We start from the raw sequence: 114,927 nt of genomic DNA, 5'->3' as shown, positions 1-114,927 counted from the left end.
AAACCTCCTCTCCTTGCACCAGCATAACCTCTTACTATACACCCACCCCGCATCCTAGCTGTACACCCTCCCCCCCCCCCCGCACCACAGCCTAACTAACCCTAGCCAAACACAACCCCACTGCAGCCTAACCCTAGCCATACACCCCCTTACTGAAGCTTAACCCTAGCCATACACCCCCTTACTGCAGCTTAACCCTAGCCATACCCCCCTTACTGCAGCTTAACCCTAGCCATACACCCCCTTACTGAAGCTTAACCCAGCCATACACCCCCTTACTGCAGCTTAACCCTAGCCATACCCCCCTTACTGCAGCTTAACCCTAGCCATACACCCCCTTACTGCAGCTTAACCCTAGCCATACACCCCCTTACTGAAGCTTAACCCTAGCCATACACCCCCTTACTGCAGCTTAACCCTAGCCATACCCCCCTTACTGCAGCTTAACCCTAGCCATACACCCCCTTACTGAAGCTTAACCCAGCCATACACCCCCTTACTGCAGCTTAACCCTAGCCATACCCCCCTTACTGCAGCTTAACCCTAGCCATACACCCCCTTACTGCAGCTTAACCCTAGCCATACACCACGTTAATGCAGCTTAACCCAAGCCATACACCCCATTACTGCAGCTTAACCCTAGCCATACACCACTTAATCGCAGCCTAGACCTAGCTATACATAACCCTACCGCAGCCTAACCCTGGCCATACACACCCTGCAGTATACTGTATCTCTAACCATACAGCCCCGCGTAGTATATCTCTAACTCTACACACACTCCACCCCCGCAGGATAACACCCCCCACCCCACCACAGCCTAACCACAACCCCATTGCTGTAGATCTAAAAAAATACCTCCCTTTCTTCCCGCAGGATTACTTTAACTATACACCACCTCCCCCCCCCCCCCCCCCCCCCCATTGCCTAACCATAGCCAAACACCCCCCAATGTATATCTCTAACCATACAACCCCTCCCCACAGCATAACTCTGACTATACACCCCACTACAGCCTGGCCTCAGCCATGCCCAATCCCATTACAGCCTAACCCCAGCCGTACACAACCCTTCAGCCTAGCTATATTCATATAAATACCACACGCAAACCTCTAACCCAGAGCTGGCCCTAGGCATAGGCAAAAGCCTAGGGCATTTGCAATGTCTATGGGCAGCACACCAGTCACCAAGTCTCATTTTCACAGCAGTTAGCAAACTAGAAGCTCCTGACTATTTTTATCAGCTGTCACCTGTGCAGAATCACCTGTGCATGTCACTCCTATACTATTTTGCCCTGTTTCCCATTACTGCTCTCTCAGCCTGTCCCCCTACCCACACTACAACTACTTCAGCCTGCCCCTGCTTCCCACTACTGCTCTCAGGTGCCCCCTGCTTTCCACATTACTGCTTCCAGCCTGTCCCCTTATCCACACTACTACTACTACAAAATGTCTCTGCTTCACACTGCTGTTCCCAGCCTGTCCCCCTATAAACACTACCACTACACCAGCCTGCCCCTGCTTTCCACTACTGGTCTCAGCCTGTTCCCGTATCCACATTCCTACTACTACTAAAAAATGCCTATTCTGTCAACTACTGCTCCCAGCCAGCCCCCTTATGCACACTACCACTACCCCAGCCTAACCTTGCTTCACACTACTACTCCCAGCCTGCTCTTCTCCAGGCCTCACCATACAGTACCTGTCCTAACCATATCCCCCGCCTGCAGCACATAGCTGCAAAACGGTCTAACCCCTTACCTCCAAAATATTCCCTTCTAACTTAATAGATATACAGTATCCCTGCCCCATCCCCTGGGACTTACACTACCCAATATGCCGCCCACCCGTCCCAGCTACATACACTGCACATCCTACCCAAAGGGATCCTAGAGACAGAACCCTGGGCCAAATACTTTCCACCCCATTTTATTTTTCTCATGATGGTTCCCAATGTGCTTTCATTTTATTTCTGTGGGGGCTAATGTTTAATGTTGCTTTTTCCCTGTTGGGTCCACCAATGCATATAATTGTTTTCTGTGGTTGCCAATGTTTTTCAAGGGTCAGTGTGTTTGTGTATTTTCCTGTGGGGCCAATGCTTTTTATTGGTTTGTTTGAGGGCGAATGTGTTTTTTTTTAGCTGTTGTTAAATGTATTTAATCTGTACGTATGTCTGAGTTGCACTGCCCATGCATCCTGATGGTGTTTGTACAGAGTTGCAGAGACGCACACACTTACAAGTTTATTAGAACTGTGTTATGGTTTCCTAGGCAGCTTCAGGGAGTTGGCTATTATGTTACCTAGTATGGGTGTCTTATTGGATTTATGTGGGCAAGTTGCTGAAAGTGATGTCTTACAGAGGAGCTGAATTGCTCACATTGGGGCCATACTAAGATGGGTGATCTGCACATAGTATAGGCAGGTGAAAGTTTCAATGGTGCGTCTGATGATAGCTTCTAAAGATGCATGTAATTGTGACTGTACACACTGACAGTGGGTGTTTCAGTCCTTCCATTTTTGGACGCAAGGATATACACCAGGGAATAACACTGTAGCAGCATCACCATAAAGTTGCAGATGCAACTGCAGCAAAAGATACTAGGAAGGCTCCAACTTGTAATAAGACCATATTAGTATGGATCCCACCCCCTATAACAGACCCCGCCCCCTCAGCAGACTCCGCCTCCAACAGGGCTGCTTCCATAAATTTCCCGGGCTGGTTTTCAATCCCAATCCGCCCCTGCACACAGACATACATGCAGAGACAGACACACACACAGACTTGCAATATACACACACAAACATACATGCAGAGACAGACACACACAGACATGCAATACACACACACACACACACACAAACATACATGCAGAGACAGACACACACAGACATGCAATATACACAAACACACAAACATACATGCAGAGACAGACACACACAGACATGCAATATACACACACACACACAAACATACAGGTAGAGACAGACACACACAGACATGCAATTTACACACACACACACACACACAAACATACATGCAGAGACAGACACACACAGACATGCAATATACACACACACACAAATATACACGTAGAGACAGACACACACAGACATGCAATATACACACACAAACATACATGCAGAGACAGACACACACACAGACTTGCAATATACACACACAAACATACATGCAGAGACAGACACACACAGACATGCAATACACACACACACACAAACATACATGCAGAGACAGACACAGACATGCAATATACACAAACACACAAACATACATGCAGAGACAGACACACACAGACATGCAATATACACACACACACAAACATACAGGCAGAGACAGACACACACACAGACATGCAATATACACACACAGACATACATGCAGAGACAGACACACACACAAACATACACGTAGAGACAGACACACACAGACATGCAACATACACACACACAAACATACACGCAGAGACAGACACACACAGACTTGCAATATACACACACACACAAACATACACGTAGAGACAGACACACATAGACATGCAATATACACACACAAACATACATGCAGAGACAGACACACACAGACATGCAATACACACACACACACAAACATACATGCAGAGACAGACACACACAGACATGCAATATACACACAGATATAGCACAGCTCATAATGTCATTTTTCAAACCTATTATGTGACGTGACAGTTAGGAGCTGATTGGCTGGTACTTTATCACTCCCCATTTTGTCACTTTACAAGCTAAGTATGACTGGCTCTCTGAGAGACAGACACACATTTTCTGTCAGTAGACTTTAATAACAGAAACTGTTAATAAATAAATAAATAAAATAAATAAGTGTGGTTGTAGATTTACTAAGCTCGGTGAAGTGATACAATCGCTGGTACTTTATCAGCTCCTACCTGTCAAGTTAGTGGCTGGGTTCAGGGGCGTAACTACACTAAGGCAGCCACCGCCAATGCTTGGGGGAGCGAGTGGCAGCGCTGTCTGTGTGGGCGCCAGCATTCAGCACTTTATACTGCCGCTGCCCACCCCGCATCCCCGGCATAGATTCCGGTCCAGTCCCACCGACCGTCAACTGGTGGCTGGCTCAGCCCACCCATATCAATGCTCGTCTGGCCGGCTCACGATGTGACGTGCTGGCGTCACACCATGCTCTCCCCCGCCCTGCGCTGTACTCCTCCTGAGTCAGTACAGCGCAGGGCGGGGGAGAGCGCGGTGTGATGCCAGCACGTCACATCCCGAGCCGGCAGAGTACAGGAGGAGGCAGGAGAAGATGCAGCTGCTGGACTGGAGATACCTGCGTCCCGCTACTGTCTGCATCCCCACTTCCGCACCGACGCCCACCCCCGCACGCTAATCGGGAGCAGGAGACCTCCACATGGGAACGGACCCATCTCCTCAAGCAGCCTCTCCATTCAATACTGGCTGCTTGGGGCTCGCAACATCTGCTTCTTCTCCCCCTCGATCTGTACCACACCACCGCAGAGGGCAGGAGAGTAAGCAGTGACAGCTGACGGACAGTGCAGTCTCCAAGCAGCAGCATGTGCATGGGCCAGGTCAGTGCTGCCATCCCCCGTCACCCCAACCTCAGTGTCCCATTATCTAACTAACAATGCCCTTTATTTAGCACAGCACCCCCCCCCCCCAATCCCCCCATCCCAGTGTCTGTCACCCGGCCCCCTCCTTCTTTTCCCGGTGGGATAACTGACCCCATCCCACTGCCCTGTTCTAGCCCACAGTTACAGTGCCCCACGGACAGTGTTCCCAGACTAGTGATTGCCCCTTCCATCCCCATTTTACTGCCCCTCTTCCCATCCAGGCCAGTGCCCTGCAAATATATTACCCCCTTCCCCATCCAGTATATATATATATATATATATATATATATATATATATATATATTTTTTTTTGTGTGTGGGGGGGGGGGGGGGGGGGGCGCCACAATTTTTTTAGCAGGGGGGAGCAAAATTTATAGTTACGCCACTGGCTGGGTTTGAAAAATGACAGAGCTGATTGGCCGCTGATAAAGTACAAAACACTTTATCACTTCATAATAATCCCTGAGGGTGAGATGTACTAAGGCCAGGGGCGGGCTGGGCCGGGGGGCAGGGTGGCACATGCCCCCCCAGGCCGGTGTGACTAGGTGCAGGCTGGGCCGCTGTGTGCATCTTGCACACGCTGCCGCAACCCAGCCGTCACCTCGGCAGCCGCCCGCCACCTCCGTGTTGCACTCCAGCATCCCCGGCTTCCTCCTGGCCGCAGAAATGTAAGGCGCTACCCGCAAGTGCGGATTAGGGTAGCGCTGGCGCGCTATTTAAATAGAACCCCTTGGCGATGAGCATGTACCCTGGCCGCCCCCTGCCAAAAAATCCTCATGGAAACACCTGCCAAGAAGCATGTAACCCCTGGCAACAAGTCATATACTTCTGACAATGAACATGTAGGTAAGCAGCAGTTATATGGTATAATATGTAATTGCCATTATTATGTGTAATGGGCATTACGGTATTGGCATTATGTGTAATGGGCTTTATAGCATGTGGCATTATGTTTTATGGGCATTAGGGTGTTGGCATTATGTGTAATGGGCATTAGGGTGTTGGCATTATGTGTAATGGGCATTACGGTGTGTGGCATTATGTTTAATTAGCATTACAGTGATGGCTTTATGTGTAATGGGCATTACGGTGTGTGACATTATGTGTAATGGGCATTACGGTGTTGGCATTATGTGTAGTGGGCATTACGGTGTGTGGCATTATGTTTAATTAGCATTACAGTGATGGCTTTATAATGGGCATTATGTGTAATTGGCATTACGGTGTGTGACATTATGTGTAATGGGCATTACGGTGTTGGCATTATGTTTAATTAGCATTACAGTGATGGCTTTATGTGTAATGGGCATTATGTGTAATTGGCATTACGGTGTGTGACATTATGTGTAATGGGCATTACGGTGTTGGCATTATGTGTAGTGGGCATTACGGTGTGTGGCATTATGATTAATTAGCATTACAGTGATGGCTTTATAATGGGCATTATGTGTAATTGGCATTACGGTGTGTGACATTATGTGTAATGGGCATTACGGTGTTGGCATTATGTGTAGTGAGCATTACGGTGTGTGGCATTATGTTTAATTAGCATTACAGTGATGGCTTTATGTGTAATGGGCATTACGGTGTGTGGCATTATGTGTAGTGGGCATTACGGTGTGTGGCATTATGTTTAATTAGCATTACAACGATGGCTTTATGTGTAATGGGCATTACGGTGTGTGGCATTATGTGTAGTGGGCATTATGGTGTGTGACATTATGTTTAATTAGCATTACAACAATGGCTTTATGTGTAATGGGCATTACGGTTTGTGGCATTATGTGTAATGGGCATTAAGGTTTGTGGCATTATGTGTAGTGGGCATTACGGTGTGTGGCATTATGTTTAATTAGCATTACAGTGATGGCTTTATGTGTAATGGGCATTACAGTGTTGGCATTATGTGTAGTGGGCATTAAGGTGTGGCATTACGGTGTGTGGCATTATGTTTAATTAGAATTACAGTGATGGCTTTATGTGTAATGGGCATTACGGTGTGTGGCATTATGTGTAATGGGCATTACGGTGTGTGGCGTTATATGTAATGGGCATTACAGTGTAAATTTTTGCAACGCGTGCGTACTTTCCCCTTTTTCTGTTGTATTTGTGTGTGTGTTTGTGCGTGTATGTGTGTGTGTGTGTGGGGGGGGGAGGATTGTTTAATCCTGGCTGCATACTAGAGGGAAGAGGGTAGGGTGGTGAAATGATGGCGATGGTGATGGGCCACTTGCTTGTTTTGCCCCCCAGGCTGAAAGTTGCCAGCCAGCCCCTGACTAAGGCGAATACATACTGGCCGATTTTGAGCTGAAAGCCGCTCAAAACGCCAAGTTTGAACGGGTTTCAGCTCAAAGCCGCCCAGTGTGTATGGCCCGATGTTGGCGATGAGCGGTAATGTGCTCCCGCATCATCGGTGGGAAAGACATTCAGCTGCTGGTATAACCCCCCGCTGACGGCGACGGGCAGGGGGAAAGCCGCTCTGTGTGTATGCACCTTTAGCTTTGAAAAGTGATAAACCACCAACCAATCAGCTCCTACCTGACATTTTTCAAACACAGCCTGTAGCACAGTAGGAGCTGATTGGCTGGCTGTTTATCACTCTCCATTTTATCACTTTTTAAGCTTAGTACAGCTGGCCCTCTGAGAGAGAGAACTCACAAACTCCACTCAGATAGGGTCCTGGTTTAGAACTGAAACCATGAACCACTGATCTCCTTGAAATACACAGGATAAGACACTCACCATTGATGTCTCTAGATGTACGTCTTCTAGGCGTCACTTCCTCACAGCTACTGAGAAATGTCAGGTGTGTCCCTGTGTTCCTCTGTGTCCCTGTATTCCTCTGTGTCCCTGTGTTCCTCTGTGTCCCTGTATTCCTCTATGCTGCTGTATTATACTCGGTGTCACTGTATTCCTCTGTGTCGCTGTATTATCTCTGTATCGCTGTATTGTCGCTGTACTACCTTGTACGACAGAGAAGAATCACAGAATTACTTTCTCTTTCAGTTTGGCCAGTTTCATGTTGTCTGCTGTCTCCTGACAAAGTCCAACATATTTTATACCATACTGTGCAGATACAGCTGCTACCTGCAGGTGGCGCCAACATACAGGGGAAGCTAAATATTGGATACTAGGTGATTCATCGCGCACTACAGGCGCTCTTCACACCGTCATAAGGGGCTGCTCTCCCTTAATTTGTGAACATTTGTATATGAGAAAGATGGTTAGAATTGTATGACAGATGCCTGTATTGCAACTTGAGTTATAGGTGAAATGTGTTAAATAGATAGCATATGATGTGGAAGGGGGTGTGTATTGTTTTGTTTAATTAAAATGTGGTTACAGAGTAAGATGTACATTGATAGTGTGGAGGGTACAGTGACATTTGAGGGTGTGGGGGGTGTGCGTGTTGTTTAGGTGTGTGTGTGTGTGTGTGTGTGCAATAGTATAGTAGGGTGTTTTTGAGTCAGCGGCTCCCCACTGGCGGAGGTCACGACACAGGAAAACAGGAGGCTGGGTAGTGATAGGGGTGTGTGGGCATAAGGGGGACTAAAGAGGAGGGTGGGAGATACTGTGCAGCTTCTGCCAGTGGGTGAGGGTCCAGCGTGGCAGCACAGGAGTACAGGACGGTGGCCCTGAGTCAGTGTCTCCTCCTACTGGGTGGGAGTTAGGGTGCATGAGAGCAGGAGGTTGGGCTATGAGGCATGATAGGGGAATGTGGGCAACACAGCATCAGCGACTCCCCAGTGGTGGAAGTCACGGTTCAGGAGAGCAGGAAGCTGGGTAGTGATAGGGGTGTGTGGGCATACGGAGGACTAAAGAGGAGGGTGGGGGACACTGTGCAGCTTCTGCCAGTGGGTGAGGGTCCAGTGTGGCAGCAAAGGAGTACAGGACGGTGCCCCTGAGTCAGTGTCTCTTCCTACTGGGTGGGAGTTAGGGTGCATGAGAGCAGGAGGCTGGGCTATGAGGCATGATAGGGGTATGTGGGCAACACAGCATCAGCGACTCCCCAGTGGTGGAAGTCACGGTTCAGGAGAGCAGGAGGCTGGGTAGTGATAGGGGTGTGTGGGAATAAGGCGGAGTAAAGAGGAGGGTGGGGGACACTGTGCAGCTTCTGCCAGTGGGTGAGGGTCCAGCGTGGCAGCACAGGAGTACAGGACGGTGGCCCTGAGTCAGTGTCTCCTCCTACTGGGTGCGAGTTAGGGTGCATGAGAGCAGGGGCTGGGCTATGAGGCATGATAGGGGTATGTGGGCAACACAGCGTCAGCGACTCCCCAGTGGTGGAAGTTACGGTTCAGGAGAGCAGGAAAATGGGTAGTGATAGGGGTGTTTGCAGGGCCGGCTCTACCATTAGGCAGCTTTAGACAGCTGCCTAGGGCGCCAAGATCTGGGGGGCGCCACCAAGTCTGCCAATTAAAAAATCAAGGATGTCTCTGAAGTTCCTTGTTGTACTTAATGCAGATGGCTGCTGTGGAACCTGTAAGACTTCACCTCTATACTTTCCCTTGGGGCTTACTTCCGTACTTTGCTGCCCCCTCCTTCTTGTACTCTGTTGTGGGTGGCAAATGCAAATGGAGACTCCAGGGAAAGCAGGGGACTTTCACTCCATTCCAGGGGGCTGGGAGGACCACACATTTTTTGGTAGCCTCCCTGTCATTCTGGAATGTTAGGCAAGTATACTTTAAAGGAGTTGGAAAGTGGGTATTGGTGGCAGTAAGGGGGGGGGAATAGGCTGAAGTTTTCCCTAGGGTGCTGAGAAGCCTTACACCGGCAAGGGTAGTGTGGGCATAAGGGGGACTGAAGAGGAGGGTTGGGGACACTGTGCAGCTTCTGCCAGTGGGTGGTGGTCCAGAGTGGCAGCACAGGAGTACAGGACGGTGGCCCTGAGTCAGTGTGTCTCCTACTGGGTGGGAGTTAGGGTGCATGAGAGCAGGAGGCTGGGCTATGAGGCATGATAGGGGTATGTGGGCAACACAGCATCAGCGACTCCCCAGTGGTGGAAGTTACGGTTCAGGAAAGCAGGAAGCTGGGTAGTGATAGGGTTGTGTGGGTATAAGGGGGACTAAAGCTTTTGAGCTGGTGCAGAGGAGGGTGGGGGACACTGTGCAGCTCTAGCCAATGGGTGAGTGTCTAGCGTGCCAGCGCAGGAGTACAGGACGGTGCCCCTGAGTCAGTGTGTTCTCCCACTGGGAGGCCATAAGGGTGCATGAGAGCAGGAGGCTGGGCGGTAAAGCATGATAGTGGAATGTGGGCAACACAGGGTGAGCGGGTCCCCAATGGCGGAGGTCATGACACAGGAAAACAGGAGGCTGGGTAGTGATAGGGGTGTGTGAGCATAAGGGGCTTGATCTTGTTCAAATGGAAATCTTATTTTTTCTTTCTTTATTTTCTATTTTCTTTTTCTCCGTATGAAAAAGAAACAAAATGGAATATAGTGTAGTACGTTCTTACAGGATCATTAGTTTTTATGACCACCACCTTAAATAGAAGTGGGTTTTTACTAGTTTAGAAGGGTAGCGTACCCTACTCACACCAAAAAAAGAATGTGCTCCTCACATAAAGGTTTCTTTTATCTGTAGACAGGACCGCAATTCGCTTCAGAACGATATGTGTCCTCTCCTGCCGATGTTTCCTTCCCAGAAAATGGATATACCTTCACCCAGTGTGTCTCAAAAAGATATGGCAGGGGACGTACCCCACTTGCACAACACAGCGTAGTTCCAATCCTATCTCGGTTTCTTTAAACGTGCCTTCCGTCTGGTTCAGCTTTTCTTTGTTATATCAATGTACATTAACCAATTTTAACAATTTTAACAATTTCATTTCTTAAAAAGACAATTTAAAATATATGGCACAGTGGGCCAGAACAAACTGCACAGTAAAGATGGAAAAACGTAACTTTGTTCAGGGGATCAGGTCCGGACTGATACCTCTGAATTGGAAGTAAAGTGCATGCAGTAGTACAGGTCTCTGAATAAGCCCCAGACTCTCCACCAACGCGTTTCAACCTTGACAGCTCTTCCTCATGATGTGAGAGTCTGGGTCTGCAACATGGGTTTTTATACCCTTAATAATATTCCTCCCCTTCCTGTGGGAGGGCTTGGGACACGAAACCGGAAGTGTATAAGAAACGCTATAACAGCTTATTTGATACTAATAGCTTGCTCAATAAAAAAACACACATTGGTGTTGTACATATAATAAATAGTTTCCTTAAGCCTGGTGTTAATACTCAATCTAGCAACACTGTATTGATACGGGGTGGAACGCACGCGTCACCGGAAGTCCAGACGTGACACGCATCCGCGTCACCCTGGATGCACGATGACGTCGGCGGTCATGGACTGACATGCTCCGTTTCCTTCTGGATTAGGTGGAACGCATGTACTAATGGAGGCGGAAGTCCCCGCTCTCCTTCCTCAATTAGAACACTTAATGATAATATGAAGAAAACATGAACTTTTAAGAAGACAATATTAATCAACAAATTTAAACACACTTAATCGTCTTTGGGGAGCAGTTTAAGTGCTTCCAGAATGTGTTGAAAGGCTCCTCAGCTCCCAATGTCTTTCGCCACATAACCTCGGATAGATATGATTTCAGCTCATGTTTCGCTGTTTCTCTTTGGCGCATGTTGCGCCATTTACATTGGCCCCATGATCTCTCAATAGTTTGCATGTGCACCCGTGTTGCTGGGTCGATGAAATTGTATATGTGATTCACAGTAAAATGGTGGTATCCTGCCAGTTCTAACTGTTATGCTATATGCCCTCCAGCAGTCTGTATACACAATCGTACCCTGCTCTATATTCTGGATAATGCAGTTCATCAATGTGGTCGCATCACGGCTGGCCACCATTTCCACGAAACACTGTCTGGTTTCCCAGTATATACCACCAAAAATCCACTGTTGTGGCAAAATTCGTCCAGCATTACTTTTGCGCTAGACAAATAATGTTTCGTCACATTCAACAATCATTCCTGGTCCGCCGATGCGGCGCTGTGGCTGCGTCATTATGTCCAGGGCACACGCCCCCTGCATCCAGCGGTTGTACAGCACTGTTATTCTTAGGAGATGTGGAGCTGCTGCGCACAATACTCTATAGACGTCATCTCCTGTGCCCACGAGTACAAGAAACGCACCAACGTAACAAATGGTAAGCGGCAGCCTGGGAACCAGAGCGCTTTTCTCAGGCTCACCTTAAGTCGGCAGACCTTTACGTGGCACCGCCACATTGCCTCCTTAACTGAGAGGCGCATTATGTGCCCGTTTGTGCAATTCTGCACGACTGAAAGAAGTCCGTGGTCTTGAAAAAACCTTATGGCCTCCTCCTCGGACAGAGGCAATGTAAATATGTCCAACGATGCTGCCATATCAATAGATTTCAATATCAGATCAATAAAACAGCAGGAGCTCTGAGTGATGCTTCCACTACTCACAGAAAATCACCTCAGAGTGATTTCTGAGAGAATCAAACAGGGGGCGGGAATGACAGTGAGCGGGAACAGGATCGGTACTGAAATTACATGGCATCGCACGCATCGCATGCCACTATAACGCAGCATGCGATGCGATTTCAGTACGTTACCGTAAGTAGAAAATCTGAGCGCCGTGCTAGGAAACAAGTATCATATATTTTACAGCTATCTGCTTGGAATATATTTTATTTATTAGTGTGTTTAAGCATGTACAACATTCTTTATTACAGCCAAGGTGATCAGTTATTTACCCTGATATTGGCAATGAACCATTAGGGAAGAGTTTGCATAGTTAAAATAGGTTTGTAGCAACGATGAACTCTTTTGCAGGAATTTCAGGTGGACCAAGGACAGAGGCCCTTATTCTGATCGGTGCGGATATATCCGCGTGCGTTCGGCCCGCCGATGTTTTGTGTCTGCGCATGTGCAGAGGCGTCTCTGCGCATGTGCGAGCGGGGCGTACGGCCAAATCCCGCATGATATGTGAACACTCCGAACAGGGGGTGGAGAGGGGCGTGAAGGGCTATTTGGGCTCATTACCATATGCATACGCCCCGCGTTTCATGGGCGTTCCCATGCAAACGCTGGGCGTACGTATGGTAATGCGGCGGTGACGCACGTGTAGGGGGCGGATATATGACATCGCCGGATGTCAGCTGCCCGCCCAGATCCCTGCTTTTGCACGGAAAAATGTCCGTGTGGTCTGAGGTTGCGGGAGCTGGTGGACCACTCGGTCCTGCATTCGATGGTCTGCGACCATCGAATGATGGGGGAGGTTCCCTTAGATGGAGGAGGCGTATTCCGTGAAAAATACACGTGCGGTCCGTTCGGACAGCTTCTTACCGCATATGGACGGAGTTGGCGATCCGTATGGAAGGCGGGGTTTCGCACGCACGGTCCTGGCCGCATAATCGGCTCCGGCCGCACCGATCAGAATAAGGGCAAGAATCCGACCTTCACTCAGGTCCAGAATGATAAATAATTATCCAGCTGCAGCATGGACCTCGTTCGGTACATGCCCGATGAGGGAGGGGGACAATAATGATGATATTCAGTGTACACATTATATAGTAAAATAAATTGCTCAGAAAGCCCTTTATGAGCGATATATTTTACTATATCCTCTAGTGTGCATGGGGATTGAGATTTGAGGGGAGTTATTTTTTTCTGTGCAGGGTAAATACTGGCTGCTTTATTCTTACACTCAGAGGCGGCCCTAGCCTAAATGATGCCCTAGGCAAGATTTTGGCTGGTGCCCCCTAGCACCGCCACTAGTTCCGCCTCTGACCATGCTCCCCTTTCCCAGCACCATCCACCCTCATCATAGCAGTCATCATTTTGGTGCCCCTACCCGCAATATTTTAAATAGAAACAGCGCACACATTCGGTGTGCAGCCCAAACAGGGGTGTGTTCTTGCTGGGAAGGGGCATGGCCACCCAATAGTACCCCCAATTCAAATTATGCCACACAGTAGTGCAACTTTATTTACATTATATCATGCGATAGTGTCCCGCTACTAGCTCCGTGTCTTTATCTGATACCTCTCAGTGACAGCAGCTTCGGCATCAGCCCTTTTCAGGGCTCTGCCTGCTCTGTGAATTAACCTGGCTCTATGCCAGTAAAAACGTAGACTATTTGAATTGTTTGTATTGTACGCACCCAGTGAGAATCTCACAATGTGCACGCAGCCTGCTGCCAAGTGCTCTGCTTCATATATTTTACACAGTATCAGCCGCCCTGGCTTCGGATTATTGCAGGGCTTACATACTGCAATACCCAGTATGTGTACATTATTATATAAGCACACTGTAATTGTTTATACTAACGTGGGGACACAATAATCTAACTGGTTGTGGCAGGAGGACACCAGCAGAGAATTTATATCTGCTGCAGTAGCCTGACCATACACCGGTTCGTCGGTCTCCCGCAGGTCTGCCACACAATTTCTGCTTGAGAGCAGGAGTCATGAGAATAAGAGGGAATAAAATATAATTATAGAGCCCCAACATTTATCTTAGATTGTGTGAGGCCACAGACAAATTCTGTATAACCAATCCTCAGTCTTGAGGACATTTTCAGTGTAACAGAGCCGATTGCAGTGTAACCAATCTGGGTGATTGACACATTCAATACAATCTGTATAAATTGTTGCCAATTGTTACCTGAACAGAAGTACACAATATTATAGAGCTTGTTTAGCCAATATATTACCTAATAACTGTGTCTGTTCAAGGGAATCCCATAAATTCCCAGATTGAGTAAAAACGGAGCCTGTCCGATATTTTGATATTGCATACAAACCGTTTGAAGCACACACAACACGCCCGCACGTGTTAAGTTTTAACACACTTTATTTGTCTTTTGTCTGTCTATCTGTGTTTTTAAAAAAAATTCGCTAGCTTCTAACATAATTAAATAAAAGTTAAGTTTTATGTACAAAATTTCTTGTTGGTGCACCACACCAGGACAAATTCTTTTCTCTCCCTGTTCTTCCTGTAAGGGTACTTGCCTGGAACCCCCTCCGGTATTAGTGAATATTAATTGTTTCTTTTGTAACAATAAAAAAAAAACACGTTCAATATGCAGTGTACTAAAAATGTTCTGCTCAAGGGGGCGGGGTAGTGGGCCGCCAAGATATATCAGTGTACCGGGCCCCGAGATTTCTGTTGCCAACCCTGCTCGCCTCCCGCAGCCTAACCTTTCCTCACACAACCTAACCCTAACCTTCCCCTTTACACAGTCTGACCCTAGCCTACCCTAACACAGCATAACCCTCATCTACCCTCCCTCAGCCTAACCTCCCCTCTGCAGCCTATCCCACCCCTCCCACAGCCTAACCCCAACCCTAACCTCCCCTCACACAGCCTAACCCTAACCTTCCATCCCACAACCTTAACCTAACCTCCCCTCCTGCAGTCTAACCCACCCATCCCTCTGCCTTTAATGAAATCATGTGTGTGTGTGTGTGTGTGTGTGTGTGTGTGTGTGTGTGTGTGTGGGAAGGGGGGGGGAGGCACCAAACTGAGATTTTACCTTGAACCCCCCAGCCAAAATACATTCTGATGCCCCTGATTGCCAGCAGAGGCATCTGAACAGGAGGGGCAAGGGGGCAGCTTGTCCCCCAAACATAATAGATGTACTGCTATACAGGAGGAGTGGAGGAGCAATGTGAGGTCATGTGACAGGCCGCACGTTACATCCTCTGCTCTGCTCCATTGAGAGAATGGGACCATGCTGCAGTCTGACTTTAATTACATTAATGCCGGTGGTTCTGGCGCTGGTGGTGATGGCTGTACCGCTGCTGCAGTACTTGGCTCCCCCTTCCTCTATCTCACTGAGGCTGTCCCAGGGGCTTCCGGCCTCCTCTCCATGGTGCTTCTTCCTTGCTGTTGTGTGGCCTCCTCCCCAGTGGCTCCGCCCCCAGGACTGTTTAAGAACCCCCACAAGGCGCTGATGGCAACAAATACAGTTCTATTGTATTAATACAACAAACAAGAGAAAATAAACTTTTTGTTTTTTTTCAACAGTTCTATTGTATGTCAGGGATCCATTCATCTGACCCAGCAGGCAAGTTGGAAAGGGAGGTATTAAAGGGTTTAGCTAAGGACCATTATTAAATATACTGTAAGTGGGTAACTTATGGAGAGAGGGGGTCATTATGGGGGTGAAAAGGTTTATATAAAGGCATTATTACTTTTATAGGAATTAAAAGTTATTTTTATTACAGTGATTGAGATTAATAATATACTAAACATATTTATATGTGAGGGAAATACATATGGATGACCGGCAGTGGGGATACCGGTGGTTAGAATACAGATGCCGGTATCCTGAAGGAGGGAATCACGATGGGTCAATTAAGTAAACTTGCCCCCCCCCCCCCCCTGCCCCCTCCCATAATCCTCCCCTCCCACAGCCTAACCCTAACACCCCTTTATAAGTGCCTAACCCTCCCTCCCAGCCAGTGGCGCACGCAGGGGGTTTCTGGTTGCCAAGTTTTTTATTTTTCATCAGCTGCCGAGTGCCGACATCCTGCCACTGCTGCTTCCGGGTGCCTGCTGTGCATTGCAAAGCATAGCACACAGCAAACAGGAGCACTAAGCACTGACCAGCGGCGGACACTTAAAGGGAGCCGCGGCAAGCACTCTGCAGCTGCCAACGGTAGGGAAGTTGTCAGTCAACCGCCCTACTATGAGCAGCACTGATGGGACCACGGCACGGACCGGTGGCCAGTCACAGTGTACAGTCCATGGACAAATACACTCCCCCCGCCTAGAAAGTCTAGATCTGTCCCTAAATTCACCCGCCTGCTCCAGCCGCTCTCAGCTGTGTGGTCCCGGCCTCTCCTTCTCCCTGCTGCAGGGGGGATGGGGGGCATGCAGCACGGAAGAAGACGGGGAGAGGTGAATAACACCCTGGCCGGAGGAGAGAGCAGCGAATTACGGATAGAGATGCTCAACAAGGTGTGGGAGTGCAGGGAAGCGGGGTAATGTAACTAAAGGTCCATACACACTGGGCGGCTTTGAGCTGAAAGCCGCTCAAACCTGCTGTTTTCAGCAACGTTCAGCTCAATGTCGCCCAGTGCGTATGGGCCTTATACTGCTGTATAAGTCCAGTCCAGTGATACTGCTGTATAAGTCCAGTCCAGTGATACTGCTGTATAAGTGCAGTGCTACTGCTATATAAGTCCAGTCCAGTGATACTGCTGTATAAGTGCAGTGGTACTGCTGTATAAGCAGAGGCGTAACTACTTTTTTTTGCGCCCCCCCCCCCCTGAAATATTAACCCCGTCCCCATTGCCGCCGGCGCTTCTGCCTCTAACCAGACATACAGATCTGCGTACGGGCGGTCCCCGGCTCCGGCTGCAGTGCTAATATAATAACAGACACTCAGAAAATGGCTGCCCCCATACAGCATTATGGGGGCAGCCATTTTCCGAGTGTCTCTTATTATATTAGCACTGCAGCCGGAGCCGGGGACCGCCCGTCACCCGACACAGATCTGCGTGTCGGGTTAGAGGCAGCGGCGCCGGCGGCAATGGGGTAAGGAGGGGGAGGGCAGGAGTCGGGAGCCGGGACCAGGTGGTAACTATAGTCCCGCAGACCCTACAGGCGCCCACACCTGCCTAGCGCCTCCCCGCCACCGCGGGGGCTGCGGGACTATAGTTACGCCACTGTGTATAAGTCCAGTGATACGGCTGTATAAGTCCAGTCCAGTGATACTGCTGTATAAGTCCAGTACAGTGGTACTGTTGTATAAGTCCAGTGATCCTGCAGTATAAGTCCAGTCCAGTGATCCTGCTGTATAAGTCCAGTCCAGTGATCCTGCTGTATAAGTCCAGTCCAGTGATACAGCTGTATAAGTCCAGTCCTGTGATACTGCTGTATAAGTCCAGTCCAATGACACTGCTGTATAGGTACAGTCCAGTGACACTGCTGTATAAGTCCAGTCCAGTGACACTGCTGTATAAGTCCAGTCCAGTGATACAGCTGTATAAGTCCAGTCCAGTGATACTGCTGTATAAGTCCAGTCCAGTGAAACTGCTGTATAAGTCCAGTCCAGTGATACTGCTGTATTAGGGCGGGATGTATTAAAATACATCGCCGCCCATCGCGGCCCCCCCGCCGCGATGCCGCCGCATATGTACTAACATATGCGGCTGGCATCGCGATGCGGTGACGGAGGCCACCCGCGATACCTGGAATGTGGTGTGCGGGGGGTCTCCGTCACCTCTCTGCCCCCTTCTGCATCCCTCACGCCGGGGACAGCTATGCAAGCTGTCCCCGGCGCCTCTTCCTCCCCCCTGCAGCCGGAAGGACGTCCGGCTGCGTCACTAGGGGGAGGAAGGTGTTACCTTCCGGGTCCAGGAGGACTTGGACCAGGTAAGAGAGGGAGGGGGAGAGGGGGGTCGGCGGGTTTTTCGGCGGAGGCGTCAGGCGGCGAAAAGAAGCCCATAGGCTTCTATAGGGTATCGCCACCCAAAGGTGGCGATACCCTACACTGCGGTGACGGTGCGGTCGGGTAATAGTACATAGGAAAATGCGGTAAAACGGGGGTTTTACCGCATTTTCCCTTTAGTACATCTCGCCCTAAGTCCAGTACAGTGGTACTGTTGTATAAGTCCAGTGATACTGCTGTATAATTCCAGTCCTGTGATACTGCTGTATAAGTCCAGTCCAGTGATACTGCTGTATAAGTCCAGCCCTGTGATACTGCTGTATAATTCCAGTCCTGTGATACTGCTGTATAAGTCCAGTCCAGTAATACTGCTGTATAAGTCCAGTCCTGTGATACTGCTGTATAAGTCCAGTCCTCTGATACTGCTGTATAAGTCTAGTCCAGTGGTGCTGCCGTTTAATTCCAGTCCTGTGATACTGCTGTATAAGTCCAGTCCAGTGGTGCTGCCGTTTTATTCCAGTCCAGTGATTCTGCTGTATAAGTCCAGTCCAGTGATACTGCTGTATAAGTCCAGTCCTGTGATACTGCTGTATTAGTCCAGTCCAGTGATACTGCTGTATAAGTCCAGTCCTGTGATACTGCTGTATAAGTCCAGTCCAGTGATACTGCTGTATAAGTCCAGCCCTGTGATACTGCTGTATAATTCCAGTCTTGTGATACTGCTGTATAAATCCAGTCCAGTGATACTGCTGTATTAGTCCAGTCCAGTGATACTGCTGTATAAGTCCAGTCCTGTGATACTGCTGTATTAGTCCTGTCCAGTGATACTGCTGTATAAGTCCAGTCCTGTGATACTGCTGTATAAGTCCAGCCCTGTGATACTGCTGTATAATTCCAGTCCTGTGATACTGCTGTATAAATCCAGTCCAGTGATACTGCTGTATTAGTCCAGTCCAGTGATACTGCTGTATAACTCCAGTCCTGTGATACTGCTGTATTAGTCCAGTCCAGTGATACTGCTGTATAAGTCCAGTCCTGTGATAGTGCTGTATAAGTCCAGTCCAGTGATACTGCTGTATAAGTCCAGTCCTGTGATAGTGCTGTATAAGTCCAGTCCTGTGATACTGCTGTATAAGTCCAGTCCTGTGATACTGCTGTATAAGTCCAGTCCAGTGATACTGCTGTATAAGTCCAGTCATGTGATAGTGCTGTATAAGTCCAGTCCAGTGATACTGCTGTATAAGTCCAGTCCTGTGATACTGCTGTATAAGTCCAGTCCTGTGATACTGCTGTATAAGTCCAGTCCAGTGATACTGCTGTATAAGTCCAGTCCCGTGATACTGCTGTATAAGTCCAGTCCCGTGACACTGCTGTATAAGTCCAGTCCCGTGATACTGCTGTATAAGTCCAGTCCAGTGGTACTGCTGTATAAGTCCAGTCCAGTGGTACTGCCATATCATAGTAACATAGGGGGTTATTTTGGTTCACTCTTTCTGACAAGTTACTTCTTAGATGGACAAAACCATGTGCAATGCAGGTGGGGCAGATGTAACTTGTGCAGAGAAAGTTAGATATGGTGGGGTTTTACTTCAGTGTGAGATCTATATTGCAGTGTAAAAATAAAGCAATCTTTTGGCCTAAAAACAACATTGTGAGGTTTGAGAATAGACTGGAAATGAGTGAAAATTAATGTTATTGAGGTTAATATAGCGTAGGAGAAAAAACAAAAAACTCGGCAAAACAAATCCAGATCCAAAACACAAAACACGAAGAGTGGCGGATGTACATGTTGTGCTTTCTACTGTACAGCGGGACATAAAGGCCTGATTCAGATTGGCGATTATCAAATGGCCTCACATGCTTACGGCTGAATTATTGTCATCACAGGCTGTCCACAGGGTGATTGACACCCTGCAGCCATTTGGGGGCAGAAACACAGCATTTTCTGAGAGTGTCCCCAAAAACGCAATTTTCTGTCAATTAAGTGACTTTATTGCCGGCAACGAGAAAATTGCATTGATCGCATCCATCGCACTCCCCCCCACAGGCTGGTACTTGTAGAACTACTAGTACCAGCCTGCAGGACATTAAAGGGCCTGCTGGTAGTAGTAGTAGTAGTACGTTTATTTATAAGGCGCCACAAAGTGTCCGCAGCGCCGTATATAGCAAAAAAAAAAAAAAAAAAAATTACAAGGTAACGTACAGGGTGTGTAGAAAGATACAGTATAAATAGCGGTATAGCTGGTAGAACTAAAATCAGCATCAGTTCAGAAGTAGGTGTCAAAATAGTCAAGGAGACCGAAGATGAAGTAGAGGAAGGGAAGAACAGGACAGGAGCACAGGTGAGGTAATGAGGTAGGGTGAGTACGTGAGGAAGGAGGGCCCTGCTCATAAGAGTTAACATACTAAAAATAGGTGGGTGGACGAACGAAATACAATAGGATAAGTAGGAACGGAGGGGAACGGAGGCAGGATAGGAGGATCAAAAGAGGTTAGGAGGAGGGATAGGCTAGTCGAAAAAAGTGGTACTTGCAGTTCTACAGCCGAACCAATATACAGAAAAAAAAAAAGCACAGACACAATTAGCCTCAAGTAACTTTGCGGTCAGGCTGATTTGCTGGTTCCCATCATAGGACTCAATGTTATTTTCTATGTTCTATGGGGTATTCAACAGTTGAAAAAACATTTTTATGAAAATAACAGAGTTCTATGGGACACGGTCAGCCACTCACCAATGCTGCTCCTCTGGAGCTCATAGGTGATTGGCTGTGGGGATGACAAAAGTCAATGGAATCCCTGTCATTTACACAGAGGAGTAGCAGGTGTGACTGGTACTATGTTTTTTCCCTTAAATTCCCACATGGACCGAAGAGGAACCGATTGGATTTTTTTTTTTGTATCTTGATATTTATTTGAATTTTACATATGACATACAAATACATAAAAAAAATTACAAAATGCTGACAAACTTTACATTAAAAAGGTCTGGCTGTACCCCTGTAGCATAATTCTACCTCGTTATCTCTAGTTTAGATTACCCTCCTTATTTTCCCATCGATTGGATTTCTACTTGAACAAGAGGACAGAGCCTCTGGGTGACATTCTATGGGATGAGATAATCTGACTTTGGCGAATTTTATCGCAAAAACGACCATTTTCGCACTTTTTCCCTAATTCGCATATTTAATGAGATGCGAAAAACGGCCAAAAAATGCGATTTTAAAAAGTGCGATTTGGTGCGAATTTTAGACATGCCTAAAAATCGGAACCCATAGAATGTCACCCTTAGTGTCAACAAAGGTGAGTATGGTGCATTCTAGCGTGACTTCGCTATCATTAGAAACATGCCAGTTGGTCCCCAGTATTCATAACTCACACCTTAGTGCAATCCCCCATGGAATCTATTGATTGTATTTAAAAATAATAAAATAATAAGCAAAATAATTCTAAAATATCTATCTCTAAGCTTAACATTTAAGTCCGGATAATTCTGCAGATTTCTAGTTTTGTCTCCATGTTCAGGCAGTGAAGAGGTAGAAGCCGGTCTCAGGGGATCTTATCTCTGACCGTATAACCAGGGTGGGGCCAGGTCAGTGCCGCTGCTCCTAACAACAGACCAATAAAAGACCGACCCTTCTCCTACATGCAGCAATATCATTGTTTATATTTTATTGCATTCAGGTTAATCATTAAAGATAAATTAGCGAGTGTCTGGTAATGTGTTTTACTTTCTGTCAGGAGTTGTGATTTGTACAAATGGATATTAAACAAGAGTCCTGTACCCAGTGCCATAACTATGTGTGTGCCTTGCCCACAGTGCCACAACTATGTGTATGCCTTGCCCACAGTGCCATAACTATGTGTGTGCCTTGCCCACAGTGCCATAACTATGTGTGTGCCTTGCCCACAGTGCCATAACTATGTGTATGCCTTGCCCACAGTGCCATAACTATGTGTTTGCCTTGCCCACAGTGCCATAACTATGTGTGTGCCTTGCCCACAGTGCCATAACTATGTGTGTGCCTTGCCCACAGTGCCATAACTATGTGTGTGCCTTGCCCACAGTGCCATAACTATGTGTGTGCCTTGCCCACAGTGCATCTGCACCGCTGGCAATAATTGAGTGTGCAGAGAGTAGGGGGTTGCCGGGCAGGAGGTGCACTCTCCCCACTCTGCATCCTGTTGCTGCAGGGGAATTGACAGGGGGCGGAGCTTCAAGGGGGACTCAGAGGGGGCGGAGTTATGTGGGACTAAATGGGTGATGGAGCTACGTGGCTGCTGAAGTTCCATATCCCACCCAGCCAGTGACACTGCACTGTGCCTTTGTTTGCAAGGTAAGAGTGATGAGTACATATATATTAGTGCTGGGCAATATTGCATTAATGCGACGGCACATTAACTGCGATTAAAATGTTTAACGCAGTTAATGCGGGGGGGGGGGGGGGGCGTGGGTGCACGTTTGCTGTGGCAGCAGGGAACAGTAAAACGGGGCTGGCAGGCACGGGAAACAAAAGGGAGATGGGGCTGCGCCGCAGGGGTGCAGAGTCTCCGTCCACATGCAGGAGGACACCCTGCTCCCCTCCAAATATGGCCACCGCTGTGTAGGAGACAGATGCTAGTGGTGCTCCTTTACCCCTAGCGTCTGTCAGGGAAGTGCAGAGTGCACACACAGCGCTACGCGAAAGTGCAGATTCCGGAAGCGCTGTGGACCTGCAACCTCTGGCATGGAGCAAGTAAACTCCCCCTGGCAACGAACAAGAAAACACCCCCTGGCAACAAGCAAGAAAATCCCCCCTGGCATGGAGCAAGTAAACTCCCCCTGGCAACGAACAAGTAAGCTCCCCCTGGCAACGAACAAGAAAACACCCCCTGGCAACAAGCAAGAAAATCCCCCCTGGCATGGAGCAAGTAAACTCCCCCCTGGCAACAAGCAAGTAAACCCCCTCCGGCATGGAGCAAGTACTGTAACCCCCCCCACACACACACCTCTGGCATGGAGCACATAAGCCTCCCTAGCAATGAGTAAGTAACCCCCCCGGCAACTAGAAAGTAAACTTCCCTGGCAACAAGCAAGTAACCCTCCCCTGGCAACAGGCAGGGAACCCACTATGGCAACAAACATGCAATCCCCCTTGGCATCAAGCATGTAATCCCACCTGACAACGAGCATGGAACTCCAAGATTTTAGGTAAGCGGCGCTCAGTGCGATTAATCGCAGCTAATTGCAAAAAATTTTATGCGAATACATCCAATACGGTATAGTGTAGGTAACAGGGACCGGTTTTCTGTTTTTTGCTGATTTGCCTGGTTCAACTCGCTGGAGAACCAAAATAACATTATGATGAACCTTACGTGTTGCTTCGCTGAATCCTGGATCTCCATATATATGGACATTATCTATAATTTCTAGACGCCACACCACAATTGGGTATATATATATATATATATATATAGGTCGGGGTGATGTCCGGCAACTCCTCCGCTGGCAGGTGCAGCACTATATCTTGCCCGGGTGCCCGCGTTGAGGGTGACAAATCACCAACGCATGTAGTGGAACAAAAACACATCACTCCGGGGCTGGTGTAGAAACACAAAGTTTACTGCGTACTGTCTACGCCGTTTCGGGCTGGGCCCGTCTTCAGGACATTTGCAGTAGTACAAACAAAAGTGAAATATATACCTTACCGGCTATTCAGGTGCCTCCCCGCCGCCCGACGCTCACCGTCCGTGTCCCGCTGCTGCTTCCGGTCAGAAGGCCGGAAGTGACATGGTGCCGGCTCTGGGAGCCGTCAGGAGTAAGGGCAACACTGTGGGCATAAAAATAACAAATGAAAACGTGCAAGAATGAAGACTCGCTGTTAAGCGAGTGTAAGTGACATCAAAAAAGTGCTTGTAACAGTGATAAACAATGGCATATTTGATTAAAATACATACATAAATCAACAATCGACATCCTATGCGTCGTTACTCTAATGACTGAATAAAGTGCTGAACTGTGCAATTGATCAACCACATGGTGGCAGTATACGCCACTAATATGATATCCTTCCCTCAGTGAATGATGCGGAGGGGGGCGTATCCTTGTGTCCCTGATATCTTGATAAAGTGCTAGTGCTTGTGACTTAATATGACAGAAAATTTTTTTTTTCTGTCTAAACATATTTTTTTATTTTGAATTGAAGTGACTGTTAGTGGTACTTTATCAAGATATCAGGGACACAAGGATACGCCCCCCTCCGCATCATTCACTGAGGGAAGGATATCATATTAGTGGCGTATACTGCCACCATGTGGTTGGTCAATTGCACAGTTCAGCACTTTATTCAGTCATTAGAGTAACGACGCATAGGATGTCGATTGTTGATTTATGTATGTATTTTAATCAAATATGCCATTGTTTATCACTGTTACAAGCACTTTTTTGATGTCACTTACACTCGCTTAACAGCGAGTCTTCATTCTTGCACGTTTTCATTTGTTATTTTTATGCCCACAGTGTTGCCCTTACTCCTGACGGCTCCCAGAGCCGGCACCATGTCACTTCCGGCCTTCTGACCGGAAGCAGCAGCGGGACACGGACGGTGAGCGTCGGGCGGCGGGGAGGCACCTGAATAGCCGGTAAGGTATATATTTCACTTTTGTTTGTACTACTGCAAATGTCCTGAAGACGGGCCCAGCCCGAAACGGCGTAGACAGTACGCAGTAAACTTTGTGTTTCTACACCAGCCCCGGAGTGACGTGTTTTTGTTCCACTATATATATATATATGAATTAGATTCTGCCTCCTTATTATTTATTTTAACAATAAGTGGACTGATTAATGGTTGTCATGTGACCAATTTCCACCATACAGTATCTATCCACTTTAAAAACCCATACGGGGACAATAGACAGCTACCTTTGATAAAGCTGTTGTAACTCGATGAAACGTGTCGGGAGCTCACTGCCCTAACCCACAAGACTTTTGGACCCAGACGTCATCACCCTCAAAATGCCAAATTTGCTTGGAACGGAATACTCCGCCACACCACCCTGCTCCAGTTGCTCAAATTTCCCTTCCATGGTGGACAAGGACTCTAATAGGAGGTAGCTGGAAGCACTGTACCATACATTTAAGGTAGACAGTAATTTATTCCATTTTCACTTTGATTTGATATCCAAACCTGGGGCCTACTAGGAACGGACAGTACCATTTCATACCAGATTAATGTGTGATGCATTGTTTTTAACAGCCTGCATATGCAATATGAATTTATTTTATACTGGTCACTAAGGTTATTTTTGTTTATTCAATATATTATTACTGTAAAATCAGTCCAATTAACTTTTCAAAGAGAAAATGTTTAAGTGCTGCTACATTCTTTTTGCACCTTAGGAGGTTAGGCATGGGTTAGGCTGTATTTTTGGAACCAGGTCTGGCTCAATTTTTCCCCGTGGCTGGTTATGCTCAGGAAGGGGGACCCCACGCCATTTTTTTTTGTAATTTGAACTTTTTTTTAAAGACAGAACCATGCAAAGATCTCAATGATCTGTGCACGGTTCTATCAAATTCGCCTGTCAGAACCTAGTCTAATTTTCTGAGATTTTTGGTAACGTTTACAATACATCGCACCCTATTACATTTGCGAGTCGTATACTTTATAATGGGAAAACATCTGGATGCGAATTAAAGTGTGACCAAAAATCGGCAGGTGAAACTGCGATTTTCGTGGCACAAAGTGCGATTATTAGAGCAAATTGCACCCCATTATATGTGGGATTTTTGGAAAACGTGCGAATTCTGAAGTTTTTGACCAAAAATCACACGTCTGGAAAATCGCCACCTACAACATTTCGCCCATTATCTTGACTTGCTCATTTTTTGTGTACTTTTTTTTAGGCGCTGCAGAACCCTTGTGGCGCCATAACAATAAAATAATAATAATAATAATAAGTACTGTACTTTATACAGTATCTGCCAACATCATTACTTAAAAAGTATCATATAGAATCCAAGGCAAAGAAAGAGAAAAAATCACAAAACTGACCACAAGTTGGGATACAATATTATCATTTTTGTAAAAATCATCTCTTCTGTAAAATTATACATGCTGTATACACAACAAAGCTTATCTTTAAAATAAGATTATTTTACTGTACAGTATATGTGAAAAAATCACCTTAAATAGATAAAAGAAACTATTAAAAAAATAGATTTTGTTTAAATCTAATCGAGAATTATTTTGCATATACAGTAAGTTGTGTTTCCTGGAAACTCGGATCTTTCTGTGTGTGGCCAAGATCAGGGTTGTTCTGGGTTTCAATGGAAATTGGATAGATGTCAGATTGGATCTGATATCTATCCGTGTGGGGCCACCTTAATGAGGCCTACACACAGGGCGAATTCAGCCCATCTGACCAGATCGCTTATAAATTGCTGCTACATCGCTTCGTGTGTAGGGGCCATAGTGATGTGTGGCTTCGCGCATCGATGCCGCCGGGCAATTAAGACCAGCATGCTGGATAAATCTAGTTAGATCGCCAGTTAGGGCCAGTACTATCACCAGAGAACACTGGCCCTGACAGATCGCTCAGCACACAGCGCTGGCACATCACTGGGCAGCACTGTGTGATGAGGGATCTGAGTGATCTACATTGCTCAGATCATTCAGCACAGTCGCCCCTTGTGTAGGTCCCATAAGACTGTATGTAATGTCTGAACCGGCTGACGACACAATCGGAAACTTCTGTGCATTGTATGTCCTGCAGCGAGTCAGGATGTCCTGGGGGGATCTGATCTCCACAAGAAAAACTCCTGTATGGGAAATTCCACCGTTTCTGACACAAGTTGTGTAATTGCGTAAAAGTGAAAGTAAAATGTTAGTTTCACTTCAGAAACAGATTTAAGATTTGTGCCAGTGAGGGAGAGACATCAGTGAGATCAGGAGACATCTGTGAGAGGGAGACATCAGATCAGGAGACATCATTGAGGGGAAACATCAGATCAGGAAACATCAGATCAGGAGACATCTGTGAGGGGATCATCAGATCAGGAGACATCAGTGAGGGGGAGACATTAGTGGGAGGTGTAGACATCAGTGAGGGGAGACATCAGATCAGGAGACATCTGTGAGGGGATCATCAGATCAGGAGACATCAGTGAGGGGAGACATTAGTGGGAGGTGGAGACATCAGTCAGGGGAGACATCAGATCAGGAGACATCAGATCAGGAGACATCTGTGAGGGGATCATCAGATCAGGAGACATCAGTGAGGGGGAGACATTAGTGGGAGGTGGAGACATCAGATCAGGAGACATCAGATCAGGAGACATTAGATCAGGAGACATCTGTGAGGGGATCATCAGATCAGGAGACATCAGTGAGGGGGAGACATTAGTGGGAGGTGTAGACATCAGTGAGGGGAGACATCAGATCAGGAGACATCTGTGAGGGGATCATCAGATCAGGAGACATCAGTGAGGGGAGACATTAGTGGGAGGTGGAGACATCAGTCAGGGGAGACATCAGATCAGGAGACATCAGATCAGGAGACATCTGTGAGGGGATCATCAGATCAGGAGACATCAGTGAGGGGGAGACATTAGTGGGAGGTGTAGACATCAGTGAGGGGAGACATCAGATCAGGAGACATCATTGAGGGGAGACATCTGTGAGGGGATCATCAGATCAGGAGACATCAGGGAGGGGGAGACATCAGTGGGAGGGGGAGACATCTGTGAGCGGATCATCAGATCAGGAGACATCAGTGAGGGGGAGACATCAGTGGGAGGGGGAACATCAGATCAGAAGACATCAGTGAGGGGAACATCAGATCAGAAGACCGAGCAGGGATGGACGACCTGGACAAAAGTAGGGAACAAATTCTGACCTACAACACCAACAACTGCGTTCTGGGCAGCCAGGGCTACAACCGGATCCTCCTGCAGATGTTCGGCTTCCTGGGACACGGCAAATCCTCCTTGATCAACTCCTGCAAGTACGCCCTGTATGATAAGCCATTCACCGCACACGCCGAGTCTGCCCCGGCCGATGGCGGCCTCACCATGGAGAGGAAATCCTACCCTCTGACCGACTACATCACCCTGGTGGACAACCGAGGATGCTCCACCATGAACAGCTTCGAGACCGGGGAGATTTACGCCCAGCTGTGTGAGTTACCTTCCGAGCTCTGGGAACGGCGTTCTGCAAATGTAGTATAACGCATACAGTAGGGGGAAATGTACTAAGATGAGAGTTCTATAGTATTTCACATGAGATGTTGCTATGGGCAACCAATCAGATGCTATCTATTATCTTCTAGTGGGTGCAAAATAAATAAGAAGTAGATTCTGATTGGTTGCCCATAGCAACATCCCATGTGAATAGAACTCCCATTTTAGTAAATTTACCCCGGGCACACACATACGCACCCTCACTCACACACACACACACACACACATATACAGTATATACACACGTACACACATATATATATATATATATATATATATATATATATATATATATATATATAGTACACTTACCCCCCCACTGCGGAAGGAGTCCAAACCGGCACACGAGTAGTGAAGAAAAAATATGTGGTTTATTCCATAAGTACAAGAGTTATAACAGCGGTCCCGACAGCTGTTTCAACTGGGTCCTACCAGTCTTCATCAGGTAGGACCCAGTTGAAACAGCTGTCGGGACCGCTGTTATAACTCTTGTACTTATGGAATAAACCACATCTTTTTTCTTCACTACTCGTGTGCCGGTTTGGACTCCTTCCGCAGTGGGGGGGTAAGTGTACTGTATTACTATTATGGACCAGGCACCGAATTCTACTGTTTATATGATTGGAGTGCCGCCCTGTTACCCAATCCCTTATATATATATATATATATATATACATATATATATATATATACACACACACACACACACACACATGAGGGCCAGATGTATCAAACTTCAATAAGTGATAAAGTGGAGAGTGATAAACAGTCATCCTGTCAGCCCCTAACTGTCTGTGGTGTGGCAGTTAGGAGCTGATTGGCTGCTTGTTTATCACTTTTTGAAGCTTGATACATCTGCCCATACATATTTATCATCTGCTGGTCCGCTCTGTGGGGTTTAAAATGAGAGTTCTACTGAAGATGAGATGTCACCCATAGCAACCAGTCATAATCTATTTATTTAGCACCTTCTAGAAGATAATAGATAAAATCTGATTGGTTGCCCGTAGCAACATCTCAACATCTATTGGCTGCCTGTATTTTAATGAATGTGATATAACAGTCTTTTACTTACACATAAGGCTATTAACAAACGAAACCATCAGACATCGCATCTCTTATGTCAGAATATCACCCAACCCGGCATATCCACTCTGCACAGGGTAATCCACACTCTGTGCAGGGTAATCCACACTCTGCGCAGGGTAATCCACACTCTGCACAGGGTAATGCCCACTCTGCCCAGGGTAATCCACACTCTGCACAGGGTCATCCACACTCTGCACAGGGTAATCCACACTCTGCACAGGGTCATCCACACTCTGCACAGGGTCATCCACACTCTGCCCAGGGTAATGCCCATTCTGCCCAGGGTAATCCACACTCTGCCCAGGGTCATCCACACTCTGCCCAGGGTAATCCACACTCTGCACAGGGTCATCCACATTTTGCACAGGGTAATCCACACTCTGCCCAGGGTAATGCCCACTCTGCCCAGGGTAATCCACACTCTGCCCAGGGTCATCCACACTCTGCACAGGGTAATCCACACTCTGACCAGGGAAATCCACACTCTGCACAGGGTAATCCACACTCTGCCCAGGGTAATCCACACTCTGCACAGGGTAATCCACACTCTGCACAGGGTAGTCCACACTCTGCACAGGGTAATCCACACTCTGCACAGGGTAATCCACACTCTGCACAGGGTAATCCACACTCTGCACAGGGTAATCCACACTCATTACCTGCTCCCACAAACCAGTGGCAGAACCTGTGGTGGGTCCAGGCGCAATAAACATTCTCTGCTGTCCCCCAACTTCCCCACCATCTCAAGGGAAAGGCAATAAAGGACTCTGGAGAAGCAGTGGGTGATGGGAAGGGGGGGAAGGCGGCAGGTGTTAAACGGTCAGTGGGTAAGAGGTGGAGGTGGCTTGGAGAGCCTTAGGGGGACAGATAGTCAGTGGGTGGCAGTGACAGGTATAGTGAAAGAGGCAGTGAGTGATTGGGAAGGGAGTCTGTGATGGGGAAAGTCAGAGGGGGGCAGGTAGTGACCGTGGAGTCAAAGGAGGATGATATGGGAAGGCAGTGGGTGACAGGTAAACACAGAGGGTGACTGGGAAAGGCAACAAGTGAGGCAGTGGGTGACAAGGAGGCAGAGGGTACCATGGAGAGGTATAGGGTGACAGCAGAAGGCAGTGGGTGTTGAGGAGATGCAGTTGGTGACAACGAGAGGCAAAATGAGATCAGAGGAAGATGGGGAAAGGTATTGTGTGACTGGAAGAGGCAGTGGGTGACAGCAGAAGTCATTGGGTGATGAGGAGAGGCAGTGGGTGACAACGAGAGTCAAAGGTAGATCAGAGGAAGCAGAGGGAGATGGGGATAGGTACTGTGTTGCGTGACAGGGAGAGGCAGTGACTGAAGAAATTAGTGGGTGAAGGGGATAAAATGGATGATAAGGAGAGGCAGAAAGTGAGGGAGAGAGGCGGTTGGTGAATGGGGAGGCAGAAGGTGATGGAGAGAGGTAGTTGGTGACTGGGGAGGCAGGGGAAAATGCAGAATTTTCAGAAGGGGGTTTCCAGAGGGGCGGAGCAAAGCACGGAGATGGACACTTAGGTGACCCAGTATATGCCGGGTCAGTTAAAGTATTATACATAGACCAAATGTATAATAATAATAATAATAATAAAAAATATATAAACATACATACATACAGGGGCGTCAACAGCAGTGTAGACCCCTGGGTATAGCAATGTATTGGGGCCCCTACCGATCCTCCAGCGGTAGGGGTGGGGGAAGCTTTGATGTCCCCCGAGTGGTAGGGGGTATTATATCAACTGCTCATGTAGGGCCTGGATCAGTAATTTCTACTAATTACCCCTTTACTGCACAGATGGTGGGAGATGGGGTGGGAGAAGGGGGCATTGGGCTGAATAAAGGGGGCCCTGATACATAACTTCCAGGGTGGTAGAGGATGTTTAATATGCAGAGGAGGGGTGTATAGTGGAGTGGGGGGGAAGCAAGGGGGAAGCTTGCTCCCGTAACATGCAGAGCGGAGGAGGGCAGCAGCGGGAGCCCAAGCATCTCCTGTCCTTGCAGTTCCTGCTTTGCCTCTCCATCATCTGGCTCACACAGGGGGCTGGGAAACATACAGAGAAGGGAGGGAGCAGGCAGGCAGGGGGACATACAGTCAATGGGGACAGAGTGGGGGACATACAGTGAAGGAGGGTCAGGCTGGGGGACATACAGTGAATGGAGGCAGTCATGGACATTCAGAGAAGGGGGGCAGGCCGAGGGACATAGAGTGAATGGGGGCAGAGTAGGAGACATAGTGAATGGGAGTCATACAGTGAATGGGGGCAGATTTGGGGACATACAGTGAAGGAGGGTCAGGCCAGGGGCGGGCTGGGCCGGGGGGCAGAGTGCCGTGTGCCCCCCGGGCCGCTTGATCAATTAGCACTGCGGGCCGCCTGGTGCTCCAGCGTGTATTGTCCTCCTCCCGCTGTCAACGTCACAGAGCATGGCTTTAGGAAAATGGCCGCCGGCCTCCTGCACTGAGGACATATCTAGTGCAGGAGGCCGCTAGAGAGGGCTGTGCTGTGGGTGGGAAGTAGGAGCAGAGGCTGCTGAACTACTGACCCATGGAGTTCTTGGGGCCCGCTGCGCTGCAGCCTGCACCGGTTTAATCACTTTTTATATGTTTTTTAAACTTTAAGCCAGCGCTGCTATAACGGAGACGCTGGTGCCTCTGTGCCGCAGCAAGGAGAGGGTGTCAGACACTCAGCGCCAGCTCAGCAGGGAGCTAGATGAAGAAGCCGACACCGCGCACTCACCAGGTCCACTATGGTGAAGGGGGAAGACACCAGCCCCACTATGCTTCGGCAGGTACTGTAGATGGAGGAAGAAGCTGGCGCTGCTCAGCCCCGGCGGGCTGGAGAGGGGAGAAGATGCCAGAGCTCAGAGAGGGATTAAAAGGGGGGAGGAGGGTGTCTCATGGCCCACTGTTGATAATTCCACTGATGCCGTGGAGGAGGACTGCGGAGGATGTGGCCACTGGCCAGAAGAACTGGGGAAGGGCTGCTCTGTGAATGTGGTCAGTACTTTCATTACAGTGGATTCTTTTAAAGCTCTGTTAGTGACTCTCATCCATGTGTCTCATGCTATCATAAAGTGTCTCCCACAATCTCACTTACTCTCCTATCCCAATGTCTACCTCCCTAGTTTCAACCCTCGCTTAACCAGCCCACTGCCCCATCTAATTGCTTCTCAGCAAGAATTCCCTTCCAGCCAATCCAATCACAGTATCCCCCATTTAGCCCAGTGTACCACCTCTCCAGCCTAGTGTTCCATCCTCTCCCACCATCTCACTGCTCCCTTTCCATCCAGCCCAGTGCCCCAAATATATCACCCACAACCTCTCCCAGTCACCCACTCACTCTCTACTTCTGACACCCACTGCCTTTCCCTATCACTCAATCTGTCTCTACCTGACCTCACCCATCACCTTTCCCTGGAATCACCATCTGCCTCTCTGTGTCACCCTCTACCACTCTATCTCCCACTATCTCTCCCATCATCATCTACATCACCCACTACCTTTCCCTGTAACCCATTGCCTCTCCCTGGGCGGGATGTACTAAAGGGAAAATGCGGTAAAACCCCCGTTTTACCGCATTTTCCTATGTATCATCACCCAGAGGGTGGCGATACCCTATAGAAGCCTATGGGCTTCTTTCGCCGCCCCCCCCCCCCCCTCCCGTCCTCCTTTAACCTCCTCCTCCCCCTGGTGTCACAGCCGGGAGGACATCCGGCTTCAGGGGGGAGAAGGAGACGCAAGGGGACGCTGGCAGCCGCCGGGAGGTGACGGAGCCCGATGCTGGCCGCATATGTTAGTACATATGCGGTAGCATCGCGGCGGCTGCCGTGCGAAGGGCGGAGATGTATGTTGATACATCTCGCCCCCTGTCACCCCACAGCCTCTCTATCTCCCACAATCACGGCAGATCACCTCTCATCCCATACCCTCTTCCTGTCAGGTTGGCATGCGTTGGGGACGAGTTATGAAAATTATGGAGAGGCTCATGAATATGGCATTCACATTGAGGCCATGCCCCTTATAGTGAGGCTACACCCAGTTATTTTGATTTCCCCCTACTTCCCTTGTCATAGGGCAGCCTATGGTGTCCTTGTATTATTATACACCAGTGTATATATACAGTATATATATTTTTTTATGAAAAACCTCCATTTAATGATGCGCTGTTACTTATGGGCCAGTGCTCTGGACTTGCCCCCCAGACTAAAAGTTGCCAGCCAGCCCCTGGGTCAGGCTGGGGGACAAACAGTGAACGGAGGCAGTCATGGACATTCAGAGAAGGGGGGCAGGCCGAGGGACATAGAGTGAATGGGGGCAGAGTAGGAGACATAGTTAATGGGAGTCATACAGTGAATGGGGGCAGATTAGGGGACATACAGTGAAGGAGGGTCAGGCTTTGGGACATACAGTGAATGGAGACAGTGATGGACATTCAGAGAAGGGGGGGGCAGGCTGGGAGACAGAGTAAATTGGTGCAGAGTGGGGAACATACAGTGAAGGAGGAGCAGGCTGGGGGACATACAGAGAAGGATGGTCAGGCAGGGGAATATACAGTGAATGAGGGCAGGCTGAAGGAAATACAGAGAAGGGGGGGGGGAAGTCTAGGGAATATACAGTGAAGGGGCAGGCTGGGGGACACAAAGTGAATAGGGGAAGAGTGGGGGACCATTCTAATGTGATTAATGATTCAGAGAATGTCAGGCTGAATGGTCGGCCCCCCACATTTTCACCTCACCAAAACTGTCCTTGTTGCAAAAATTTTGAACACCCCTGGCCTAGGGCCCTTAGACTCCTGGGGGGGGGTTCTGGGTACTCAGAAACCCCCCCCCCCCCCCTGCGTGCGCCACTGGGAGGCAGAGGGTGATGTAGAGAGGCAGTTGGTGTCTGGGAAGGTAGAGAGTGACGGAGAGAGGCAGTTGGTGACTGGGGAGGCAGAGTTTGATGAGGAGAGGCAGTTGGTGATGGAAAAAAGGAAGTTGGTGACAGGGGAGAGGCAATGAGTAACGGGGAGAGGAAGTTTGTGACTGGGGAGGCATAGGGTGATGGAGAGAGGCAGAGGGTGATGTAGAGAGGCAGTTGGTGAATGGGGAGGCAGAGAGTGATGAAGAGAGGCAGTTGGTGACTGAGGAGGCAGAGGGTGATGAGGAGAGGCAGTTGGTGATGGATAAAGGCAGTTGTTGACTTGGGAGAGGCAGTGAGTGACTGGGGAGAGGAAGTTTGTGACTGAAGAGAGGCAGTTGGTGACTGGAGAGGTAGAGGGTGATGAGGAGAGGCAATTGGTGATGGATAAAGGCAGTTGGTGACTGGGGAGAGGCAGAGGGTGACTGGGGAGAGGCAGAGGGTAACTGGGGAGAGGCAGAGGGTGACTGGGGAGGCAGTTGGTGACTGGGGAGAGGTAGAGGGTGATGGAGAGAGGCAGAGGGTGACTGGGGAGACAGAGGGTGATAGAGAGAGGCAGTTGGTGACTGGGGAGGCAATGATGATGATGAGGAGAGGCAGAGGGTGATGGAGAGAGGCAGAGGGTGACTGGGGAGACAGAGGGTGACTGGGGGGACAGAGGGTGATGGAGAGAGGCAGTTGGTGACTGGGGAGGCAGATGATGATGAGGAGAGGTAGAGGGTGATGGAGAGAGGCAGAGGGTGACTGGGGAGACAGAGGGTGATAGAGAGAGGCAGTTGGTGACTGGGGAGGCAATGATGATGATGAGGAGAGGCAGAGGGTGATGGAGAGAGGCAGAGGGTGACTGGGGAGACAGAGGGTGACTGGGGAGACTGGGGAGACAGAGGGTGATGGAGAGAGGCAGTTGGTGACTGGAGAGGCACATGGTGATGGAGAGGGAGTGAGTGACAGCTGTGAGGTGGCTGCTGGCAGAGACACTCATGGCTTTACTTAATGGTGGACCCAAGGCCCATGACAGAGCAGCATACCTGGCTTGGCTGGCTCAGTCGGTGAGATGGTCAGCACTGCAGACAGGGGAAGGGCAGTTCCTCCTTTCTGCCTGGCTGTGACTGATGGCACCACCTCCCACTCAGTATGCAGCCAGTCAGTTACTCAGGATTCTGAGGGGGTATTTATTTACTCAGTCACCCCCCTGCATGCTCCACTCAGGGGGTCATTTCAGAAAGAAATTTACACTCATGTAAATTACTACTTTTTAGGTAATTTTATCCCATTGGACCAAAGAGTTGAATGGACCAAAGAGTATGAGGAGATGCTGTGTCGACTGGAGGATGGAGACGTGGAGCCAAACTTCACCGATATCATTGTGCCCATATTTGTGTACAGGTGAGAGGGTGACGAGAGAAGCAGGTGACCTGTACTAATCCTCCAGTCACAGGAGGCCTGATTCATAGTTATACGCAATTACACGTCTTAGTCACACTGCGCACCCGTCAAAGTGCATTACCATAGTCACTCACAGAAAGGATTCAGTCACAAAATGACTGACAGGAAGTACCATTCAGGGTCGGTAATGGGTTGTTGTGGCAAAAATGCAGGCACGCCGTGACCATTATCAGGGCATGTGACTGCCTGCATCTGTGATCCTATACACAATAAAAATGGCTAAGGCACCTCATCACATGCATCCTGTACAGTCATGCTGCCTCTTTGTGCTCAGTCAGTGTCTTTGTGCTCAGTCACGCTGCCTCTTTGTGCTCAGTAACGCTGCGTTTTTGTGCTCAGTCACGCTACGTCTTTGTGCTCAGTCAGTGTCTTTGTGCTCAGTCACACTGCGTCTTTGTGCTCAGTCAGTGTCTTTGTGCTCAGTCACACTGCGTCTTTGTGCTCAGTCAGTGTCTTTGTGCTCAGTCAAACTGCGTCTTTGTGCTCAGTCAGTGTCTTTGAGCTCAGTCACGCTGCATTTTTGTGTTCAGTGTCTTTGAGCTCAGTCACGCTGCGTCTTTGTGTTCAGTCAGTGTCTTTGTGCTCAATCACGCTGCATCTTTGTGCTCAGTCAGGGACTTTGTGCTGTCAGTGTCTTTGTGCTCAGTCACGCTGCGTCTTTGTGCTCAGTCCGTGTCTTTGTGCTCAGTCAAACTGCGTCTTTGTGCTCAGTCAGTGTCTTTGAGCTCAGTCACGCTGCATCTTTGTGTTCAGTGTCTTTGTGCTCAGTCACGCTCCGTATTTGTGTTCAGTCAGTGTCTTTGTGTTCAGTCAGTGTCTTTGTGCTCAGTCAGCGTCTTTGTGCTTAGTCACACTGCATCTTTGTGCTCAATCACACTGCATCTTTGTGCTCAGTCAAACTGCGTCTTTGTGCTCAGTCAGTGTCTTTGAGCTCAGTCACGCTGCATATTTGTGTTCAGTGTCTTTGTGCTCAGTCACGCTGCGTCTTTGTGTTCAGTCAGTGTCTTTGTGTTCAGTCAGTGTCTTTGTGCTCAATCAGTGTCTTTGTGCTCAGTCAGTGTCTTTGAGCTCAGTCACACTGCGTCTTTGTGCTCAGTCAGTGTCTTTGTGCTCAGTCACGCTGCATCTTTGTGCTCAGTCATCGTCTTTGTGCTTAGTCACGCTGCATCTTTGTGCTCAGTCAGTGTCTTTGGGCTCAGTCAGTGTCTTTGTGCTCAGTCACGCTGCGTCTTTGTGCTCAGTCAGTGTCTTTGTGCTCAGTCACACTGCATCTTTGTGCTCAGTCACGATGCATCTTTGTGCTCAGTCGGCGTCTTTGTGCTCAGTCACGCTGCATCTTTGTGCTCAGTCAGCGTCTTTGTACTCAGTCACACTGCGTCTTTGTGCTCAGGCAGCGTCTTTGGACATTATTCAGATCTGAGCGTAGTACACATTTGTTCTCAAAATGGGCAAAACCATGTGCACTGCAGGTGGGGGAGATGGAACATGTGCAGAGAGAGCTAGATTTGGGTGGGGTGTGTTGAAACTGAAATCTAAATTGCAGTGTAAAAATAAAACAACCAGTATTTACCCTGCACAGAAACAAAATAACTCACACAAATCTAACTCTCTCTATACATGTTACATCTGCCCCACCTGCACTGCACATGGTTTTGACAGTTTTAAGAACAAATTTGTACTGCAATCAGATCTGAATAAAGCCCTTTGTGCTCAGTCAGCATCTTTGTGCTCAGTCACGCTGTGTCTTTGTGCTCAGTCAGCATCTCTGTGCTTAGTCAGCATCTTTGTGCTCAGTCGGCATCTTTGTGCTCAGTCAGCGTTTATGTGCTCAGTCAGCATCTTTGTGCTCAGTCGGCATCTTTGTGCTTTGCCCCTCCCCACCCTGCGAATGCACAAACAGTTACATGAAATGGGCACCAGTTAGCCAGCATCTCCTTTCTCCACTGTGATCACTGTTACTGCCCGGGAGTGTGACAAAGGGACCTCCGCCTCCCCTCCCAGAGCCGGCCTTAGGCATAGGCAAACTAGGCAATTGCCTAGGGCATTTGGAATGCCTAGGGGCACCAGCAGCTTCTGCTGATTAAAATGATATGCAGCATGCCTATATTCTGTGTGTGAGTTATGCTGTATCTGCATATGAAATAGTGTAATTATGGAAATCACTGTAACATAGCATTCCATATGCAGGTACAGCCACAGTCGCACACAGAATATAGGCATGCCACATATCATTTTAATCGTCGGAAGCTCCTTGTGTGTCCTGGTCACAGCTGGAGCTGCAAGGACTATTGAGGCAAGATGTATGAGGAAACATCTGTATCCAAGCAGAGGCAGAGGTCACAGTGTTAGCGGCTGTGCGAGTGCTGTCTGTGGGTGGGTTGGTTGTGCAATAGTGTTCGGCATATGTGTAAAGGGCATTATGTGTGTCATGTATAAATGCATTAATAATGTGCGACATATGTGTAAGGGGCATTATGTGTGTCGTGTATAAGGGCATTAATAATGGGCAAAATATGTGTAATGAGCATTATGTGTGTCATGTGTATAAGGGCATTAATAATGTGCAACATATGTGTAAGGGGCATTATGTGTGTCATGTGTATAAGGGCATTAATAATGTGCAACATATGTGTAAGGGTCATTATGTGTGTCATGTGTATAAGGGCATTAATAATGTGCAACATATGTGTAATGGGCATTATGTGTGTCATGTGTATAAGGGCATTAATAATGTGCAACATATGTGTAAGGGGCATTGTGTGTGTCATTATGTGTATGAAGGGCATTAAAAAAGGTTGGCATAATGTGTAAGGGGCATTATGTTTATAAGGACATTAATAATATGTGTCATGTGTAAGGGGCATTACTGTGTGGTATTATCAGGGATGCCGAGAGAAAGAAGTAGGTGGTATAAATTACCCAGGCCAAAGTCTGCTGAAAGGGCACAATGGGGGCCCGGGCCCCCTCCCCCTAAGCGACAGCAGCAGCTGCTGCTCTTCTCCTCTGCCCAGGTTACACTGCTTTGTGCTGGGTTGCAGTGGGGCCATGGAGGTGCTTAAAATATAATATTTTCTCAGGATTTTTTTCTAAGGGTATAATGTGAATAATGTGAGGAGTAATGTATATAAGGTAAAGTGGTACTACTGTGTGATGTAACGTGAATAAGGGACACCATCGCATGATATAATGTGAATAAAGTTGCACTACTGTGTGGCATAATGTGAATTGGGGGTACTATTGTGTGGCCATGCCCCTTCCCAGCAAGAACACACCCCTGTTTGGGCTGCGCACAGAATGTGTGCGCTGTTTCTATTTAAAATATTGCGGATAGGAGCACCAAAATGATGACTGCTATGATGAGGGTGGATGGTGCTGGGAAAGGGGAGCAGGGTCAGAGGCGGAACTAGTGGTAGTGCTAGGGGGCACCAGCCAAAATCTTGCCTAGGGCGTCATTTAGGCTAGGGCCGGCTCAGTCCCCTCCTCTCCTATGTACTGTATGAACGATCAGGGGCGTTGAAATTGGGGAATTCAATTCCCCCCCCCCCCCCCCCAAACATGAGAGAGGCGCTTCTTAAACGAGCAGAGGAGCAGCTAGGATTGATAACCCCCTGCAGCAGTGGGTTTGCCTTGGAGTGTGTGTCCGCCGGAGCTTCCCCCTTTCGAGGAGCCAGATGCGCTGTAGTGAAGAAGCAAACAAACATACTACATTTCCCAGCATCCCTTGCTGCAGTCAGCTGTAGTTTACTTTCAGTTTCCTCACTACAGTGCAGCCAAAGCTCCGAAAACAGGGCGGAGCTACACGGCACTGTACTGTACAGTGTACAGCCATTGCACTGCCATGTCTGCCAGCACCATGAGCAGGGGAGACCTCTAACAGCAGCCTGAGTGAGCCACCCAAATGGTGAGTGTAACTCATGGCAGAGACACTGGGGGAAATTTACTAAGAATACGAAAATTATTCGGATTCTTATTACGCCTCAATACGAATGGATACGGCTGTTTTAGCCATATGCAAATTCGTATTCCGGAGGGAAAATTACTAACCAATCGTATTTGACTGAATTGTATTTTCCTATTGGCAACCTGCACGGCTCAGTCAGATCTGTGCAGGCTGCAGTGGAAAAAACAGATAAATAAATACATAATTAAAAAAAAATAAAGGTTTATTTTACACAGAGCCCATACATACTGATACTTACCTATGTTCAGCCTGTAGATAGCCCTCCGTCCATCCATCCGGTGGTCCGTTCCTGACAAAATCCATAGGGGTACCTGTGGAAGCAAATTATACTCACGAGGCTCCTCCGGCGTAGATCGGTCCTCTTGGTTCCATGTAGTCTCCAGGGACTTTGCAAAAAAATATAAAACGCAAACACGCGAACCATGCCGTACTATGGGGGAGCAGCTGGAGGATGTTTGTTTTCCTCCGGCGGCTCCTCCTCCCGAATGACGCTATTGGCCGGCTAGTGGCCTAGCGACTCCTGATATTTTGCAATCGCATGGCGGGAGAAAAAAGGCACCCTGGGCAGAACCCAGAATGTTAGAGATACCAGTTGCAGTTTTGCAGTTTTTTGTATACTAAATCAGACCCTATATATGCATACCTCCCAACTTCTGTCCGTACGAAATAGGGACGCTGCCCGAAAAGGGGGCGGGGCGTATGCAAATGAGGGTGTGGCTTATGCTAATTAGCCGCAACCTCATTTTCATACGAGAATAGACGCTGTGCGCATGCGCACAGCGTCTATTCTACTAGATTGGGGGTCTCCCAACTGCCACCCCCCCCACAGCGGGACAATGCCTGCCGCGGGTGGGACAGAGGGACAGGACCCGAAAATCGAATCGTGACAGTTGGGAGGTATGTATATGTGCACTATATAAATAACTGGTGAGGAAATAACATTAATCTATTTGTACAAGTTCTGAGTGATTAGACAGGAATCAGAGAATGATCTGTGACGTACCTGCGCATTATTTATGTTACAGTGCGAAAAAGGAAATCGCAGACAAAGAAGTGGATGAAATGAAGACGTTTCTGAGAAACTGCCGGGATCTTACAGGTACAGTTAGGGTGACCAACTCATCCCTTTAATCCGGGACACATATTAATTACACAGGTTCTGTGGCTGGCTTTCACCTGGTTTTAAACTGCCACACCTCAAGACTCCATTTGGTCACCCTAGGTACAGTACAGGGGTGCAGGAAAACCAGCTGAGAAAGAAATAACTATATATATACAAAGACGTTATGCCTGGGCTGGGCAACACCGGCCCTCCAGATGTTAGTGAACTACACATTCCAGCCTGCCTTGCATCAGTTTCAGCATGGCCACATAGCAAAACTAATGCAAAGCATCCTGGGATGTGTAGTTCACTAACATCTGGAGGGCCGGTGTTGCCCAGCCCTGCGTTATGCCGATAGTTACATCAGAGCTGTAACTAGACTTTCTGGTGCCCTGTGTATATCATACATTTATAGCACACTGTAAGATAATGGATATGGACACAAATCCTCTGTATACCACATTCACTTAACCAGAGCTCTTTGTTATTCAGTTCCAATAACCTTTATTAAATATCACATTTCAAAAGACTGCCATACCCAGGATTCAGACCCATAACCGATTGCATTCCAGTTAAACACCCTACTCATTGAGCCATGTGATCCTGCATAAAAACGATGAGATTTCAATCTATATAAAGACACCTGTCCGGGGTATGTCAGCATGGTGGATGTAATAAAGGACAGTGTGACTGAAATACAAAGAGCTCAGGTAAAGTTCATGAATGTACTGTATATAGGTGTACAGAAGGGGCGGGAGACAGGGCAGGAGATGCTGGGCTTCAAAAATGGGGGGAAAATACATGTGAAAGTAAATAAATCAGATAACTAACAAGTGCCACCAACAGCGCCCCCTACCCTTCAGCTCTGTGTGAGTGGCACCCTACTTACAGCCCTGGTTTACATGTTTGTGTATGAGGCAGTGGATGTGATGTACTAAGCTTGAAAAGTGATAAAATGTACAGTGATACACCACCAACCAATCAGCTCCTACCTGTCATTTTACAAATACAGCCTGTGACATGGCAGATCGTAGCTGATTGGCTGGTGGTTTATCACTCTCCATTTTATCACTTTTCAAGCTTAGTGCATCTGGCCCAGTGAGAGATATCGAGTGGGCCACAAATAAGCATGCAATGATAAACTTGCCCTGATGTCCTGTGTGTCTGTTGGACAAGGGAGATGAATCCTACTTAATTGAGCAATGTACAGATCTGTGATCGGAGATTCAGGTCATTGGACTGCGGCCTGTCTGAGCTGGCTGTGAGACCCCGCATACAGCACTGGTTTCTACATGATAATAACCGGTATCATTGTGTATCCGCAGATTGTCGGCTATGTCTGAAGGTGCCCATACACGCACCGATTTTCCCGGTGCGATGTATGCTATGAGATGTGCGCTCCCGCGGCATCTCATCGCACAGCACAAAAAGTGCACATACTTTTTGTACTGTCTTTTGATCGCATTGCATGCACAACGCATGCACAATGCATGCAATGCCATGCAATGCTATTTTAGCACAAAACATACCATGTAATCGGTGCGTGTATGGGCACCTTGAGTCTGGCTTGGGCCATTTTCACCCGATTTCAATGGTATTGGGCCGATAAATTATGTCATGAGTGGGCTCTGCCCCTGAAAGAGCCACCAATATCTTCTCCCCCTGGACATCTCTCCTGAAGGGAGAATACATTATTTGGGGGTCCCCCACTCCCACAGGAATCCCCAGCCAGGGCTGACGACAGTAGTTAGGGGAGGGTAATGATACAGCCAGATGTGACCCGAGTGTTGGCAATATCTCCCTGACTAGCGGCTCCCGGTAAAAGATTTACAAATAGGGGCTACCCCCAGAGCCGAATTTCCCATTAGGCACGTGAGGCACCGGCCTAGGGGTGGCACATGTTTGGGGGCGGCACTTGGATGCCTGTGATAGTACTGTCAGACCAAAATGTACCAATAACTGCAAAATATCCACTGTACTGTACTATATTCCATCTTAAATAGAGTGTAAATTATAGGACATGCAGATACTGCCCCTGTAAACTGTCCTACTAGTAATATGTATACATAATAAAAGAACGTCACAGTTAGTGGCTTTTTTAAATAAATCCATTATATTGGCTATTATCAAATGAGGGCTTATAAGTAATCAATAAAAATAATTTAATCAGACGGGTGGGGGGGGGGGGGCAGCGTTATTGTTGTGCCTAGGGGCGCCATCATCCCTAAATCCGCCCCTGGCTACCCCTATGTCTCCTCCCCCATATTTCGAAACCAGGAATACTCCTATAATCTGGAGCTGGTTCAGGTAATACAGGGGTGGAACCGCACTGATTTCTCACCCTGTACCCGTGGCTGATTAAGCTCGTCCCCGAACTTTATGTTTGGGGGCACTTGGCTGCCAGCAAACACGGACTTATATATAAACCACCAATATTTCCCACCAGAATTAGCGTGTTTAACCCTTTGAGTTCCAACATCTCTGTGAGACATGTTCAAAATATCCGCTAAAAATGTCAGCGGCTCTCACATTTGTTATATAAATCCAAATAAAAAATGTATAAAAAAAAGTTACAGTATAAGGTGACATTACCGGACATTCTGATGAATACAAAGGTTTGCTTGCCAATTTTCACACCTATTTTGACAAATTCACTTGGCGCTCAAAGGGTTAAGATAAACCAGTTACCACCTCAGTAATGTCAGCGTGGATAGCTGCTTGCATATCACTGTCTGTTTTGAAAATGCACAGCTGTACCTCTAATGACTTCACCTCTCCTGCTCTACCATTGATAATAGGTGTCCCCCAACATTTTATTCTTGGCCCTCTTCTTCTCTATCTCTATACGTCCTCTATGGGTAAGCTTATTTGCTCACTTAACTTCCACTATCACCTCTATGCTGATAATACTAAAATCTACCTCTCCTTTCCTAATCTCTCTCCCTCTATCCTCACTCATATCTCTAACTGTCTCTCTGCTGTCTACTCTTGGATGACCCAGCACTTTTTTAGACTTAAAATATTAAAGACTAAGCTGACCTCTTCCCACCCTCCTGCATAAAACCTGACAATCTCTCAACCTAACCTGTCTAAGCTTACTTCTTCGCCTTCTCCGTCACCCCAGTCTGTCTAACCCTCCCCTTTAGAACGTAAGCTCTCACGAGCAGGGCCCTCTCTCCTCATGTGCCTTTCTTAGAATATATAAACCTTTGCCACCCTGATAATTGCTTCAGTGTCCTGTCCCCTGGTGCAACTATCCATATTAACCATGTACTTGTCCTAAACTGTCTTGTACTGTAATTTGTTATGTGTTTTTGATTATAACTAAGCTGTGTAAAGCGCTGCGGAATCTGTGTGCGCTATATAAGAAACTGTTAATAATAATAATAAATAATAATAATAGCTGTGTGCGCCTCAACACTTTACGTGTTCTGTCGGCGCCATCTAGTGGCTGCCGATGCCCAAAACACATATGAGATTGCTATTTATATGGTTGTAAGGACAGATGCACAGGGGTGAAACTACTAAAATGGGAGTTCGATTTCACATGGGATGTTGCTCTTGACAACCAATCAGATACTATCTATTATCTTCTAGAAGACGCTTAATAACTAAGAAGTAGATTTTGATTGGTTGCCCCTAGCAACATCACATGTGAAGTAGAATACACATCATCGTAAATTCCCCCCCACAGTACTACTGCTCCTGTGGTAAATGCTTGGTGTCAGTTATCCAATTTAGATTCGGTTCACACCACTAATGTAGACACCTGCACAGTGTGCATTGGGCATCGACAGACTGTCGACATTGAAAGGACATTATCATAATGTTGACATTTTATTTAGGGTTCAGATGATCATTAACCAGAGCTAATCTAAAAACATTCTTGACATTTCAGTAATGTGAGGGGGCTAGATGTACTAAGCTTCGAAAACTGATAAAGTGGAGAGTTGTAATGCACCAGAAAATTGGCTCACAACTGTCATTTTTACTCAGTCTGTAACATGACAGTTGGGAGCTGATTGGCTGGTAGTTAATCACTCTCCATGTAATCACTTTTTGAAGATTGGTGCATCATCAAGTGTTAATCATTCATTCAAGCATGTTGGCAGTGTCGGCTTTACAACTTCAAACATGATGCTTGGCCATAAAGCTGACAGTACAAATGCTTTGAATTGCATTATTTATGTGTCGGCATCCCAGGTTCAACCTCACACTGCCTCACATATACAGCAAAGCGTCTTCACATTACACCCACCCCCCTCTGGACACGTGTGTTTTGTCAGGACCACTCCCACAAAACTTTTGGTGCTGCCTCCAGACATACCCCATTACAGTTCATGTCCCTACCTACATTTCTGCAAACTGTTACCTCCCCCAAGCGGCCTTTTCCTTTCTATTACTCTGTGGCTAATTCCTCACTGCTAGTGGCATCGCAGATTTACTGTGCACACTGCAGGGTCTGCCGATAATCACTCAGTGGCGACACCAAAACTGCGACCGAACCAGGCCCATACTGCAAAGCTACAATACTACACAGCTAATACTTGTATTCACCCCAACGGTACATTTGTTACTTTTTCAGAAATCATAGATACAGTAACCACGTTATTCTTTGTCGTCTATGAATACCCCAGAACACGTTCACTTCTTCCCCCCACAGGAATCGTCCCAATCATTGTCCTCACCCACAAGACGAGCGGGCCTTTCGCCAAATTGCGCGACATGTTTGAAGGGATGGGGGCAGAGACGGTATTTGCGGTGGAGAATTACACAGCCGAGGACCACCTGAAGACCCTTGGGAGACACTTACAGTTCCTGAACCTGATCAACAACGCATTGTGCAATGTCAACTTTAGGCTCAAAGAAGTCCGCAACTCCCGGAAGGAACGCGCCGAACGCAAGAAATTTCTCTACCGGTTCTTGCATGAAAGAGAAGCAAAGAATTAATTACCCATAAAATAAATTCAGTGCACCAGGCTGCCCCTTTTCCCCATTCCTATTTAATTTAGCATTGGACTAGATTCTTTAAGGAAAGGGGTTGGTCAGGTATCAAGTTTGAAACCTCTGAAATAATTTTTTTGGGCTTTTGCTGATGACCATCTATTTTTCAAACCCAAAACCTCCCCCTTCTAAATTCTCTATTAGATCATTTTGCTGAGGTGGCGGGCTTTAGGATTAACTCTACAAAAACTGAAGCTCTCGCCCGCAAGTAAAACTGGGCTGGGGTAATACTTTCCCATTCAAGTGGGCTCAAATAATTGTATCACTTATTTAGGCACTAATTGATTCTTCGCACCCTACAGGCACTCTTCACACCGTCATACAGGGCTCCGCCCCCTTAAACTGTGAACACATTTATTGCATGGGTGAGGGTCGGGTGCAAGGATGCCATGGGTGGGGGAAGGTGCTTGGGGGTGGTGTGGGAGTGGTATGTGCAGGGATACTGTGGGTGGTGGAGTTGCAGGTGCGGGGGTTGCCCATGTGGGTGGTGTACAAGTTGAGTGAGGGGCAGTCGCGTGGGTGATGTGGGTGTGGTAGCGGGGTTGGTGTGGGTGGGGGAGGGATGGGTGCATGGGTACTGTGGGTTGGTGGTGGGCGGGTATGGTGTTGCCATGGCTGGGTGCAGGGGTACTGAGGGTTGAGGAGGTCCGGGCACGGGGGTGCCGTGGATGGGTGCATTAGTACCACGGGTGGGGGGGTGGCAAGTGTGGGGTTGCCACAGGTGGGGGAGGGTGTCCGTTGGTGCCACTGTCAGTGGTGGGCTTGGGGTTGGCATGGGTGAGGGACGGGGTCTTGGCGTGCTGGGGATAGGGGAGAGGTCGGTGTGCCGTGGGTGGGAGAGGGGTGGATGTGTTCATACTGGGATCATGGGAGGAGCTGCGTGCAGTCGTACTTGTGCACAGCCCTCCCGTGGCCATCTTTTTGGTGGGACAAAACGGTTGGCCTTGGCATTCATCCAGTGGGTTCGCTGCTTTAGAGGAGGTGGATAGTTTGTCCTGGCCACGGGAGGTAGTGTCCACAACTGGGGAGGCAGGCAAGATGGGCGGAGTGGGCGAGCGAGGTCCAGCGGTCTGTCCAGTCGTGGGTATCAGCCCAGATCTGTCACTTTGTATAACGCTAGGTGGAGTCATACAGTGACCGCCCAGCGTTATACACACAGTCACAGAGTGACAGATCTGGGCTAATATAGAGGAGATTAAAGTCCCTTCCAATTACACTGCAGTATATGAAGTTTATTATGGTCCTCTTTTCTCTGGTGCTATGGCTCTGGCTCTTTTGCCATTGAATTATGCAGGACAATGATACTTATATAAAATTATCTGTTTTCTTCACTTTCTTCATGTCTTACAGATGCTTCCAATTGTCCCATCTAAGCGAGCTTTGTCTGTATTTAATAAGCTTGTAGCCAGGTTCATATGGGCAGGTAACATTTCCCTTTTTACACTACAGCAGCCCAGGGAATTAGGTGCATCCAACTATAGGATTGCCCTAGACTGGATAAGTAGGACAAAGGGTCTTAGGTGCTAGAGGAGACTACTGTGTGATCACTGGGAGGAATGCCACCCTAGTATCTGCCCTAGACTGGAACTAACACGTACGCATTGCAATGTTTGGAACAGGCTTGTCTCCCAGATTGGAAGCTGATCGCCCTCTTACATACCCCCCCCCCCCCCCCTCCTCAGTCATTACCGAATCAGGACAATCTCTTCCTACACTCCACATGTTTAGCGTGAAGAACTGTCAGTCGCACTCTTGGTGTGTCTAGGACTTCTACTACATTTATCCCACATGTTGCTCCACAGAAATGATCTCCGATATGTAAGACCTAGTATAAACCGGGTCACCATTTTCTATATCATTTCTTGCGCTAGACAATTGCTTACCCAATCACAGCTGCAAGATAGATTTCCTGATATTAGTATCCCACTTTTCCCATTCTTCCAGGCCTCCAGTTATATTCAGCAGGGATGTGGAGGCAGAGGAGGCAGTGCTTCCCCTGTGTTTCAAATAATGCAAAGAGTATACCTATGACACATATTCTGTGTCGGCATGAAGTACATGGAGGTTACTTCATGCAACTTTGGAGTTTACATGTACTCTCCCAGCAAGTTTGGAGTTTACATGTACTCTCCCAGCAAGTTTGGAGTTTACATGTACTTTCTTATTGCAATGTTCCTACTATAACAAGTCCTTACATTTTAACTTGCCTCCTAGTTGATGTGAACTACAGTAGTCAGTGACATTATACATATGTATGATCTTCATGCCAGGCTGTGCTGTATACCCCCGAATCGCCTTTTTATTCTCAATTGATTGGGCCGAAACATCTCTTTGTAATAAGAAATGGAAAGAGAGATTTTTTTTATATTTGGTTCCCATATATACACACTTTGTCAGTGGTCATGAAAGAGGTTTTGCGGAGACACCACTTGGTACAATTTGGAAGTGGTCAGTAAAGGCTCACCTTTCTAAATATTTACATTTATTTCCCTTACCTTCTATGCTGGAATTTAAATTACTGACTAATTTTACCGCTTACTGTATATTATTTGTATAACACATGTCATGTCTATATACTGTATATCTCTACGATACTTATTTTTATGCTCTGCCATGGTGAAATGTACTATTTGTTTCTGTTTTCCTGTCAATAAAGTTGTTTAATAAAAAAAAAAATACAGAGAAGGGATTATTCGTGCTACAGCAAAGAATAGAAGAAAAGAAGACTCATTATACTGGGGCACTCTTATAATAGAATATTGTTTATTCAAAATGTCTGTTTATTGATATACATTAACCTTTTGCAGTCCACTTTTCTTTTTTTTTTTTTTGCAAAGTCTGGCTTAAATGTTTAAATTAATTGTAATCAGGGCCGCCGGGAGGGGGGGGGGGGGGGGTGGGTACTAATTACACAGGCCCGGGCTTGCTGGAAGGGCCCAGAGGGGGCCCTGTTCCAACCCCCTACCCCTTTCCCCCTCCGGCCCTCCCGGGCAGCAGCAGCACACACCTCTACACTATGGGCCTTATTCTGATCGGAGCGGCCAAACGTGCGTACGTTCGCTATTAACGTACGCTATCCGCACGCGGCCGTTGGGGTTAAGTCCACCCACAACTCAGCCGCATACGTACGGCCAGAAACAACGTCGAAGGGGAGTGGCGTACAAATGTGCGTACGCCAACGTACACGGACGGGCCAGCCCTTACACTCCGACAACTGGCGTACAATTGAGCGTACACCACCGTTTACGGACGTCTCTCGGCCGTCTTCCCACCGACTTCTTGCGGCTATCTGAGCGTACGCCAGCTTGCACGGACGGGTCCCTATTGTTTTCAGTAGAAAAGTCAGCTTATGTCACCGCTCGTGAGAGTGAGCGTACGTCCGTGTACGCTGACATACCCTTCACATATATGGACCAGCATATCTTCCCTTTCAACTATAATTATGAAAATTAATTGATTGAATTAATTAATGTGCAAAATAGTGGGCATGGGATTAAAACATTGCTGAAACATCCTTTGTAGGTGTTAGATGTGGTTTATGTTATTGTATCATAAATACAAAACCTATGTTTGTATTAGAGTGAACACGTTGACACATGTCGACATGTGTAGATTGAGTGTGCTACTGTGTAAAGTCTATGAAAGCACGTAGTGAATGTGTATAACTGTTTAACAAATACCTACCTTAGCATATATAAGCAGGTCTTAAAAAGATTCTTACCTTAAATTAAACAAACCTTTACATGTAGAGAAGTATAGAAAGATAGCCTTCCAATGTGTTAGAGTGATGTGTGTGGCTTGCAGGTAGTGAAATCATGGTTAGGACTTAATAGACTGCAGCATTGCTTATTACATTCAGGTGTATGTGTTTGGTAGTAATCAGCGTAAATTAGCAAACCCAGGCGCACGCAGGCATGCGGTATCTGTAGGGGTGGTCTGAGCTGGCGGTTGGCGGCCGCCTGTTTTGTGTCCGAAATGAACGGTGCTTTAGTCGATCGTGCGGTAGTAGCACCGCTCATTTTTGGTGCACACCCCCGTGTACGCCCATGTTTACGCCCATTTTCCCTCATTATTTCGGCCGCTCCCCTCATCACGCCCCTATGCCGCCCCCAATGCCCGTACACTCGCGTACAGGTTTTTTCGCACGTAGAGACCCGTCCGTGAGCGTTGTGGAGTGTTCGCGCCTGCGCATTAGCGAATGTACGCATGCGCAGATCATGAAAAACCCCGGGACGTACGCGTACGGCCCAGCCGCACCAACCAGAATAAGGCCCTTTGTGCTGTGCTCAGCATGAGCGTCTCACTGACAGCATAAGAGGTCGTGCTGAGCCTGCAAACCCCCCCCCCCACTCCCCCCCACACACACACACTCGACTTTAGAGTGTTTTTTCACCCCCCTCTAAACATTTTGGGGGCATGGCCTAATCGTGGGAGGTGGCCACACCTCCCGTGATTAGGCCATGCCCCCAAAAGTTTTACCAGAGCCCAGCATACCTCTCGGCTGCCCTGATTGGAATTTATTTGTTTTATTCAAAAATGGTCTAGATTGAATGTTGAACGCTGATAATGTTCTTATGTTAAAGTGGCTCAGCACTGGATCTGCTACTAGCGCTAGGGCTGTTGAGCCCGACTAGATGTTAGACTTGAATCGGTCAAAATCATATCAACCACAAGTCAAACATAAAAGTCATAACAAGGTGAAAAAAATGGTGACCATCCAGATATAAATCAACGTAAATGCAATACAGATATCAGTATTGTTGTTCATATACAACATATACAGATCTGTAAGTGTATAAATAAGTAACAGTGATGCAGACAATAGTTATACTATATAGCTACTTAATCGTTCAGATCAGACCTATGATAACTAATCCGGAATCCCTGTAATAGGGTGTATATCCCCCATAATGTGAGGCCAGTAATCTCTATTACTATGAACAAACTTCAAAAATGAATGTTAACACTTATCACAAAAGATGTGCACCAAGACCTAAGGGCCCTACACACGGAGAGATTTGTGCCAGAGATTCATAATGGGAGATTTAAAATCTGTCACAGAACGTGTTTAGGCGACTTCAGGGGAATAAAAGAATGGTGTTTGGTCCACCCCATGAGCAGCCCCAGGCTCTCTGAGCCAGTCCTGGTTTCTCGAATACCAAGGAAAAAAAATAAAAAAAGGTCCCCCGGTATTCAAGAAACCAGCAAAGTGGGACATATTGAGGGGGACACAGTGGGTTGGGGACCCCCATATTTTAGGGACCAGCACCAGGCTCTTGAGCCAGCCCCAAATAAAGGGGAAAATGAGTAGTGGTCCCCCATTTTTTGGGTACCAGCACCAGGCTCCACTAGCAGGGGGCGTAATGCCATAGCCAGGGGACACACTTGATGGGGTCCCATGGCCAAAGCATTACCCACCCTAACTAGTTAGCCCAGGCCAGGAATTTTGGGGGAGGTAAGGACTCCCCAAATTAAAGGGGTCCCCCCTCTCCAGGGCTCCCCAGGCCTGGGCTGAAGCCCGGAGCTATCCCCTGCACACCTGGGTGGTGGGTGCAGGGTTGTTAGCTGGTTTAAACAGTAATATTGTCCTTTACAATAGTAATACAGGTCCCAGCAAGCCTGCCCCACATGCTGGTACTTGGTACCCAAAATGTAAATCTCTCTGCACATGTTACATCTGCCCCACCTGCAGTTCAGCATGGTTTTGCCCACTAAAGAAGGAGTTTGCTTTTGCAAACCAACCAGAATCAGGTCCCTGTCTCTTCTGCAGAACCCCTGTATCACCCCACCAACCATTCTTATTGTCCTAACCTCACGGGACTCTGCAGCCCCGGTCCAAAGAACTCTGGCGCCAGGCTACACAAATGATTCCAAACCATTATCCATGAATCCCCTTAACCCTAAACAAAGCATGTCCCATACACCTGCTGTCCTGTCTCTGGCGACACGGAACAGACATTTTTTAAAATCTACATATGATACATGTCTCTAAGATTAACCCCCATATGTCCATAGGGATATTTGTCCTCTAATAAATGGTGAACCAATCACCCCTCTATTCACCCCGATAAATGTCTAAACTTACACAAAGCTGTACCTTCAAACTCCCTGAATAGGTGACCAGCAGAATATACTCCTTCACCTGTCACTACAAGTACCACAATGCCCCCAAACACATTCACAATTTGGTAGGACTACTACACCCAGCAGCTCCCAGAACATCCACTTTTCTCTCCGTAGCACACGTTATATGCTGCACCCAATAGCCATCTAGATGCCACTGTCTATACACCAACCCCCCAGTCACCCCACTATAACCACTACCTGTCTAAATCTAGACGCACAGCTATCCCCTAACTCTGGCTGTTAGCAGACCGCCCGACCAGACATCTTAAACATGGCATTACAAGTAGCGCACTTTTATACTTTATATGGAATAACTACAATCACCCATTCACTTTTCTGCCCATTATCTAATCTTAAATGGTACTTTTATCATAGGCACCTTTTAGTGGTGACATCAATTCCAAGACAACCAATGAAACCACCCATATCCCTTTGTGCCAACATACAACCAATCAAACACCTGCCTACACTACATGAGACAAAATAACAGGTTGTTATGGCCTGGCGTATTGTGGTACTACTAAGCTATCCAATTACACAACATAAATGGCAAAAAGTCGGTTCTCAGACAAGCTGACAAATAATCTTTCAGCAGAGGATTCTGTGTCAGTATAGAGGCAGGCCATACTGTATCTAACTACAAGATAACCTCTACCCCCGCCACCATGCACCAGAAACTGGTGGATGAGATGAACAATTTCTACTGTAGATTCAAAAAGGAGGTTCCCTGTCCTAGCGGTTTCCTGGTTCCATGCAGATCTCTTACCCCTCCCCTAATCCTGGCAATCATTCCCAGGTATTACCGGTAGGGCAGGGGGAGGTAGAGGTGATGTACAGGAGGGCTAATCCCAGACGGTGTGTCGCCATCTGCGCTGCTCAGCTTGCCCCCATATTCATCAGGATCTATAAAACCTCACTGAAGTAGTGCAAGGTCCTCTCCTGCTTCAAACATTCCTCAATTGTCCTGGTCACCAAGAATTCAACTATCAAGGCCCCGAATGTCTGCAGGCTGATTGCTGTGACGTCTGTGGTAATGAAAGTGTTTGAGCGACTGTGCTGATCCACCTGAAAGAAATAACTGGACATCACCTGGACATCACCAGTTCACCTGCCGGTTGTATAGGTGTGTGGACGATGCAGTCAACATGCGACTGCACTATATTCTGCAGCACTTGGACCTTCCAGGCACCTCTGGGAGAATCCTATTTGTTGACTTAAGCTCAACGTATAACACAATTGTTCCTAGCATTCTGCTCCCCAAACTACTCCATTTAGAGGTCCCAAAATCCACCTGGCCAGTAGATTTCATGTCAGACAGAATGCAGGTGGTGAAAGCTGGAAAATTCTCCTCAAGTGTACGAATGATAAGCATCCCCCCCCCGGGTTTTGTACTCTCTTCTCTAGGTCTAATCAGGGGTCTGCCTACAGGTAAAAGGTAGACCAGCTGGCACTGTGGTGTTTTAGCAGCAACCTTGCCCTGAATCCACTCCAAACAGTAGAGATGGTTGTGGACACCAACTGTTATGTCCTCGCTCATGATCACCAACAATGTGATTTCTATTCGAGTTCTTAGGTTCTAACATACCCTGGAACCTAAAATGGGGGTCCAACTCTGCCAACATCATTGGGAAGGCCCAGCAGAGGCCGTTCTACCTGAGGTAACTCAGGAAGTTCAATGTCCCTCAGAAGCTGCTGCTCCTCTTCTACTCTGCAATTGTCGAGACTGGTATGGATCATAGTCTGTTATGGATCACCAGTAAGGGGGACAGACACAGGCTACAAAGGGTGGTGGGGATGGCAGAAAAGATCATCAGTACCTGTATTTGTCCAGAGTAAAGAAACAAGCTGGTAAAGTTGTAGGAGACCATCTGCACCCTGACCACGACTTGCTCAAAATGCTTCCATCTGGTAGATGCTTCAAAGCCATTCCTGCAAAGCCTACTCCTCAAGCGGTCCACCAACTGAACAAGACTAGTAACTGTGAGGTAATACACACTGTGCTCCCAGTCTTCTATGCATGTTGTATGTCCTTCTTGCCATGTTGTCTCCTGGCAGTTGTAATGTTAACCGGAAACAAATTCCTTGTATTCAAAAGTCTATCTGGCCAATAAAGCTGATTCTGATTCTAATAAATCCTATGGTGGAGGATAAATATTTCCGATCTATTACAGAGAGTATAAAATGTCTGACCCGCCCCAGCTTAGGTGCCATTTTGCTAAGATTGCTACCTGCCTATATACGGTCTTTCAGCATCTTGGAATTGGCTTCTGGCGATTTCTGATTATCAGAGTGATTATCGTTGAGTGACCGAGAGTCCACTGCCGACGAGGAGGAGACCCACCAAGAAAGGAAGTGACTGCATGTTCGATGTGGGTCCCGGTGGCGTCAATAAATGTTAACAATATCGTTCAATATTTTAAGTGCACATTGGGGCAGATATATTACGCCTTATGGTGCCCATAATCTTGTGTGATCCTATGCGATGCCACATCAGTTGCTGGAAGAGGGCGAGAGGACGGCGGCGTAGTGGAGCTAGCAGCGGGCAGCAGGAGGGCTGGCGGGCGGCGGTAGTAAGCAGAACTGGTAGCGAGTGGCAGAATTTGAATTTTTTTTTCAAAAGCGAGTCAGCCAATCAGAGGGCCGCCCAATCTTTTGAAATGTTTATTTTTTATTTTTTTCAACATCGCCTCCCGTCCCACTGACTACCGCAGTCACAGATCGCATTGCATGCGATTAAGTGCTGCACATAATATCTGGCAACCCGAGATTAGACCGGCGGGCCCTAAGCATTGCTTCGGGTGACACGTGTGATGGCATGCGATCCATGGAACTCACATAAGAAGAGAGGGCTGTCAGGATGTAAATAGCTGTATAATCTCTGACGGATAGCTACATCTTGGGTACTTGTTTCCTAGCACGGCGCCCAGATGTTCTATGTATGCTAACGTAGTGAAATCGCATCGCATCGCATGGGCCATTTTAGTGCCATGCAATGCGATTTTTTCATGTAATTTATTCACTGCTCTGTGTGCCCCAGGGGATCGCATTGCACCTCCTGCAAAATCGCATGCGATTTTATAGAGTGTGCGATGCCATTACATTAGCTATACAATAATATCATTGTATGACATACAATGATGTTTTACGCACCCCCCCCCCCCCCCCACTATCCACATGACCCCGAAGCATAGCGAGCGCAGCAAGCCCCGCCATGGGCGGCGGAACGCGTCCTCCGACGTTTTCATACCCCCACTATCCACGTCGGTGCGGAGTTGATTTTATATAGTGTGGCGAGTGCAGCGAGCCACAGAGCCCGAAGCGTGGCGAGCTCACGCGGATTGCTTTACATGTATTCTGCGTCAGCTCACCACGCTTCGGGCGCGGTGGCTCGCTGCACTCGCCATACTATATAGAATCAAGCAGCTCGGTTGTGTAATTTCAGCTGCTTTCAGCTCAAAAGTCCCCCAGTGTGTACGGGGGCAGCAATGAGTGGTGACACTCCTGCATCATCGCCGGCAGCTGGCACTCATCTGCTGCTAATACCAGGGTGGACGGCTTTACATAGCGTCCTGTTATGGAAAGGCGTACAACCTTGGGATAATCGCTAAGTATGTCTGGACCATAAGGCTTAATACATCTCATACTTGCCTACCTGAGTCCTCTCCAGGAGGACACAATGCTCTGTTCCTGGGCTTCCCTGGTAATGTATGATTGCCAGCACCTGTGGTGACACCTTTCTTATCAGTTACCTAGCTCCCCACAGGTGCTGGCAATCATACATTATCCATACCTCCCAGCATGCCCCCCTCCAAGAGGACACATTGCTCTGTTCCTGGACTTCCCTGGTAATGTATGATTGCCAGCACCTGTGGTGACACCTTTCTTATCAGTTACCTAGCTCCCCACAGGTGCTGGCAATCATACATTATCCATACCTCCCAGCATGCCCCTCTCCAGGAGGACACAATGCTCTGTTCCTGGGCTTCCCTGGTAATGTATGATTGCCAGCACCTGTGGTGACACCTTTCTTATCAGTTACCTATCTCCCCACAGGTGCTGGCAATCCTACATTATCTATACCTCCCAGCATGCCCCTCTCCAGGAGGACACAATGCTCTGTTCCTGGGCTTCCCTGGTAATGTATGATTGCCAGCACCTGTGGTGACACCTTTCTTATCAGTTACCTATCTCCCCACAGGTGCTGGCAATCCTACATTATCCATACCTCCCAGCATGCCCCTCTCCAGGAGGACACAATGCTCTGCTCCTGGGCTTCCCTGGTAATGTATGATTGCCAGCACCTGTGGTGACACCTTTCTTATCAGTTACCTAGCTCCCCACAGGTGCTGGCAATCATACATTATCCATACCTCCCAGCATGCCCCTCTCCAGGAGGACACAATGCTCTGTTCCTGGGCTTCCCTGGTAATGTATGATTGCCAGCACCTGTGGTGACACCTTTCTTATCAGTTACCTATCTCCCCACAGGTGCTGGCAATCCTACATTATCTATACCTCCCAGCATGCCCCTCTCCAGGAGGACATAATGCTCTGTTCCTGGGCTTCCCTGGTAATGTATGATTGCCAGCACCTGTGGTGACACCTTTCTTATCAGTTACCTATCTCCCCACAGGTGCTGGCAATCCTACATTATCCATACCTCCCAGCATGCCCCTCTCCAGGAGGACACAATGCTCTGTTCCTGGGCTTCCCTGGTAATGTATGATTGCCAGTACCTGTGGTGACACCTTTCTTATCAGTTACCTATCTCCCCACAGGTGCTGGCAATCCTACATTATCCATACCTCCCAGCATGCCCCTCTCCAGGAGGACACAATGCTCTGTTCCTGGGCTTCCCTGGTAATGTAGGATTGCCAGCACCTGTGGTGACACCTTTCTTATCAGTTACCTAGCTCCCCACAGGTGCTGGCAATCATACATTATCCATATCTCCCAGCATGCCGCTCTCCAGGAGGACACAATGCTCTGTTCCTGGGCTTCCCTGGTAATGTAGGATTGCCAGCACCTGTGGTGACACCTTTCTTATCAGTTACCCAGCTCCCCACAGGTAATGGCAATCATACATTATCCATATCTCCCAGCATGCCGCTCTCCAGGAGAACACAATGCTCTGTTCCTGGGCTTCCCTGGTAATGTAGGATTGCCAGCACCTGTGGTGACACCTTTCTTATCAGTTACCCAGCTCCCCACAGGTAATGGCAACCCTACATTATCCATACCTCCCAGCATGCCCCTCTCCAGGAGGACACAATGCTCTGTTCCTGGGCTTCCCTGGTAATGTATGATTGCCAGCACCTGTGGTGACACCTTTCTTATCAGTTACCTAGCTCCCCACAGGTGCTGGCAATCATATATTATCCATACCTCCCAGCATGCCCCTCTCCAGAAGGACACAATGCTCTGTTCCTGGGCTTCCCTGGTAATGTATGATTGCCAGCACCTGTGGTGACACCTTTCTTATCAGTTACCTAGCTCCCCACAGGTGCTGGCAATCATATATTATCCATACCTCCCAGCATGCCCCTCTCCAGGAGGACACAATGCTCTGTTCCTGGGCTTCCCTGGTAATGTATGATTGCCAGCACCTGTGGTGACACCTTTCTTATCAGTTACCTAGCTCCCCACAGGTGCTGGCAATCATACATTATCCATACCTCCCAGCATGCCCCTCTCCAGGAGGACACAATGCTCTGTTCCTGGGCTTCCTGGTAATGTATGATTGCCAGCACCTGTGGTGACACCTTTCTTATCAGTTACCCAGCTCCCCACAGGTGCTGGCAATCATACATTATCCATACCTCCCAGCATGCCCCTCTCCAGGAGGACACAATGCTCTGTTCCTGGGCTTCCCTGGTAATGTATGATTGCCAGCACCTGTGGTGACACCTTTCTTATCAGTTACCTAGCTCCCCACAGTTGCTGGCAATCCTACATTATCCATACCTCCCAGCATGCCCCTCTCCAGGAGGACACAATGCTCTGCTCCTGGGCTTCCCTGGTAATGTATGATTGCCAGCACCTGTGGTGACACCTTTCTTATCAGTTACCCAGCTCCCCACAGGTGCTGGCAATCATACATTATCCATACCTCCCAGCATGCTCCTCTCCAGGAGGACACAGTGCTCTGCTCCTGGGCTTCCCTGGTAATGTATGATTGCCAGCACCTGTGGTGACACCTTTCTTATCAGTTACCTAGCTCCCCACAGGTGCTGGCAATCATATATTATCCATACCTCCCAGCATGCCCCTCTCCAGGAGGACACAATGCTCTGTTCCTGGGCTTCCCTGGTAATGTATGATTGCCAGCACCTGTGGTGACACCTTTCTTATCAGTTACCTAGCTCCCCACAGGTGCTGGCAATCATACATTATCCATACCTCCCAGCATGCCCCTCTCCAGGAGGACACAATGCTCTGTTCCTGGGCTTCCCTGGTAATGTATGATTGCCAGCACCTGTGGTGACACCTTTCTTATCAGTTACCCAGCTCCCCACAGGTGCTGGCAATCATACATTATCCATACCTCCCAGCATGCCCCTCTCCAGGAGGACACAATGCTCTGTTCCTGGGCTTCCCTGGTAATGTATGATTGCCAGCACCTGTGGTGACACCTTTCTTATCAGTTACCTAGCTCCCCACAGTTGCTGGCAATCCTACATTATCCATACCTCCCAGCATGCCCCTCTCCAGGAGGACACAATGCTCTGCTCCTGGGCTTCCCTGGTAATGTATGATTGCCAGCACCTGTGGTGACACCTTTCTTATCAGTTACCTAGCTCCCCACAGGTGCTGGCAATCATACATTATCCATACCTCCCAGCATGCCCCTCTCCAGGAGGACACAATGCTCTGTTCCTGGGCTTCCCTGCAGTGGCGTAACTATAGTCCCGCAGCCCCCACGGTGGCGGGGAGGCGCTAGGCAGGTGTGGGCGCCTGGGGGGTCTGCGGGACTATAGTTACCACCTGGTCCCGGCTCCCGACTCCTGCCGGAAAATGGCTGCCCCCATAGTGCGGTATGGGGGCAGCCATTTTCCGAGTGTCTGTTATTATATTAGCACTGCAGCCGGAGCCGGGGACCGCCCGTCACCCGACACAGATCTGCGTGTCGGGTTAGAGGCAGAAGTGCCGGCGGCAATGGGGACGGGTAAGGAGGGGGTTAATATTTCGGGGGGGGGGCGCAAAAAAAGTAGTTACGCCTCTGCTTCCCTGGTAATGTATGATTGTCCATACTTGCCGACTTTCTGGCTGCCCTTTCCAGGAGAGAGCAGCCAGCTTAGAGGGGAGGGCCGCCGGGGGTGAAAAGGGGTGGGGAGGGGGCGGAGCCACACGTGCGGCTAATTGTTGGGGGCGTGGCCATAGCGATAGCGCCGTTTTAGCCACGCCCCGACGTGCAATGCCGCTTTTAACAGCATTGCACTGTGGTGGGCGGAGCTAAAACGGCGCTATTTCAGCCAGACACTTTTTTTTTGCGGTAGGATTGCCCCTCTTTCCGGGAGGGTAGGCAACCCTGTGATTGTCAGCACCTGTGGTGACATCTTTCTTTCTTATCATTCACCTAGCTCCCCACAGGTGCTGGTAATCCTACATTACCAGGGAAGTCCAGCAACAGAGCATTTTCTCTCTAATGGAGAGGGTCAGGTAGGCAATTATGATACTGTACATCTGCCCCTGTGTTTACAAAGCTGATATCGCATAGTGTGTATGGGGATTAATAAGATGATCACATGGTCCAAACTACATTCACAAGATAGGAATTAGCCGCAAACATAAAGTGAATTGGCAACTTCCCTCCCTGCCTGGCATGTACTGCTGCTGATCAGTGAGTCACGTGAGCCAGGGATGTCACGTGGTGCAGTCCTCAGTGATACAATGTATCCGCTTGGCTCTCACTGTTTATAAATAGAGACAAATGTTATAAACATGATCAGTGAGGGAACCAGGGACCTGCACCCGGCTGTCCTCATAGTATAATGTCAGTGATCCGTCCCTGTACTGCCCTGCACCCCCCTATCCCGGCTGTCCTCATGGTATAATGTCAGTGATCTGTCCCTGTACTGCCCTGCACCTCCCTATCCCGGCTGTCCTCATGGTATAATGTCAGTGATCTATCCCTGTACTGCCCTGCACCTCCCTATCCCGGCTGTCCTCATGGTATAATGTCAGTGATCTGTCCCTGTGTGTATAATGTGTTATACCAGGAATACTGCCCTGCACCCCCCTATCCCGGCTGTCCTCATGGTATAATGTCAGTGATCTGTCCCTGTGTGTATAATGTGTTATACCAGGAATACTGCCCTGCACCTCCCTATCCCGGCTGTCCTCATGGTATAATGTCAGTGATCTGTCCCTGTGTGTATAATGTGTTATACCAGGAATACTGCCCTGCACCCCCCTATCCCGGCTGTCCTCATGGTATAATGTCAGTGATCTGTCCCTGTGTGTATAATGTGTTATACCAGGAATACTGCCCTGCACCTCCCTATCCCGGCTGTCCTCATGGTATAATGTCAGTGATCTGTCCCTGTGTGTATAATGTGTTATACCAGGAATACTGCCCTGCACCTCCCTATCCCGGCTGTCCTCATGGTATAATGTCAGTGATCTGTCCCTGTGTGTATAATGTGTTATACCAGGAATACTGCCCTGCACCTCCCTATCCCGGCTGTCCTCATGGTATAATGTCAGTGATCTGTCCCTGTGTGTATAATGTGTTATACCAGGAATACTGCCCTGCACCTCCCTATCCCGGCTGTCCTCATGGTATAATGTCAGTGATCTGTCCCTGTGTGTATAATGTGTTATACCAGGAATACTGCCCTGCACCTCCCTATCCCGGCTGTCCTCATGGTATAATGTCAGCGATCTGTCCCTGTGTGTATAATGTGTTATACCAGGAATACTGCCCTGCACCTCCCTATCCCGGCTGTCCTCATGGTATAATGTCAGTGATCTGTCCCTGTGTGTATAATGTGTTATACCAGGAATACTGCCCTGCACCTCCCTATCCCGGCTGTCCTCATGGTATAATGTCAGTGATCTGTCCGTCCCTGTGTGTATAATGTGTTATACCAGGAATACTGCCCTGCACCTCCCTGTTCCGGCTCAGGGAACTTCCCTGCAGAGAAAAGGAGGTAGTATTGCACAAGTTCTGTGTGATAGTTACTGAGACAGAGTCGGTGCAATGACATTATTACTGTAGTCACCTAGGCTGGGGAGGAGGGGGTTAATGCTGCCATGCCTGCAGCCAGTAGGGAGGAAGGGGCGGGGGCATGTGCACAGGGGGCAGATAGAGGAAGCAGGGGCTGCTGCTGCCATACAGAGGACAGGGGTACACTGGCAGAGAGGACACTGACAGCACTGGGCACAGGAGAAGGGCACGGCCGGTACAGGCACCATGACCCAGCAGATATGACAGCCCCACACCCAGGGAGGAGGAGGAGTGCAGCAGCCTTATCTCAGCCCCACACACAGGAGATATCTCTGCTGCCCAGGGGGGGACCTCAGCCCATGGAGGAGACCCCCAGGAGGTGACCTCCCCCGGCACACTGTGCTGTAGGTGACCCAGGGGCAGGAGCAGCCATGTTGGGCCCCTCTCTCTGCCTCCCACACATGCTCGGAGCCAGCAGGAGTAGACTGTGGCTGCTGTGCAGGCAGCCTGTGTACACTGTCAGCTGCTCCTATAGGACTACACTGCCCAGCAGATACTCCCTGCTGACCCCCACCAGACCAGCTGCACACCATGGGGTCCCCGGAGCCCACAGACTGGCCAGGACATTGTGCCCACCTCTCGCTGCTGCCAGCTACAGGTGGCAGAGTGGTGCCCCCTCCAGCAAGGCTGGGGAACCCGCAGAGAAGGGCCAGGAGCCAGGGAAGGAGGCCGGTGGCAGCAAGCAGAGCCTGGCCTCCCAGGACGCGAGGAGGCTGCTGACCCTGGCACACCCCGAGAGGTGGAGGCTGGCAGGTACCTGGCACCATGATTACTCTCTGCTTATCTCTCATGTTCCACAGTCCACTAGTGTCACCTGTGTCACCTGTCATTCCCTGTTACTAGGGGTAATTACCTGTAGCTCTCATGTTGTGTACACACTGTGCATCTCTATATACCTGTCATTCCCTGTTACTAGGGGTAATTACCTGTAGCTCTCATGTTGTGTACATACTGTGCATCTCTGTATACCTGTCATTCCCTGTTACTAGGGGTAATTACCTGTAGCTCTCCTGTTGTGTACACACTGTGCATCTCTGTATACCTGTCATTCCCTGTTACTAGGGGTAATTACCTGTAGCTCTCCTGTTGTGTACATACTGTGCATCTCTATATACCTGTCATTCACTGTTACTAGGGGTAATTACCTGTAGCTCTCATGTTGTGTACATACTGTGCATCTCTATATACCTGTCATTCCCTGTTACTAGGGGTAATAACCTGTAGCTCTCATGTTGTGTACACACTGTGCATCTCTATACACCTGTCATTCCCTGTTACTAGGGGTAATTACCTGTAGCTCTCCTGTTGTGTACATACTGTGCATCTCTATATACCTGTCATTCCCTGTTACTAGGGGTAATTACCTGTAGCTCTCCTGTTGTGTACATACTGTGCATCTCTATATACCTGTCATTCCCTGTTACTAGGGGTAATTACCTGTCATTCCCTGTTACTAGGGGTAATTACCTGTAGCTCTCATGTTGTGTACATACTGTGCATCTCTATATACCTGTCATTCCCTGTTACTAGGGGTAATTACCTGTAGCTCTCATGTTGTGTACATACTGTGCATCTCTATATACCTGTCATTCCCTGTTACTAGGGGTAATTACCTGTAGCTCTCCTGTTGTGTACATACTGTGCATCTCTATACACCTGTCATTCCCTGTTACTAGAGGTAATTACCTGTAGCTCTCATGTTGTGTACATACTGTGCATCTCTATACACCTGTCATTCCCTGTTACTAGAGGTAATTACCTGTAGCTCTCATGTTGTGTACATACTGTGCATCTCTATATACCTGTCATTCCCTGTTACTAGGGGTAATTACCTGTAGCTCTCCTGTTGTGTACACACTGTGCATCTCTATACACCTGTCATTCCCTGTTACTAGGGGTAATTACCTGTCTCTATACACCTGTCATTCCCTGTTACTAGGGGTAATTACCTGTCGCTCTCCTGTTGTGTACATACTGTGCATCTCTATATACCTGTCATTCCCTGTTACTAGGGGTAATTACCTGTAGCTCTCCTGTTGTGTACATACTGTGCATCTCTATACACCTGTCATTCCCTGTTACTATGGGTTATTACCTGTAGCTCTCCTGTTGTTTACATACTGTGCATCTCTATACACCTTTCATTCCCTGTTACTAGGGGTAATTACCTGTAGCTCTCCTGTTGTGTACACACTGTGCATCTCTATACTCCTGTCATTCCCTGTTACTAGGGGTAATTACCTGTCATTCCCTGTTACTAGGGGTAATTACCTGTAGCTCTCCTGTTGTGTACACACTGTGCATCTCTATATACCCGTCATTCCCTGTTACTAGGGGTAATTACCTGTAGCTCTCATGTTGTGTACACACTGTGCATCTCTGTATACCTGTCATCCCTGTTACTAGGGGTAATTACCTGTCTATATACCTGTCATTCTCTGTTACTAGGGGTAATTACCTGTAGCTCTCATGTGGTGTACATACTGTGCATCTCTATATACCTGTCATTCCCTGTTACTAGGGGTAATTACCTGTAACTCATGTTGTGTACATACTGTGCATCTCTGTATACCTGTCATTCCCTGTTACTAGGGGTAATTACCTGTAGCTCTCATGTTGTGTACACACTGTGCATCTCTATATACCCGTCATTCCGTGTTACTAGGGGTAATTACCTGTAGCTCTCATGTTGTGTACATACTGTGCATCTCTATACACCTGTCATTCCCTGTTACTAGGGGTAATTACCTGTCATTCCCTGTTACTAGGGGTAATTACCTGTAGCTCTCCTGTTGTGTACATACTGTGCATCTCTATATACCTGTCATTCCCTGTTACTAGGGGTAATTACCTGTCTCTATACCTGTCATTCCCTGTTACTAGGGGTAATTACCTGTCTCTATACCTGTCATTCCCTGTTACTAGGGGTAATTACCTGTCTCTATACCTGTCATTCCCTGTTACTAGGGGTAATTACCTGTCTCTATACCTGTCATTCCCTGTTACTAGGGGTAATTACCTGTCTCCATATACCTGTCATTCCCTGTTACTAGGGGTAATTACCTGTCTCTATACCTGTCATTCCCTGTTACTAGGGGTAATTACCTGTCTCTATACCTGTCATTCCCTGTTACTAGGGGTAATTACCTGTCTCCATATACCTGTCATTCCCTGTTACTAGGGGTAATTACCTGTAGCTCTCATGTTGTGTACACACTGTGCATCTCTATATACCTGTCATTCACTGTTACTAGGGGTAATTACCTGTAGCTCTCCTGTTGTGTACACACTGTGCATCTCTATACACCTGTCATTCCCTGTTACTAGGGGTAATTACCTGTAGCTCTCATGTTGTGTACACACTGTGCATCTCTATATACCTGTCATTCACTGTTACTAGGGGTAATTACCTGTAGCTCTCCTGTTGTGTACACACTGTGCATCTCTATACACCTGTCATTCCCTGTTACTAGGGGTAATTACCTGTAGCTCTCATGTTGTGTACACACTGTGCATCTCTATATACCTGTCATTCACTGTTACTAGGGGTAACTACCTGTAGCTCTCATGTTGTGTACACACTGTGCATCTCTATACACCTGTCATTCCCTGTTACTAGGGGTAATTACCTGTAGCTCTCATGTTGTGTACACACTGCATCTCTATATACCTGTCATTCCCTGTTACTAGGGGTCATTACCTGTAGCTCTCCTGTTGTGTACACACTGTGCATCTCTATATACCTGTCATTCCCTGTTACTAGGGGTCATTACCTGTAGCTCTCCTGTTGTGTACACACTGTGCATCTCTATATACCTGTCATTCCCTGTTACTAGGGGTAATTACCTGTCATTCCCTGTTACTAGGGGTAATTACCTGTAGCTCTCCTGTTGTGTACACACTGTGCATCTCTATATACCTGTCATTCACTGTTACTAGGGGTAACTACCTGTAGCTCTCATGTTGTGTACACACTGTGCATCTCTATACACCTGTCATTCCCTGTTACTAGGGGTAATTACCTGTAGCTCTCATGTTGTGTACACACTGTGCATCTCTATATACCTGTCATTCACTGTTACTAGGGGTAACTACCTGTAGCTCTCATGTTGTGTACACACTGTGCATCTCTATACACCTGTCATTCCCTGTTACTAGGGGTAATTACCTGTAGCTCTCATGTTGTGTACACACTGTGCATCTCTATATACCTGTCATTCCCTGTTACTAGGGGTCATTACCTGTAGCTCTCCTGTTGTGTACACACTGTGCATCTCTATATACCTGTCATTCCCTGTTACTAGGGGTCATTACCTGTAGCTCTCCTGTTGTGTACACACTGTGCATCTCTATATACCTGTCATTCCCTGTTACTAGGGGTAATTACCTGTCATTCCCTGTTACTAGGGGTAATTACCTGTAGCTCTCCTGTTGTGTACACACTGTGCATCTCTATATACCTGTCATTCCCTGTTACTAGGGGTCATTACCTGTAGCTCTCCTGTTGTGTACACACTGTGCATCTCTATATACCTGTCATTCCCTGTTACTAGGGGTAATTACCTGTCATTCCCTGTTACTAGGGGTCATTACCTGTAGCTCTCCTGTTGTGTACACACTGTGCATCTCTATATACCTGTCATTCCCTGTTACTAGGGGTAATTACCTGTAGCTCTCCTGTTGTGTACATACTGTGCATCTCTATACACCTGTCATTCCCTGTTACTAGGGGTAATTACCTGTCATTCCCTGTTACTAGGGGTAATTACCTGTAGCTCTCATGTTGTGTACATACTGTGCATCTCTATACACCTGTCATTCCCTGTTACTAGGGGTAATTACCTGTAGCTCTCCTGTTGTGTACACACTGTGCATCTCTATATACCTGTCATTCCCTGTTACTAGGGGTCATTACCTGTAGCTCTCCTGTTGTGTACACACTGTGCATCTCTATATACCTGTCATTCCCTGTTACTAGGGGTAATTACCTGTCTCTATACACCTGTCATTCCCTGTTACTAGGGGTAATTACCTGTCGCTCTCCTGTTGTGTACATACTGTGCATCTCTATATACCTGTCATTCCCTGTTACTAGGGGTAATTACCTGTAGCTCTCCTGTTGTGTACATACTGTGCATCTCTATATACCTGTCATTCCCTGTTACTAGGGGTAATTACCTGTAGCTCTCCTGTTGTGTACACACTGTGCATCTCTATATACCTGTCATTCCCTGTTACTAGGGGTAATAACCTGTAGCTCTCCTGTTGTGTACACACTGTGCATCTCTATATACCTGTCATTCCCTGTTACTAGGGGTAATTACCTGTCATTCCCTGTTACTAGGGGTCATTACCTGTAGCTCTCCTGTTGTGTACACACTGTGCATCTCTATATACCTGTCATTCCCTGTTACTAGGGGTAATTACCTGTCATTCCCTGTTACTAGGGGTAATTACCTGTAGCTCTCCTGTTGTGTACACACTGTGCATCTCTATATACCTGTCATTCCCTGTTACTAGGGGTAATTACCTGTCTCTATACACCTGTCATTCCCTGTTACTAGGGGTAATTACCTGTCGCTCTCCTGTTGTGTACATACTGTGCATCTCTATATACCTGTCATTCCCTGTTACTAGGGGTAATTACCTGTCATTCCCTGTTACTAGGGGTAATTACCTGTAGCTCTCCTGTTGTGTACACACTGTGCATCTCTGTATACCTGTCATTCCCTGTTACTAGGGGTAATAACCTGTAGCTCTCCTGTTGTGTACACACTGTGCATCTCTATATACCTGTCATTCCCTGTTACTAGGGGTAATTACCTGTCATTCCCTGTTACTAGGGGTAATTACCTGTCATTCCCTGTTACTAGGGGTCATTACCTGTAGCTCTCCTGTTGTGTACACACTGTGCATCTCTGTATACCTGTCATTCCCTGTTACTAGGGGTAATAACCTGTAGCTCTCCTGTTGTGTACACACTGTGCATCTCTATATACCTGTCATTCCCTGTTACTAGGGGTAATTACCTGTCATTCCCTGTTACTAGGGGTAATTACCTGTCATTCCCTGTTACTAGGGGTCATTACCTGTAGCTCTCCTGTTGTGTACACACTGTGCATCTCTATATACCTGTCATTCCATATATCTCTATATACCTGGCAGTACAGCTGCAATGATTTGCCCTTTCCTGTATACTTATACTTGTCAGTTTGGGTTCCAGGTCTCTGTGGTTAGAAGCCACATCTCTCGCTCACTATTCCAGTGGTCCTTCTGACGATCTTCCTGTGCCCTATATGTGTAACTGCACAGTATCATCCCCCTTTTAAATTGCTGATCTATCCCAGTTCTGTCTGTATAACTGCTCAGTACAACTTCTCTGTGGTTAGATGTGGTCTCTTCCCATTATGTATGCCACGGTTCAGTACAACTTATATGGTGGCCAGTCATAATTACAGGTCCTCTTCACATTATGTAGACAAGGGCTCAGTGCACTAGTTGTAATTAGATGACTGCACAGTATCACTTCTCGTTACTTCAGATGATTGGTCTATCCCTGTCCTGCGTGTATGTATCCCCAGTATCACTTCTCGTTACTTCAGATGATTGGTCTATCCCTGTCCTGTATGTATCCCCAGTATCACTTCTCGTTACTTCAGATGATTGGTCTATCCCTGTCCTGTATGTATGTATCCCCAGTATCACGTCTCGTTACTTCAGATGATTGGTCTATCCCTGTCCTGCATGTATGTATCCCCAGTATCACTTCTCGTTACTTCAGATGATTGGTCTATCCCTGTCCTGCGTGTATGTATCCCCAGTATCACTTCTCGTTACTTCAGATGATTGGTCTATCCCTGTCCTGCGTGTATGTATCCCCAGTATCACTTCTCGTTACTTCAGATGATTGGCCTATCCCTGTCCTGTATGTCTGTATCCCCAGTATCACTTCTCGTTACTTCAGATGATTGGTCTATCCCTGTCCTGTATGTATGTATCCCCAGTATCACTTCTCGTTACTTCAGATGATTGGTCTATCCCTGTCCTGTATGTATGTATCCCCAGTATCACTTCTCGTTACTTCAGATGATTGGTCTATCCCTGTCCTGTATGTATGTATCCCCAGTATCACTTCTCATTACTTCAGATGATTGGTCTATCCCTGTCCTGTATGTATGTATCCCCAGTATCACTTCTCGTTACTTCAGATGATTGGTCTATCCCTGTCCTGTATGTATGTATCCCCAGTATCACTTCTCGTTACTTCAGATGATTGGTCTATCCCTGTCCCGCATGTATGTATCCCCAGTATCACTTCTCATTACTTCAGATGATTGGTCTATCCCTGTCCCGCATGTATGTATCCCCAGTATCACTTCTCATTACCTCAGATGATTGGTCTATCCCTGTCCTGCGTGTATGTATCCCCAGTATCACTTCTCGTTCCTTCAGATGATTGGTCTATCCCTGTCCTGTATGTATGTATCCCCAGTATCACTTCTCGTTACTTCAGATGATTGGTCTATCCCTGTCCTGTATGTATGTATCCCCAGTATCACTTCTCGTTACTTCAGATGATTGGTCTATCCCTGTCCTGTATGTATGTATCCCCAGTATCACTTCTCGTTACTTCAGATGATTGGTCTATCCCTGTCCTGTATGTATCCCCAGTATCACTTCTCGTTCCTTCAGATGATTGGTCTATCCCTGTCCCGCATGGATGTATCCCCAGTATCACTTCTCATTACTTCAGATGATTGGTCTATCCCTGTCCTGCATGTATGTATCCCCAGTATCACTTCTCATTACTTCAGATGATTGGTCTATCCCTGTCCTGTATGTATGTATCCCCGGTATCACTTCTCGTTACTTCAGATGATTGGTCTATCCCTGTCCTGTATGTATGTATCCCCAGTATCACTTCTCGTTACTTCAGATGATTGGTCTATCCCTGTCCTGCGTGTATGTATCCCCAGTATCACTTCTCGTTGCTTCAGATGATGGTCTATCCCTGTCCTGTGTGTATGTATCCCCAGTATCACTTCTCGTTACTTCAGATGATGGTCTATCCATGTCCCGCATGTATGTATCCCCAGTATCACTTCTCGTTACTTCAGATGATTGGTCTATCCCTGTCCTGTATGTATGTATCCCCGGTATCACTTCTCGTTACTTCAGATGATTGGTCTATCCCTGTCCTGTATGTATGTATCCCCAGTATCACTTCTCATTACTTCAGATGATTGGTCTATCCCTGTCCTGTGTGTATGTATCCCCAGTATCACTTCTCATTACTTCAGATGATTGGTCTATCCTTGTCCTGTATGTATGTATCCCCAGTATCACTTCTCGTTACTTCAGATGATTGGTCTATCCCTGTCCTGCATGTATGTATCCCCAGTATCACTTCTCATTACTTCAGATGATTGGTCTATCCCTGTCCTGTATGTATGTATCCCCAGTATCACTTCTCGTTACTTCAGATGATTGGTCTATCCCTGTCCCGCATGTATGTATCCCCAGTATCACTTCTCGTTACTTCAGATGATTGGTCTATCCCTGTCCTGTATGTATGTATCCCCGGTATCACTTCTCGTTACTTCAGATGATTGGTCTATCCCTGTCCTGCATGTATGTATCCCCGGTATCACTTCTCATTACTTCAGATGATTGGTCTATCCCTGTCCTGTATGTATGTATCCCCAGTATCACTTCTCATTACTTCAGATGATTGGTCTATCCTTGTCCTGTATGTATGTATCCCCAGTATCACTTCTCGTTACTTCAGATGATTGGTCTATCCCTGTCCTGCATGTATGTATCCCCAGTATCACTTCTCATTACTTCAGATGATTGGTCTATCCCTGTCCTGTATGTATGTATGTATGTATCCCCAGTATCACTTCTCTGTACTTCAGATGATTGGTCTATCCCTGTCCTGCGTGTATGTATCCCCAGTATCACTTCTCGTTACTTCAGATGATTGGTCTATCCCTGTCCTGTATGTATGTATCCCCAGTATCACTTCTCGTTACTTCAGATGATTGGTCTATCCCTGTCCTGCATGTATGTATCCCCAGTATCACTTCTCATTACTTCAGATGATTGGTCTATCCCTGTCCTGTATGTATGTATCCCCAGTATCACTTCTCATTACTTCAGATGATTGGTCTATCCCTGTCCTGCATGTATGTATGTATCCCCAGTATCACTTCTCATTACTTCAGATGATTGGTCTATCCCTGTCCTGTATGTATGTATCCCCAGTATCACTTCTCATTACTTCAGATGATTGGTCTATCCCTGTCCTGCATGTATGTATGTATCCCCAGTATCACTTCTCATTACTTCAGATGATTGGTCTATCCCTGTCCTGTATGTATGTATGTATGTATATATGTATGTATCCCCAGTATCACTTCTCGTTACTTCAGATGATTGGTCTATCCCTATCCTGTATGTATGTATGTATCACCGGTATCACTTCTCGTTACTTCAGATGATTGGTCTATCCCTGTCCTGTATGTATGTATGTATGTATGTATGTATGTATCCCCAGTATCACTTCTCGTTACTTCAGATGATTGGTCTATCCCTGTCCTGTATGTATGTATCCCCGGTATCACTTCTCGTTACTTCAGATGATTGGTCTATCCCTGTCCTGTATGTATGTATGTATGTATGTATCCCCAGTATCACTTCTCGTTACTTCAGATGATTGGTCTATCTCTGTCCCGCATGTATGTATCCCCAGTATCACTTCTCGTTACTTCAGATGATTGGTCTATCCCTGTCCTGTGTGTATGTATCCCCAGTATCACTTCTCGTTACTTCAGATGATTGGTCTATCCCTGTCCTGTATGTATGTATCCCCGGTATCACTTCTCGTTACTTCAGATGATTGGTCTATCCCTGTCCTGTGTGTATGTATCCCCAGTATCACTTCTCGTTACTTCAGATGATTGGTCTATCCCTGTCCTGTATGTATGTATCCCCAGTATCACTTCTCATTACTTCAGATGATTGGTCTATCCCTGTCCTGTATGTATGTATCCCCAGTATCACTTCTCATTACTTCAGATGATTGGTCTATCCCTGTCCTGTGTGTATGTATGTATCCCCAGTATCACTTCTTGTTACTTCAGATGATTGGTCTATCCCTGTATGTATGTATCCCCGGTATCACTTCTCGTTACTTCAGATGATTGGTCTATCCCTGTCCTGTATGTATGTATCCCCAGTATCACTTCTCATTACTTCAGATGATTGGTCTATCCCTGTCCTGCATGTATGTATCCCCGGTATCACTTCTCATTACTTCAGATGATTGGTCTATCCCTGTCCCGCATGTATGTATCCCCAGTATCACTTCTCATTACTTCAGATGATTGGTCTATCCCTGTCCTGTGTATGTATCCCCAGTATCACTTCTCATTACTTCAGATGATTGGTCTATCCCTGTCCTGTGTGTATGTATCCCCAGTATCACTTCTCGTTACTTCAGATGATTGGTCTATCCCTGTCCTGCGTGTATGTATCCCCAGTATCACTTCTCGTTACTTCAGATGATTGGTCTATCCCTGTCCTGTATGTATGTATCCCCAGTATCACTTCTCGTTACTTCAGATGATTGGTCTATCCCTGTCCTGTATGTATGTATCCCCAGTATCACTTCTCGTTACTTCAGATGATTGGTCTATCCCTGTCCTGTATGTATGTATCCCCAGTATCACTTCTCATTACTTCAGATGATTGGTCTATCCCTGTCCTGTATGTATGTATGTATCCCCAGTATCACTTCTCATTACTTCAGATGATTGGTCTATCCCTGTCCCGCTTGTATGTATCCCCAGTATCACTTCTCGTTACTTCAGATGATTGGTCTATCCATGTCCCGCATGTATGTATCCCCAGTATCACTTCTCGTTACTTCAGATGATTGGTCTATCCCTGTCCCGCTTGTATGTATCCCCAGTATCACTTCTCGTTACTTCAGATGATTGGTCTATCCCTGTCCTGCGTGTATGTATCCCCAGTATCACTTCTCGTTACTTCAGATGATTGGTCTATCCCTGTCCTGTATGTATGTATCCCCAGTATCACTTCTCGTTACTTCAGATGATTGGTCTATCCCTGTCCTGTATGTATGTATCCCCGGTATCACTTCTCGTTACTTCAGATGATTGGTCTATCCCTGTCCTGCGTGTATGTATCCCCAGTATCACTTCTCATTACTTCAGATGATTGGTCTATCCCTGTCCTGCATGTATGTATCCCCAGTATCACTTCTCGTTACTTCAGATGATTGGTCTATCCCTGTCCTGTATGTATGTATCCCCAGTATCACTTCTCGTTACTTCAGATGATTGGTCTATCCCTGTCCTGTATGTATGTATGTATCCCCAGTATCACTTCTCGTTACTTCAGATGATTGGTCTATCCCTGTCCTGTATGTATGTATCCCCAGTATCACTTCTCGTTACTTCAGATGATTGGTCTATCCCTGTCCTGTATGTATGTATCCCCAGTATCACTTCTCGTTACTTCAGATGACTGGTCTATCCCTGTCCCGCATGTATGTATCCCCAGTATCACTTCTCGTTACTTCAGATGATTGGTCTATCCCTGTCCTGCGTGTATGTATCCCCAGTATCACTTCTCGTTACTTCAGATGATTGGTCTATCCCTGTCCTGCGTGTATGTATCCCCAGTATCACTTCTCATTACTTCAGATGATTGGTCTATCCCTGTCCCGCATGTATGTATCCCCAGTATCACTTCTCATTACTTCAGATGATTGGTCTATCCCTGTCCTGTGTGTATGTATCCCCAGTATCACTTCTCATTACTTCAGATGATTGGTCTATCCCTGTCCTGTATGTATGTATGTATCCCCGGTATCACTTCTCGTTACCTCAGATGATTGGTCTATCCCTGTCCTGTATGTATGTATCCCCGGTATCACTTCTCGTTACTTCAGATGATTGGTCTATCCCTGTCCTGTATGTATGTATCCCCGGTATCACTTCTTATTACTTCAGATGATTGGTCTATCCCTGTCCTGTATGTATGTATCCCCAGTATCACTTCTCGTTACTTCAGATGATTGGTCTATCCCTGTCCTGTATGTATGTATGTATCCCCAGTATCACTTCTCGTTACTTCAGATGATTGGTCTGTCCCTGTCCTGTATGTATGTATCCCCAGTATCACTTCTCGTTACTTCAGATGATTGGTCTATCCCTGTCCTGTATGTATGTATCCCCAGTATCACTTCTCATTACTTCAGATGATTGGTCTATCCCTGTCCTGTATGTATGTATCCCCAGTATCACTTCTCGTTACTTCAGATGATTGGTCTATCCCTGTCCTGTATGTATGTATGTATCCCCAGTATCACTTCTCGTTACTTCAGATGATTGGTCTATCCCTGTCCTGTATGTATGTATGTATCCCCAGTATCACTTCTCGTTACTTCAGATAATTGGTCTATCCTTGTCCTGTATGTATGTATGTATCCCCAGTATCACTTCTCGTTACTTCAGATGATTGGTCTATCCCTGTCCTGTATGTATGTATGTATCCCCAGTATCACTTCTCATTACTTCAGATGATTGGTCTATCCCTGTCCTGCGTGTATGTATCCCCAGTATCACTTCTCATTACTTCAGATGATTGGTCTATCCCTGTCCCGCATGTATGTATCCCCAGTATCACTTCTCGTTACTTCAGATGATTGGTCTATCCCTGTCCTGTATGTATGTATGTTTCCCCAGTATCACTTCTCGTTACTTCAGATGATTGGTCTATCCCTGTCCTGTATGTATGTATCCCCAGTATCACTTCTCATTACTTCAGATGATTGGTCTATCCCTGTCCTGTATGTATCCCCAGTATCACTTCTCGTTACTTCAGATGATTGGTCTATCCCTGTCCTGTATGTATGTATGTATCCCCAGTATCACTTCTCGTTACTTCAGATGATTGGTCTATCCCTGTCCTGTATGTATGTATCCCCAGTATCACTTCTCATTACTTCAGATGATTGGACTATCCCTGTCCCGCATGTATGTATCTCCAGTATCACTTCTCCTACCGCCATGCTGAGTGTAATTGTCAGCTGTGTTATTGGACCTGTGCACAGTACAACTTCTCTTGTTCTTCCAAGGCTTGGAATGTGCCATAGATACTGGTGCAGAATGGGTGATTAATCGTCCCGGCATTTAGCACATCTCTTGCAGCAACGTTGGCACTCAAAGGGTTAAAGGAAATATTATCTGCCATCATGGCATCCGTAGATCTGTATTCCATAGTGTACGTTTGTGCTATAGATAGTCAGCCTATAGGGTTCTCCTGAGTCCTGACCCTAACTAAGCATAGACTTTTGTATACTTAAGGCTCCATACACTATGCGATTTGGGCACGATTTCACCCGATGTCGCACATGTAGACATCCCGTTCTCACCTAATCACCTCTTCCCATTTCGCTGCCCCCCTGCACTGGGACAACCTCCTTCAAGCGCTCTCTTAAAACCCACTTCTTCCGACTAGCCTATCCCTCCTCCTAACTTCTTTCGCTCCTCCTATCCTGCCTACCCTACCCCTCCATCTGTATCCCTCCGTTCCTACTTATCCTATTGTTTTTCATTCGTCCACCTGTTAACTCTTATGCGTAGGGTCCTCCTGCCTCACGTACTCACCCTACCTCTTTACCTCACCTGTGCTCCTGTCCTGTTCTTCCCTTCCTCTACTTCATCTTCAGTCTCCTCGACAATTTCCACACCTACTTCAGAACTGATGCTGATTTGAGGTCTACCAGCTATACCCCTATTTATACTGTATCTTATCAACACACCCTGTACGTTACCTTGAAATTTTTAATTTGTTTGCTATGTACGGCGCTGCGGACACTTTGTGTTGCCTTATAAATAAACGTACTACTACTACCTGATGCGCAGTCCCGTGCACATCGGATCGGAGTCGGGAAGTCGGACGGGCTGCACATGAGATTTGCTAAATCTGCAGCCCGGAGCCCAGCGTGGGATGCGGGCTACCAGAGAGCCGGGCGGAAGGAGGGTGGCGGAGGAAACCAGGGAGCCGGGCAGGGGAAGTCAGTGGCTGCCCATTCATTTGTATAAGCTTTTTTTAAATTAATGTGCTGGTTCTGCCCGGCTCCCTGGTTCCCTCCACTGCCCCCTCCTGGTCCCTCCGCCCAACTCTGCATAACCACCCTAATGGGTCCAATGCCCCCCCCCCCATTGTAAACGCCACCCCATGATGTACGCCAACCTGAAGCTTGGCGAGCGGCGGCAGTACGCGTCCTCTGACCTTTTCATACCCCCACTATCCACGTCTGCGTTGATTTGGTTTTATATAGTGTGGCGAGCCCGAAGCGTGGCGAGCGGACGCGCATTACTTCACAGGTATTACGCGGGGCTCGCTGCGCTTGCCACGCTTCGGGCTCGGTGGCTCGCTGCGCTCGCCACACTATATAGAATCAACTCTTTGCTTCGGGTTGGCGTTCATCGTGGGGTGGCGTTAACAATGGGGGGGCATTTCACATACAAATTACCCATCAGGGTGGGTATACAATCAAAAATCGGGTATGGTGGGCCATTTAACATTGTTCCCTATGTAAAATCGGTTCCATCGCATTGGTCGCATTGTATGCCATTATAATGGCATACAATGGACCCGATTTTACATAGGAATTTAACATTGAATACAATGCTTACAATGTTAAATCGCGTCGGTCGCATCGCATGCCATTATAATGGCATGCGATGGACCCAATTTTCTAATTGTCGGGAAAGGTTAAAAAAAGCCCGAAATCGCGTCGGTCGGGTCCCATCGCATACCTTAACTTAAGGTATGCGATGGGACCCGATGGGCGCCATGCTAGGAAACCAGTACCTTATAATGCCCTGCTGGTTCTTATAATGTCCTGCTGGTTCTTATAATGCCCTGCTGGTTCTGATAATGCCCTGCTGGTTCTTATAATGCCCTGCTGGTTCTGATAATGCCCTGCTGGTTCTGATAATGCCCTGCTGGTTCTTATAATGCCCTGCTGGTTCTTATAATGCCCTGCTGGTTCTGATAATGCCCTGCTGGTTCTGATAATGCCCTGCTGGTTCTTATAATGCCCTGCTGGTTCTGATAATGCCCTGCTGGTTATTATAATGCCCTGCTGGCTATTATATTGCCCTGCCCTGGTGTTGGGTGTATCAGCGATTGGCAGACAGACAGCTGGATGCGGCGTCTCCCCACCTCACTGGCAGAGGACGGACCGTTTGATGTGATGGTGACAGGCCTTATCTGTTGGGCCATGTTGTATTTGGCAACGTCCCTCAGGAGATACACACATGGCTGCTGGGGAAGTCAATTTGTGCAACATCCAGCAACTTTCACACTGCCCCCAAAGCAATGACAAAGCTCAGTGTTACATAATACAGAGCACTGAAATCCCACCTGTCCGTCTCAGCGTACCCTTCCTCATAACCTAGTACTGAGGCCGCTCTCCCTACCCCCTCCACCCCCGCCTCATATCCTGGCCATCCCTGCCATGCTCACTTCCTCCTTCCCCTCCTTGCCTGCACCTTGTGTAACCTGTCTATCTTCTCCTCCCTCCAGACTGTAAGCTCCTTAGAGCAGGGCCCTCTTCTCTCGCAATCCTAATCGTTCATCTCTACCACCTGCAGAGAAATACACAGACCCCTCCTCTGCTTCCCTACATCCCAGCTGTACTGTACTAATGTGTGCCCTAGGTACGGCGCTGCCAACCCCTTGTGGCGCCTTATGAATAACATGTAATAATAATCGTTTTTATTTGGAATTCTATCCTCCATAGTCTATAAACAAACACTTGGCTCTTCCCTTAGGCTGTAGCGCTGACACTGCCGCTGATTAGGTATGCGTACACACTTGCCAATTGGCTGCTCTGTGTAGCGCCAGATAACTGGGCGGGCATTTACCCACCCAGCTGTGCTGTCCGTGTGGGCGGAGCCTGCAGTCAGGTGGTTGCCTGGAAACACTCGTAGCAGAACTGATCTATCTTTTAGGTATACCAGCAATAGGCTGTGCTGCAGGGCGCGACACGGTATGTCAGTGAACAACGTGGGTGAACCCCCCCCCCCCCCCCGCGTCCCACTACCGATCTATCACTCATCACTCTGACAATCAATATATTATTATTTATTTATATGGCGCCACAAGTGTTCTGCTGCTCCTGAAAATACATAGACCAGCAAAAAACAAGACAATAGTGATATACAGTTACACATGCAAATTAGGACAAGTACATGGTAAGTAATAGAGCGTTACAGCAGCGGACACTGATGTGGCAGAGATATTTATTCTAAGAAAAGCACATGAGGAGAGAGGGCCCTGCTCGTGAGAGCTTACATTCTAAAACTAGTGTGTACCATACCTATACCCCCCCCCCCCCCCTTCTGCTAATAGTCTTCATTCTAGTCATTCTGCACCCATTATAACCTGCACAGGTTGTGGCGGGGTGTTAGAGTGAACACAATGCTAAACTCACAAGCAGGGCCCTCCTCCAGCATACGCTGTTCCTTCTCTCACTAAGGGTGGAATTTAACGTCCTCTTGTAGTGCATCCCGCCATAGTAATACTGATACTAATTGCACTAACATATGCTATTAGTACATCTCTCCGATAAGAGCTGCCCAGTGTGATCAGCGCCGGTCCCTGGACTTGCGGGTTTATGATCCAGGAGTCTATTAGTGCAAGTGCAGAGTGATGCGGACAATGCGGGGAGGGATCCAATCTGATCCCTCCTACGGTACAGATGCGGACAATGCGGGGAGGGATCCAATCTAATCCCTCCTACGGCACAGATGCGGACAATGCGGGGAGAGAACCAATCTGATCCCTCCTACGGCACAGATGCGGACAATGCTGGGAGGGATCCAATCTGATCCCTCCTACGACACAGATGCGGACAATGTGGGGAGGGATCCAATCTTATCCCTCCTACGGCACCGATGCGGACAATGTGGGGAGGGAACCAATCTGATCCCTCCTACGGCACAGATGCGGACAATGTGGGGAGGGAACCAATCTGATCCCTCCTACGGCACAGATGCGGACAATGTGGGGAGGGATCCAATCTGATCCCTCCTGCGGCACAGATGCGGACAATGTGGGGAGGGAACCAATCTGATCCCTCCTACGGCACAGATGCGGACAATGTGGGGAGGGATCCAATCTGATCCCTCTTACGGCACAGATGCGGAGAGAAGCTCATCTGCTTCTACATGGTACTTCCAGCAGTAGTGGGGTTTGTACCCCATTTCCCCTTTAGTGCACCCCACCATCCTTGTCCTGCACTGTCTGTATACCATGTTCTTGTCTTGCACTGTCTGTATACCATGTTCTTGTCCTGCACTGTCTGTATACCATGTGCTTGCCCCGCACTGTCTGTATACCATGTGCTTGTCCTGCACTGTCTTTATACCATGTTCTTGTCTTGCACTGTCTGTATACCATGTTCTTGTCCTGCACTGTCTGTATACCATGTGCTTGCCCCGCACTGTCTCGTACTGTACAATGTGTACGTTTTTCGGTACTTGTGTATTATCACGGCGCCCGTCGCTTCGAATACCACTAATTAAGGTATGCGATGGACCCGATTTGAGGCTTTTCCCAGGATGAGTGTACAATTTTAATATCGCATCGCATGCCATTATAATGGCATGCGATGCGATGTGACACGATTTCAATGTTAAATGGCCACCCAGACCCGATTTATTTTTAATTGTATCCCCACCCTGATGGGTAATGACAATGTTAAATACCCCCCATTGTAAACGCCACCCCACTATCTACGCCAACCCGAAGCGAGGCGAGTGTCGGCGGTATGCGTCCTCCGACCTTTTCATACCCCCACTATCCACGTCGGTGTGGAGTTGATTTTATATAGTGTGGCGAGCGCAGCGAGCCCGAAGCGTAGTGAGCCCCTTGAGGGGACGCGCATTACTTCACAAGTATTACGCGTCCCCTCGCGGGGCTCGCTGCGTTCGCCACGCTTCGGGTTGCCGTTGATAGTGGGGTGGCGTTAACAATGGGGGGGCATTTGAACATAGTCATTACCCATCAGGGTGGGTGTACAATGTAAAATAGGGTCTGGGGGGTATTTAATATAGGAATCAGGCATCTGGGTGCCTGTACAATTACAAATCGGGTATAATCGCGTCTCATCGCATCGCATGCGATCATATGGCATGCGATGCGATTTTGTGGTTGTACAATGCCCTGCGATGGAAATTGGGGGCGCCGTGATAATACACAAGTACCCGTTTTTCTTGTTTTGTTCATTTGGTTATATATTTGTATTTGCACTGTGGCACCATAATAATATAATATAATGTAAGATGCTATCACGGGTTTGTAGTGTTATTATGGAATCAATACTCAGGATAACTTGGCAGCACTTCCCGGAGGGTTAGAGCTGATCACCTGGCGTACTGTATGGCACCCACGTAGAAAGGGTCACGTATTCATACATGGCCCGGCCCCCTGTACATTACATGTAGTGTTTGATCTCTGTGTGACGGATCTGCCAGTCACAGGCTGAGAGCACATGACCTGCTAATCCCGGATATACCAGATTCCCCGGCTATATGATTACATGCACTGGAAGGGGATCTGAACCCTTGTCACTGCAGAAGATCATATAGATTAGATTAGTAATGTATAAAGAGATATAAGTGAGCAGGTGTGTCATACGCGGTTATACATCTAATAATTATTTCATATTTAGTCCTGTTATAAAGCAAACTATAATATCCTTTTAAATGATTATTTTGTAAAGTACATTGTACACGGTTCTTTATCAATTCCTAACTGATGAGCTATGTTAGAGAATATTTTTTGGGGAGAAAAAGTATTTAAAAGGCTAAAATCCCTCTGAGATACGGAGCCAGGTCCGCGTACAGCCCACTGTCTTAACTATTTACTGTGATTTATTTATTTTTATTTAAATGATTCTGATCCCATTATGCCAATACAGAGAAATACATCCTCTGGTTACACTGCTCCTGTCCAGGTCTGACTGGTGTGGTGAAACAGGGTTAGTGCCACCGGAGAGTGCTGTATTTCTCTGGTCACAGCTGCCCTGTACAGGGTTAAGGAGCCGTCCAGCCTCATAGTGCTTTGCAGCCAGGTAACAGAAGCTGGTCCACTGCAAAGCCAGGAATGGTTATCTGAGGTGTGCTTGGGAGAGAGATGGGTGGGCTCCCAAGCATACGGCTCCTGTCCAGGTTTTCAGACCTGCACAGTCACAGGTGCGAACTGGGCTAATTGCAGTAGAAGAGATTGAAGCTAAGTTTGCTGTTCATTGTGCTGATGCCTGGTAGGGGCCAGCTAGTAGGCCTAAGTATTACATAGTAGGTGAGGCTGAATAAAGACTTGCGTCCATCTAGTTCAACCTATGTTTATAGTAGCTTATCCCTTGTTTTATAGTATGTTCTGATATTTTAAAGACCGATTATGTTACTTATTCGTACCCATGGATGTTTTTAACCAAGTATTGTAGCGCCAGAGACTGGCAGTGCCCTGAGGCACCGTGCGCCCAGAGAGCTGTATGGGTAAATATATTGCTTTGATTGTCTGTCTATATTTATTTATTTATTTATATAGCGCAGCAGATTCCGTTACAGTGTGTTATATAGAGCAGCAGATTCCGTTACAGCGTCTTATATAATGCAGCAGATTCCGTTACAGTGTCTTATATAGCGCAGCAGATTCCGTTACAGCGTCTTATATAGCGCAGCAGATTCCGTTACAGTGTCTTATATAGCGCAGCAGATTCCGTTACAGCGTCTTATATAGCGCAGCAGATTCCGTTACAGTGTCTTATATAGTGCAGCAGATTCTGTTACAGCGTCTTATATAACGCAGCAGATTCCGTTACAGTGTCTTATATAGCGCAGCAGATTCCGTTACAGTGCCTTATATAGCGCAGCAGATTCCGTTACAGTGTTTTATATAGCGCAGCAGATTCCGTTACAGTGCCTTATATAGCGCAGCAGATTCCGTTACAGTGTCTTATATAGCGCAGCAGATTCCGTTACAGTGCCTTATATAGCGCAGCAGATTCCGTTACAGTGTCTTATATAGCGCAGCAGATTCCGTTACAGTGTATTATATAGCGCAGCAGATTCCGTTACAGTGTATTATATAGCGCAGCAGATTCTGTTACAGTGTCTTATATAGCGCAGCAGATTCCGTTACAGTGTCTTATATAGCGCAGCAGATTCCGTTACAGTGTCTTATATAGCGCAGCAGATTCCGTTACAGCGTCTTATATAGCGCAGCAGATTCCGTTACAGTGTCTTATATAGCGCAGCAGATTCCGTTACAGTGTCTTCTATAGCGCAGCAGATTCCGTTACAGTGTCTTATATAGCGCAGCAGATTCCGTTACAGCGTCTTATATAGCGCAGCAGATTCCGTTACAGTGTGTTATATAGAGCAGCAGATTCCGTTACAGCGTCTTATATAACGCAGCAGATTCCGTTACAGTGTCTTATATAGCGCAGCAGATTCCGTTACAGTGTCTTATATAGCGCAGCAGATTCCGTTGCGCTTTACAATTGGAAACAACAGTGATTAAACATACTGGGTAGAAACAGACAGACATGGAGGTAGGAGGGCCCTGCTCACAAGCTCACAATATATAGATATGAAGCTCTGTTTGCTGTAAAATGGATTTGTATGGCATTTAATACATGTACAAATACTGAAAACTGCCCGCTGTGTCCTATCTGATCTGCGAACCAGTTACACTGGTTTGCAGAGACCTTCCATGTTCCTCCAGAAGATTACATTTACTTAAAGTGAATGGGGAAGGGGGGTGTTAAGTGCTCAGACAGGTTTGTACACTCCCTGATGGTCATTGTGGTACCAGAAATGCTCCGTTCCGATGGAGAATATATCGGACCACCCTGCACACAATGTATTGCTCCGTTTGTACTCGCCTTCCATTTCTTGAATGGTATTGGGAGGAATAGAACAATGTACAGTATTGTAGCGTTTGACGCACGTGATATATTTCACCCGAGCAGGAGCATATTGAGTGTTTATCGGAAATGGCAAAACGCTCCTGCACATGGCATAACAATAGCCAGTGCCAATGCCCCAGGGCCCCGATACTTATAAGGCTGCGTTACAATGTCCCAGATTTACCTGCTGAGTTTCATCTATTACCCAGCCTGATTTTTGTGACAATATATCATCACAAAGTGGAGGAACTTGGCAGGAGCGCAGGAGAAGTGGGAAAAAATAAAAAGTGCAATACTAAAAGCAACAGAACTTTGTGTCAAAAGAGTTAGGAAAAAACGGGTGTGGAATAGGGTTCCGACAGTCGGGATCCCAACAGTCACTCGCCCGATGTCAGGATCCCGTCTGGCAGCTCGCCATGCTGCGGGCATGGTGTTTTGCTACGTTCACCACCTATTCTATTCTCCCTCTATGGGGTCGTGGACCCTTACGATGGAGAATAGCCGGTGGCCATCAATGTTTTAACAGTCGGGATCCCGACGTCGGGTTAATGACTGTCGGGATCCCAACTGTCGGGACCCCGTCCCGCACCCAGGAAAAACACAAGGAAAAGGAAGCCAGTGTAGTTTGCAAAAAAGAGGTGTATCTTGTTAGACAGAAGGAGGCTGAGAAGGAAATCAGATGTGCAAAAGCACAGGCTGAGGAGAAAATGGCCCAGTCAGTGGGTGAACTTTTTAGAGGTATGTAAGTGAAAGGAGAAAAACAAAAAATGGAATAATAAGACTAAAAACAGAGAGTGGAAAACTTCTTGAGGGGGACAATGTAATAGCAGATCATATTACTTATTCTTTCTGCTCAGTATTCACTGCTGAAAGAGAGGTACATTTACAGAGGAGAAAGTCCTCACAGAACTCTCCAAACTGAAAGTGGATAAATCAATGCGGCCAGATGGGATACATCCAAGGATAATACAAGAGCTTAAAGGGGAGCTGGTAAAACCAATAACAGAATTATTCATCCAGTCACTAGCTACTGGGGTAATCCCATAGGACTGGAAAACAGTGAATGTAGTCCCACTGCACAAAAGTGGAAGCAAGGAAGAGGTAAGCAACTATCGACCAGTGAGCCTTAGATCAATAGTAGGGAAATTGATGGGAACACTCAAAACAAAGCGTTGTAAAATATCTCAAAATCAGCAACTTACAGGATCCAAAACAGCATGGGTTTACTGGGGGAAGATCATGACAAACAAATCGTATTGACTTTTTTTTGACTGGGTGACTAAAGTAATAGATCAAGGTGGGGCTGTAGATGTAGCTTATCTAGACTTTAGCAAGGCTTTTGACAAAGGTATGCAACAGGGTAGACACATTAGGAGGGTTAAAAAATGATTGATAATTTTGGTAGATTAGAGGAATGATCAAGAGAATGGCAACTACAGTTTAATGCCAAAAATGCAAAATCATGCACTTGGGTCTCAGAAATCCAAAGACTCAATATAGTATAAATGGCACTATAATGGAAACTACTGAGGAAGAGAGGGATCTAGGTGTCACTATTTCAGGGGACTTAAAAGCAGGTAGGCAATGTAACAAAGCAATGAAGAAGGCAAGTCAGATGCTTGGTTGCATAGGGAGAGGTATCAGCAGTAGAAAGAAAGAAGTAATAATGCCACTGTATAGGTCATTGGTACGACCTCACCTAGGGGTTTATTGTAGTTCATTCTTTCTGACAAAATCCTTCTTAGATGGACAAAACCATGTGCACTGCAGGGGGGGGCAGATGTAACATGTGCAGAGAGAATTAGATTTGGGTGAGTTTTTCTTGTTTCTGTGCAGGAAAAATACTGACTGCATGATTTTACACTGCAATATAGATCTCACTTTGAAGAAAAACCCCACCCAAATCTAATTCTCTCTGCACAAGTTACATCTGCCCCACCCGCAGTGCACATGGTTTTGTCCATCTAAGAGGGATTTTGTCAGAAAGAATGAACTAGAATAACCCCCCTAGAGTATTGTGTTCAGTTCTGGAGGCCATATCTCCAGAAGGATATAAATACATTAGAGACTGTACAAAGAAGAGCAACTAAAATGGTGCATGGCCTACATCACAAAACGTACCAGGAAAGACTAAAAGATCTTAATATGTATAGTTTATAGCAGAGAAGGGAAAGGGGGGACATGATAGAAACTCAAATATATGTAGGGTTTTAACAAGGTACAGGTGGGAGACATTCTTCACAGAAAGAGGAGCAACAGAACACGAGGACATGCACTGAAACTAGAGGGAGGAAGGTACAGGTGGGAGACATTCTTCACAGGAAGAGGAGCAGCAGAACACGAGGACATGCACTGACACTAGGGGGAGGAAGGTACAGGTGGGAGACATTCTTCACAGGAAGAGGAGCAGCAGAACACGAGGACATGCACTGACACTAGAGGGAGGAAGATTCAGGGGAAATGTGACGGAGAATTACTTCACAGAAAGAGTAGTAGTAGATAAGTGGAATAGCCTCCCATCAGAGGTGGTAGAGGCAAATACAGTAGAGCAATGTAAACATGCTTGGGATAAGCATATTGATATCCTTACAAAGCAATAAGGATCAAATATGGTTTAAGGTAACATGTTTAAAAAAGTCACATTGTATGTTTCTATCAGTGAGAAGTGCGTGTGCAGTGGGTGTAATAATGGTAAGGGGGCTCTGTAATATAACGTAAGTCCACCCGCAGCGCACAGTATTGTGTCCTAGTCCGATCTGTTCATTGTTATGTGGAGGACACTACAATGTTACATCATTAGAACTGGAACATTTAATGTGGCACAGAATGAACAAATGGCAGTGTAATGTGGCATAATATGAACAGGGGACCTTTAGGAGAGAAAAAGTACTAAACAATCAGTCCCCAACTGTCATTTTCCAAACGCAGCTGGACACACGACAGTTAGGAGCTGATTGGCTGTTACTTTATCTCACCTTTTTGTCACATTTATAAAGCTTTAATTCATCTGGCCTAATGCCTGTAACACAGCATCAGGAGAAGATTGGATGGTAATTTATCTCTCTCTGCTTTCTCACTCTCCACGCCTTTATTACTTCTCATCCTGTTATGTCATAATGTATCTTGGGGTGCAGTGTTGTGTAATGTATCTTGGGGTGCAGTGTCGTGTAATGTATCTTGGGGTGCAGTGTTGTGTAATGTGTACTCGCAGCCTTACATTGGGACATCGCGTAAACTAGGGAACTACGAGGTTCTAGGGCGCTACTATGGGCAGAGCCGAATTTCCCATTAGGCACGTGAGGCACGTGCCTCGGGGCGGCACATGTTTGGGGGCGGCGCTCGAATGCTTGTGATAGTACTGTCAGCCTGAAATTTTGCAGTAACTGCAGATTATGCACTGTACTGTACTATATTCAATCTTAAATAAATACTGCAGATACTGTCCCTGTATTCTGTCCTACTTAGTAAATATACATACAGAATAACAAATAAAAAATGTCCCAGTAATACAATTAGGCGGCTATGGGGGGCATTATTGTTGTGCCTAGGGGCGCCCTCACCCGTAAATCCACCCCTGACTATGGGACATAAAATGAATAACTAGAAGTTTTGTGACAGGGGCCCTTTTATTATGTTACTATGGGGCCACAATGTTCTGCCCATTTATCGGCTAATTGACCTGCCTGAAAATGTTATAATAAGTATCTAACTTAAGTCCTTTACAATCTCAACAGAACTCACAAGTAGATTGGTTATCTTTTTCCCTCGCACCATATGTCACACGGAAAATAGAAAGCAGATCAGCAAATATAGTGTTTAGCATATTGTATAAGGGGTGGCATTACAGTGTGGCATAATGTGTAATGGGCCTTATAGTGTGTGCGGCATAATGTGTAATGGGCATTACAGTGTGGCACATTGTATAAGGGGCATTATGGGTTAGGTGCATTTCTATAAGGATGACAAATAAAAAATAATGGGCCTGATTCAGACCTGATAGCTACTGTACAAATTTGCTTCCCATTATACATTGACTGCTCATGCGTACGGATCACAGCGCGCATGCATGAGGCCAAACAACATTGTGATGGCCAATGTCTGGGGGTGCAGGCTGCAAAGCTGGGGTACATGGTAATCTTTTTCTGCAAAGCATGTCTCTAGCAGTGAGGCCACACTGCATTGGTTTCAGACCCCCCCCCCCCCTCCGACCTGCCACCACCCCACGCAGGGCTAGACTTTGTTCCCCGGTGCTGCACACCCTAATGTAATGTGCTGCACAGATCTATGTGTGTGTACTGCAGGAATAGCTGACGCTGAGCAGAACTGACGACGTTGGTGTCCCCTTTCTCTTCCAGCGGCCGTCGGCTTCCTCACCGTGTCCAGCGGCATCACCATGTCGGCCCCCTTCTTCCTCGGCAAAGTGATTGATGTTATCTATTCGAATGCTGCAGAGGATTTCACGTCCAGCCTTACCACCCTCTGTGCCTTACTGGGCGGAGTCTTCCTGTGCGGAGCAGCAGCCAACGGCGTCCGCGTCTACCTCATGCAGACCTCAGGTACGGCGCGCAGCGCCAAGTGGCGGAGGTAGCGGGTGGGGGTAGTTTGGGGTGCAGACAGTTACATAGTTTTGTTTGATTTGCTCGAAATTGGCTTCAGGTGACTATACATACTAAACGATATTACAAATAGGGATGCCAATCCCGGGGCATTTTTTTCCATCCTGGAATTCGGGATTGAAAAATGCCCAATCCCGGGATTTGTTTCCCTAATGGCCAATTGAAATCCCGGCGTTTTAGGGGCCAAATCCCGGGATCCCGCCAATCCAGATCCCGGGATTGGCTACCCTAATTACAAACGATATGGCATCATAAATTTGTTTTTCCTGAACTTGCCATTATTATACAATGAATAATTCCTGTTATTTTGCATAGGATATATATTTAATTATGCGTATTTGATATAATTGTATTACTGACCTCTGACCCTAACCTCTATGCTTATATTAATATTGAAGTTATAGAAATGTAAGTTTATATATATATTACCAGTCATACTGATTTCCTGTCCGTCCCCAGGGCAGCGGATTGTGCGCAGACTCCGCTCCTCCCTCTTCTCCTCTGTTCTGAAGCAGGAAGTCGGTTTCTTTGATAAAACTCGAACTGGAGAGCTGATCAATCGCTTGTCATCCGACACTGTTCTGATTGGCCGATCTGTCACCGAGAACCTTTCAGATGGACTGCGGGCGCTGGCGCAGGCTTCTGTCGGTGTTGGCATGATGGTAATGCTGTTACTTCTGTTTGACTTTCAAGGCTACTTAATATTTAAATAATTTATCTACATAATTGATTTGTTTTAATATATATTATTATAAACACAATTCAAAGAATATATGGCACTATGTGTCCCTTATGGTCTCCTTTTGTATCTCTCTTTGTCACTGTAGTTTTTTGTGTCCCCACAACTCGCGACCTTCGTCCTGAGCATCGTGCCCCCCCTCGCCATTGTCGCAGTCATTTATGGGAGATATTTACGAAAAGTCTCTAAACTGACTCAAGATTCTCTTGCAGAAGCCACTCAGGTGAGTCCCCGGCGGAATTAGTGTATAACCTTATTCGGTACTTGTGTAATATCTGGGCGCCCGATGTGATTGATTGTATGCCTTAACTTAAGGCAAATTTTTTTCGACCCTATCAAAAAATCAGGCGCCCAGTTATTAAACAAGTACCCCTAATTCTGTACATCACACCTGCAGAAGACTACATATGCTGTAATGTGTGTATGACGTCACTATCTATGATGTATGTGATGTCACTATCTATTATGTATGTGATGTCACTACCTATCACGCTCTGGAGGATTTACTCCATAATTACATAGCACCAGCATACTCACAATCATAATACATTGCTAGCTGTATGAGTGCACACAAACTTACAATCTGTAGGACAGCGATATTCAACATGTAGTTTTCCATAACTACACATACCAGCATGTCCTGTCACCATTTTGTAGGGTTAAAGCCTAAATTGTAAAGGTAATAACTTAGGGTAGAACTATTTATATACACTGGGAGCTTTGGTATGTCTTATGTCTATTGTTCACAGGTCATATTGATTATCTCTATCCCCCCCCTATTTCGGATCCTGTATCTGTGTCTGGTGTGGATCGTTTTGTAGACCACACTTAGGTCGACAGTCATTAGGTCGACCACGTTGGGTCGACAGGTGGGAAGGTCGACAGGGTTGTAGGTCGACATGGGTCAAGGTTGACAGGTGTTTAGGTCGACATGGGTCAATGTCGACATGGGTTAGGTCGACAGAGCATTAGGTCGACATGGGTTTTTCACAGTTTTTTTACCCGAATGTTAACAACGTCGACATGAACACAGTTGGAGGTGTACCGCAGCCCTACGCATCGCTCGCAATGCTTCGAGCACGGTGCCTCACTGCGCTTGGCACACTATTTTATTCTCCCACCATGCCCTTGTGGATGGTAGGGCATGAAATCCTGCCTGTCGGCACATGTCGGCTCAAAAAACAGTGAAAAACTCATGTCGACCTAAACACCTGTCATCCCTGTTGACCTTCCCCCCCTGTCGACCGAACGTGGCCAACCTAATGACTGTCGACTTTAAGTGTGGTCTACAAAACGACAGTATACCTCTGTGTCTTGGTGAATGTTCTGATGCATACATGTGTACATGTGACCCGCTCAGTCTGTGTCTTCCTGTCCGCAGCTGGCAGAGGAGCGTATCGGGAATATAAGGACCGTGCGGGCGTTTGGGAAGGAGATCCTGGAGATACAGAAGTACGACAGTAAAGTGGATCATGTTCTGGACCTGACTAACAAGGAGGCCTTAGCGAGAGCCGGCTTCTTTGGGCTGGTGAGTGACAATTCTGGCCTTGCATGTCTATATAAGTAACCTGTTTGGGGGGAACTCACTACGAATTTTAAAATATAACTTTTATTTGTATTTGTTTTTAATATTCCTTATATCAGAGTAGGGGAATTCATGTTAACAGCAGAAACATTTATAGGGGTTAAAATGACATACAACATATACACAAATACATATAGTGTGTTTAAAATTTACACAGGTGTTTGTCCAAAAGAAATGTCCCTTCAATATAGCCATGAAGGAGAATTTATTTGCCATTGATAATAATCTGTGATTATAGCTCTGATATTGCAGCAAGAAAGTGGTATTTAAGGCACAAAATGCTACAGTGGTACAAAATGCTTGTTGTCACAATTTTCTAATTTATAGTATAATACCGACAAACTTTTGACACTTAAGCACAGTAATTGCAAGATGTTACAATGTATTACAATTTGTTTAGGATGTATTGTGGTTTTATTAGCACAGAAGATGGTCTATTGGCGCCCTCCTCTGGTCATTCCATGTACATGGAAAATGCTCAGAGCTACAGATAATAATATCTTGGTGCCCTCCTTTGATCACTGCACATACATTATTTCAGTGTGCTGTTTTTCAAGAGCACTACTTTCTATCAGAGTTTTTACTGGGTGTAGTTAAATACTACCCCTTCTTTTAAGAAATTAGATATATCAAATCATTATTCAAGCTTCATATAATTCAGGCTAACAGACATCTTTCAGACAGAACATGTGCCAACGCAGCGTTTCACTGTTCACCAGCTTTTTCAAGAATGATAGGATTTTCATCCTATCCTTTCAGAACTCACGGCACACCAAACAAGAAGGCACATATCAGACTCTCAGAGGGGAAAACACATTGATCCCCATATAAAAAAAAAAACATAACACAGGTCCCCACAGATAACAAAAAAAAAAAATACATTAACCCTCACATGAAAACAAGAGACCATTGAATAACCGTTGAACTGGTGTGGGAATCTCCAGCTCTGGTGGCACACATGAGAACAGCTTCCGTAGAGACAGGTTGATGGTTTATATAGGCCCAGTTCAGTCAGACAATTGTAACAATTCCAGTAGGTGTTTGATCTTTTTAACGTCTTCTTCTTCTGCTGCTTATGTTGCCCGGTAGCAGATAACTGATACAGTTGTAGCTCAGCAAAGCAGGTTAGTATCATAGCAGTGTAGGCACTGGCAGTTTTCTCACTCACTGCAGGTTAGTAGCATTAATATTGTTACTGTGCGGCAATTTTTAAAGCAGTTTGTTACCTGGATAGTCTTCGAATATCATGGCCAGGCGCTATGAGGTTTCACTGGTAACATTTCTGTGCTCTTCTATAGTCCAGCTAGTGTATGGTATCTATAATAGTCTTGATGCATTTCCCCACCTACTCTCATTGTCAGTCGCTTCTTTGGTAGATGTGTGATGAAGCCGCTGACACAAAGAGTAGGAGGGGAAACGCGTCAAGTCTATTATAGATACTGTGCATTAGAGGGACATTCGAAGACCACAAGAATTTTACCGGTTCACGAAGCGGAGTCTGGAGAAGTCTGCACCACTGGGAAGCACCAGCCATTGGGAGTAGCCTCAGTGAAGTCAGGTGAGCAGTGAGGATCTCCGCTTAAGCCTGGCCAGGTATCTAGAACTAGATTACTAACACCATTCAAGTTCTGCTCTAGAAATAGCATTTACATACAATACACCTGACTGTATTGCCTTATAGAGATCAGCTGATCTTGGGTGTCCTGTTGTGGATCCACAGTAGACTGTTCTCAGTTTTCATGTTGACACCTTAGGTAAGGGAATATATTGCAGTCACTGGTTCTTGTAGGTTAAATCCTGAGATACAGTAGATTGGATCCTACAGGATCCCACAATGATACAGTAGTTACTGCTTTGTCTTGTAGTGCATTTATTTGTATACTGATGATGTTGGAAAAGTTACTGTAATAGTGCGAATATATTTTCAGTAAGATTTACCTAATAGATTATTATTTATATATATATATATATATATCTCTATATATATATATATATATATATATATATATATATATATATATATCTATATAATAAGTTGAAGAGTCTGTGTGCGTGCGTGCGTGTGTGTGTGTGTGTGTGTGCGTGTCCGTTGCATTGCGGGTATACCGTGGCCCTCAGCGCTGCCAAATTTGGCAACAAGGTACCTCTGGACCTGGTGGTGTGCACCTCGAAGCCGTTTTTGGGAAATTTTACTTAGAAATTTAAAAAACACCAAGTTTAAATTTGCCTTTATTGGTGATCTGGGGAAAAAGATTGACGATTGGGGAAACCGTAGTCGAAGGAACAACTCCACACCTGATATCATTGCTGTCATTGCGTATGAATGACACATTCTAACATTATGGTGAAGGCTTTAAACAATTATTAGGAATAACTGAGGATATACATAGACCACACATCACACACACGTACATATTGTACACGCACACACACAGTACACCACATATGCACACAACACACATATATATAGGTAGCGCACCTCACACAATTACACATTGGACAGATACACACAACAAAACACACACATAACACACCACATGCAGTACAACACAAACCCATATACACTACAACACACACCCAAAAACAGAAACAACAAACACACAGAACACACACACTTAAACATTGTGCAGATACAGAAACACACGGAACACACACACTTAAGCATTGTCAGGATACGCACAGCACACTACACGCACATATATATGTAGCGCACCTCACATTAAGCAGATACACATAACACAACACACACACATAACACACCCACATTCACTACAACACGCACCCAAAAACAGTACAATACAAAGAACACACACAAGCATTGCACAAATACACACAGCACACTACACACACACACACACACATTTATACGTAACACACCTTACGCACTTACACATTAGGCAGATACACACAACACACACATAACATACCTCTAACAGCACAACACACACCCACATTTACCACACACAAACACACCCAAAAAACAGTACAACACACAAAACACATACTTAAACACTGCACAGATACACAAATGCACAACACACACATACACATACTGTATATACATAGCACACCTCACACACTTACGCATTGGACAGACACATACAACACAACACACACAACCACATTCACTACAACACACACACAAAAACAGTAACACACACAAACACATTAAAAAAATAATTTGCCATTTATTTAACAGTCTGTACCGGCTAATAAAAACTGTACCTAATGTACCAGCTTTTCTTTTTTTCCCCATATCCATCTCTGCGCACCCCGGCCAGTTGCACTGAGAAATCTTTGTCCTGGCCAATGCACCCGTTGATCAATACAAAGTGGGTACACTGCACTCACCCTGTTAGTCAGTTGGATGTTAGGCACTGCTCTGCCTTAAGGGTTTCCCAGACTCTTTTGGTTCATAGATAATGTTTGGTCGATGGGCATGAGCACTGCATGTATTTGTTTGAAGTTATGAGTATAAGAAGTTGAAGAACAAGACTGAGATGAAGATTTGTCACGTTATAGTGTACAATTTACTCAATAAATTGTGTACATAGAAGTACAATCAAGAAATGAAAGTAGAATTAAAAAATAAATTCTGATTCATACTGATAATTGTTTGGATGGGGTGGGTTGCGAAACAAATCTATAGGTGGAGGGGGTATGGATATTGTGGGCATAATTAGTGTTTTATACACCCACAGGGGGTCCCCAGTTGATGAGAAATTTTCACTTCAGTGTCACCATAGGGGTATTTCCAATTGGGGTTCAGGTGGTCTTTTAGGGGTCCCTTTACAATCCCGTTGGTCTCTTCTCCTGGAGCCTACAGTCTCCCTCAGTGATTGACTATCATTAAGGGAGACCGTAGGCTCAAGGAGGAGAGACCTACGGGATTGTAAAGGGTCCCTAAAAGACCACCTGGACCCCAATTGGGAATCCCGCTATGGTGACACTGTGACCGTGATACTGTACTGAAAATCACATCAATTGAGGACCCCCTGTAGGTGTACCAAACACCAATTATGCCCACAATATCCATACCCCACCTATAGATTTGTTTTGAAACCCACCCCCATCCAAAAGTTATCAGTTTGAATCAGAACTTATTTTATAATCCTACTGTCATTTTTTAATTGTACTTCTATGTACACGTATATATTTTTTCACAATTTATCGAGTAAATTGTACTCTTTAACATGGCAAATCTTTATCTCAGTCTTATTCTTCAACTTATTACACTCCAAACCTTATCGATGCACCCATTTATGATTGCGATGGCTGGATCGGTGTATTGGCCCGGTGGGTGTAGGGAAGAATTTGGCCCATTGCACCCGCCCAGCGGTGCATTGCAGTGGTGCGGTTAGCGTGCATCGTGTCATGATGTCATGTGGCCAGGCCCGCGGACCTGCTCCCACACTCAGTGGCTGCCCCACTGTTTGGTAGAGATGCCCGGTGCATGTGCTTTACAGATCTCCAGACATCAGAGACTGCTGCAGGCAGGATCAGTGAGGGGAGCGGCACTGGCAGGGAGCGGTGAATTTTTTATTAATTATGGCACGGTAAGTAATGCCCACCCCGGTCTCCACGCACTCAGCGCCTGTAATTACACACCCTAGAAACTGTACCATTGAAAGTATAGAAATGGAGGTGTGGCCACGTCTCTTTCTGATTTTGTACCAATTTCTGACCCTCAGATGTTGGAGGGTATGTCATATGTGCTAAATCTCAGGAGTGGATGTGGAATTCATCAACACATACAAGTTATCAACTCAGGAGCGTTGTGTTTCAAACAACAACACCACACCTGATTTCATTGCTGCCATTGAGTATCAATGCACACACATTCTAACATTATGGTGGAATCTATAACAAATTACAATCTTAGGTCTTTGGCACAGCATACTGTAAGATTACATTTTTCAGCAATTTTGGAAATAAAAAAAACCCAAGGTTTTCCCGGGCAACGCCGGGGGGGTCAGCTAGTATGTATATATATGTATATATATATATATATATATATATATATATATATATATATATATATATATATATATATATATATATATATATATATATATATATATATATATATTTTTATTTTGCAATTGACGAATTATACAATTATACAAAGTCAAGAAGTACTGGAGCATTACGAAGAAAAATTGCATTGTATAATATATAGTATATATATATAATATAATAAACATCTACAATATAATATTTTTTAATACAATACAAGTAAACATAAAGGGGAGAGAATGGGGAAGGGAGTGTTAGGTAGGGGTGAAGACAAGACAAGACTAAATCCTTAGTATTTAGGGTCTAAGTATAATTATTAAAAATTTATTATTATTAAATGATTTACTTATTATTTAAAATACATTTAAATTGAAATCTTAGGTTCTTGACAGTTGACGAATCGAAAACCATGCAGTTGACTCAAAAAGTTTATATATATATATATATATATATATATATATATATATATATATATATATATATATATATATATATATATATATATATTTGGGGTCCCGGCACTCAAGCAGTACAACTGCAACGACTTAGGTGCTCTTCAATCCCGCTAGGGAAATGTACCGAAGATAGTAGCAGAAGTCACTCTAAGATTTTTAAACTGCACGGCGGCAGTAATCAATAAGAAGGCAAAAGACACAAAAAGTGGTGCAAATCGACGTTTCGGGCGGGTAGCCCTTGTCTTGTCTTGATAAAGGGCTACCCGCCCGAAACGTCGATTTGCACCACTTTTTGTGTCTTTTGCCTTCTTATTGATTACTGCCGCCGTGCAGTTTAAAAATCTTAGAGTGACTTCTGCTACTATCTTCGGTATATATATATATATATATATATATATCTTTGTGTATCTTCATCCAGACTATCAATATATTTTTCCCATTTTTTTGCAAATTTCTGAATTCCCTTTTCCACATCTGGCAATGTAGCTCTACGTTCAAAATACAAAATCTTAAGTACCATATTTTTAACTGCAGATAGTGATGGCGCACTCTTTTTTATCCAATGTAAGAGGATAAGTTTTTTGGCTATAACTAATATAATAGTTATTACTGAAATGTACTTCTTAGATTCTGGACCAAGATTCCAATTTTGGAAGTCAAGAAATAAACATGCATTCGGTTGCTTATTTATTTTTATATTAAAAGTTTTATTAATATATTCAATCACCTTATACCAAAATTTTGACATTTTACTACAGGTCCAAAAATTGTGAAATAGATCGGCTTTCTCAATGTTACATTTAATACAGCAACCCGAGTCATCTGCCACCATATGAGCTCTCTGATTAGGAGCAATGTATGCCCTATGAAGAAATTTGAAATGAGTTTCCTGCAGGGATGCACAATGAAGGGATCTAAAAGAATTAAGTTGATACATCAACTATTGCTTTCAATTATTAGGAGATTTATGTATTCTCTGTGTTTGGCTGATTCTCTTCACCTGTACCTCTGTAGAGGGAACATACTCTCTGTACACAATACCCACTGGGGTTCACATGTATTTGGCTAATTCTGTAAGTACATATGTACAGTATCTACAGTCTGACACCATCCTACACCGCGGGAACACTTGTGTTATGTGAGGATGTGAATAAGTAATAGATGAATCCTGTATCTGTTGCCTATGACCAATGACTCTGTTCTTCAGACCGGCCTCTCCGGGAACCTCATCGTGCTGGCTGTGCTGTATAAAGGGGGGCTGCTGACTGGGGCGGCACAGATGACCATCGGGGAGCTCTCCTCCTTCCTGATGTATGCCTTCTGGGTGGGAATCAGCATTGGAGGTACGTGACACGGTCACATCGATGTCCTTGACGCTGCCCACATACAATTTGCCTGACATTTGCAGCAATGCTAACCACTGTGCCCCTTATTGGGAATACGGTTTATTTAAAAAGTTGGGGTGTAATTTGCTGTTGTACATTTGTTCACAGGACTGAGCTCCTTCTATGCGGAACTGATGAAGGGGTTCGGGGCTGGTTCCCGCCTCTGGGAGCTGCTGGACAGAAGACCTATGATGCCCATCAATGGTGAGTACTGTATGCCAGTCTGGCCGGACAGTCCCTGTAGTGCGGTCTGACTGATACCTGCTGTGTCCTGATTATTCCAAACCAGCCACTCTGATTCCCCCCCCCCCTTCTATGTCACCAGCAGTTGGGGACGTTACAGTTAATAAGGGTATTTTCCTAAATGTTTGTTGCTGAAGTCCGTGCTGGTGCCTCTCCAGAGGCTTTGTATATGTCACTGACCCCAGCCCAGAATTCCTGGTCAGACATGACTCGTCTTCAATGTCAGCCAAGGTTTCATTTGAAGAACCCTGAATTGGGGGCGGACACTGAGGTCATGTGACGTCATCTGCCTGCCCAGAGCAGGCAGGGGCACGCCTACATTCTGATGGGCCCGCCAAGCGTGTCTATGGGCCGCTTTTTGTGGGCATGCACATGAAACGTTGGAGGGGCCCATCGGAACGCTCCAAGTCTGTCACTCACGCCCGAGAGAATGAAAAATTTGCAGAAGGCGCTCGCTAGGGTGGGGGATGGGGTGGGGTGTTGCACTTGTGCATAATCGCGCATGCGCAGACTCCCACCATCAGTGGCGGGGATAAATTTGGACGTCTGGGATCAGGTCTGAATCGGCCCCATAGTGTATACGCACCCGGTTGTAACACTTCAGTATTCTGGTTCCGGTCACATATCTAGTTCAGCCATTTACCTGGAATCTGTTTCCTTGCCCATTGCAGAGGGCTTGATGATCACACCAGAAAAATTTAAAGGCAACCTGGAGTTCCGTGATGTCACCTTCATGTACCCCAGCCGGCCCGATGCTCCAATATTCCAGGATCTAAACCTCTCTATCCCATCCGGGTCTGTGATGGCCGTAGTGGGACCAAGCGGATCTGGCAAATCCACACTAGTTTCACTGCTGTTACGGCTTTATGATCCCGACGCTGGTGAGTGACTTATAACTAACTGTGGGGTCCAGAGGCTCACTTACCTACTCTACTTCTCTGTCCATAGCTGGAGCTTATAACTAACTGTGGGGTCCAGAGGATCACTTACCTACACTACTACTCTGTCCATTGCATGGGCTTATTACTAACTGTGGGGTCCAGAGGCTCACTTACCTACACTACTTCTTTGTCCATACCTTGAGCTTATAACTAACTGTGGGGTTCGGAGGATCACTTACCTACACTACTTCTCTATCCATAGCTTGGGCTTATAACTAACTGTGGGGTTCGGAGGATCACTTACCTACACTACTTCTCTGTCCATTGCATGGGCTTATAACTAACTGTGGGGTCCAGAGGCTCACTTACCTACTCTACTTCTCTGTCCATCGCTTGGGCTTATAACTAACTGTGGGGTCCAAAGGCTCACTTACCTACTCTACTTCTCTGTCCATAGCTGGAGCTTATAACTAACTGTGGGGTCCAGAGGATCACTTACCTACACTACTACTCTGTCCATTGCATGGGCTTATTACTAACTGTGGGGTCCAGAGGATCACTTACCTACACTAATTCTTTGTCCATACCTTGAGCTTATAACTAACTGTGGGGTCCAGAGGCTCACTTACCTACACTACTTCTCTGTCCATAGCTTGGGTTTATAACTAACTATGAGGTTCGGAGGATCACTTACTTACACTACTTCTCTGTCCATACCTTGGGTTTATAACTAACTGTGGGGTTCGGAGGATCACTTACCTACTCTACTTCTCTGTCCATCGCTTGGGTTTATAACTAACTATGAGGTTCGGAGGATCACTTACTTACACTACTTCTCTGTCCATACCTTGGGTTTATAACTAACTGTGGGGTTCGGAGGATCACTTACCTACACTACTTCTCTGTCCATACCTTGGGCTTATAACTAACTATGAGGTTCGGAGGATCACTTACCTACACTACTTCTCTGTCCATAGTTTGGGTGTATAACTAACTGGTGGTTCAGAGGATCACTTACCTACTCTACTTCTCTGTCCATAGCTGGAGCTTATAACTAACTGTGGGGTCCAGAGGCTCACTTACCTACTCTACTTCTCTGTCCATAGCTGGTGCTTATAACTAACTGTGAGGTTCGGAGGCTCACTTACCTACACTACTTCTCTGTCCATACCTTGGGTTTATAACTAACTGGGGGGTTCGGAGGATCACTTACCTACACTACTTCTCTGTCCATTGCATGGGCTTATTACTAACTGTGGGGTTCGGAGGATCACTTACCTACACTACTTCTCTGTCCATACCTTGGGTTTATAACTAACTGGGGGGTTCGGAGGATCACTTACCTACACTACTTCTCTGTCCATACCTTGGGTTTATAACTAACTGGGGGGTTCGGAGGATCACTTACCTACACTCCTTCTCTGTCCATCGATTGGGCTTAGTAACTAACCCAGAGCAAAAGCCCCTAAGTAGGGCTAAGACTTTGTCTTATGGGTTCTTCGTTTTCTCTTTTTATTTAGATTTTCAGGCACATATATTCACAAATCCTTTATACAATAACAATGTAATAAAATCTGTTCTTATTATAATCGGACCTATACTTTCTGTGTTCTAGAATCCTACATTTTGATTCACTAATTATAAACTGACCGTCCGTGGCCTGAGTGTTCCACTATTGTTCACTCTAGGCTGATTTAGCAGGAAGCCACGCCCTGCCTATTTTGTGGCGCGCTACTAAAACAACCCAGTCCATCACTATTCTATTGTTAGGTTTCATGTATTTATATTGATGGCAGTTCTACAGTGCCTCATGCCTCATCTGCTTATGCTGCCACGTTTCTTCTTGAAAGGAGTTTCAGCTATGGCTCATTCTAGTTGGTCACTGCAGTCCGGTTTGACATCTCCATTGTACTGTGTGTCATCTGATCCAGTACTTAAGCCGGCCATACATAGCTACAGATTTATTGTCCAATCTGGCTAGTTGGAACAAAACAATATCTGAATGACAGTTTGGCAGTTTTCCAGTATTTCAAAACAAATTTTCAACTGTCCTTTGCTCTCATCCATTACCAGGATTTTGTTCCAACCAGCCAGATAGGACAATAAATCTGTAGGTGTATGGCCAGCTAAAGAGAGAGATAAAGCAACAATCAACAGTGGCTAACTGCTATGTTACTGACTGCTTAAAACATGGCAGTTATGAGCTGATAGGTAATTTTATCTCTTTCCAAAGCTTGATTCATCTCCCTATGACAGGCACGTCCAAACTATGGCCCTCCAGCTGTTGTGAAACTACAAGTCCCATCATGCCTTGCCACAGTTTTGCTACTAGGGAATGCTAAAACAATGCAAGGCATGCTGGGATGTGTAGTTTCACAACAGCTGGAGGGCCGCAGTTTGGACATGCCTGCCCTATGGTATTCTGGATATGGTAAGCTGAAAGTAGACCAAAAGAAAAATAGTGTTGTGTATATCTAGCACTGGACCCCACGCGGTGCATGTTGTGCAGGTCTCCTCACAGATTCACAAGTAATTAGCTTCACCTGTGGATCTTTTAAAATGTGTCAGTCAATAATGAATGCACCTGTGACCTGGAAAACATGACCTGTGTGTGGTCCTGAGGACCGAGTTTGAGAACCTCTGGGTTAGGCAGTGGAGGTATATATTAAGAGCATATATTTAAAACGCATTATTAAATTGTTCATGGGCTATTGTCATAACACACAATCTCCAAATTCTCTGTGATATTTACTTTTATACATTTCTCCCCCACCCCAGGATCCATCTATATAGACGGACACAATGTGCGCCACTTGAATCCACTCTGGTTGCGCTCAAAGATTGGAACCGTGAGCCAGGTAAGGCGCCCACCCCGCTATTTGTCAGTCGGATCTCATTTCCTCCACTGCGTTCCACTCTCACATGGGTCAGACCCAGCGGTGCGGCCCACACTCTCCTCTCTGTGTAGTGCGCTTTCCCTGTATTATAGTGTATGAGGAGATGGATGAATACAGGAATGGGGTTTGCAGACAGAAATAGCTTGTGCTCTCCGATGCCCATATCTGGTCACACACGTGCGGCTCATAGGGGAGGTTTATAGCGGGATGTAATTTGTGTATGAGAACATACAGTTAAGCTGTATACGACCACCAATGTACAGTATAGATGTGTCTGTACCCTTCATCATCGCTAATTGGAAGCAAGTTCCACCACCTCACCAGGACCACTGTAAGCCCTGATCAACGGTCTATAAATTCAGTGCTGCGTATGCTGACATTCTGCAGTGCAGCGAAACACTGCAATGTTATCACCGGAGCGCCGCACCTCTGTAAAACACCTGAAAATTTTGCTGCAACTTTGCTCATTTCGACACCCTGAAACACCTTCTATTTCCATTTAGGACATCTAGTGGCCACAATGTAGTATTGCAGTCAAGAAGCGCGAGTTTCTCTATAGCTGAAACAGTGATTTTGTTTTGCACAGTTCCTAGTTCTTCACAAACTGGGATTTTCACATTTTCATCTGTCTGTCCGTCTGTCTATCATCCAACTTCCCAAGCTGTCTGAATTAGTTTTGAATTATTAAAACATTCCAACTTCTCAACAACCTTTCTTGACATTTAAGTTACAAGAATATATGGGAAAATGTGCATGTACTGTAAATAAGATTATGAATATAGACCACAGGTTCTCAAAGTCGGTCTATATTGGGAACTCAGGACCCCACAGAGTGCATGTTTGCACAGAATCACAAGTGAAATAATTAGCTCCAGACTGTAGACTATCTACAGCCCTCCCACACTCTAATGTGTGTGTGTGTGTGTGTGTATATATAAATATATATATATATATATATATATATATATATATATATATAATTTTTATTTATTAACAGTTTCTTATATAGCGCACACATATTCTGCAGCACTTTACAGAGACTATTTGGCCATTCACATCAGTCCCTGCCCCAGAGGAGCTTACAATCTATGTTCCCTACCACATGTACATGCACACACAGACATTCTAGGGATAATTTTGTTGGAAGCCAATTAACCTACCTGTATATTTTTGGATTGTGGGAGGAAACCGGAGTACCCGGAGTAAACCCACGCAAGCACGTGGAGAATATACAAACTCTGCACAGTTGGGCCATGGTGGGGATCGAACCCATGACCTCAGCGCAGTGAGGCAGGGACTAATGTGATGTGAGTGTGTGTACATGTGGTAAGGCTATAGATTACAAGCTACACTGGGGCAGGGATGGATGTGAATGTTCAAATATATATAGAAGTGTTCGGTTCCAAATAATAGTTATAAAATCATCATGATATCCACCAGCTAGGAATCCTACTTTTGGAGCTGAGCAGTATAAACCTCTATATAGGATCACAAATGTCCTTTTTGGATTATTCCCCCAAAAAACTTTTTTGAAGGCCGTCATTTCGCCTAAAATAACTTGAGTTGTTCCCTCATTTTATAAAATTTACATCAGCTGGTGGATATCATGATGATTTTATAACTATTATTTGGAACCGAACACTTCTATCATATTACCCCAGAGAAATCTAGTCTCAATTTGTGATCATGTGATCATCAGATTCAACTACTGTACCAGTGCCCCTGATGAAGTCATGCTAATGACGAAACGCGTTGGGTTAATGGGCTTATTGCAATATCCGTCTTGATCATTCATGTAGTGTACAAGTTGATACTGTGTGATATTGATTCACTGTAAAGTAAATCATATTAACCTTTGTTATATACTGCTATGCCCTGTGGGCAGTCTTATTAAAATTGTTTTACTGTGACTTGTATGATTCTGGTCAATAAGTTAAGGTTTAGCGCACCCTGAACCCCTCCTTTTTTTCCATTTCTTAAATCGGGTCCTATCTAGCAGGGGACCCAATCAGGGTAGCAGCTCTCATATTCACTCCATTGTGCGCAGTGTGTGTTTTCTCGATATCTTGTGCAATTGCAACCATTTTTATACACCAGCCATTGCTTTCAGAAGCTCAAATATAATTGGACATATTAAAATAAAAATAAAATGTTAGTTTTCAATACTTTGTTGAGAATTCTTTGCAAACCGTGTAGTCTGGGACCCATGGGCATCACCAAATGCTGGGTTTCGTCCTGTGTTGGGCTTTGCACCTGCAGGTATCTTGTTATTAATGGTCTACACCTTGTGGGGAACCCTCTATATCTGCTCTCAGGCTTTTCTCTGTATGGTAGACTCGGATAATGATATCCGTACCATCTCGAGATTGTTCTTCTGGACATTGTGAAGGTTCTTTTTCTTTTGTTTTTTTTGGTCTTGAAAGGATTCTGCAGTCTGCCAATATTCCCTTCCATGGACGTCTAGGTCTAATTGAGTTGCCAAGTTTAGCCGTGTGTGTGTGTGTGTATGTTTTTAATTTTGTTCTCTGAATGTACCGATCAGTTATTTGGCCCCTCTTAAGGTTCCCACTATCTTTTTTGATATTTTTTTTGTCTTTTTGCAGCCTAAGGGTAACCTGTGTCACTTGCACTGAGCGCTCCTGTGACCACGTGTTCTGTGTCCACAGCAACAGTTTCTAAATGCAAATGCCACACTTGGAAATTTTGCCTTCTTAATTGATGATGGAATAACATAGCTCAGGCCAGTCAATGAAGCAGCTTTTGCGTCCATTGTCCAATTACATTTGGTTTCTTGAAAAGAGGAGGCTACATATTACACATCTGTAGTTCCTAAACCCTTCCTCCAATTTGTCAAAACCCTCCAATTAAAGCTGATAATTAAAGCTGAGGTTTCAAATTCATTATTATATATCTGTAACTTAAATGTTTTGGTAAATAGCTAAAGTATCAAACTGTGTTTCGATGTCCATTTATAGATGTACCAAACTGTATTTCTGCCCAACTTACATACTTCTGTATTTGACATTGGAATGTGTTACCAGATATATCTGTAAGATTGCTGACCGCTATACATTTGTCCTTGTTGCAGGAACCGGTGCTGTTCTCCTGCTCAATCTCTGAGAACATCGCGTACGGAGCAGATGACCCGTCAGCAGTCACGCCAGAGGACATCCATAGGGTGGCTGAAATTGCCAACACCCTTGGCTTTATTAAAGGGTTTCCTAAAGGCTTTGACACAGTGGTTGGGGAGAAAGGTGTCCTCCTATCAGGTATGACCATGGCAATGTCTGCTGGATGGCCTTTCTACCAGTGCAGAGTATAATGTTGACCACAAATGACTGCCTAGTGCTGGTCCTATTGCTTGTTTACAAATACTGGGAGAAAGGAGAATTTTTCGGTTACAGGACACATGATGGTGACTTATAACCTCCACTCTTTCTTGCTCTATACTAATGTTTTTTTGGAGTTTTCTTACATCTTTTTTATTTCCTCCCAGACCTGGCAGTGTACAAGATCAGTCTATAGATTCCCTCTACCTCTAGTGTAGTGTAACATTCATGTTACACTACACTGTAGTTCCCCTTATACACATAATGTCACAAACTAGTACCTCTTTTATATGTGGAGCTCTTTTTTTCACATTGCGCCACACAGTCTTACCAGTTAGTCACATGTCACACAGTACTGCCCCTTGTACATATTACACCACTCAGTAGTATCCCTTTTATTACATTATGCCGCAAGTTAGTAATCCTTGAACAACAATGAATTGTTAAATTGCCATCATCTTATTCTCTATTGGTCACCTGTTACATTAGTTGTACCATCAGTGCTCTGAAGTGCTACAATGTAGTCATTAGATACTCATTTTGCTGTGTACACAGCCGCAGCCATACACCGTATACAAGTCACTTACTCAGCACAGTCTCATTGTACATCCTAGTCACATTGTGCTGTGACTAAAGCCGCGTACACACTGGGCGTTAAAATGAGCGATATAGTTTTAGCCCTTGTAAATTATATTTTATTGTATATGCTACGGCCAATGCACACACCTACGTGTCATTCGCTATCCATTCCATCATCTGTGCATAAAGAGAAGAGGGTGAGGATTGTTAACTAAAGCCATGCAGAATGGCCCCTGCCCCCCCTGCCATTTTTTGACGCCTGCCGGCTTCGGCAAGTGTGCATCATTTGCAGACGTTGGCTCTCCACTGGTTCCCAGCTGACGCCGATATTGACGGCAATGGAGATCGCCCAGTGTGCACGCAACTTATGACATTTTTGACACAAATAGATGCCCAACATTAACTGAGTAACAAGGGAACTAACGGCCCACTCACCCACTCGTGCTGCATGGAGTACTACGGCTGGATGTATGAGGACACATCTGTATTCTGCACTGGCTGGATGTATGAGGACACATCTGTATCTGCACTGGCTGGATGTATGCGGACACATCTGTAGTCTGCACTGGCTGGATGTATGAGGACACATCTGTATCTGCACTGGCTGGATGTATGCGGACACATCTGCAGTCTGCACTGGCTGGATGTACGAGGACACATCTGTATTATGCACTGGCTGGATGTATGAGGACACATCTGTATTCTGCACTGACTGGATGTATGAGGACACATCTGATTTCTGCACTGGCTGGATGTATGAGGACACATCTGTAGTCTGCACTGGCTGGATGTATGAGGACACATCTGTAGTCTGCACTGGCTGGATGTATGAGGACACACCTGTAGTCTGCACTGGCTGGATGTACGAGGACACATCTGTATTATGCACTGGCTGGATGTATGAGGACACATCTGTAGTCTGCACTGGCTGGATGTATGAGGACACATCTGATTTCTGCACTGGCTGGATGTATGAGGACACATCTGTAGTCTTCACTGGCTGGATGTATGAGGACACATCTGTATTATGCACTGGCTGGATGTATGAGGACACATCTGTATCTGCACTGGCTGGATGTATGCGGACACATCTGTAGTCTGCACTGGCTGGATGTACGAGGACACATCTGTATTATGCACTGGCTGGATGTATGAGGACACATCTGTAGTCTGCACTGGCTGGATGTATGAGGACACATCTGATTTCTGCACTGGCTGGATGTATGAGGACACATCTGTAGTCTGCACTGGCTGGATGTATGAGGACACATCTGTAGTCTGCACTGGCTGGATGTATGAGGACACATCTGTATCTGCACTGGCTGGATGTATGAGGACACATCTGTATCTGCACTGGCTGGATGTATGAGGACACATCTGTATCTGCGCTGGCTGGATGTATGAGGACACATCTGTAGTCTGCACTGGCTGGATGTATGAGGACACATCTGTAGTCTGCACTGGCTGGATGTATGAGGACACATCTGATTTCTGCACTGGCTGGATGTATGAGGACACATCTGTATTCTGCACTGGCTGGATGTATGAGGACACATCTGTAGTCTGCACTGGCTGGATGTATGAGGACACATCTGTATTCTGCACTGGCTGGATGTATGAGGACACATCTGTATCTGCACTGACTTAAGTGTATGAGGACACATCTGTATTATGCACTGACTGGATGTATGAGGACACATCTGTAGTCTGCACTGGCTGGATGTATGAGGACACATCTGTATTCTGCACTGACTGGATGTACGAGGACACATCTGTAGTCTGCACTGGCTGGATGTATGAGGACACATCTGTATTCTGCACTGACTGGATGTATGAGGACACATCTGTAGTCTGCACTGGCTGGATGTATGAGGACATATCTGTAGTCTGCACTGGCTGGATGTATGAGGACACATCTGTATTCTGCATTGGCTGGATGTATGAGGACACATCTGTATCTGCGCTGGCTGGATGTATGAGGACACATCTGTAGTCTGCTATTCTGCACTTGCTGGATGTATGAGGACACATCTGTAGTCTGCACTGGCTGGATGTATGAGGACACACCTGTAGTCTGCACTGGCTGGATGTATGAGGACACATCTGTATCTGCACTGGCTGGATGTATGAGGACACATCTGATTTCTGCACTGGCTGGATGTATGAGGACACATCTGTATTCTGCACTGACTGGATGTATGAGGACACATCTGTATCTGCACTGGCTGGATGTATGAGGACACATCTGTATTCTGCTATTCTGCACTGGCTGGATGTATGAGGACACATCTGTATTCTGCACTGGCTGGATGTATGAGGACACATCTGTATTCTGCACTGGCTGGATGTATGAGGACACATCTGTATTCTGCTATTCTGCACTGGCTGGATGTATGAGGACACATCTGTATTCTGCACTGGCTGGATGTATGAGGACACATCTGTATTCTGCACTGGCTGGATGTATGAGGACACATCTGTAGTCTGCACTGGCTGGATGTATGAGGACACATCTGTAGTCTGCACTGGCTGGATGTATGAGGACACATCTGTATCTGCACTGGCTGGATGTATGAGGACACATCTGTATTCTGCTATTCTACACTGGCTGGATGTATGAGGACACATCTGTATTCTGCACTGACTGGATGTATGAGGACACATCTGTAGTCTGCACTGGCTGGATGTATGAGGACACATCTGTAGTCTGCACTGGCTGGATGTATGAGGACACATCTGTATCTGCACTGGCTGGATTTATGAGGACACATCTGTATCTGCACTGGCTGGATGTATGAGGACACATCTGTATCTGCACTGGCTGGATGTATGAGGACACATCTGTATTCTGCACTGACTGGATGTACGAGGACACATCTGTATTCTGCACTGACTGGATGTACGAGGACACATTTGTAGTCTGCACTGGCTGGATGTATGAGGACACATCTGTATTCTGCACTGGCTGGATGTATGAGGACACATCTGTATTCTGCACTGGCTGGATGTATGAGGACACATCTGTAGTCTGCACTGACTGGATGTATGAGGACACATCTGTAGTCTGCACTGGCTGGATGTATGAGGGCACATCTGTAGTCTGCACTGACTGGATGTATGAGGACACATCTGTATCTGCACTGGCTGGATGTATGAGGACACATCTGTATCTGCACTGGCTGGATGTATGAGGGCACATCTGTAGTCTGCACTGACTGGATGTATGAGGACACATCTGTAGTCTGCACTGGCTGGATGTATGAGGGCACATCTGTAGTCTGCACTGACTGGATGTATGAGGACACATCTGTATCTGCACTGGCTGGATGTATGAGGACACACCTGTAGTCTGCACTGACTGGATGTATGAGGACACATCTGTATTCTGCACTGGCTGGATGTATGAGGACACACCTGTAGTCTGCACTGGCTGGATGTATGAGGACACATCCGTATTCTGCACTGACTGGATGTATGAGGACACATCTGTATCTGCACTGGCTGGATGTATGAGGACACATCTGTATTCTGCACTGGCTGGATGTATGAGGACACATCTGTAGTCTGCACTGGCTGGATGTATGAGGACACATCTGTAGTCTGCACTGGCTGGATGTATGAGGACACATCTGTATCTGCACTGGCTGGATGTATGAGGACACATCTGTATCTGCGCTGGCTGGATGTATGAGGACACATCTGTATTCTGCACTGGCTGGATGTATGAGGACACATCTGTATTCTGCACTGACTGGATGTATGAGGACACATCTGTATCTGCACTGGCTGGATGTATGAGGACACATCTGTATCTGCGCTGGCTGGATGTATGAGGACACATCTGTATTCTGCACTGGCTGGATGTATGAGGGCACATCTGTAGTATGCACTGGGTGGATGTATGAGGACACATCTGATTTCTGCACTGGCTGGATGTATGAGGACACATCTGTATTCTGCACTTGCTGGATGTATGAGGACACATCTGTATCTGCACTGGCTGGATGTATGAGGACACATCTGTAGTCTGCACTTGCTGGATGTATGAGGACACATCTGTAGTCTGCACTGGCTGGATGTATGAGGACACATCTGTAGTCTGCACTGGCTGGATGTATGAGGACACATCTGTATCTGCACTGGCTGGATTTATGAGGACACATCTGTATCTGCACTGGCTGGATGTATGAGGACACATCTGTATCTGCACTGGCTGGATGTATGAGGACACATCTGTATTCTGCACTGACTGGATGTACGAGGACACATCTGTATTCTGCACTGACTGGATGTACGAGGACACATTTGTAGTCTGCACTGGCTGGATGTATGAGGACACATCTGTATTCTGCACTGGCTGGATGTATGAGGACACATCTGTATTCTGCACTGGCTGGATTTATGAGGACACATCTGTATCTGCACTGGCTGGATGTATGAGGACACATCTGTATCTGCACTGGCTGGATGTATGAGGGCACATCTGTAGTCTGCACTGACTGGATGTATGAGGACACATCTGTAGTCTGCACTGGCTGGATGTATGAGGGCACATCTGTAGTCTGCACTGACTGGATGTATGAGGACACATCTGTATCTGCACTGGCTGGATGTATGAGGACACACCTGTAGTCTGCACTGACTGGATGTATGAGGACACATCTGTATTCTGCACTGGCTGGATGTATGAGGACACACCTGTAGTCTGCACTGGCTGGATGTATGAGGACACATCCGTATTCTGCACTGACTGGATGTATGAGGACACATCTGTATCTGCACTGGCTGGATGTATGAGGACACATCTGTATTCTGCACTGGCTGGATGTATGAGGACACATCTGTAGTCTGCACTGGCTGGATGTATGAGGACACATCTGTAGTCTGCACTGGCTGGATGTATGAGGACACATCTGTATCTGCACTGGCTGGATGTATGAGGACACATCTGTATCTGCGCTGGCTGGATGTATGAGGACACATCTGTATTCTGCACTGGCTGGATGTATGAGGACACATCTGTATTCTGCACTGACTGGATGTATGAGGACACATCTGTATCTGCACTGGCTGGATGTATGAGGACACATCTGTATCTGCGCTGGCTGGATGTATGAGGACACATCTGTATTCTGCACTGGCTGGATGTATGAGGGCACATCTGTAGTATGCACTGGGTGGATGTATGAGGACACATCTGATTTCTGCACTGGCTGGATGTATGAGGACACATCTGTATTCTGCACTTGCTGGATGTATGAGGACACATCTGTATCTGCACTGGCTGGATGTATGAGGACACATCTGTAGTCTGCACTTGCTGGATGTATGAGGACACATCTGTATCTGCACTGGCTGGATGTATGAGGACACATCTGTATTCTGCTATTCTGCACTGGCTGGATGTATGAGGACACACCTGTATTCTGCACTGGCTGGATGTATGAGGACACACCTGTAGTCTGCACTGGCTGGACGTATGAGGACACATCTGTATCTGCACTGGCTGGATGTATGAGGACACACCTGTAGTCTGCACTGGCTGGATGTATGAGGACACATCTGTATTCTGCACTGACTGGATGTATGAGGACACATCTGTATCTGCACTGGCTGGATGTATGAGGACACATCTGTATTCTGCACTTGCTGGATGTATGAGGACATATCTGTATTCTGCACTGGCTGGATGTATGAGGACACACCTGTATTCTGCACTGGCTGGATGTATGAGGACACATCTGTATCTGCACTGGCTGGATGTATGAGGACACATCTGTATCTGCACTGGCTGGATGTATGAGGACACATCTGTATTCTGCTATTCTGCACTGGCGGGATGTATGAGGACATATCTGTATTCTGCACTGGCTGGATGTATGAGGACACACCTGTAGTCTGCACTGGCTGGATGTATGAGGACACATCTGTATCTGCACTGGCTGGATGTATGAGGACACATCTGTATCTGCGCTGGCTGGATGTATGAGGACACATCTGTAGTCTGCACTGGCTGGATGTATGAGGACACATCTGTATTCTGCACTGGCTGGATGTATGAGGACACATCTGTAGTCTGCACTGGCTGGATGTATGAGGACACATCTGTATTCTGCACTGGCTGGATGTATGAGGACACATCTGTATCTGCACTGGCTGGATGTATGAGGACACATCTGTAGTCTGCACTGGCTGGATGTATGAGGACACATCTGTATCTGCACTGGCTGGATGTATGAGGACACATCTGTATCTGCACTGGCTGGATGTATGAGGACACATCTGATTTCTGCACTGGCTGGATGTATGAGGACACATCTGTAGTCTGCACTGGCTGGATGTATGAGGACACACCTGTAGTCTGCACTGGCTGGATGTATGAGGACACATCTGTATCTGCACTGGCTGGATGTATGAGGACACATCTGTATCTGCACTGACTGGATGTATGAGGACACATCTGTATCTGCACTGGCTGGATGTACGAGGACACACCTGTAGTCTGCACTGGCTGGATGTATGAGGACATATCTGTATCTGCACTGGCTGGATGTATGATGACACATCTGTATTCTGCACTGGCTGGATGTATGAGGACACATCTGTATTCTGCACTGGCTGGATGTATGAGGACACATCTGTATCTGCACTGGCTGGATGTACGAGGACACATCTGTATTCTGCACTGGCTGGATGTATGAGGACACATCTGTAGTCTGCACTGGCTGGATGTATGAGGACACATCTGTATCTGCACTGGCTGGATGTATGAGGACACATCTGTATTCTGCTATTCTGCACTGGCTGGATGTATGAGGACACATCTGTAGTCTGCACTGGCTGGATGTATGAGGACACATCTGTATCTGCACTGGCTGGATGTATGAGGACACATCTGTATCTGCACTGGCTGGATGTATGAGGACACATCTGATTTCTGCACTGGCTGGATGTATGAGGACACATCTGTAGTCTGCACTGGCTGGATGTATGAGGACACATCTGTATTCTGCACTGGCTGGATGTATGAGGACACATCTGTATTCTGCACTGGCTGGATGTATGAGGACACATCTGTATTCTGCACTGGCTGGATGTATGAGGACATATCTGTATTCTGCACTGGCTGGATGTATGAGGACACATCCGTATTCTGCACTGGCTGGATGTATGAGGACACATCTGTATCTGCACTGGCTGGATGTATGAGGACACATCTGTATTCTGCTATTCTGCACTGGCTGGATGTATGAGGACACATCTGTATTCTGCACTGACTGGATGTATGAGGACACATCTGTAGTCTGCACTGGCTGGATGTATGAGGACACATCTGTAGTCTGCACTGGCTGGATGTATGAGGACACATCTGTATCTGCACTGGCTGGATGTATGAGGACACATCTGTATTCTGCTATTCTGCACTGGCTGGATGTATGAGGACACATCTGTAGTCTGCACTGGCTGGATGTATGAGGACACATCTGTATCTGCACTGGCTGGATGTATGAGGACACATCTGTATTCTGCACTGGCTGGATGTATGAGGACACATCTGTAGTCTGCACTGGCTGGATGTATGAGGACACATCTGTATCTGCACTGGCGGGATGTATGAGGACACATCTGATTTCTGCACTGGCTGGGTTTAGTGACCCCGTTATATGGAGGCTTTGTATAGAAATCAGTCATGGTGCTTATATGTGACCTGGCTATTATGTCAGCGAGTTTTCCTCTTGCGTTACTGCTTTCCCAGGGCCGAAAGTAGGGTTTCCGGCGCCCGGGTCAAGGCAGTCCTATGGTGCCCCCCCCTGACGGGACGGGACCAAATGACCGCCTTGGCCCTGGTGCCGGAGACCCCACCCCCGTTCACCGCCCCGCTGACAACATAAATTACCTCCTGTGTGCAGCCAGCGGGGGTCCGGTGACAGGCAGCGGGGTTCCGGGTAGCCACTGTAGCGGCAGCTTGACTCCGTCCGTCTCTACTCTCTCCTACTAGCGCGGCGGCGGGAAGCGCTGGTGATGACTTTGAAAAGACTTGCCGGACGCTGATTGGCTGAATTCAGCCAATCAGCGTCCGGCAAGTCTTTTCAAAGTCATCACCAGCGCTTCCCGCCGCCGCGCTAGTAGGAGAGAGTAGAGACGGACAGAGTCAAGCTGCGGCTACCCGGAACCACGCTGCCTGTCATCGGACCTCCGCTGGCTTGTCCCTGGACCTGACAGTGCCCCCCCCTCCAGCGCCCGGTGCGCGTGCCCCCCCAGTCCCCCCTAGTTACGGCCCTGGTATTGTAACCAGACCAGTAGCCCGGGGCACTATAGGTACTGTAGTAAGTAAGATATTATTGAGTAATAACTCCCATTTTATTGTACAATCAATAAAAATATCATCAGCAGCAACATTTTCTGCATTTTTTTTTAAATACATCTAGGTGGCCAGAAGCAAAGAATCGCCATTGCCAGAGCGCTGCTTAAGGTACGTTATCTTCTATATCAGGAGTATTTGGTGATCTTCTTATCCAACTTCTAACTGGTGTAGGGATTGTGCGGAGAGGATGCAATTGGGTTGCATAGCCAGGGGCGCCGGCAGTTGTCCACTCCCCGGGGACTTGGCCACTGCATGGGGGTGTGGCCTTCAATTAGCCCTGTAATTGTTTAATTTGTGCACACAGAGGGAGAGTGATGATAGGCTGTCGCTGCAGCTGTCTCTCTCCCCAGCTCAGCACACAGCTTTCATCTATGTCCCAACTGCCCGGCTCCCTGCAAGGAGGTAGGGGACCTGGGCCCCCCAGCAGACCTGGGCCGCTCCCCCCTCCCTCTCGACGCCACTGTGTATAGCTCCTGGGGGCTATGTGGGTGGTCCTACAATCTAACAAACTGCATGACGAGGCGAGTTCTCTGGGAACACTTGTAGGTTTGGGTCCTACAGTAAAGTGTGGTGTGAGGGAGAGAATATCACAGAGTGCCGCACATACTATACAATCAGTGTTGTGTTGTCTGTAGTTATTCAGCTGTTTCCATCATGTAATTGCAGCTGCTGCTCTGACGTAGGTTATATATATGTTACCGTATCTTTTCTATCTTGTAGGACCCCAGAATCCTCCTCCTGGATGAAGCTACAAGGTAACGAATATAATACTAAGAATCCTCCGGATCTGTCTATAACTGTCATAGACACTCTCTTATCCAACACCCTCACAAGCAAAGAGACCATTCTTCTGTACCATTCATTCTGTACCTCATACAGCCTGTGCAGTTCTAATTCCCTGCCTGGGGTGTCGCTGTGGTGCTTCTAACACACTCTGGTCTGTATCTCACACTGCAGTACAGACCAGAGTGTGACATGATTAGCACCACAGCAAAGAGCGACACCTCATGCAGGAAATAGGTACTACACGGGGTTTATAAGTATGAACACTATTCTGTGTAATGCTACTGCGGTAAAAGGCTGGTGATGCCGCGCCATCCAACCTGACATATAGATCTGCCGGAAATCTGTGCAACATAAATATATAAATGCAGATGGGTCCTTTTACATCTTTGCAGTGCGCTGCAGCATGTATACCTTTGCAAAAGGGGCTCACCAGCGGGAGAGTTCATGGCATCTGCACCCATGATCCCATAGGATTGCAAGGTGCAAATGCCATGAACTCTGGGCCCCTATTACAAGGCATAAATGCTGCAGCGCACTGCAGAGATAATAACATAGGATACATTATACTCTACTCACCCGGATGTCCCACCCCCCCATACAGCGCACTGCAGAGATAATAACATAGGATACATTATACTGTACTCACCCGGATGTCCCCCCCATTTAGCGCTTTGGATGCAGAGAACGAATACCTCGTCCAGGAAGCCTTGGAACGTCTGATGGAAGGACGGACGGTTCTCATAATTGCTCATCGGCTGTCAACCATCCAAAATGCCGACGCAGTGGCGGTCCTGGATCAGGGACGTATAGTAGAATGTGGGAAACACGAACGGCTCCTGCAGAACCCAGACGGGATGTTTAGCAAACTAATGGAGAAGCAGGCCAGCCTCCTGCGCAATAGGGACGCCATTCTCACCGCACAACGGTGATGGGACTACTGACTGATATTTTTTTACTGGAGAATTTTGCCAATTTTTGTAATTGTAAAGAAAAAAAAATGTTTTTGAGTATTCTCTTTTTTTTTGACTCAACCGTTCATATTTTTATTTTTTATAAGTTAAGATTTTTAAGCCTCTATGTAATTGTCAATGATCAATTTTTGCAGATGGACAAAGCTGCTCTGCAGGTGGGGCAGATGTTACGGGGCAGAGAGAGTTAGATTTGGGTGGGAGGTGTTCAAACTGAAATCTAAATGGCAAATAAGACTGAAGCAGCCAGTATTTACCCTGCACAGAAACAATGGGGGAGATTTAATAGAATGCGAGAATCAGAAAGTTTGGTAAGAAATTTCCAGTTTTTTTAAAGTGGCAATCATTTACACTCAAAATCACACAGTTGTGCAGTGTAAATGATTGCCGCTTTAAAAATAAAATGGAGATTTCTTACCAAACCTCTCACTTTCTGGATCTCTCATCCTATTAAATCTCACCCAATATATCTCCCCCAAATGTAACTCTATCTGCACCTGTTACATCTGCCCCTCTCCAGTGCAGCATAGTTTTGTCCATCTGCAAAAATTGCAGCCGTGCTGTCCGGTCCGAAACAGGCCCATTGTACTTATTGAGTGTGCATCCATTATATATATATATATATATATATATATATATATATATATATATATATATATATATATATATATATATATATATATATATATATATATATATATATATATATATATATATATATATATATATATAATTAGTATGTACACACATGATATATATTATGTATAGTACGTTTCTGTGTCAGGACAGCTATTAAGTATTTATTACATTTTTATATAAAGCCTATATTGTTCTATGTACAATGTCTGACCCAAGGAGACCTGCTCAGATCCGACATGGGGCAGAACAGCACGGTGCCCAGCCCAAAGTGTTACCACTATCACCATATATATCAGAAATATCTACAGCCAGAGCCCTGTGATAGGAGATGA

The 114,927-nt window shown here is 46.4% G+C and overlaps 3 protein-coding genes across 3 annotated transcripts in view; 2 read left to right on the top strand and 1 right to left on the bottom strand.

Annotated features, from left to right (window-relative positions):
- LOC146019748 (uncharacterized) overlaps nt 1-8,081 on the bottom strand; it is a 65,987-nt gene extending 57,906 nt beyond the window's left edge. The window contains exon 1 of the mRNA XM_083152276.1: nt 7,379-8,081. Coding sequence (XP_083008402.1) covers nt 7,379-7,381 — 3 coding nt within the window. The 5' untranslated portion in view covers nt 7,382-8,081. The remainder of the gene's footprint in view (nt 1-7,378) is intronic.
- Nucleotides 8,082-26,729: 18,648 nt separating this feature from the next.
- On the top strand, nt 26,730-46,432 carry LOC146019747 (uncharacterized). The gene is made up of 4 exons (XM_083152275.1): nt 26,730-28,165; nt 35,482-35,608; nt 40,655-40,728; nt 45,395-46,432. The coding sequence occupies exons 1-4, from the start codon at nt 27,847-27,849 to the stop codon at nt 45,679-45,681; spliced, it is 807 nt and encodes a 268-aa protein (XP_083008401.1). The 5' UTR covers nt 26,730-27,846; the 3' UTR covers nt 45,682-46,432.
- Nucleotides 46,433-61,173: 14,741 nt separating this feature from the next.
- Nucleotides 61,174-114,561, top strand: ABCB10 (ATP binding cassette subfamily B member 10). Its single transcript, XM_083152274.1, has 13 exons — nt 61,174-61,843; nt 86,468-86,668; nt 87,188-87,390; nt 87,556-87,690; nt 88,849-88,995; nt 95,731-95,866; nt 96,017-96,112; nt 96,823-97,032; nt 99,811-99,890; nt 103,018-103,198; nt 112,267-112,310; nt 112,923-112,957; nt 113,656-114,561. Exons 1-13 carry the CDS (start codon nt 61,462-61,464, stop codon nt 113,915-113,917), a joined length of 2,112 nt encoding a protein of 703 aa, XP_083008400.1. The 5' UTR covers nt 61,174-61,461; the 3' UTR covers nt 113,918-114,561.
- Nucleotides 114,562-114,927: the final 366 nt, after the last annotated feature.

The sequence above is a fragment of the Crinia signifera genome, chromosome 7, assembly GCF_055691185.1.
Source record: "Crinia signifera chromosome 7, ASM5569118v1, whole genome shotgun sequence".
Lineage (NCBI taxonomy): Eukaryota > Metazoa > Chordata > Amphibia > Anura > Myobatrachidae > Crinia > Crinia signifera.
The sequence above is the reverse complement of the archived record's forward strand: the minus strand, read 5'-3'. Positions and strand labels throughout refer to the sequence as shown.

Excerpts from the sequence above, each read along its gene's own strand:
- ABCB10 (XM_083152274.1), top strand. The coding sequence starts at position 61,462 with ATGTTGGGCCCCTCTCTCTGCCTCCCACACATGCTCGGAGCCAGCAGG. Across the intron at positions 86,669-87,187 it reads CTACCTCATGCAGACCTCAG|GGCAGCGGATTGTGCGCAGA; the intron begins GTACGGCGCGCA and ends GTCCGTCCCCAG. Across the intron at positions 103,199-112,266 it reads GAAAGGTGTCCTCCTATCAG|GTGGCCAGAAGCAAAGAATC; the intron begins GTATGACCATGG and ends AAATACATCTAG.
- LOC146019747 (XM_083152275.1), top strand. The coding sequence starts at position 27,847 with ATGGACGACCTGGACAAAAGTAGGGAACAAATTCTGACCTACAACACC. Across the intron at positions 28,166-35,481 it reads GGAGATTTACGCCCAGCTGT|GTAATTTTATCCCATTGGAC; the intron begins GTGAGTTACCTT and ends ACTACTTTTTAG. Across the intron at positions 40,729-45,394 it reads AAACTGCCGGGATCTTACAG|GAATCGTCCCAATCATTGTC; the intron begins GTACAGTTAGGG and ends TTCCCCCCACAG.